Genomic DNA, 143264 nt, shown 5'->3' with positions numbered 1-143264 from the left:
TGCGGCCGCTCCGCTGGCCGTGCCGGGGGGTGTCTGTCTGTCCTGCCGTGTGCACTGTGGTTACCGCGCTGACCGCACCGAGGGGGGGGTCCCATCTGTCCCATCCCCGGCTGCCCTGACTCTGGTCGGCTCCCGCCGCTGCAGCCTGGGTCAGTCGCCTGCTTTGTCTCTGCCGGATCAGCCATGTGGGGGCGATCCACACTCCAGCTCGGTCTGCACCGAAACAGCCCCTCAGGCGATCCCGGCTGCAGACCCCGCCTTTGGAGCACCCAGACCCTGAACTGTGCCGAGCCCCTCAGGCGATCCCGGCTGCAGACCCCGCCTTTGGAGCACCCAGACCCTGAGCTGTGCCGAGCCCCTCGGGCGATCCCGGCTGCAGACCCCGCCTTTGGAGCACCCAGACCCTGAGCTGTGCCAAGTCCCCCGTCCTGCCCTGAGCTCCGTTCCCTTGGTAACCACAGCTCCGGCTGCTCAGGGGAACTCTCTAAAGGAATCACCTTATCGAAACACTAAAAGTTAAGTTAAAAGAAAGCCCTCTCCTTATTCTTCCAAAAAAATACGGGAGAAAGGCTATAGAAGATAAAAATCCAAAAAGAATGAGATAAAGAGATTGGTCTATTTCCATTAAGAGAGGTTCTCATAGGAGGGGACGGACCAGTGTTTGTAAATGCTCCCTTGACTTTGTCTGAGGTCTGATGTGGAGAGCTTTTTGGATAATTGGCTAGCTGAGAAAGGCCACTTCGATGTGATACCGTTGGATAAGGATAGGGGAAACAAGCTGGGGATTATGAAACCAGTGTCCAATCACTGACAAAGGTCATGGTGACCTTCTCTGAAACGGGAAGACGGGGGAGAAAATCGCTTGCCAGAAAATGTAGATATCCTAGGTAGAGAAGCTAGAAGAATGCAAACACAGAAACAAAATAATCATTCGAGCATAGAAGTAGGTGTGGTTGATCTAAGTGTGCTTTAACCAATAATGAGCTCAGCTTTTGCAATATGTATAAGCTTCATTAACACCAATATAAATATGTGTGAGCTTTCAATAAACTTTGGGATTTGCCATTCATGCATATTGTGTGAAGCATTTCTTCCGCCGTTCACGACAGTCTGAAATTTTAAGAAATAAATAAAAGGGATATTTGGAGGATTCCATAGGCATAGCTGAACAACTAGACCAATTTTTAGGTCCAAACATTTATACTTGAGAAGAGATGCAGTCTGTAATGAAAATAATATTTTTCTCAGGAAGAAAGGTAATTAATCAGAGCAACTGAAATAAAAGCTTAGGAAAAAGATAATCCATGGGGACTCCCAGAGAAGACAAAATGCCAGCTGTCCCTCCTGAGTGGGGTTAAAATAATGAGGAAAAGAGTAAACACATGAATAATTCTCGTAATTACATAACCAAGGGAATTAATGAGACAGCATATCAAAGGCAAAATGCAAAAACAAAAGGTTTTTGAGGGACAGCTTTTAAAGGAGAAAGAAGAAACTCCAACTAAATATATAAACAAACTTAAGAGAAATAGGAAAACAGTCCTAAGTAAGCGAAGATCTGAAAATCTTTAAAGAGATGGGTCTGGGGCTGCAGGTTCGTGCAGCCCCACATTTAGCACCAATATATAGAATATTAATCCCGATGTTTCCGGGTGTGTCGTGCCTGGCTTCGTCTGGCCCTTGCTGCTGGACCAAAGGCTGCAGCTGTGCTGTTTCACCTCAGAGATACCTTTGGCTGGCTGGATGCTGCAGCTAGGCGCTCGGAACAAATCCAGGCAAAGTAGGAACTCAGTTTACCTCTGGTGGAAAAGGTTCAGGTGACAGTGAAGAGAAAGGAGTGGATTCTATAGTGGAGTCCTAATCCAGAGTTTTATTTCAGGATGGTAGACCTCTGAAACAGCTCCCATTAGAACCCCGGCCGCATGGTTTTGTCTCCTTTTAAGCCCTGGGGACAGGGGGAGGGGAAGGGACAGGTGAGGACCAACCAGGTGTGAGGAGGGGAAGGCTCAAGGGGTATAGACACTTGGACAGGCCAATGAGCCCGGACCTGAGGGGCATCTTTTGAACTTCTGCCAACCACACGACGCCCTTGCTGGAATGTTAAGATTGATGGACAGCTCTTAGCAGGAGGGCAAAGGGGGAGGGGAAAGGTTGGCACACCTGGGGTGGTTGGGAAAGGTGAAACAGGAAATGCCTTCACACTACAACAGATGGTCACATAGGAGGAATAGGGAGGTCATAAGCTCTAATTTTTTGGGGAGGACAAATACCATCTGGAGCCTGTGATAACTTTAAAAGTGGGTCCCCAAGAAGAATTAGAATTTGTAATAGACATCAGGGCAGAGATAACCTGCCTGTTATATGTTCCAAAACGTTATAGTGTGAGCAAACATATAGTAAAAGTAACAGAGGCAAAAAGAGAAAGTTTTACATTTCTGGTCATTAAAGATGTGGTAATTGAGAGAAGAAACTAGAATTTGGATGGGAGATGTCTTATTGGTCCCAGGGGCAGGTAGCAATTTATTGGGAAGAGTCCTACAAGTGCAATTAAGAATAGGAGTTATATCAGAAAATGGGAAAATGACAGCTAGAGTTTTGAAATTAGGTCAAGAAGATGAAGGAAAAAAAAATCAACAAAGAAGTTTGGGCTGGAGAAGGAAATAGGGAAGGATTAAATATCAACCCCATAAGGGTTACAATTGAGAGAGAAGATTGTCCCATACGTGTATGTCAGTATCCTGTATCTTCAGAAGGACAGGAAGGTTTGAAGCCAGTAATAGAAAGACTAATAAGGATGGGGCATTAGAACCTTGTATGTCTCCTCATAATATCCCTATTCCCCCAGTAAAGTCTGATGGGAGTTATAGACTAGTACAGGATTTAAGGGAGGTTAATAAAAGAACTCAGACTCACTACCCAGTGGTAAAATATCTTAGACACTTAATAAATAAAAGTAGCTGGAAACCCAACCATGAGAAAATTGCAAGAATTTTATTCCTTCTCCCTCCCTCTTCAAAGAGGGAGATCAGGAAATTACCTAGATTATTGAAATATTATAGATTATAGATTGAGGGGTACACACAGGTAGCAAAATTTGTGTATGAAAAAAAAATTGACAGAAGGAGATGATATAAAACAACCAAGGAAGATATTGTTAAATTAAAAAAGTTAAGTTAAAACTAGCCTAAGTACCAGCTTTAAGCTTACCCTTGTTTGGAAAATCCTTTATCATTTATACATAAATACAGAAAATGAAGTAGCTCATAAAATTTTGATTCAGGAGTGAGGAAGAGTAAAAAAATATCTAGTAGCTTATATATCAAAGATGTTAGACCCAGTAAGCCACAGTTAGCCAGTACATATTTAAGTTATAACACCTACTGCAATCCTAGTAAAAGAAAGTTCTAAGCTTACTTTTGGAAGTAAATTAGTTAGGTTCGCCTTGTACCGTCTGAGGTGTATTGAATCAAAAAAAAAAAAAAAAAATAAACAGGTAAGAAGAAAAGAAAGAGAGAAGTTGAAGTAGGGGGTGGTTAGCACACTCTGAGATGTTAGAATGTGGAGTGATGACATCTTGGTGCTAGAAGAGCGCAGAAGTGTGAATGCAGGTTTTTTGCATGAAAGGCAGGGAAGTGTCTTAACACATGGTTGATAGGAGGTTATTCAATGCCGAACTGGGCTCCAGAAAGGGTTTAGCAGAACGGACCCTCCTTGAAGAGAAAAGAGGTTAAGTTGACTAGAGAAAGAAAAAGAATGTCAGGAGCACCTGGGGACGCCAAGTTTGGGGTTGTCAAGGTTGGGAGGTGTCTGACCGCCCCCTACGAGCGGCGGGGTCTCGGGGGCTGCGGCAGTCACCGATCCATGGAGGTGACCCGGCGGCGGTGCTGGCAGCAGAGGACACACGGGTTTGCTGGCCAGGAGCGGGCTGGCTCCGTGGCGGAACTGCCGGGGGGGGCTCCCAGACTGTCGGGAGTCCAGGATGGCATTGGCCCTGGTAAGTGGGCCGAGAGAGAGAGAGAAGGAAAGAGAGAGAGAGAGAAGAAGAGAGAGAGGGGGCAAAAGAGACCCAAGGCTGCCCCACAATTAAGAAGCCCAACAGAAACTATTTTTTTTTTGAGAAACTGAAGTTAAAGTTAGAGAAGCTACTATATAACTTTTGAATTTTCTGGAGGAAAAAAGGATTAAGGGTATCAAAAGGGAAACTGCAATTTGTAGAATCAGAGGTAAAATATCTTAGACACTTAATAAATAAAGGTAGCTGGTGTTATGAGTGAAAAAAAGGTTACCCATTTTTTTTGTGAAAAGGTTGCAAAGTGAACAGGTTAAACCAGTTGCTGCCAAGTGCCATGGGAAGGAACCCTGCCAAACTTATCAAAAGACCCCAAAAACAACAAGCCAACACAGAATTAAGAGATCAAAGTGATGTCTGGATGTGAGGAACAAAGTACTGAGCTGCAGAGATGCTGAGAACCTTTGTTGCCCCTCGCCCTGAGCAAAGACCTCAGCTGGAGCCAAGACCCTGAGATGGCAAACCCAAAAAGTAATGCAGGGTATATCCTTACTGTTCTCATGAGGATGGGACCCCCCCAGCTCTGCCCCTAGGGAGCAAAGCTGCACATTCCTCCTCCTCCTCCTCGTCACCCTGGGAGCAGCAACAGAGAGACCGGGGACCTGTCGAGCCTCCCAACCTTGAGCTGATCACTTTTAATAAGGGCATTAAAAAGGAGAAAAAGTCTTCTTACATTGTTTGTTTCAGCTGGAAACTCAACCACGAGAGATTTGCAGGAATTTTATCTCTTCTCCCTCCTTCTTCAAAGAGGGAAATCAGAATACTATTCAGATTATTGGATTATTGCAGATTATGGATTGATGGTTACGCACAAACAATAAAATTTTTATATAGAAAATTAACAAAGGAAAATTATGTTAAATTAAAAGTTAAGTTAAAATTAGCCTAAGTACCAGCTTGAAGCTTACCCTTGTTAGAAAAACCCTTTTCATTTTTACATAAATATAGAAAATGGAGTAGCTAATAAAATTTTAATTCAGGAATGGGGATGAGTAAAGAGACTAGTAGCTTATTTATCAAAGATGTTAGGCCCAGTAAACCACAGCTGGCCAGTATGTATTCAAGCTATAACAGCTACTGCAATCCTAGTAAAAGAAAGTTGTAAGCTACTTTTGGAAGTAAACTAGTTGTGTGTACACCTTGTACAGTCCAAGGTATGTTGAATCAAAGAAAAGAGAAAAAGATAGAGAAAAGAAAAGAAAGTAAGAAAAGAAGAAAGAGAGAAGTTGAAGAAGGGGGATGGGTGATTAGCAGACTCTGAGATGTTGGAATGTAGAGTGATGATGTCTTGGTGCTGGAGGAGAACATGAGTGTGAATGCAGTTTCTGCATGAAGAGCAGAGAAGTGTCTTAACACATGGGTGTTAAGAGGTTATTCAATGAGAACTGGGGCCCAGAAAAGGTTTAGCAAAACAGGCCCTCCTTGAAGGGAAAAGAGGATACGTTGACTAAGGGAAAAAAATGTCAGGAGCACCTGGCTACGCCAAGTTTGGGGTTGTCAAGGTTGGGAGATCTTTGACCACTCCTGTACGAGCAGCGGGGTCCTGAGTCCAGGATGGCAGCATCGGCCTCAGCAAGTGGGTTGAGGGAAATAGAGAGAGAGAAAGAGAGAGAAAAAGAGGGGGAGGGTGGGGGCAAAAAGGACCCAAGGCATGCCCCCAGGGTCCCCATGCCTGTGGCTGTCTATAAGTTCTCCCCGCTCCTGCTAGTGCAGGAGCTGGCTGGGGCCCTGTGTTAAAGTGGCAGCAGTGGGGGAAGGGTGAGGAACAGCATTGAAAGAAATATGGTGGAAAAAAAAAAAAAAAAAAGAAGGAGGAGGCTTTTGTTCTGAGGAAGGGATCTGTAAAGCTAAAACAGTTAAACATTGACCAAAAAGTAAAAAGCAATAGATGTGATTCATCTCGGGTTAAAATCAGCCTGGCCTTTCTTGTTTAACTAATTATAGCTCACAGAAAGAAGAATTTGCCTCTGCAGCTATTAGCACAGCTGGATACAAGAAGAAGAGGCTGCGGTGGAGAAAGCTTTTGGCTAAACCTGGAAAGTTTTGAAGAAAGCTAATAGTGAAAGTTAATTCAGTATTGTATTTCTTTTATCACTGTGCTATTAAGAAGTCCTTTCCAGCTACTATTGAAACAGCATTCCAAACCATGGAAAGAAGGTAAATTCATGCCAGCAAAATCAAAGGACTTCTGAAGGAATCTTAGGAATGGACTATCACATCTAAACCGGGTTATACCAAATTCCTTTCAAATGGGGACTGGGTGGTAATGGTTTGGGAAAACCCAAATGATCCAAGAAATGTACAAAGAATAAGACTGAATTAAGAAATAAGGCAAAGTTTACATCACTGGTTTCAAGCACTGCCTGAATAAAACATCTCCTTGGGGAAGAATACTTCAGACAGAAGGATCAGGACTGTTTTGGTCAAAGAGTTCTTATATTCTGACCTTAGCCTGTGAATTGTACAGGGAAGAAGGGGAATTACCATTTCCATCAGTACCATACTGTAAACTTTATTTGGTTCATTCCAATACTGGACATGCTAGCTGGGTTATAAGTAAATGCTTGAATTGTGAGAATAATTAGTATTGTAGTTCATGAAATTAATGCTCTTGTTGCAAGAAGTGTTAAAGTAATACATTTGTTTTGTGGATGGGAATTATTAGTGCCTGTTGAATGAGAGATACCTGAGGAATGGTGGGAAACCACAGTTAAGGGGTGTCAAAAACAATTTGCCTGGAAATTAGTTAAGAGAAAGTGACAAGGAAATAGAGGGCAAGACCAGATTAGCCTCTGTATTTTGCCACCAAGAAGATCAAATACACCTGCTGTGGGTTGCAACCTCACAGGCCTGGGAGGTGGGAGTATAAGGCATACTGGACCTCTGTTATTCCTGTTTCTGGCACTCATTTGTTTGTCTTTTCCCTTTTGGGATACTGGCAAGGTCGTGTCACAAATGCTACAGAAAGCATTATATGGAAAGAAACCAAAGTTCCTCTTTTATTACACACACCTGTGTCAACAGCCACTGTTATAACCCATCCAAATTAAGAACCTGTAGGCAAAACGGAGTAAATTATTGGATTACAAGAAACTTAAGAAAAAGTGATACTAGACAGGGTATTGAATGTCCAAAAAGAGAGAGATGGATTTGTTTTACATTTAATCTTAAAGATACAGTTCAGGATTTGGTACAAAAACAACTAGTAAACAAAAAGGTAAAACCAGCACAGCAATCTAACTCTGTACTGACCCCAAATTATATGTTAAATTGTATTACAAGACTCCAAGAAGTTATAGAAATGATAACAAATAAAGCTGCTCAGCACTGGAATTAATATTGATTCAGCAAAGCCAAACAAAAACTGTAGTGTATCAGAGTAAGTGAGCTTTAGACTATTTATTGGCTAAAGAAGGGGGTCTTTGTGGAAAGTTTAATATATCATATTGCTGAAAATTGATGAAAAGTCATTCTAGAAAAAGCAGAAGATATCAGAGGAAAAAAAAACTCAGGTACCAGTCTAAAAATTGGAAAACAATGTTAAAACCTAGCTGGTGGGGTAATGTATTAGAGATAAGATGATAAAAGAAATTAAGATTTTTCCTTTTATATGTTAAAACTGTTTTGATATTTCTTCCTTGTGTAATCCCCTGTTTTCTTTTGCCAGCATAGTCCAGAAGATGCAAGTAGACAAGAAATATTGCTCAAGCCCAATGATTAACAAAGAATAAGAGTGGGGACTGTGAAGAATGCATGTATTTTATGATTGGCTTTTCGCAAATATTAAAATGAATATTATATGTCTTGTGTTAGCAAGTAATGCTGTATTAATTCTCTTAAGTACTGTGTTAAATATAGTTTTAGGTTATAATATAATGTTAAAATAGAAACTATGTATGTGGGATATTTTTTTAAAGGAAAGAATAGTTTCTCGCACCAGATAGCACCCACAAGACACCTAAATCTTACAGAGAAAAAGAATTTATTGCTCCATTATCAGAAGAAACAAACTTCTTCCTGGCTTGCTCAGCCCTGAAAACACCGTCAAGATGAAGAGGAAGAAGTTGACACTGACCAGACAGAATCCTTTGTTTAAATGGAATTTATGCATCATGTATGAGGTATATGAATATGCAATGGGCTATTGTTTTTAGGGTTAATCCTCTGTTAATGTGTGTCCTTTTTCAAGCTTATTTTCCTGAGAAAGAGGTACCCAGACTGTCCATAACTCTTTGTTTTTATTGTCTCATATTGTCCTAAATCCTAATTGTCCAATTTTTCATTACTCTAATTATAGTACTATTTTTATAACCATTTTATTACTATTGAACTTCTAAAATTTTAAAAATAAGTGATTGGCATTTTTCTCAACATCTTCAGTGAAAAGTTAAACTGGACCTCTCTATCAAGGATTATTGGTTCAAATTTCCTTGTCCTTGAAGAAAATTCAAAAGTCTTTATAGATATATTACTGCTTATGTAAATACAAACACCTTCATCTTAACATCTAGAGATATATTCTGATTATCATTATTGACAGACCAATGGAAGAGAAAAAATAATCAGATTTTATAGGTTGACTTCTTCCCTCTAATACCTGGCCTTTCTGGCTGAGATGCCAGACTCATGATCACACTGCTTAATTCTTTTTCAGTTAAAGATAATGCAGAGTTGGGAGAAAAGCTGTGCCTCCAATGAGGCCTGGCCTTGTACACATCTAGTAAAATTGGTATTTCTGAGTTTGAAGTTTCTCAAAAGGCAGATCTTTGCCTTGGAAATGCAACTCTCAGTCAGTGACTTTGTTGGCAGAAGGTGAAATAAAATGCAGCTTGTGACTTTTCTGTGTTTATCTTCTGTGTGCAGGTTTTAGAGTTTGTTTTGTGTTGCTGCTTTTCCCCTGCTCTTTTCCCTGTGAGTGTTTTGGGAGAACAAAGGTGCAATGGCATTGGGAGGGCTGTGGCGGCTGAGCCTGGCGAGCCCACGGCAGGCTGGATTCACAGCCACAGGGCCCTGCTGAGATCCATGGATAATGAGATAATTGGCTCTTGCAATTAAGGGATGAATATTGTGTGAATATTAAGAGAAGCTTTATTGATGTACAGTTATGTTATTGTAGTTTAGATGTCCTCTGTTCTCCCCATAGTTCCCTTTTCCCCCCTCTCTGTATTGTTGCCATCAGACAGCCTGGGTTGTCTAGGACAGGTAGAAAGAAGGCATGCCCATGTGTCCCTTGAAGGGGCAGCTGGGAATGGAAGAACTTGTTACTGGGCCTCGGCATGACAACACCTGACCTCCAATCAAGTTACAAGAAAACAGTCTCCACCTAAATGGCAGGGAAGAGCTGACTGACAGACTTTGGGAGGGGCCAGGGTTGGCCCCTAAAAGGCGAAGCATCCATCTTGAAGATGAACTGGCCGCGTGGTATCCGCGAGGGCAGTTCCCAGCACTGTTAATTTTTCCTTTGTAGTCCTTTGTAGCAGGACCCCTTTTTGTCAAGGTTTAATAAACCTTTTAATTTTCAAAGTGAGCAGTTGTCTCTAACATTTAGAAGAGGTAAACAAATGAACATCTGTGAGTCTTTAAAACAGAAACTTTTGTCAGTGTTAATATTTCGGCCAAGGGTACAACTTTAGACACTGTTACATGAATACAGCAAAGATAATAGTTCAGTGAACTGGTTGCGCTATAACAGTTTAAGGACTGAATGCATCAACAATACTAATGACCATTTCTGATCCGAGATCCCACAGTCCATTCCTGAGGGAAGACAATTTTACTGGATATTTACTTATATCAAGAGCATTGGACTATCAATATCAGGATTGTGTAAACAGAAGGAAGACACTCCAGAACATTCCCACTGGCACTCTCCAGTGGCCAAACTCTGTGGAAAACTGACTGAAAACATCCAGGCAGATTTCACTGGGAACAATTCAGAGCTAATAATAAACAACAGTAACACATGAGCAGACCTCAGAATGCTTTACAAGGCAGGCATGCAGTGAGAGACACAGAGACAGACACTACAATATATTAGAAATATATTCCAAATAATATGCTCTAGTGATTGAATTATAACAAAAACATGCAAAAAGGAACTGGAGAAAATAATTCTAATTTCTTAGCTTGGTACATTGTCTTGGAGTGCTTCCCTCCACATGCAGTCAAATAACCTGCATATTTAACTAAACCACAACCAGAGCAATGATTTGGAAACTGCTGGCATCAGTGATTTTAGATTATGAGGCCCAGCCCATGGCTTTTTTCCTTTAAACAATCTTGTTCAATAGAATGAAATTACAAACAAATGGACACAGAAGTTTCCTTCCTCCTTGTTTTCTAGTAGAAAACAGGCAGGTTAATAGAGAAAATATCAATACTACATTATCTGCTTGACAAGAACACCAGGAAGAACAGATGTGGTGCCACCTCTGAAAATGCCTTGACTTGCAGAACATGAGCTTCATTCCCTTTTGGACTGATTGTCCATCCATGTCCTGTTATTCTACTGCTGATGACTTTCTGTGGAAGTAATTTGAATATGTACAACACCGTGGAGCTGAATGACTAGGTCTGGCTGGGGTTGCTGCACTACCCAGCAGCACTTGCACAGCCCGAGGGCTTGCTTTTGTCCTTTCTCTTCCTCAACGAGTAGGCTGGAGGTGGGCAAGAATTTGAGTGGGGACACAACCTGGACAGCCATCCCAAACTGAGCAAAGGAGTACTCATGTTGTACAGCATCATGATCAGCAATAAAGGGATTTTTGAGAAAGCAGACATTGCTCAGAGGCTGGCAAGACCTATTAGTCTGCTTTTGGGAAGTGGTTAGTGATGGCCTTCTCATCATTATCTTGGGAGGTTTTTTGCCCCTCTTTGTTTATTAAACTGAAATTCTCAACAGAAGTTTTGTCACTGTGTGGGGAAATGTGGTGTTTAGCGGCTGGCTGGGGTAAACCCATCACACTGAGATTAAAAAAAAATACAAAATACAAATCTATGAAGTGGCAGCTTCCACACTGTATAATATTCTTGCAGCTACAGGAGAGCAGGACCCCTTTCAGACAGTGCTAAAGATCTCCTTTCCTTCTTTAAGCAGTCTGGAATAGTGAGACACTACAAGGCTGAGAATATGTGGGTCTCAGAGTCATTACAAATGACATTGCCTTAGGTAGGATTGCAAAATGCACCGAACTCCAAATTCACTTGAAGGTTTTTACAGATATTTAAATAGAGATTTTAAATCATGGGCAAGTGAATTGGTAGTAAAAATGAGATTGTTTTGAATGACAGATATAAATTGATCACAGTGCCATTCATTGCTCCTTCTCCAGTGGAAATACAGTATGTTAATGAGAGATTCATTGGAGGGCAGCAGATGGTTTACTGGAAAAAGAACAAGACACAGTTTGCAGGTGTGCCCTTGATTTTCATTCCTCATATGACCACTCTGCTCACTGGAACTGGTCATGCAGAACTTTCAGGAAGATGTCCTAGATGTGCTAAGAAGCAGCACAATTTTCAGTTTATCTCTTTTCAGAATGTCTGTAATTTTCAAAGGTGTTAGTCCAAGGCTTTGTCTTTCCACTAAGAAAACGGTACCATTTTACTATGTAGATGTTAGTAGCTCAAACTAAACATATTGCTTCATTTGCTGAACATAGAAACAATTTCAAAACTAGCTTGTCCATGTTTTTAAATGCCCAGAAGAATTTCACTATGTAGCCTGTCATTTGGATATAGAGACTTCTGGCTGTAAAGGCAGTGAGACAAACCCACCTGTGGTGGTTGTTTACAGGGGTCCCAGGATGAGGGAAGAGATGAGAATCTTGACTCCATATTTCAGAAAGCTGATTTATTATTTTATGACATATATTTTATATTAAAACTATTCTAAAAAATAAAAGAAAGGATTTCATCAGAAGGCTAGCAAAGAATAGAAAAGAAATGATAATAAAATCTTGTGACTGACCAGACAGTCTGAGACAGCTGGACTGTGATTGGCCATTAATTAGAAACAACCACATGAGAACAATCAAAGATGCACCTGTTGCATTCCACAGCAGCAGATAATTATTGTTTACATTTTGTTCCTGAGGCCTCTCAGCTTCTCAAGAGAAAAATCCTAGCAAAGGGATTTTTCATAAAATATCATAGCTACACCCACCTTCAGTGGAACCCACAGAAATCATGAGGCCTCAGAGCTGGTGAGCAAACTAATTAAAATGCTGCTGTTGTTCACCACCAGATAAGGCACTGCTCAAATTTTTAGAAGAGAAGATTTTTTACAGATGTTTAAAATCAATTACTCATTTATTAAAATGCAACCCCCAGGAGTATAAAAGGCAAATTGCACTATGTTGCAAATGTTCATTATGTCTGTACAAACTCTAAGGAAACAGCTATTTATTAGCACAGGATCTTGTAACCTGCAATTCAGTTCTTTTGCCATTGCAATTCCTTGAAATGTTTGCAAATATTTGTGATTGAGTGTTGGTATTTTATTTTTTGATTGTCAAAAAAGCCCTGAATATTTTTTAGCATTCACATGTGAGCTTATAATTAAATGTGGAGCAATAAATGAGAAGTTTAAATATAGGTCATTGGAAATATTGCTATTCCTATTGCATTGGCAACAAGTTCAAGATAATGTGCCCACATATTTAAGATGCTTTTCAATCAGACAGCATATTTTGCAATAGGAGAGAGTGTACTGTGCAACACAGAAAGTACCTAGGGAGGTTGATGGTGAGCCTGAGAAAAAGGAATCATAGTTAATCACACAGTTAGCTTGGTTAATCAAATTAAAATTTTTGTTCCATGTAGCCTTTAGTTTAGTTCAGTTCAGTGTGTTTATTGACAGCGCTGGCACATGGAGAGTCACTTCCCAAAGACGTGCAAAAAATCACAGGCTCCAACTCTCTATTTATCTAAGAAAGTCTTACATATTCATATAATTTCCCAAAATGCCTAATACATATTCATTACCTTACCCGGCCATGATTTACATCTTAGCCTTAACTAATAATTAACTATTCCTCATTACTTCCACTCTCCTTGCTATCTTCTTCCTCCTAACTAAATCTAGCTAAAATCTTAACTCAGTTTCTTTAAAGTCTTGATTAATTTCCCTCCTTTTTCTATAGAGTTAGTAAATTCTTTTACTAGTACACATATTCTTTCTCATCTAAACAAGTCATACCGTAAGTATCTTTCCAGGCTATATCATATGCTCTTAACAATGAAGTCAAAACTGCTACTTGTCATAGCATATTCCAAATACGTATTGCAATGGACAAAATTAAGCTTATGCCAACTAAAATAAGCAAAAAAATAATCGGATGGATTAGGATATTAAGTATACCAGTTGCCTCCAGTGACCATCCAAAAAGTACATCCCACCAATGATGACTTACTTCTCGCTTTATTCTTTGCAGAACCCTACTAATTTCTTTTGCATAATGATGAACAGTTATTAAAACTTTCTCTCCATTCTCTTTAATTTCTTTCAAGATCTCACTCAGATCTTGATGTTTTATTACCTGCTTTACCAAGGAAAGGTTCATGCCAATGGGTGCAGGTAATAAATTGTGATACAGATACATTGTGTAGTTGGCCTTTATCAATTGGTGGGAGACAACTGGTACTGAATATGTGAAATCACATCCTACAATGTTAACAAAATTACAAATTAAAAAGTTGGAGTGATTTCTAACAGACAAATACCTGTTTCCATTGTCTATCTTTACTGAGGCATAGGCAGTTCTCAGGCATACAGCCCTGACCAGTGTGTATAAGCACAGTTTTCTGAATAGCGTCTGGATGGATCTCAAGGTGGCATACACCCTGTTCAGTATTTAAACATATGTCTTAGGCATCAGTGGTATTATTTTCACCGATGAATCCCTGCTGTTCTCAAGTAACACAGGATTCTACATTTACAATTTGCCATTTCTTCCCTGCCATCCTGGCCCATGCCCGATGTTCAAAGGGGTAAGGTACTGCCTTCTCACTATTTAATCCTAATGCCACAATAGGGTGGCATTATAGGTGGAATAACAGATTGGCTCTATGTATACTTAGTACAAAGGCAGTGGCTACCCTAGTAATGGGGTCATAAGTAAAATTTACTATGATCCACCAAGACTGCAGCTTTCTTTCTAAACCCGTAGCATTATCCCACACAACTTTTTGGATTTAAAATGGGAAAATGCCTTCACTTCCTTCTCTTAAAACTAAAGTGATTGTTGACTGCATCCACAGCTGTGCTTGTATACAACTAAAAGCTAAAGACACATTATATTGAGCCATATTAAGTGCCTTTGTGGTCATGGACTTCAGCTTCCTTTAAATTTGATAGGACTTTTGAAACTTGCCACTGGTCAGCCCCTAATGCCAATAAAGATGACTGCAAAGGCTCCCTTATTTTTGCCAAACCATTAGTTGCAGTGGCCAGTTAATGAATATTAATTTCAATTTCTGAATATTTCTGAATATTCATTTCAATTTCATTCAAAACCCCTAGTCCTGTACCTATTATTCCAGTCAGATCTCTTTGTATCCTGCCTTTAAAATGAGCTTGCTTCTGCAACCATGTTGTATAGCCTTCAAAGGTTCTTTTTAAAAAAGGAGAACAAGCTTGTTGAATCTTTGAAATGTTGATCTGCATCAACAGTTAACATGCTTGAGGGACCATTCTGAGTTAAAGAGCAGTTGTTGCTCTCCCACATTTCTTATTACATATGGTATGATTTCACAGACTTTGGGTTTAGGTAGCATGGTTGAGGCTCGGGTGCTTGTGGCCAGTTTGGTGGTTGTTGTGGTTTTGGTAGATATGGCATCTATTGTAAATTTGAATGAGAGCCCCATAGTACTCTGGCCCCAAATGCACAGCTTGTGTTAGTATAAAATTATGCCAGCACTCCAATTTGTTGGGATAATTATTACATACTCCGCCTGCCGGAGCAGATGAAGCATAAATTTCTCTTCTTTTCTCATGGATAGTTGTGGACGTGACAGCCTGGTCAGAGTGAGAAAGCTAGATAAGTTTTCCCAGAATTGGCCTGGGAGAATTTAGGGAGCTGGAGATAAACAATGATAGCTTATTATTAAAACCAACCTTCAGGTGTTGTTTTCCTAATATCTGTTTTCTTGTTATTCTCATAAGATTGTTTATAAATGAGCATCTTGTTAATTAGCCAAACAGGTGAAATGTATTGATTAAATGACCAATCAGGCCTACCTATATTGGAACAGTGTATAAAAGGAGCAGTCTGAAGTAAAGATGCGTGCTTATGCCACTCAGCCTTCTGACTGTCTTTTTGTCATTTCTTACTAAACAGTGACAGGTAGTCCCATTGATCATTTGGCACTCCGTTCTTTGATGACCTCTCCTATAACTCCTCAAAGTGTCCAACCTACCTGCCATCTTGACCTTTCATACTGGCACTCAAGCTTTTCATACACCCAGTCCCCATGCATGACTACAGTTGATAGGTTCAGATTTTGATAACAGAATAGTCTCCCATATAAGCAGTAACCCGATTAAAAGCTTTGGACCAAGGCCATTCAGCATTGTTCTTAGCAGAGGTACTTTCCTGAATTATTGCTACGGCTGTAAACAAAACTATTGTTCCTGACTGCAATGTACTCATTTTGCCTGAGTAAGTTTTAGTTTCAGTTCATTATCACCTGGTGTCACTTTCTAAGGTTCTTCAGGAGCCTTTTTCACTTAGGTATGGTGAATCCAGATGTTTTGTTCTTTGATTTTGAGTGCACTAAAGGTGGTAAGGAGCACCTGGAATAGTCCTTCCAACTGTGGCTCCAAAGTTTTTCTACAAAAGACTGCAGCTTAATCTCCAGGTTTTATGTCATGTACTGGCTCATCTAATTCTCTGCTTTGAGCCCCAGCCACATTTTTCGATTTATCTGAGCTGTTTGTTTAGGGCCACCATGTATCTGTGTAGGGTTTCTTCCCTTACTTGGGTCAGTGTTCCCTCTCCACCCCATATGGCCTTCCATACAGCATTTCAAAAGGACTTAATTTCTCTGTTGTCCTAGGATTAGTCCAAATTTGCAGTAATGCTAATGGAAGAGCCTGAGGCCAGGGTAATTTTGCTTCTTGCCACTTGACTAAGGGTGATATGGAGTGTGAAGTTCCCAGTCTATGCCTAAGTAGCGGCTAATTTGCTGCACAATTTTTGAAATAAAATGTGGCAGGGGGAACTCCAAAGCATGGTATTATTTTTTGTAACAATTCTTTGGTTATTCGCACTTTGGCAGTTCTGGTGGGGAAGGCTTCTGGCCACCCTGAAAAGGTATCTGTTAATACCAATAAATAAATATCAGTATTCCCCCTTCCTGGGAAGTTCTGAAAAATCCATTTGCCACTGTTGATCTGGCCTTTTCCAATTTGTCCAAGGTTTGGTTTGGGGATATTTTTGGGATTAGTTTGGAGGCAAAGACTACATTGTCAGGTCACTTGAATAACCGTACTTTGTAAATTTCTGGCCAGAATACTGTCTGTTAAATAGTTACATAAAGCATCAACTCCCTACTGTGTTTTCTGATGTTCCTCTTTAACTAATGACCATAATAAATAGGAGGGAATAACAAGCTTTCCTTTTCCTTCCTCTGTAACAGCCCACTCTTCCTGGTTATAATTTCCTTTCTCATTTTTAATAAGCCTCTTGTCTTTCTTATTATAGTTTGGCTTACCTTCTAAGGAAATTAGTCCATCTGGGATTAAGCCTGCCTCAATGGGTATCTGTGAGAGACAGTCTGGAGTTCCCCTCATTTGCCTCACAGCCATTGCAAGGACAGAGACTGGGACCCTGAGGACCCTGATCAGAATTCTGGCCTGCCTGAGGTGGATTCACACCAAAATCCTGAGGCCCCTGAGCAGAGTTCTGGCCTGCCAAGTGATTGTTTGCAGATGTATTTGCTGCTATGGTACCTTGCTTCTGGCAGGGCCTGCCAAGGGGCCACGTGCTCTATATGCTTGCACCTGCTTCGTGACAATAGCCCAGCAATCTTCCCACCTTTTGGCCAGATGAACTTGCTGGGGCAACTTTGGTGGTCCCCCCGCCATGGAAAGTCCTTCATCTGCTTCACCACCACTATGACAAACAGAGACTGAAGCCCCCTCCCAAGGACTGAGACTGAGACCCTGTAATTCTGATACAGGGGGTGCTGGCCTGACTGGAGTGAGCCAAGTATTGCCTGCAGGTGTGTTCGCTGGACCAAGAAAAGCAATGGGTCCCGCTCACTGCTGAGAACATGGACTATCTGTACCTGTTCCCCCCTTGATGGCTTCAATACCCTTATTCTTCATTGTATCTGTTCCCCCTCAGCAATTTCAACAGACTTATTCTTTGTTATCTGCTCCCCCCTTATGCAAAGGGCTATAATAGGCCTCTTAGTTAACCAGGACTTTTGAGATCTCCCTGTCGTGACTAGGCGAACTCCATCTACTGGATCATGAGGACTTCGTCTCTACGTTTGGTACCTATACCCATTCTCTCTCTCTTTCTCTATTCTTTTCCTTTTTCCTAATTCCTTTAATGCATTTGCTGTGGTCATTCAAAAATAGGTGCATTTGTTTGATTGATACTGCAATCCCCTTCTGTGTTGCTTTTGCACTCTGAGATCAGCTAAAGAACTATCACAACCTCCATCTGTATGAGTGGATCGTGACAGTATCTCACCTTTAGCTGCTTCTTTCAACTCTCTTTCCACCAGCTCATTCCCTTCTTCCAATTCAGAGCTCACTTTCTAGTGGGCCTTGATATGCATGATGGCTGCCTTCTCAGGCAGCTGAACTGCTTCCAACAGTTTTATTATCTCTTGTGCATGTTTAATACTTTCCCCTTGTGAATTCAACAGTCCTCTTTCTTTCCAAATCACTCAGTGGGCATGCACAACCCCAAATGCATACCTTAAGTCTGTATAAATATTGATTTATCTTCCTCTTGCCAGTTCTAAAGCACAGGTTAAAACAATTATTTCAGCCTTTTGTGCAGAGGTGTGTGTTGATAGTGGTCCAGACTCTATTACCTCTCTGCAAGTGGTGACAGCATGCCAAGCATGTCTTTTTCCACTGATGACATTAACTGCTCCCATCAGTGAGCCAGGTCTCGGCGTTATTGAGGGGGTGTCCTTCAAATCCAACGGCTGGAGTAGGTGGCCTCAATAGTTTCCAGGCAATCATGGATCTCTGGATCTCTTGTGCTGGACAATGCTCTTTTCCTGACCAGAGATGGGGCAACTGAGAAGCATTTTAAAAACTTTTATTCCATTTTCAGTCTCATAAGAAGGCTAAGAGAATACAGATGTTATAATTCACGCCATCACAAACAGAAGCCAACTATTTCCTAATTACAATACACTTTAGGCATCTCTTGGCCCATCAGCTTTTTGCCACGCCATGCTGTAGATGCCTTACAGCCACTCATCTGAAACTACCCTCGTGGGTCCCACTACACTGCATCTTTCATAGTTCTATTTCTCCAAAGTATCTAGTCTTATTTGCAAGGCCATCTTTTAAAACTTTTATCCATTTCTCTCTCAACAATATCTGTCCTATTCCATGGCATTTCTAAGTCAGCATTTCTTGTCTCAAAGTTTGCACATGGATGCATACAGTGTCGGCCTTCTGTCAGGCCTTGAGAACTCTCTACAAATCCATTGCCCACACATGGTCAGAGAGAAATCTGGGGAGAAATCCTGGAATTTTGGGAAAAATCTTGAAATTCTGGGAAAAAACCCCAAAATCTGGGATCATACTGGGAGTGACTGGGGCTGTACTGGGTTTGTAGTGACATCATAGTGGGATCATACTGCCATGCCATGGCAAACTGTAATCACATTGATGGAGACTGGGATCATACTGGGAGTGAGTAGGAGCCTACGGGAGGCACTTGAGACAATTTCAGGAGCAAATGGGATGTACTGGGAGTGACTGGGATTATGCTGAGGGTGACTGGGAGCAGCTGTGAGAAAGTGGGATCATGCTAGGAGCAACTCGGAGGGACTGGCTACATGCTGGGGGTGATTGAAAACATCTGGGCTTATAGAGGGATTGACTAGGATCATGCTGGAAGTGACAGGGATCATATTGGCAGTGAGTGCCACTACACTGAGCCTGACTAGGAGTGGTTGGGAGCAAATGGGATCATACTGGAAGGAACTGGGAGGGACTGGGAACATGTTAGAGGGAACTGGGGTACACTGGGAGATACTGGGAGTGACTGGAACAAAAGTGAGGATAAAAGAGAGCAACTGGAACCATGTGGAGCACAGTCAGTTCGTATTGGAAGTGATTGGGAGGACATGGCGGCCATATTTGGATCATACTGGAAATTACTGGGCTCCCACGGGAAGCAACTGAGATTCTGCAGGGAGTGAGAAGAAGTGATGAGGATCATACTGGGAATGCCAGGGAAACTGGAAGCACATGGAGGAACCAACTGGGCTCACACTGGAGCAGCCACTGCCAGCCCTGGGACCCCCAAAAACACCTCCTAGGGACCCCTGATGTCCCTCAAGGGCCATCTGCGGCTCGGCTTTGGAGCCCTGCCAGCTGCAAACATCCCCCCAAAAAACCCCAAACCCAGGCACCCCCTGGGATTTTGGGCCGAGCTCCCCCTGCCCGGGCACCTGCAAAATGGGGGGCGATGGTCCCGGGGCTGCGGCGACTCCAGGGAGCACCAGGGCCACGCGATTCCTTCTCTCCCCTTTGGCTGCTGCTTCCTGCTGTCACACTGCCTCTTCCTCCCTCCCTCCTCCTCCTCCCCACCCCGTTCCCGAAGGCTGAACCCTGAGGGGAAATGGGGCAAGGAAAGGGCGGGAACTCTGAGGGGACACTCTGGGAGGCGGTGCTCTGCAAACAGAACTGACTGAAAATGAACAGGAAAGAAATCACTAACTCTGAAAGTTTTGTTTGCTATCAAATACATCCCACCTACCCAGCCCCACACAATTCCTATCCCACCACTTCAAATCAGGATCCCACTTCTCCCAATCTCCTCCCAACTCGGTCTCACCCTGGAGGCTGTGGAAACAAATGAGTTTGAAGTGGGATTGAATTTTTTTTGAGGTGGGAACAAGCAATTTGAGGTGGGACTGAGCCATTATGGGTAAAAATTCAGTTGTTTTCAGTGGGATTTGAGTGGTTATGAGGTGACAGATCAATCCCTCTTGGCTTTTGGACTGCAGAGAGATGGAAAAGAGAAAAAAAATAAGGCCAAACCAAAAGAATAAGAAGCCAGGTGTGTTCCCAACATGGATCACAGGGAATGTGGCTCACCAGGGCTCTGCCAAACGTGGGTCCTCCATTGGGGGATGGAGCTGGAGCAGCGCACGAAGCTCTTCCCGCACTCGGGGCACTCGCAGGGCTTCCCTTACCAGTGGTTCTGTTGGTGTCTGGTCAAGTGAGAGCTGCAGGAGAAGCTCTTCCCACACTGGGGACACTCATAGGGCCTCTCCCCAGTGTGGATGCGCTGGTGCCTGATTAGGTTGAAGTTGTTCTTGAATCCCTTCCTGCAGTTGGGACAGCGGAAGGGCCTCTCCCCTGTGTGAATCTGATAGTGCCGGAGGAGATGGGAGCTGGTCTTAAACCCCTTCCCACACTCAGAACACTCATAGGGCCTCTCCCCGGTGTGGTTCTTTTGGTGGACAATCAGGCTGGAATTCTGCCTGAAGCTCATCCCACATTCCCCACACTCGTAGGGTCTCCCCCCAGTGTGGATCACCTGGTGGTAGATCAGCCTGGAGCGCTGGCTGAAGCTTTTCCCACACTCCCCACACTCGTAGGGCCGTTCCCCACTGTGGGTCCTCTGGTGCTGGATCAGGCTGGAGCGCTGGCTGAACCTCATCCCACATTGCCCACACTCATGGGGCCGTTCCCCGGTGTGGATCCTCTGGTGGCAGATCAGGTTGGCTTTCTGACTGAAGCTCTTCCCACACTCCCCACACTCATAGGGTCTCTCCCCAGTGTGGGTCCTCTGGTGTCTGATCAGGCTGGAGCTCCACCTGAAGCTCTTCCCACACTCCTTGCACGTGTGGGGCTTCTCCCCATCATGGAGCTGCTCATGGAGCACCAGCTCCGAGCTCTGGCTCCATCTCCAGCCGCCTTCCTGGCCCAGGCTGGCTCTTTCCCCCTCACATCCCCGCCATCTGCGTTTGCAGCCCCTCCTCGTGCTGCATCTCCAGGGCTTTTCCGCCCCGATGGGTTCCTGCGCTGTGGAGCCGCTCAAAACGGCCTCTTCCACCAGGTTCTCCTGCAGGGATTTGTCCTCCCTGCTCTCCGTCCTCCACTCCTGCTCTGGGGGAGGAAGGACAAGGACAGGATGGGATTTGCCTCTGTGCCACAGGCAAGGGCAAGGAGATCCCCCCAGGGCTGTGCTGCAGCCAGGGGCTGTGCTGGGCTGGGAGATGGAAGAGCACAGAGGGGGAAAGGGGCACTGACTTCATCCTCACCTGCCTGGGTGTCCAGGGGCATTTTCCTCTCCCTCACAGCCTCCCAAGGGCTGGAAATGGGAAATCCTGGTTTGGAGATAACAAGGGATGAGCACGTTGAGTTTGAAGGTCCCTCTGCCCAAGTCCATCTCTACAAGTCACCGGCCATCTGGGCTCCAGAAAAACCTCCCAAACACCAAGATTCAGCCCTGAAAAAGACTCCCAGGAGTTCCCCGTCCCTGGTCCCTCCCCTGTGGTGTTCGGGGGTTCCACCCTGTCCCAGCTGCTGGGGTCACGCTTGCATTGGGGGTCCCCCTTCTCCTGGGTGCCCGCCCTGCCCAGGTTGGTGGCAGTCCCAGCAATCCCAAAAGCTCCCCCCTCTTCGCTCTCCCCATTTCGGGATGCTGGGGCTTTTTGGGCTCCCGGGCTCCCTTCTCCCCTCATTCTCTGCTCTGGGCTGCAGCAGCTCCAAGGAGTCCCCCCTGCCCCTCTCCAGGCTCTTGAGGCTCCCGCCAGTGGTGGCGCTCCCCCTCTCTGGGCTCCCCAATTTGGGCTCCCGGGCTCCCTTCTCCCCTCATTCTCTGCTCTGGGCTGCAGCGGCTCCAAGGAGTCCCCCCTGCCCCTCTCCAGGCTCTTGAGGCTCCCGCCAATGGTGGCGCTCCCCCTCTCTGGGCTCCCCACTTTGGGCTCCTGGGGGACACAGGGCTCTGCTCCTCCAGGCTGCCTCTGCCGGCAGCCGCCACCGCCACCCCCCGATGTCCCCCCGAGGGGCCTTTTCTGCTCAGCCTTGGACTTCTTCATTCTTCAAACATCCCCCCAAAAAAACCAACTGGGAGCAACTGGGAGTGACTGGCTGCATGCTGAGAGTGATTGGAAATATCTGGGCTTATACTGGGATCAACTGGGATCATACTGGCAGAGAGTGCCACTACACTGATGCTGACCGGGAGCAAATGGGATCATATTGGAAGGAACAGGGAGTGACTGGGAACATGCTGGAGGGAACCGGGGTACACTGGGACATACTGGGAGTGACTGGAACAAAAGTGAATATGAAAGAGAGCAACTGGAACCATGTGGAGCACAACTGGTTCATACCGGCAGGGACTGGGAGCACACTGGCCTCATCTTTGGATCATACTGGGAGGGACTGGACTAACACTGGGAGTGTCTGAGAGCGACTGGGAACATACCCTGCACATCATCCCCCATACTGGGCCTGATGGGAGCACACTGGGAGCACACTGGGAGCAAATGGCATCATACTGGGACTGACTGGGTTGATCTAGGAAGCAACTGGAACCATGCTGGAGGGAGCTGGGACCATACTGGGAGAGACTGGAAGAAACTGGGATTACACTGGGACCACACTGGGAGGGCTGGCATGTGACTGAGATCAAACTGGAGCTTACTGGGATCATATTGGGGTTGAAAGGGAGTGACTGGGATCACACTTTGGGCTACTGGGAGCAGCTGAGAGAAACTGGGATGATGCTGCAAGCAAACTGGAGGAACTGGGAAGGACTGGATGCATGCTGGAGGCAACTGGGATATACTGGGCATGACTGGGGGATCATACTGGGATAACTGACACCTTACTGGGGCCACTGGCAGTGCCTGGAAATGACTACAGACATGCTGGGGGCAACTGGGATATACTGGGAGTGTCTGTAACCATACTGGGGTGACTGGAACCACACTGGGAACAACTGGCACCATTGTGGGCGGGACTGGGACTATAGCAGGTGCAACTGGGTTCAAATGGGAGTGTCTGTAACTACAGTGGAGTGATGGAACCACACTGGGAACAGCTGGGCCCATGCTGGGGTAGACTGGGGTCACAATGAGGGTTACTGGAATCATACTGGGATTGACTGGGAGTGTACGAGCAACTGGGATTAGACTGCAAGTGACTACAATCACACTGGCATTATAGTGGGTGTGAATGGAACCTGACTGGGGGTTCCTGGGAGCTACAGGACCCATGGTGGGAGGAAAATGTGGACTGGGCTGTATACTGCGAGTGTCTGGAACCATACTGGGGGGACTGGAACCACACTGGGAACAGCTGGGATTATGCTGGGGACAACTGGGACCATGCTTGGGGCAACTGAATCTGTGCTGGTGGCAGCTGGACATGACTGGGACCCTGCTGGGAGGGACTGGGACTATTCTTGGGGAAACCGGGATCATAATGGGAGACATTGGGAAAAACTTGAACTATGCTGGAGGCAACTGGCCTCACACTTGAATCACAGTGGAAGCAGCTGTGTCCATGCTGGGTTAGACTGGAATCACACAGAAGGTGACTGGAATCATTGGGATTGACTGGGAGTGACTGTGAGCAACTGGAATTGTGCTGAAATCAACTGGGAGGAAGTGGGAGTGACTGGGAGCAGGCTGGTGGTTACTGGGATATACTGGGAGAGACAGTGAGTCATTGGGATCACTCTGGAAGCTACTGGGGTCATGCTGGCATTGACAGGGAGCAACTGGAATCACAGTGGGGGCACTGGAATCAGACTGCGAGTGACCAGGATCATACTGGGAATGGCTACAATCATACTGGGATTAGAGTGGGTGTGACAGAGGGTTACTGGGAGCTACCAGGCCCATGCTGGGAGCATACTGGGGACATAATTAGAGGAACTGGGAGCAACTGGGATAAAACTGGGGGCAAGTGACCAACACGGGGCAAGTGACCAACATGGAGGCAACCGGGAGTGCCTGGCAATGACTGCGAGAATATTCAGGGCAACTGGGATATACTGGGAGTGTCTGATACCATACGGGTGGTGACTGGGACCAAACTGGAGTGACAGGGAATGTGCTGGGGGAACTGGGAACACACTGAGGGCAAGAGGGAGTGACTGGGGCCCCGCTGGGAGAGACTGGGATCATACTGGGAGTGCCTAGGACTATGCTAGGGGCAACTGGGAGAACTGGGAACACATTGGATCAAAGTGGGAGGAACTGGGAGCAACTGAGACCATGCTGGGAGCAAATTGCATCATCACACGGAATGATAGAAGGGACTAGGCTCATACTGGGAGTGCCAAGGAAACTGGAAGCACACGGGAGGACCAACTGGGCTCATACAGGGAGCAGCCACTGCCCCCAGAAACACCTCCCTGGGACCCCTCGATGTCCCTCAAGGGCCATCTGCGGCTCAGCTTTGGAGCCCTGCCAGCTCCAAACATCCCCCCCAAAAAACCCCAAACCCAGGCACCCCCTGGCAGATTTGGGCCGAGCTCCCCCTGCCCGAGCACCTGAGGGATGGGGGGGCAATGCTCCCGGGGCTGCGGCGACTCCAGAGTTCCCTCTCCCCTTCTCCAGCTGCTTCTGCTGCCGCTCAGCCTCCTCCTCCCTCCCTCCTCCTCCCCCGTTCCCGAAGCCCAAACCGTGAGGGGAAGGGGGGTGAGGAAAGGGCGGGAACTGTGAGGGGAAGGGGGCGGGGCCAAGGGGACGCATGGTACTAAAATGCAGCCGAAATCTACCAGCTCTGGCCTAAAATGAGCAAAAGGAGCCCTAAAGTGCACCCTAAATCCACATGGTTTGGCCTAAAATCAGCCAAAGTGCATTAAAAATATCCAAATGGGTCTAAAATCCAATCAAAAGGGCCTAAAATTGCCCCAAATGTTTTAAAACCCAAACAAAATGGCATAAAACCACCCTTTAATCTTTCAAATGCACCTAAAATCCACCCTGAAAGAACCTGGTTTTTCCTGAAATCACCCAAATGGGCCTAAAATCCAGCTGGTTTTGCCTAAAGTCACCCAAACTTGCCTGAAACCAAGACAAGGGGACCGAAAATCACCCTAAAAAGTCTTGGTTTGACCTAAAGACACAAAAATGCACCAAAATATGCCGAAAATCACAAAAAAGGGACCTAAAATAACCCACCCAGGATTAAGATTCACCCATATGGACCTAAAATCAGCCAAAGTGATCTAAAATCCATAAGAAAATAGCCCAGTTTATCGTAAATCACCCAAATAGACTCAAACCCCACCCACATGGGCCTAAAATCATCCAAAGGGATCTAAATTTCCCCCTCAAACCCACCAGATTCAGCCTCAAATCAGCCAAAGGGGCCTAAAATCCACCCGGCAAGGCTGGGAATCCCCGCAAGGGATCTGAGCCCACCCTAACCCTGCCCAGGTTGGCCCAAAATGCCCCCGAGGGGCCGAGCCTGAGGCCGAGCCCGGGATGGGCTCCGGGCTCGCTCCGGGGAGTTTTGGCTGCGGCCCCGGCCGGGCCTGGGCAGGACTGGGAGGGACCAGGGAGGGCCGGGCAGGGCTGGGGCATTTGGGGCTTTCTTGGGCTGCGGGAGTTTGTGGGGAGCTCAGGGGCGATTATTGGGGTTTTCCGAGAGAAGGATTGGGTTTGGGGGGAGTTGGGGAATTTTGGGGGATTTTGGGGGGTTAGGATTTTGGTAGGTTTTACTGAGGAGGTGTTTTTTTTATGATGTTTGGGAGTTTATTAAAATTTTTGAGGGTTTGTTTTATAATTTTGGGGGGATTACTAGGATTTTTTGGGATTCTCTGGATTTTTTGGGGATTTTATTGGAATTTCTGGGAAATTTTGGTTTCTTTATTGGAATTGTGGAGGCATTTAGTGAGATTCTTTGAAGGTCTGGGTTTTTTAAGGAACTTTTTGGGGTTTTGGGGGGATTTTTGTTGGGATTTGGGGGGGGTTGTGGGGTTTTTTGGGTGTTGCCAGGATTTCTTTCAGTCTTGGGGAGGATTTTGTAGGGCTTCTTGTGGTTTTGGGGACATTTTTTGGGAATTTTTGGGGTTTAATCAGGATTTTGGGGGGGTTGTTGGGATTTCAAGAAATTTTGTGGGGTTTTATTGGGATTCTAGGGTGCTCCAATGGGATTTTGTGATATTTAATTGCGATTTAGTGGGTTTCATTGGGACTTTTGGGCGTTTTAGGGAGATTTTGGCACCTCTCAGCCCTTCTCCATGCACAGGGACAACCTTAAAGCTTCTCAGACCACCCAAGGCCCCCCAAAATTCCACCAACCCCCCCCCAAATCCCCTAAAAATTACAATAAGATTCTCCAAAACCCCAGAGAATCCCACAAAATCCCAGTGAAACTCACCAAAATTAAAAAATATTCCAAACATTTTCAATAAATTCCCCCCAAAAAATCAACCCCCCGCAGAACCCCAATAAACTCCCTCAAAATCCAAAACCCTTGAAATCCACTCCCCCCCAAACACAACAATTCTCCCCAAAAACTTAATAACTCCCCCCTAAACAACAAAATCCCCCAAAGCCCAAAAAAGCCACCCCCAAAATCCCCCCCCAAAATCTCCCCCAAAACCCCCCAGACTCACTAGGACCATCCTGGATCAGGGGGCACCGGCCGGTGGAACAGGAGCCACTTCAGGGGACCCTCAGAGCTTTTTGGGGAGGGGGCACCATGGGAGACCCCCCAAAAACGGGGGAGGGGGGAACCCTTGTTGTGCCCCCTCCCCCCAAAACCCCCAGACCCCAGTTCAGGGTGGGCCTGGGACCCTTGGGATCCCCAAATCACCCTCAAGACGCCCCTGAGAGCCCCCAGACCCTTCCCAAGACCCCACCCTGGACCCTTCCAGGACCCTCCAGACCCCTCCCCAAACCCAACTCAGGCTCCCACCCCCCCCCCAGATCCCCCAGTACCTCTCCCCAGACCCCCCCAAACCCCCGGACCCCTCCCCAAAGCCCCCCCGGACCTACCCGGACCCTCCCTCGCCCCCCCGATTCCCTCTCAGGCCCCTCCCGCTCCTGTCCCGATCCCGGAGGGTCCCGGCCACGGTGGGGAAGTGGGCTCTCCTCTGAATAGCCGGAGCTGCGCGAGGGAGGCGGGCGTTGCTGAGAGGAGCCGCACCGTGATTCGTTGGCTCGGGTACGTGAAGCGTGGTGATTGGTTGGTTTGGGGCGGGGTGCGCCGCTATTGACAGGGGGAGCCCGCGCATGCAGCGCAGGTAGGAGATTGTGAGGGGGAAGCTGAAGGAAACTGGGGCGGGGGGGGGGGTTTGAGGAGGGTGTGAAGTGGGTCTGAGGAGAAACTGGGGATTTTTAGGGGCATTGACGGGAAATACAGGGGTGTGCGGTGGGTTTTGGGGGAATGAGGGGGTCTGAGGGGGCTTTGGTGGGTCTGACGGGGCTTTAGGGAGCTTTGGGGGAAGCTTGAGAGGGTCTGGAGCTTTCTCAGGTGGGTTTAGAGGGATCTGAGGGGAATTGGGAGGGTCTGAGGGGATTTTGGGGGATTGCAAGAGAAACTGGGGGGTTCTGAGGGAATCGGGGGGATTCTGAGGGGAGTCTGGAAATTTGTTGGAGTCTGAGGGGCTTTCATAGGGTTTGGGGGGGATTGAGGGGTCTGAGGGGGATTTGGGGCAGTCTGATGGATTTGGGGGGGGTCTCAGGTGGGGCTGGGGTGAATTTTGGGGAAAACTGGGGGGGTTGAGGGTCCTGGGGAGGTTTTGGGGGTCTTCGGGAGGGTTTGGGGGTCAGAGTGCTCCTGGGCCAACACTGGGGGGCTCTGGGGGTCCTGGGGGAGATTTGGGGGTCCCGAGGGTCCCAGGCCCACCCTGAACCAGGGTCTGGGGGTTTCGTGGGAAGGAGGCACAACAGGGGTTCCCCCCCCCCCCCCCCCCCCCGTTTTTGGGGTGTCTCCCATGGTGCCCCCTCCCCAAAAAGCTCTGAGGGCCCCCTGAAGTGGCTCCTGTTCCACCGGCCGGTGCCCCCTGATCCAGGAAGGCCCCAGCGAGTCTGGGGTGGGGCAGTGGTTTGGGGGCTTTTTTGAGGATTTGGGGCATTTTTGGGTGGATTTTGGGGGTGGCTTTTTTGGGCTTTAGGGGTTTTTGTTCAGAGTTTAGGTGGAATTATTGGGATTTTTGGGGAGAATTATTGGGTTTTGGGGGGTACAGGATTTTGGGGGATTTTATTTGGGTTGTTGGGACTTTTTGGGGGGGGGGATTTATTGAAAGTTTTGGGAGGTTTTTTAAATTTTGTTGGGTTGCACTGGGATTTTGTGGGATTCTCTGGGGTTTTGGAGGATCTTTTTGTAATTTTTAGGGGATTTGGGGGGGGTTTAGTAGAATTTTGGGGGGCTTTGGGGCAGTCCCTGGGTGTGGGGAAGGGCTGAGAGGCATGATAATCTCCTTAAAACCCCCAAAAGTCCCAATAAAACCCCTAAAGTCCCATCTAAACCTCACAAAAACCTATTAGAACACCCTAGAATCCCAATAAAAGCCCACAAAGTGTTTTGAAATCCCAACAACCCCCCCCAAAATCCTGATTAAACCCCAGAAATCCCCCAAAAGATGTCCCCAAAACCGTAAAAAGTCACACAGAATGCCCCCCAGACTGAAATAAGTCCTGGCAACACCCAAAAAACCCAGCAAAATCTCCCCAACTCCCAACAAAAATCCCAAAAAATTCCCAGAAACACCCAAACCCCCAAAGAATCCCACTAAATACCCCCACAATTCCAGTAAAATTGGACCATGCATACAAAATCCTCTAAAAACCAACCAAAACAAGCCCCATAATTCCAAAGAATCCCAAAAAATCCCAGTAATCCCCCCCAAAAAAACAATAAACCCCCAAACACCCCCAGAAACCCCCCCCCCCCAAAGTGCCAATAAAACCTACCAAAATCCACAAAACCCCTCAAAATTCCCCAACTCCCGCCAAACCCAATCCTTCTCTCGGAAAACCCCAATAATCGCCCCTGAACTCCCCACAAACTCCCGCAGCCCAAGAAAGCCCCAAATGCCCCAGCCCTGCCCGGCCCTCCCTGGTCCCTCCCAGTCCTGCCCAGGCCCATCCGGGGCCACGGCCAAAACTCCCCAGAGCGAGCGCGGAGGGCCCGGAGCGAGCCTGGAGCCCATCCCGGGCTCGGCCTCAGGCTCGGCCCCTCGGGGGCATTTTGGGCCAACCTGGGCAGGGTTAGGGTGGGCTCGGATCCCTTGCGGGGATTCCCAGCCTTGCCAGGTGGATTTTAGGCCCCTTTGGCTGATTTGAGGCTGAATCTGGTGGGTTTGAGGGGGAAATTTAGATCCCTTTGGATGATTTTAGACCCATGTGGATGAATTTAATTTTGTGTGAGTGATTTTAGATCCATTTTTCTGGTGATTTTGGGCTCATTTGAGTAGGTCTTCTGCTTCATTGTGTAATTTTAGGTCAAACCAAGTCATTTAGGATGATTTGAGGTCCTCTTCTGTTGGTTTCAGGCACATTTGGGTGATTTTAGGTCAATTTAGGTGATTTTTGGCAAAACTGGGTGGATTTTAGGCTCCTTTGGGAGTTTTTAGGTCAAAGCAGGTATTTTCAGGGAAGATTTGAAACCCATTTTGGAGATTTAAGGATAATTTTAAGCCGTTTAAGGGAGGTGTAAACCAGTTTGAACAATTTTTGGCTCCTTTGGTTGGATTTTACACCTCTTTGGATAATTTTAATTCTCTTTGGCTCATTTTAGGCCAAACCTGGCTAATTTCAGCTGCATTTGAGGCCCTTTTGGGTGATTTTAAACTAAACTGGGCCCTTTTAGCACCACGCGTCCCTTTGGCCCGGCCCTTTCCCCTCAGGGTTCCCGCCCTTTCCCTGCCCCCTTCCCCTCACGGTTTGGGCTTCGGGAATGGGGAGGAGGAGGAGGGAAGGAGGAAGAGGCCGAGCAGCCGCAGGAAGCAGCTGGAGGAGGGGAGAGGGAACCCTGGAGTCGTCACAGCCCCGGGAGTGTTGCCTCCCATCGTGCAGATGCCCGGGGAGGGGGAGCTCGGGGGGTGCCTGGGTTTGGGGTTTTTTGGGGGGGATGTTTGGAGCTGGCAGGGCTCCAAAGCCCAGCTGCAGATGGCCCTCGGGGGGACATTGGGGGGTCCCTGGGAGGTGCTTTTGGGGGCAGTGGCTGCTCCCAGTATGAGCCCAGTTGGTCCCCCTGTGTGCTTCCAGTCTCCTCAGCACTCCTAGTATGAGCTCAGTCATTCCAGGTATGAGCCATGTTGATCCCAGCAGGAGCCTCGTCACTTCCCCTCATTCCCTGTTGCTTGCAGTAGGAGCCCAGTCACTCCCAGTCCTTCCCTATGCTGATGCAATTTGCTCCCAGCACGGTCCTGGTGTGCTCCCAGTTTCTGCCACTTTCATCCAGTGTTCCCAGTTCTCCCACTTCTCCCCTAGCATAGTCCAAGGCACTCCCAGTATGATCCCAGTCTCTCCCAACAGGGTCCCAGTCACTCCCTCTTGCCCTCAGTGTGTTCCCAGTTCCCCCAGCACATTCCCTGTCACTCCAGTTTGATCCCAGTCACCACCCGTATGGTATCAGACACTCCCAGTATATCCCAGTTGCTCTGAACATTTTCGCAGTCATTGCCAGGCACTCCCAGGTACCTCAGCATGGTTCACTTGCCCCCAGTTTTATCCCAGTTGCTCCCAGTTCCTCTAATTATGTCCGCAGTATGCTCCCAGCATGGGCCTGGTAGCTCCCAGTAACCCCCTGTCACACCCACTCTAATCCCAGTATGATTGTAGCCACTCCCAGTATGATCCCAGTCACTGGCAGCCTAATCCCAGTTGCTCCCAGTCACTCCCAGTCTGAAGCCAGTACCCCCAGTTGCTCCCGCATGGGCCCAACTGTTCCCAGTGTGGTTCCATCACTCCACTAGGATTACAGACTCTCCCAGTATGATCCCAGTTGAACCCAGTTGCCCCTGCTATAGTCCCAGTCACTCCCCATATGATCCCAGTCCCTCCCACAATGGTCCCAGTCGCCCCCAGCATGGTCCCAGTTGTTCCCAGTGTGGTTCCAGACACTCCCAGTATATCCCAGTTGCCCCAGCATATCTGTAGTCATTTCCAGGCACTGCCAGTGGCCCCAGTAAGGTGTCAGTTATCCCAGTATGATCCCCCAGTCATGCCCAGAATATCCCAGTTGCCTCCAGCATGCATCCAGTCCTTCCCAGTTCCTCCAGTTTGCTTGCAGCATCATCCCAGTTTCTCTCAGCTGCTCCCAGTAGCCCAAAGTGTGATCCCAGTCACTCCCTTTCAACCCCAATATGATCCCAGTAAGCTCCAGTTTGATCCCAGTCACATGCCAGCCCTCCCAGTGTGGTCCCAGTGTAATCCCAGTTTCTTCCAGTCTCTCCCAGTATGGTCCCAGCTCCCTCCAGCGTGGTTCCAGTTGCTTCCTAGATCAACCCAGTCAGTCCCAGTATGATGCCATTTGCTGCCAGCGTGCTCCCAGTTAGGCCCAGTATGGGGGATGATGTGCAGGGTGTGCTCCCAGTCCCTCTCAGATCCTCCCAGTGTTAGTCCAGTCCCTCCCAGTATGATCCAAAGATGAGGCCAGTGTGCTCCCAGTCCCTGCCGGTATGAACCAGTTGTGCTCCACATGGTTCCAGTTGCTCTCTTTCATATTCACTTTTGTTCCAGTCACTCCCAGTATGTCCCAGTGTAGCCCAGTTCCCACCAGCATGTTCCCAGTCACTCCCAGTTGGGTTTTTGGGGGATGTTTGGAGAATGAAGAAGTCCAAGGCTGAGCAGAAAAGGCCCCTCGGGGGGACATCAGGGGGTGGCGGTGGCGGCTGCCGGCAGAGGCAGCCTGGAGGAGCAGAGCCCTGTGTCCCCCAGGAGCCCAAAGTGGGGAGCCCAGAGAGGGGGAGCGCCACCATTGGCGGGAGCCTCAAGAGCCTGGAGAGGGGCAGGGGGGACTCCTTGGAGCCGCTGCAGCCCAGAGCAGAGAATGAGGGGAGAAGGGAGCCCAGGAGCCCAAAAGGCCCCGGCATCCCGAAATGGGGAGAGCGAAGAGGGGGGAGCTTTTGGGATTGCTGGGACTGCCACCAGCCTGGGCAGGGCGGGCACTGAGGAGAAGGGGGACCCCCAATCCAAGTGTGACCCCAGCAGCTGGGACAGGGTGGAACCCTGGACACCAAAGGGGAGAGACCAGAGACGGGCAGCTCCTGGGAGGCTTTTTCAGGGCTGAATCTTGGTGTTTGGGAGGTTTTTCTGGATGGCTGGTGACTTGTAGAGGTGGACTTGGGCAGAGGGACTTTCAAACTCAACGTGCTCATCCCTTGTTATCTCCAAACCAGGATTTCCCATTTCCAGCCCTTGGGAGGCTGTGAGGGAGAGGAAAATGCCCCTGGACACCCAGGCAGGTGAGGATGAAGTCAGTGCCCCTTTCCCCCTCTGTGCTCTTCCATCTCCCAGCCCAGCACAGCCCCTGGCTGCAGCACAGCCCTGGGGGGATCTCCTTGCCCTTGCCTGTGGCACAGAGGCAAATCCCATCCTGTCCTTGTCCTTCCTCCCCCAGAGCAGGAGTGGAGGACGGAGAGCAGGGAGGACAAATCCCTGCAGGAGAACCTGGTGGAAGAGGCCGTTTTGAGCGGCTCCACGGCGCAGGAACCCATCGGGGCGGAAAAGCCCTGGAGATGCAGCACGAGGAGGGGCTGCAAACGCAGATGGCGGGGATGTGAGGGGGAAAGAGCCAGCCTGGGCCAGGAAGGCGGCTGGAGATGGAGCCAGAGCTCAGAGCTGGTGCTCCATGAGCAGCTCCATGATGGGGAGAGGCCCCACACATGCTTGGAGTGTGGGAAGAGCGTCAGCCGGAGCCCCAGCCTGGTCAGGCACCAGGTGATCCATGCTGGGGAGGAAGCCCTATGAGTGTGGGGAGTGTGGGAAGAGCTTCAGCCAGAGCTCCGCCCTGAACAGTCACCAGAGGACCCACAGTGGGGAGAGGCCCTATGCATGTGCGGAATGTGGGAAGAGCTTCAGGTGGAGTTCCAACCTGATCAAGCACCAGAGGATCCATGATGGGGAATGGCCCTATGAGTGTGATCAGTGCAGGAAGAGGTTTCAGACCAGCTCCCATCTCCTCCAGCACACGTACACAGAGGAGAGGCCCTTCCGCTGCCCAAACTGCGGGCAGGGCTTCAGGCAGAACTCCCATCTTGTCATGCACCGACAAATCCACAATGGGGAGAGGCCCCATGAGTGTGAGGAGTGTGGGAAGAGCTTCAGCCGGAGCTCCACCCTGATCCGCCTCCAGAGGACGCACACTGGGGAGAGGCCCTATGAGTGCGGTGAGTGTGGGAAGAGCTTCAGACAGACTGCCAATCTGATCCAGCGCCGGCGCATCCACACTGGGAAACAGCCACACAAGTATGGGAAATGTGGAAAGAGCTTCAGCCAGCATTCCTACCTGATCCGCCACCAAAAGATCCACACTGGGGAGAGGCCCTACGAGTGTGATAAATGCAGGAAGAGGTTTAAAACCTGCTCCTGTCTCCTCAAGCACTATCAGATTCACAGAGAGGAGAGGCCCTTCTGCTGCCCTGACTGTGGGAAGGGATTCAAACAAAACTGCATCCTCATCACCCACCAGCGCATCCACACCAGGGAGAGGCCCTACGAGTGTGAGGAGTATGGGAAGAGCTTCTCACAGCACTCTCACTTGTACAAACACCAACGGAGCCACTACTAAGGGAAGCCCTGCGAGTACCCTGAGTGCAGGAAGAGCTTCATGTGCTGCTCCAGCTCCATCCCCCACTTGAGGAGCCACGTTGGTCAGAGGCCTGATGACCCACATTCCCTGTGATCCAGGTTGGGAACACACCTGGCTGCTTCTCCTTTTGGTTTGGCCTTAATTTTCTTCTGATTCATCTTCATCCCTTAAAAACTGCCAAAACAGGGTTAAATGAATGAAAGTGATCAATGATGTCTAAAGTCCCACCATTTCAGAGGTGTTTGAGGGGGAATTTAGGATTTGGGGACACATTCTGTGTGGAGTGCCCTTGTTGCTAAGAGGCAGGAATTTGATCTCACCCTTCTTGTGTTGCTAAGATCTCTTCCCTTGACCCAAACCCGAACTCCAGCCCTGGGAAACCCTATAAAAACCCCACAGCCCTGCCTTTGCCCTGTCTTTCGGGGTAAGAAATGGATTCTGGAGCTTTCTGAAACCCAGACCTATCTCGTTTGTTCCCGGCACCAGCAGCTGCAGCCTCCCTGGACACCATGAACTCTGGAGAATGGGGGCAGCCAGTGAGGACAGGTCCTGGACTGCAAGATAAGTGTGTGTTCTGTTTGCCATCTGTCAGTGGTGGGGCAGTTATCTTCTGTTCATTGGGCAGTTTCTCTCTTCCACAACCAATCCTCCTTACAGGATATATCTTCTGATAATGGGCCATTAATTATTAATCATCTGCTGTTAATGGGCCATTGAGTGTCACTGCATGGCTGATAAAATGACGTCCTGCCATTGGGAGATGCTCGGCCCAGCAGGAGGAGCTAAGCATTCCTACCTGGATAGAATCTCAGGTTTGGAACACCACAGCAACCTTTTCCTACTGGATTTTCAGAGGAACAACCTTTTCCCACTGGATTCCCAGAGGAGCAGCTGTCTTCTCCACTGGATTCCCAGAAGATTCCCAGGTCCATCTACAGCACCCCTGGACCTTCAGAGGAAAACTCCACCCTTCTCCAGGATCCCTGCTCCAACAGAACCACACCTGGCACTCAGGAGGGCTGCAGCCACCACTGAATGGGACTGCGGCCAACAACCTGACCCACAGGGTGTCAGGTCCTGTTCTGACTCTGTCTGTGGTTTTTTTTTGTTTGTACTGCTGCATTTGTATTTTTAATTTTTCTTAAAAAAAGAACTGTTATTCCTATTCCCATATCTTTGCCTGAAAGCCCCTTAATTTCTAAATTATAACAATTCAGAGGGAGGGTGTTTGCATTTTCCATTCCAGGGGAGGCTCCTTCCTTCCCTTGCAGACACCTGGCTTTTCAAACCAAGACAATAACAAAGTTACTTTAACACCACAGACATAAAATCCATTTTAATATCTGTGAAAAGCCAATATTATAATTTGTATCTATAAAAACAGTGACCTTAAAAACAGAGGGGTAAAAAGCTTACAGGGAGGGGAATTCCCAGTAAGGGGAGCAGAATTCCCAGTACTGGGACTGGGCCATGGGACTGACATCTACCATCACTCAGCAAGAGGTTTGTTGTTTTGTGTGGAAGGGGCTAACAGCAGGCCTGTTAGCTAAAGGAGTGAGAAGAAGCTGAGAAGCAAGAAGAAGCTGATAAGGAGCTCTCTCCAAGGCTGTAACAGAGGAGACCAAGAGAAGTGAGGAATTGAAGGAAGAACTTTGAAGCTGGATGAAGTATTTTTAGAAGGTTAGTTAAGTCACTACCTTTTCACCAATAGTGGTATGTTGATTTATTGTAGCCAATAGGGTAGAAGAAGCATAAACAATTGGAAAGTGTATAAAAGGTCAGCCATGTTCAATAACAAAGAGTTGCTATCTGAGACCGCTTGAGGTCTCTGCTTTGTGTCGTGACCGTCTCAACACTGACAGTTATGGATACATATTATAATATTGGCTTTTCATAGATATTAAAATGGATTTTATATGTGTGGTGTTAAAATAACTTTGTTCTAAAGATACAGTTTTTATTTCTGTTGATAATTAAGTTTAGTGAAATAGCTGCTTGTGTTAAACTGCCTGCTTGGATGGGATAACATCCAATGCATCCAGGATGAGGACACCTGTACAGATCTGCCAACTATCAGCACTCCCCGTCTGAAGGCAGAGTGCACCAAGGCCCAAAAACTGGAGGTGATAAAGAGAAGGAGCCAAAACCACAGCCAAGAAACACACATGCTCTGAAAAGGCAGACCCAAGGAGGGGCCATGTAAAATCATTCCTGGAATATGTAAAGTAGTTTATGGATATGCATGAGGGTGTATGAATATGCAACAGGCTGATGTAAGGGGAAAGGTATTTCAGGGGGATCCCCGAAGGTAACAGGGGGCTCCTGGCTGAGTGCCAAGATGCACCCGGTCGTAATAACCTTTGCTCCACAGTCCTGGTCTCCCATTGTCCCTTATTAAACTTTGTACATTTTCACAGCAGGGTGAACGTGTCAGTTGTTAAGCCAAGGCTCTGCTTTGACCAAGAGGGGCCTCATGGGACATAGGTGCCACTGGGATATTGCCAGGCCTGGTAGGAACAAGGCTCCATTATTGCACAGTGTTACAGATGAGTAATGTCATAGTTGGGTCTCACAGTGAGGAGATAGATCCTATGTGTGTGTTAAGATGTGTAGTGATGTTATTGTCATCTGTCCCCCATAGTCCTCTTCCCCTCCCCTTGTAATGGCCTTGGTGGTTGGGGCATTTGGGGAGGGCAGGTTTGTCACTGGAAGGCAGGCATGGCAACACCTGCTCTCCAGTCAGGTTGCAAGAAAGCATTCTCCACCAATGGACGGCCACAAAGAGTTACCTGACAGACTTTGGGTGGGGCTAGGATTACCTGATGCAATACCAAAAGTCTAAAAGGAGGAGCAGCCAATTTGTGAAGGAGCCATGTGGCTGATAGCCACAGGGTGGGGAAGGGCTCCCTGTGCTGTGATTTCTCCTGTTTCAGTCCTTTGTTGTCATTTTTTTCAAGGCTGAATCAACCTTAAAATTTTAAAAGTAACGGTCATTTCTCACACACAGCAAGGCCTCAGGGCGCCCAGGAGAGCGGCGTGACAATGACATCTTGGGGAGCCAAGTGTCACCTGCAAACACAACGGGGCCTCATGGAAGCCAGGGGCCACTTGGATATTGCCAGGGCAGGTGGAACTCAGTGTCCATTGTGACACAGCACAGCCTCGTGGAACTCAGCAGAGCATTGGGACAGCCTGGAATCTCATGGAGCCAAGGCTCTGCTTTGGCAAAGTGGGGCCCACAGGACACAGGTGCCACTGGGACATTGCCAGCTCTTGTGGAACCCAGTGTCCACTGTGACACAGCAGAACCTCATGGAAACATGGGGGCCACTGTGATGCAATGGAATCTCATGGAAGCAAGTGTCAGTTGTGAACGCAGCAGGGCCTCACAGAACCCAGGGGCAACGGGGACTGTGCTGTGGCTCGTGGGAGCAAGGGGCCATTGTGACCCAGCGGGGCCTCCTGGAACCCAGGAGAACATTGTGGGCCCATGGATCCTCATAGAAGCACGGCCCCATTTTGACAAAGTGCAGCATCTCAATGCTGAGTGGTGAGTCCATGAGTCCTCGCTGTGTTTAGAATTGACACTTGGTTCCCCAAGATTCCATGGCTCCATCCCTCTGCTCTCCTGTGATTTGAGGCTGTGCTGTGTCACAATGGACACTTGCTTCCTCCAAGGCTGGAGATGTCCCAGTGACACTGGGCTTCCATGAGGCCGCGCTTTGTCACAATGGGGCCTTGGTTCCATGAGATTCCATTGTCCCACAATGGTCTCCTGGGTGCCACAAGGCCTGCCTTTGTCACAGTGGAACCTTGCTTGCACCAGCCTTGGCAATGTCCCAGTGGCACAGGGGTTCCATGAGACCCTGCCGTGTCACAATGGGCCCTTGGTTCCATCAGGTTCCATTGTGTCACAGGGCTCTCCTAGGTCCCATGAGGCCTTGGTCTGCCACAGTGGTGTCCTGTTCCTACTAGGCCTGACAATGTCCCAGTGACACCTGTGTCCCATGAGGCCCCACTTGATCAAAGCAGAGCCTTGCTCCCATGAGATTCCCCTGTGTCACAATGTTCTGCTTGGTTTCATGAGAACCTGATGTGTTGACAATTGATCCTTGGATCCTAGAGATTCCATTGCATCACAGCTGTGTCCTTGGTTCCATGAGGCCCAGCTTTGTCACAACTGGTGCTTGGTTCCATGAGATTCCATTGTATCACAGCAGTGTCCTTGAGGCCGTAGTGGGTCACAGTGGAGCCTTTGTGCCATTCGTTTCCATGGTGCCACAATGGTCTCCAGCATTCCATGAGGCCACGCAGCAAAAGAGTGGACCCTTGAATCCATGAGTTTCCATTCCATCCCAATGGTCTCTTGGATTCCATGAGGCCACACTGTAAAACAGTGGACCCTTGGTTCCATGAGTTTCCATTCCATCAGTATGATCTCTTGCATTCCATGAGGCCCTGCTGTGTCACTAAGGAGCCTTTGTTCCATGTATTCCCATTGGGACACCATGGTCTCCAGCACTCCACGAGGCTGAGCCATGAAACTCTGGGCACTTGGTTCCATGAGATTCCACCACGGTGTCACCATGGTCTCCTGGGTCCTGTAACAATTCACACTTGGTTCCATGAGATTCCACAGTGTCACCATGGTCTCCTGGGTCCCATGAGGCCCCTCTCTGTGTCACAGTGTTTGCCTTGGTTTCCTGAGAGGCTGATGTGTTGACAGTTGACCCTTGGTTCCTTGAGATTCCATTGCATCCCAGTGGTGTCCTTGGTTTCATAAAGCCCAGGTTTGTCACATGGGAGCCATGGTTTCAGGATATTCCATGGTGACACAATGGTCTCACCACTCTCTGAGGCTGCACAGTGAAACAGTGGACACCTGATTCCATGAGATTCCATGGGGTAACAGTCAGTTCTTTTGCTTCTTTTCTGCCAAGGTCGGGATGAAATCCCAAGACAGCATTTCTTGTTTGGACTCAGGTGTTCATTAGCTCTTGTCTCTAGAACAGTCTCACAAGCTGTGAGCTCTGCAGCACTTCACCAACAAGGTAAAAATGGAGCCCCATCTCTCTACAACGTCTTTTGAGGATAAACTATCCAATTAAGAAATGACACCTAAATTATTTTTACTTTTAACCCAATAACAAGCACCTGTGCCCAACAAGGCAGACTTTTATCCAATTACACAGTACCACCCAAACCCGAGGAGGAGGAGGAGGAGAAGGAGAAAAAGACAGTGAAGAAGAAGAAGGAGAAGGAAAAGAAGAAGTTGAGGAAGAAGAAGAAGGTGAAGAAGAAGGCAAAGAAAAAGGAGAAGCCTCCACCCTAAAACCTCCATCTTGCTTCATATATATTACTATATTCTACAACCTTAAACTTCAAGTTGTCCACCATGTGATATTACACCCTTCTATTCAAACTCCACACCCATAATCCCAGTTCTATCATTCCATTTTGGGAGCCTTCTCCACAGCCTCAGGCCAAATGCAGTGTTCTCTTGGGGGTCAGTGTCTGTCAGCTCAGAAAGTCTGAAATTCTCAGCAGCCCGGGTCCCAACAGGTAACAATGTTCTCCTGTGTTCCAGTAGGTTCCATTAGGCCCAGCTCTGTCACCATGGACACCTGGTTCCATGGATTCCATTGGGTGACAATGTTCTCTAGTGTCACCATGGACACCTGGTTCCATGAGATTCCATTGGGTAACAATGTTCTCCAGTGTCACCATGGACACCTGGTTCCATGGGATTCCTTTGGGTGACAATGTTCTCCAGTGTTCCATCAGGCCCAGCTCTGTCACCACGGACACTCAGTTCCATGGGCAGTGGCCGTGTCCCAGTGGCAGCTGTGTTCCATGGCATCCCACTGTCTGACAAGGGACAGCTTGTTCCAGGACATTCCATGGGGCTGGGAATGGGGAGGGGTCTGGGATTGTGGGGATGCATCCATTCCGGAACTGGGACAGGGTCTCTCCCTGGCACTGGGGTCCAGGATTGGGTCAGGGACCCTCCCCGTTCCTGTTCTGGTTCCCGATCCCGATGCCGTTCCCAATCCCAATCCCGATCCTAATCCCAATCCTATTCCTGATCCCCCTCCTATTCCTGTTCACAGTCCCGTTCCCGATCCCATTCCCGTTTGCGTTCCTGTTCCCAATCCTGATCCCGCCGCTGTTCCAAGGGAATGGCTCCAATCTCAACCCCGACCCCAAACCCGGGGGGGGGGGGGGGGGGGCAAACACTGGGGTCAAACACTCCAAATCCTGGGGTCAACACCCCCAACCCCAAATCCTGGGGGTTCAAACACTGGGGGGGGGTCAAACACCCCCAAACCCAAACTGTGGGATCTCAACCTGCCCCCCAGCTCAAACCCCAAATTTTACCCCAAATTTTACCTAAATCCCAGATCCTGGGGTGTCAAACACTCCCCAGTTCCCAAACATTGGGGTGAAATCCCCCCCGACCCCAAAGCCTGGGGTTTGACATATTTGGGATGTCCAACACCCCTCCGTTCCCAAAGTCTGGGGTCAAACACCCCCTAAATCCCAAATCCTTAGGTGTCAAACATCCCCAAACCCCAAAGTTTGGGGTCAAACCCCCCAATACCCAAACTTTGGGGTCAAAGGCCCCCCGAACCCAAACTCTGGGGTGTCAAACCCCCCTGATCCCCCAACTTTGGGGTTAAATCCCCCCCAAATCCTGGGGTCAATTCCCTAAATTCTCAAACTTTGGGGTCAAACCCCCCAGATCCTCAAATCTTGGTGTTTGAAATATCTGGGGTGTCCAACTGCCCTGATCCCAAATTTTGGGGGTCAAACCTGATCCAACTGCCTTGATCCCTAAATCGTGGGGACAAAAATTCCCAAACCCCAAAGTCTGGGAACAAAAACCCCCAAATCACATAACCTGGGGTTTCAAACATCCCCAACTCCAAAAGTTTGGGGTCAAAAACCCCCAAAACCCGAGGTGTCCAACCCCCCAGACCCCAAATTTTAAGATCAAACCCCCCCAATCCCCAAAGTTTGGGGTCAAGACTCCCCCAATCCCCAACCCCCCCTCCCCCAAACCCACTTCAGCCCGGGGGCACAATGGGGTTTATTTGGGGTTATTTGGAATTGTTTGGGGTTTGTTTGGGGTTATTTGGGGTTTATTTGGGGCAGCTCCAGGTGCAATGTCTGCAGAGAGACCCTGGGTACAATGCTGGGACAAAAAAGGGGGATTGGGGTGGAAATTGGGGGATTCAGGATGGGGAAAGATTCTGGGTGGGAAGAGGGGATTTAAGGTGAACAGGGAAGGATTTGGGGTGGAAAAAGGAGATTTGGGGTGGTAAAAGGCAATTGGGATGGAAAAGGGAGATATTGGGATGGGAAAAGGGATTTGGTACACACAAAGGATTTGGGGTGGAAAAAGGAGAATTTGTGGCGGGAAAAGGATGATTTGGGGTAGGAAAAGGAATTTTGGGGTGCACAAAGAAGGATTTGGGGTAAAAAAAAGGAGATTTGGGATGAAGAGAGATTTTGGGGTTGAAAAAAGGAGGATTTGGGGGTAAAATGAGGATTTGGGATTAAAAAAAAAAAAGGATTTGTGATAAAAAAGGAGGATTTGCGCAGAGCTGATCTTACCTGGGGGAGTGGGGGCACGTGGGGAGTTTGGGGTAGGGTCAGCACTGTTTTTTGGGCAGTTTTCTGGGATTTTGGGGTGTTTCTATGGGATTTGGGGTGGTCTGGAGGGAGTTTAGGGTGTTTCTATGGTATTTTGGGGTGCTTCCATGAGATTTTGGGGTGGTTTGGAGGGATTTGGGGTGTTTTGGGGCAGATTTTTGGTATTTAGGGTTTGAGGCAGTTTTTTGGGATTTTGGGGTATTTCAGGCCCATTGTTTTGGGTTCGAGGGTGTTTTGGTGGGGTTTGGGGTGTTGTGGGTCACTTTTTGGCACAGGAGATCTTCCTGGCACTGCTCTGGGTGATGCTGAAGCCCTGCAGGGCCTCGCAGGCGGCGCCCGCCTGCACCTCGGGCTCCAACTGCACCCAGGCGATGTCGCGGGGCCCGGGCACCAGGGCAGCTCCTGAACCCCGGGAACCTGGGCTGGGAACGGGGCCAGGAGAGCCCCAGACACCCGGGAGTGTTCCCCAGACACCCGGGAATGTTCCCCAGACACCCGGGAGTGTTCCCCAGAAACCTGGGAGTGTTCCCCAGAAACGCAGGAGTGTTCCCCAGAAACCTGGGAATATTCCTCCAGAAACCTGGGAGTGTTCTCCAAAAAACCCAGGAATGTTCCCCCAAAAACCCAGGAATGTTCTCCCCAAAATTCAGATATGTTCCCCAAAAAAATCCAGGAATGTTTCCTCAAAAATCCTGGAACATTCCCAAAAAATGAGGAATTTTCCCCAGAAAATCCAGAAACACTCCCCCCCCAAAAATCCAAAACCAACCCAGTTCTCCATGCAGAAACATTCCCAAAAATCCAGAAATCCCTCCCCGAAAAATCCAGAAGACCTCCCCAAAAAATTCAGAAATTGTCTCCTAAAAAATCCAGAAAATTCCACTAAAATTCAAGAAATTTCCTCCCTAAAATATCCAGAATTTCCTCCCCCCAAATTCTGTTCTTTCCCAAAAATCCAGACATTCCCCCCAAAATCCTGATACTTTCCCAAAACAATCCAGCCCCAAGCCCCCCTCACCCCTCTCGCCCCCCAAGCCCCAGAATCCCCCAATGCCCAAAGGGCCCGGAATGCCCGGGATGCCCGGGATGCCGGGATTGCCCCAGATCTCCCTGGGTGCAGAGCATGGGGAGCAGCAGCTCCTTGGGCTCCTCAGGGAGCGGGGCAGGAACAGGATGTGCTTCGGGGCTCTGCCCACAACTGGGGAAACGGGAGAAAAACCCCAACATCAGCAACAAATCTGCCCCAAACCTGCCCCAAGCAGGCCCCAAATCTGCCCAAAGTCACTCTGGATACACACCAAACCATCTGCCCAAAATCCCACCAAAATCCTCCATGGTTTGACCCAGGGCTGTCTCATCATTTTTAAGCATTTTTCAGAGTTCCAAGAAATGATATCTCAGCTTGGTGGGAAGCCTCCTCTAAACTGATGGCATTGTGACATCTATTCTCAGTAATCAGATGCAGCCCCAATTATTACAGAACCACTCCAACAGTTTGCTGGGTTTAAAGCATCTCTGTGCTGAGGGAATTTTGGAGGAGACAGCTCTTGCATGGTTCATTAGTCTGTCACTCCCAGACCTTTACTCCTCAGCGCTGTTCTCAAGAGCCTTGTTTTAAATGATGTTCAGGGAATTCTCTCCCACTTAGAGCTTGGGTGGTGGCCAGGCCTTGGCTCTGCCTGGACGGGAATTTGCCAACAGACCCAGATGTTTTCTGCATCAAAACTGAATTTGAGTTGCTTTGACTTGGCAATTTGACCCTCTAGACATGACAGTTGGACTACTTTTAAAGGGAACTTGGGAATTATTATCTGGAAATAATGATCCAAGTCCCCCCTGAATCGAGGTTTGTCAGCTGTTTGCAGACTCTGGGATGATAGTACATTATTGCAGAGATTGCTATTTACCTAATTCCACCTATGTTGTTAGCTTTGTCTGCTATTTTAAATGTTCCTGATTGTTGTATCCAAATTATTCCTAATTGCTGTTGTTTCTTGTCCACTGCATTATTTTACTGTGATGTTGCTTCATACTCATAACAAAAGACATGCATCTCATTCTTAAAAAACATAAAAGAAGAGGAATGAACGCCTTAAGAACGTTCAAATAATGCATTATGTACATGAGACATTTGGACAAGGAATCATTTTGAATAATGCAATATTTACATTAGGATTTGGAAAAAATATCATCACATCTAAATCCCAATTGAGTGTACCACAGTGCAGCCTGATTGATTCATTCCCTTCAGGAGAAGATGTGCCTGTGTTTTATCATCAGCAGCTCAAAGCAGTCACCTGTTCATTCCATCAGATACTGATCAGCTCTGAAAAAATGAGGCCCAGTGCAGAGAGAAATAACCTCATCACCTTGCAGCCTTTGTGGCCAGAGCAGGAGCAGGAGGAGGCCTGGCCAGACACGGCTGTGTCTGGGCACTGACAGAGGCAATTTGCCAGCAAAAGCCTCCTGGCATCCTCATGGTACAGAGCTCCTACGAACCTTCTCCAGTTATTCCCTGTTCCAGCAGCCAGGAGGACATTCAGTGGTGTCAAAGATCAACATTTCCAGCTCAAAGATCTCATACTTCTGAACTGATTGGAAACAATGGTCATTTCTTTCCATTTCCCTAAGAGACATTGGACATTATTCTTTTGTCTTCTCATGCTGCAAAACCCTGTGTTAATGACTTGATGGAATTTGGTAAGTTTTGTTGATTGTAAGTGGTCTTTTATCTCTCTTATCCCATATCTAACAGATAACCAGTGATAACCTTGATGAGATAATGCCCTGACAAGAGTGAGCTGTTTCAACATCAGAACATAGGAGCCTTTTTTAAATATAACGAGAAGGGGGAGATGTCACGGCAGGTAGGATAATGATAAAAGAAAGGCCTTATGAAATCAGGCCTTATTCTGCCATACTAATAGCTGGCCTGTCATCTCTTCTGAGTGCAGCTAAGCAGTTACAAGTTCCCATGGGAAGCTATTGTGAGAATGAGACTTTGTGAACAATTTGTTCTGTGGTTGAAAAACAAATGCACCTGCAACAACAAGGGATTTGTCCATGAGCATCAGTGAAGAGAACAGGTAAACAATACAACGGAGAGATTTGATGATCTATTTTATTAATCAATAATAGAATAACTGCTAAGAAATCTATTAACTAACTAAAGGGGAGAGGCCCAGTGCGGAAAGGACGTGGTGAGACATTGGCACATCGAGTGAGTTGCACTCCCATAACCTCTAGGCTACCAGGTCATGGTCTCACATAGTCCTATGGTTTTTTAAAATTTTATTTATTTTTTAAATTTTTTTAAATCATCAAAATAAAATATAATATACACAATTAAAAAGATGTCATAAAAATTTAATTATATAATCAAAACACATTTATTCAAAACTATCAGAACATATATACATCTCTAACTATGAAACCTGAAACATAAATCCTGTTCTTCAAACACTCTTTGGACAGTCGTCAGTTTCTTCCTGAACTTGAAGGACAGACAGCTCTTCTGGACTGGAGGCAATGACTTTGTGGGTAAGGGAACATCAGAAGCGTCCAGAGAAAACTTCTTGGTACGCCTGCAGCCAGTCAGATCTGTGAAGTGGAGACAAAAAGTTTAACAGAGACCGAAAAGCACACCTAAAGCATCTGAAGCTCTGTATTTATGGGACAGACATCCTGGAAGCTTCTAAACAGCTGCACAGGGAAACATGCTCCTGCTGGCAGCAACTTGAGGCAGGCCGGGGGAAAACCCTGAGCCACTTCCCCAGAGCTATCACAGAACAGTCTGGCCTCTGGGCTGCCCTGGGACAGCAGGGAACACAGAGCCCTGTGCTCTCTAGGAATGGCTCAGCTGCACATGCACCCTCCTGCTCCTCTCCCTGCCCCACAGCTCAGCAGCCCTACAGCTCCAGGGGCACTGGCAGCAGTACAGCTCATTGCAGGGGGCACATGCAGCACACAGCTGTTCCCTGGCAATGTGCACAGCCTCTCTGAGCTGCCACAAGACCCTTCCTCCCAACAGAGAGTGGCCCAGCTCCCACCTTACCTTTTTCTGAGGCTGATCTATGTTCCTGGCTGCATTTAAGCTGTGGTTCTCTGGGCTAATATAAATCCAGGTCCGGCTTGCTCAGGATTAAAGCCTACACGGAATTGCATAGACGGAAGATAAAAGACGAGAAGCGCTCTTTGCCACATGGAGACAAGTATCCAGTTTATTAGCTTGAGACGGGACACTTCTGGTGGCAGCGACCACCCAGGTAGCAAAGAGGCAGAACCACACCTGCCATAGGGTTGTATGCCCCAGGTGATGGGGGCGGGGAAAGAGGACTGTGGCCAATGAGACAACATTGGGGAGGGGTGAGGGGAGGGACCACGTGTGGGACAGATCACTAAGGGGGGGGGGTATGGGGACAAACCATGTGATGAGAAAGGGGGAATAAACGGTCTACGTGACCTGACATACCCAGTAAAATTTTCCCATCACCAGGGTAAAAACACCAACTAAATGAGCTATTAAGTGCACTACAACACCTCCACCTTTTCTGTTAACTAAAAGTAAAAGGAAATGTGTCGGACTATTTCTGCTGCTGCTGCTGAATTTGTCCACCACTCATGGTTTGCAGGCCTGTCAATTTGCTTTAGTTCCACAAACTCTGAGCGGTTGACTTCTGCGGTACTGGAGACCAAAGGTTGATAGCCTTTAAAAGTATGCGATGTAGAATCCCCAATGCTAACATGACTAGGAAAAGAACAACAAAAACCAACAAAATTGTCCTAACTGTAGAGGTCCACCACCCCGAGAGTCCCCAGTCCTTGAACAATCCACTGAATCGGTCCTCAGATTCCTGCTTGACTCATCCGATCAGGCTTTTCATTTCTCGGAGAGTTGTGTGGACGTTGGGTGCTTTTGATGTTAGGTTCATGCAGCACAGTCCTTCAAATTCCTGGCACTCGTGTCCATGCAGCAGCAGGAGGAAATCTAGACATTGGGTCTTTCGCTGCTGCTGTGGACAGACATATATTTTCCTGTTGGAGCATCTGTGCCAGGCTCACCCAGATGTTTTGGCGTGGCTGAGGAACGATCCACGCAGCTGTGAGACTGCTCAGCGTGAACAGGATGACAACTCGGACAAGGCTCATTGTGAGGTTAGGTGGGAGGTAGATTTTCTGTTCTACAAAGGAAAAAAAACATTTTTGTAAAAAACACATACAAGTTCACGGGTCTGCCGGAATGCAGCTAACTGTCTTAGGGAGATTCTTCCTTCTTTTTCCAGCGCCGTCTTTTCTTGGAAGCGACAGCTGCTGGCTTCTTATTCCCGTCTGCTGGAGCTGGATTTTTGGGGACAAAAGGTTTTACCCACTTTTGGGGCATCCATCGAGGGCCTGAGGGGGTGGATACACATGCATAACCACGCCCACAGGTGACGAGCTCATAAGGACGCTTGGTCTCCCAGGTTTCTGGGTCCTTAATGAGAACTGGTGGATGCTGTGACAACTTAAACTGATTGTTATTATTGAAATGACATATTACCAGAGGGTTCATGTTTTCAAATGAACAATTCAGAAAATTGATGGTAAACAAGGCTTTGCAGAGCTTTTGTTGTGGAGTCATCCACGCTGCAGAATTGCCCTGCCTAGCCAGGACCTCTTTGAGCGTGTGGTAGGCATGCTCAATCACAGCTTGACCTGTGGGGGAGTGGGGAATGCCTGTCTTATGCTCCACTCCCCACTGCTGGACAAACTCTAGGAACTCCTTGGAGGCGTACACTGGGCCATTGTCAGTTTTAATTTCCCTAGGGACCCCCAATACTGAAAAGGCTTGCAGCAAGTGGTGTTTGGCATGCGCAGCCCTTTCCCCTGCGTGGGCAGAGGCATAAACCGCACCTGAGTATGTGTCTATGCTGACATGTATGTATTTCATGCGACCAAAACTGGGAATGTGTGTGATGTCTGTCTGCCACACTTCGCAGCTCCCAAGGCCTCGGGGGTTAACCCCAACACCCAGGGATGGCACTGCCTGAAGCTGGCAACTGGGACAGGTGGCCACAATGGCTCGAGCCTGACTGCGTGTTAACTGGAACTGACGGATTAGACCTGGAACATTTTGATGGTATTGCTGGTGACTTAGCTTTGCCTGTTGAAAGACGTCTGGAAGGCGTGCCATTTCTGCTGGGGTGGCAAGGGAATCTGCTTTGCGAAACCTTCTGCGACCTCACCTGGCAAATCAGTGTTTGACCTCACATGCATCACACAGAAAGGGTGCTCCCGCTGTGAAACCAAATGAATTAGTTTTGAGAGTAACCTGTGGAGATGGCCATCCTCAATCTCTTTGAGAACTGCCTGCTCTGCCCTGGACACTACTCCCGCCACATAGGCTGAATCAGTAACCAAATTAATTGGCTCCGAAAACTTCTCAAAGGCTCTCACAACTGCGGCCAGTTCAGCGATCTGGGGTGACCCCTCCACAAACTCAACATCAGCTCCCCAGTGCTGGGTCTGGGGATTTCTCCAAGTCATCACCGACTTGTGGGATGCTCCGGACACATCAGTGAACACTGTAAGTGCCTTGAGTGGCCTACAACTCCTTTTCTCAGGAGCAATGAGGTGGAATTCCTCATTGAACAGCTTGTGTGACAGGGCCTGGACTGATGTAGCTGTCCAGGGATAGCTGGAGACTGGCATTGCTCTGGAGCAGGTCGTTGAACCTCTTTTTGGTCAACCTCTTGGGAGAGCTCTTTCCCTCCTTAGCAAGGTGGACTGGAAGGTGAATACACTGAAAGTCACAACCAACCAGCTCACACAATCTGAACCTGGCCTTCCAGATCAGCTGAGCTGTTAGCTCCTGTGGCTGTGTGATGGTTTTGGATCGCTGATGGGAGAGGAAAACCCACTCTATGATTAGAAGTGGATCTCTTTGTACTTCAAACCACTGGAATATCAACCCGTGTATGTGTGGTAACTTCCCTAAAACAACGAATTCAAAAGGCAGCTTGGGCTTGTAACAATGAGCCTGCCTCTCGGCCAAAGCCTTCTGCACTTTTTGGAGGGTGGTTTTTGCCTCTGGGGTCAGTTCCCTGGGAGAGGCTAGTTCTCTCTCTCCCTTCAGTAAATTGAGAAGGGGAGCTAGATCCCGGTTGGTGAGACCCAGCCAAGGCCTGACCCAGTTCAAAGACCCACACAAGGAATGGAGATCTGCTAGGGTTTTGGGATCAGTCTTAATTTCCAATTTCTGTGGAACAATGGTCCACGCAGTGATTTGCAAGCCCAACTAATTACAAGGTGGCATCCTCTGAACCTTGTCTTCCTGCAGTTGGAATCCAGCAGAGGTTAAAACTTTAACCAATAGGTCAAGTGTGTCTTGGAGTATTATGTTATCAGGGGCACACACAAGCACATCATCCATGTAGTGTAGGATGATTGCCTCTTTTTTCTGGGTGCGCACTGGGGACAGCAATGAAGCCATGTACCCCTGGCAGATGGATGGACTGCATTTCATCCCCTGAGGCAATACTTTCCAGTGGTAGCGTTTCACTGGGGCTTTTCGGTTGGTGGTGGGAACCGAGAAGGCAAACTGTGGTGCATCCTCTGGGTATAGGGGAATATGGAAGAAACAGTCCTTGATGTCTAGGACAGCCAAGTGCCAATTTTGGGGGAGCATTGTTGGGGAGGGCATCCCTGGTTGGAGAAACCCCATGTCCGTAATTCTTTTGTTTATTTCTCTTAAATCATGGAGGAGCCGCCACTTATCCTTCCCTGGCTTTTTTATTACAATGACTGGGGAATTCCAGCAGCTAGATGTCTCTTCAATGTGTCCTTTAGCCAATTGTTTTGCTACAAGCTCCTCGACCGCCTCTATATTTTCATTACTGAGTGGCCACTGTTTTACCAAGACTGGGTCATTTTTCAGCCATGTTAATTTGTGGGCGAGGCGCTCGACAGTGGCCACTTCTAAAAATTCCGCAGTGTCTTAGGGATGACCAATTTGACCCCCCACTGGAACACGGTGTCTCTACCCCACGAGGGAGCTTTGTAATTAGTAACAAATGGACAGACACTGGCCAATTTTCCATCTGGTCCCTCAATTTGCACAATGCTCTTTGATATCTTTGCCAATGTGAATCCTCCTACACCTTGGATTTGACCAGCCACGGGCTGCAAATCCCAATGTGACAGCCACAAACTTTCAGGTATGATTGTCACATCTGCCCCTGTGTCAAGCAACCCTTCCACGTGAAGATGTTCTGTTCCACGCATTAGGTTGCATCCCATAACGGGTTTGTCCTTGCCAACCACTTCTACCCAGTATATACCTGGTGCCTTGTCATCTACTGAAATTTCTGCTGGAACAGGAATGGCCTGGGCGATGATTTGCCCCTTGGCCAAAAAGAAGGGTGGCTGTGGACAGCACACCAGGAGAAGGAGGTTAGGTATGTCCCCTTTGATGGTCATGGGAGCCACCTCAATCTCCATGGGTGTGTGTGCAGTGTCCCCAATAACAAAGTACTCACTGTCCAATCTTGTGCGATCTTTTGTCAAGCTCTGCAAGTCCTCTGGCAGGTCCACTCCAATGGTTGTCCACTGGGTAGACCTGAAAGCAAACGCTTTGGTGGTCACAAGCTTGAAACGCTTGTGAGACCACCAGATTTTATCCTGTAAATGGTTATTTTGTTTTCCCACACCCTGCTTCCCTTCCTCCCCCTGTTCTGTTTTGAGGGAGGTTTCCCCTTCCTCGCTGCATTTATGTTGTGGCGCCAGGCGGGTGGGCGCTGGCATCAGGGTTTTTTGGTGTGAAGGGTGTCTTTTGTTGCTGGCTTTGGGGGCAGTCCTGGGCAAAGTGTCCTGGTTTTTTGCATATAAAGCAAATGACATGTTGAAATTGTTCTGGTGACATCTGTTGCCTCCTCACTCCTGGAGATACAGCTGCCACTGTCTCTGGGTTTGTTTGCCTTGACCACACCTCCCGTGCAGCGAACAGTTCTGCCTTCTTAGCACACGCTTCGATCATCTCTGCCAGTGTAGGTGGGGGGTTGAGAGGCAGTCCTAGGAGCACCCTGCTGCAGACTTCATTGGCATTCCTCTGTGCCATCTCTTTCACTATCTCCATTGGTGTCTTGTGGTCCCGTACTTGTCTCTCAACCTGTGCACGGAGCCGGTCGACAAACTGCAAGAAACTTTCTGAAGGAGACTGTTTAATGTCAAGGGAAATTACCACTAGCTTCAGCAGTTGGTAGCTGGTTAAAAGCCTTATCTGCAGCATATGAAATCTTATCTAGAATGAATTTTGACAACACCCGAGCTTGGTACTCAGGCTTAGCCCACTCTCCCCCGCCGCACAGATGTTCATAAGTAATGTTATTATTCTCTAAATCTTTGGCACCCTGAGGGGTTTGCTTAAGTTCTTCTACAATATCTCTGAGAGATCTCTTCCAGGAGCTCTCCCATAGATCGAACTCTGACTGGGTAAGCAGGCACGGGAAAAGATCTACAATGTCAGCAGGAACAAATTCAAGGGATGTTAATGTAGCTTTCATCATGCTTCTAAAAATTTCACTATTTCTCCCAAATTCCAATTGACTTTTACATAACTCACGCTTTGAGTGATGTGAGAAGGGCTGGTAAGTTCTAGGACCGGTCCTACCACCCGTGTATTGAACAGGGGCTACCAAGGGGATGACTTCTTCCTCTCTGTTTTGGACCCTAGGATTTCTCCCTTCAGCCCCACCCCCATGGGACCCGGCGGGAGGACCACCCCCTCCCCCAGCCCCACTGCCTTGGGAACTGGGAAGGGGACCACCCCCTCCCCCAGCTCCACTGCCTTGGGCACTGGGAAGGGGAAGCACCCTTCACCCCACCCCCATGGAGAGTGGGAGGGGGTACACCCCTTGCCTCTGCCCCCCCCAGTCCGGCACCTTGGTAAATGGGAGGGGGGACATCCCCCTCCTCCTGCCCCAGCCCCATGGGAACCAGGCAAGGGCCCACCCCCCCAGCCCTCGGCCCCACCCCCCCAGCCCTCGGCCCCACCCCCCCAGCCCTCGGCCCCACCCCCCAGCCCTTGGCCCCACCCCCTGGGAGGGGGAGGGTGTGCTCTCGGCCCCACCCTCTTGGGACTCGGGCAAGGGGGCGTGGGGAACAGGCAGGGGGGCGGGACAACTGTGGAAACCAGGGGCGGGGTTACAGGATGACATTATAGGGGGTGGGGACTCGAAAAGAGGGGGAGGAGCGTCCAATGGAAGGAAGGGGTTGTGGGACCGGAAGGGGTTGGGGAAGGGGACAGGTGGGCGAAAAGGATTGTGGGGAGAAGAAGGGTAGGGGGAGGGCTGAAACACGTGGATGCTGCCATTTTGGGCTCCGGCCATGCGGTCAGCAGTATTGTGAATGCCAACCATGTGGTCGCAGCCATTTTGGGAAAGGGGGGGGGGGGGGGGTTAGAACACTGAAACGGGGTAACAGGGATTAGGTTAGAGGAGTGCAGGGAAGATGGTCTGTCAGCCTGCGCACAACTGCCAGGGCCAGGGCACTGGGAGAGAGGCGGCGGGCCAGGGGAGCATTGGCAGTGCCAGGTACCCTGAAATTTCTGGGGTGCCTCGCTCCTCTCTCTCAATTCAGGGGCAGAGGGTTTGGGGGGAGGGGTAGGGGAAGCTGCAGGAGGGGAGATTTGCTCTGGCTGTCCTTTCAAATTCCTCTTCAGGACTTCTTTCCGAATTACCAGGAACACAGGGAAAAATTGAGACACTGTTCCATCTCCCTGTTCTGCCTTTGCTGTTAACAAGGCTCCAATTTTATCCCAGGCAGAGACAGAATTAACATTTTGCTGGGTAAACTGAGGGAAATGAAAATATATCCAGCGAACAAACCACTTCAAAACTGCTTTGGAGATCATAATGTTTCCACTACTTAGGGTTTCTAAAATTAGGGTATACATGCTTCTCTATGCCACAGAAAACTTAGCACCCATATCTGCTTTCTGTAACACGTAAATCTACCTTCTTTACAATGAGCACAAACAACACTGAAAGCATTGAGTCCACAGCCAATCCGGAAAATAAAAACCGGGCAGCCTCCCTCCCCCCTCCTCTCCGGGGAAGACGAAGCTGCTTGCATATAAGACTGCATGGCATTTAAAAAGGCAAACAGCAGCTGCTGGCAACCCCCCGCACCATGTGGCCGCCGTGTGGCTGCCTGGAGCCGGGTCCCGCTGCACGCTGGGGCAAGTGGGAGTGACTGGGGCCCTGCTGGGAGAGACTGGGATCATACTGGGAGTGCCTTGGACTATGCTAGGGGAGAAGTGGGAGAACTGGGAACACACTGGATGAAAGTGGCAGGAACTGGGAGCAACTGGGACTGTGCTGGGAACAATTTGCATCATCATAGGGAAGGACTGGGAGGGACTGGGCTCATACTGGGAGGAACTGGAATCATGCAGGGAGTGATGGGAAGTGGCCAGGATTATACTGGGAGTGCATAGGCCCATACTGGGCATGACTGGGGTCATACTGGGAGCGGCTGGGCTCATACTGGGAGTGCTGAGGAAACTGGAAGCACACGGGGGGACCAACTGGGCTCATACTGGGAGCAGCCACTCCTGGCCCCAGGACCCCCAAAAACACCTCCCAGGTGTCCCCCTGATGTCCCCCCGAGGGCCATCTGCGGCTCAGCTTTGGAGCCCTGCCAGCTCCAAACATCCCCCCCAAAAAACCCCAAACCCAGGCAACCCCTGGGATATTTGGGCCCAGCTCCCCCTGCCCGGGCACCTGTGGGATGGGGGGCGATGCTCCCAGGGCTGCGGCGACTCCAGGGAGAGCCCGGGCCACGAGATTCTTCCTCTCCTCTTGTGCTGCGGCTGCTCGGCCTCTTCCTCCCTCCCTCCTTCTCCTCCATTCCCCAAGGCCGAACCCTGAGGGGAAAGGGGGCGACAAAAGGGTGGGAATCATGAGGGGAAAGGGGCGGGCTCAGGCCAAGGGCGGCAACTGTGATGGGACACTCTGGGAGGCGGCACTCTGCAAACAGAACTGCAACAGGCTGGAAATGAACGGGAAAGAAATCGGTAAGTCTGAGAATTTTATTTGCTGTCAAATACATCCTGCACAGCCAGCTTCACACAAGCCCCTCCGTGAGCTGGAGCAGCGCACAAAGCTGCTCCTGCACTTGGGGCACTCACAGGGCTTCCCTTACCGGTGCCTCTGTTGGTGTTTTGGCAAGTTAGAGCTGCTGGAGCTCTTCCCACACTGGGGACACTCATAGGGCCTCTCCCCAGTGTGGATGCACCGGTGGGTGACAAGGGACAAGTTGTACTTGAATCCCTTCCCGCAGCTGGGACAGCGGAAGGGCCTCTCCTCTGTGTGAATCTGATAGTGCAGGAGGAGATTGGAGCTGGTCAGAAACCTCTTCCTTCATTTATCACACTCGTAGGGCCTCTCCCCAGTGTGGGTGCGCTGGTGGGTGATGAGGTGGGAGTTGTGCTGGAATCCCTTCCGGCAGCTGGGGCACTGGAAGGGCCTCTCCTCTGTGTGACTCTGAGAGTGCTGGAGGAGAATGGAGCTGGTCTGAAACCTCTTCCCACACTCGGAACAGCCAGGGCCATGCTGGACTGGGAGGTGGAGCAGCACAAAGGGGAAAGGGGCACTGACTTCCTCCTCACCTGCCTCAGTGTCCCGGAGCATCTTCCTCTTCCTCACAGCCTCCCAGGGGTTGGTGATGGGAAAACCTGGTTTGGGGAAAACAAGGGATGAGCACGTTTGTAGGAGCGTCGGGTGTAGGACGGTCGGGATGGATGGAGACAAGAGATCTCCGAAGCCAGGTCGTGGAACTTGCGGTTTATTGCAAAGGGCCTGGGTGCAGGGCCCTGCTTAGAGCTGCCAGCTACAGCTTGGAGCAGGCCCGAGAGAAGAGAGGGGTAGAGAGGATGAAAGGGTAAGACCGTAAGAGGATAAGAGTGGAAGAGAGTAAGGTTCCCGTTATAATACAATAAATCTTCTGTGCTGAGTATTCTATTTCTCACTAACCAATATAGTACAAGATACAAATCCTATAGCATTTACATACAGCCTGTAAGAATCATTACATCACCATACTGTGTTACATTTTAAACCCTAAAAGTTCCTCTTTGGACCCCTTCTGCTGAGCTAGTAGGGTCTGCTCTGACCCTTGGACCTGTCTGCAAGCAGAGGGAATTGTTTAATCAGAAGGGGATTACCTTCAGTTGGGCCACACCATTGCTTTCCAGTTGTTCAGTAACTAAGGTATCTCAAAGCTTCCTTTCATTTCAGACTTGCTTATAGTTTCTATATTCTCAAAATCTTTTGCCAGACAATCATATTTATCATATTTATGAAACAAGAAAGCCTGTTTCATCATCCCCAACACACATTGAGTTTGAAGGTCCCTCCACCCAAGTCCATCTCTACAAGTCACCAGCCATCTGGGCTCCAGAAAAACCTCCCAAACACCAAGATTCAGCACTGAAAAAGCCTCCCAGGAGTTCCTTGTCCCTGGTCCCTCCCCTGTGGTGTTCGGGGGTTCCCCCCTGTCCCAGCTGCTGGGGTCACGCTTGGATTGGGGGTCCCCCTTCTCCTCAGTGCCCGCCCTGCCCAGGCTGCTGGCAGTGCCAGCAATGCCAAAAGCTCCCCCCTCTTCCCTCTCCCCATTTCGGGACGCCGGGGCCTTTTGGGCTCCCGGGCTCCCTTCTCCCCTCATTCTCTGCTCTGGGCTGCAGCGGCTCCAATGAGTCCCCCCTGCCCCTCTCCAGGCTCTTGAGGCTCCCTCCAATGGCAGCGCTCCCCCCTCTCTGGCCTCCCCACTTTGGGCTCCTGGGGGACACAGAGCTCTGCTCCTCCAGGCTGCCTCTGCCGGCAGCCGCCACCGCCACCGCCCGATGTCCCCCCGAGGGGCCTTTTCCTCTCAGCCTTGGACTTCTTCATTCTCCAAACATCCTCCCAAACACCCAACTGGGAGTGACTTGGAACATGCTGGTGGGCTACACTGGGAGATACTGGGAGGGACTGGAACAAAAGTGAAAGAGAGCAACTGGAACCATGTGGAGCACAACTGGTTCATACTGGCAGGGACTGGGAGCACACTGGGCTCCATTTTTGGATCATACTGGGAGGGACTGGACTAATACTGGGAGTATCTGAGAGCAACTGGGAACACACCCTGCACATCATCCCCCAGACTGGGCCTGACTGGGAGCAACTGGGAGCACGCTGGCAGCAAATGGCATCATACTGGGACTGACTGGGCTGATCTAGGAAGCAACTGGAACCACGCTTGAGGTAGATGGGACCATACTGGGAGAGACTGGAAGAAACTGGATTATACTGGGACCAAACTGGGAGGCCTGGCATGTGACTGGGATCAAACTGGAGCTTACTGGGATCATAGTGGGGTTGAAAGGGAGCGACTGGGATCACACTTTGGGCTACTGGGAGCATCTGAAGAAAACTGGGATCATGCTGCAAGCAAACTGGAGGAACTGGGAAGGGCTGGATGCATGCTGGGGGCAACTGGGATATTCTGGGCATGACTGGGGGATCATACTGGGATAACTGACACCTTACTGGGGCCACTGGCAGTGCCTGGAAATGACTACAGACATGCTGGGGCAACTGGGATATACTGGGAGTGTCTGTAACCATACTGGGGTGACTGGAACCACAGTGGAAACAACTGGGAGCATGCTGGGGAGAACTGGGACCACACTGGGGGCAACTGGGAGGGAGTGGGACCATGCTGGGAGGGACTGGGATCATATGGGGAGTGACTGGGACTAGAGCATGGGCAACTGGGTTCAACTGGGACCATACTGGGAGTGTCTGTAACCATTGGGGTGTGATGGAAGCCCACTGGGAACAGCTGGGCCCATGCTGGGAGCAACTGGGATCACACTGGGGGCACTGGCATCAGACTGGGAGTGACTGGGAGCAACTGGGATTAGACTGCAAGGGACTGGGATCATACTGGGAGTGGCTACACTCATAGTGGCATTATACTGGGATTATACTGGGTGTGAATGGAACCTGACTGGGGCTTACTGGGAGCTACTGGGCCTATGTTGGGAGGAAAATGTGACACACTGGGAGCAACTAGGATTGGCTGGAAGGTACTGGAACCATGCTGAGAGGACTGAGACTACAACTAGGGCAACTGGGATCATACTGGGAGCAACTGGGGCCACCCTTTGAGCAACAGATAGAAACTGGGATGATGCTAGAGGAAACTGGGAGGAACTGGGAAAGACTGGGATCATTCTGAGGTAACTCAAACATACTGGGAGTGTCTGTAACCATACTGGGGGCACTGGAACCACACTGGGAACAGCTGGGATCATGCTGGGAGCAACTGGGATGATGCTGGGGGAAACTGAATCTACCCTGGAGGCAACTGGGCACGACTGGGACCCTGCTGGGAGGGACTGGGACTATTCTTGGGGCAACTGGGATCATCATGGGAGGAACTGGGAACATCTGGAATTATGCTGGGAGCAACTGGGATCACACTGGGATCATAGTGAGAGCAGCTGAGTCCATACTGGGTTACACTGGGATCTCATTGAGAGCGACTGGAATCACACTGGGATTCACTGGGAGTGGCTGGTTTGCGGATTTCGGAGGGTTTGGATTTTGGGGGATTTTATTGGCATTTTGAGGTGCAGTTTTTCTGGGGGTGTTTGGGAGTTTATTGAAATTTTTTGTGGCTCTTTTTGGAATTTTGGGTTTTTTACTGGGATTTTGTTGTGATTTTTTGGGATTCTCAGAAATTCCTGGGGTTTTATTGGGATTTTTAGGAGATTTTGGGGCATTTTATTGGAATTGTGGTGGCATTTAGTGGGATTCATTGGAGATTAGAGGTTTTTGGGATTTTTGGTGGTATTTGGGGGATTTTGTGGGGTTTTTTGGGTGTTGCCAGGATTTCTTTAGATCTTGGGGGTGATTTTGTGGGACTTTTTATGGTTTTGGGGACATTTTGGGGGGATTTGCGGAGCTTAATCAGGATTTTTGGGGTTATTGAGATTTCAAAGGATTTTGTGGTCTTTTATTGGGATTCTAGGGTGTTCTAATGGGATTTTGAGAGATTTAATTGGGATTTAGTGCGTGTTATTGGGACTTTCAGGGCTTTTAAGGAGATTTTGGTGCCTCTCAGCCCTTCCCCACACTCAGGGACTGCCCCAAAGCCCCCCTAAAATTCCACAAAAACCCCACAAAATCCCCAAAAATTACAAGAAAACCCTTGAAAACCCCAGAGAATCCCACAATATCCCCGTGGAACTTACCAAAATTTAAAAAATTAAAAAAACCTCACAAAAATGTCAATAAATCCTCCCCCAAGAAAGCCCCCACAACTGCAACAAAACACCCAAAATCCAAAACCCCCAAATCACCAAAAAACCATAAAATCATAAACATCCCTAAACCAAATGGTTTTCCTCAAAGACCCCAATAATTTGCCCCAAAGCTCCCCCAAAATTCCCCAAAACCCTCTCAAACCCTCACTGGGGCCATCCTGGATCAGGGGTCACCGGCCGGTGGAACAGGAGCCACTTCAGGCAGCCCTCGGAGGTTTTTGGGGAGGGGGCACCATGGGAGACTCCCCAAAAACCACGGGGGGGGAACCCCTGCTGTGCCCCCTCCCCTGAAATCCCCAGATCCCAGTTCAGGGTGGGCCTGGGACCCCCCGGGACCCCCAAATCTCCCCCAGGACCCCTCCAGGAACCCCAAACCCCCCAGAGCCCCCCAGGGTTGGCCCAGGACCACTCTGGACCCCCAAACCCTTACCAGGACCCCCAAAACCTCCCCAGGACCCTCAGACCCCCCAGTTCTCCCCAAAGTTCACCCCAGACCCACCTGAGCCACCCCCAAATCCATCAGACTCCCCCAAATTTCTCAAGACCCACCTCAAAACACCCCAGATCGACTCACAATCCCCCAGTTCCTCTCAAAATCCCCTCAGACCCTCCCAATTTCCCTCAGATCCCCCTAAACCCACCTGAGAATGCTCCACACCCTCTCAAGCTTCCCCCTCAGACCCACCAAAACCCCCTTAGACTCCCTGATTCCCCCCAAATCCACCACACACCCACGTGTTTCCCGTCAATGCCCCAAAAAATCCCCAATTTCCCCTAAGACCCGCCCCAAACCCCCCCAGTTTCCCCTAGGGCCCCACCTCAGCTCCACCTCAGCCGCTCTCCCCTCACAATTCCCTGCCTCCGCCCTGTGTGCGGGAGCTCCCAGCCAATAGCGACGCACCCCGCCTCGATTTAACCAATCACGAGCTGCCTGGACCCAAGTCAACCAATCACGGCGCAGCTCCACTCAACAACACCCGCCTTTCCTGCGCCGCCCCAGCCAATCAGAGGCGAGCCAGAAGCGGCACCCCATTCCCCGCCGCCCCCAGGACCCGCGGGCCTCGGGACAGGAGGGGGAGGGGCCTGAGAGGGGATCGGGAGGGTGGGGGAGGGTCCGGGGGGGTCTGGGGGGGGCTTTGGGGAGGGGCCCGGGGGTTTGGGGGGATCTGGGGATGGGTCCTGGGGCATTGTGGGGGGACCTGGGGGGTGCGGATGGGTCCTAGGAGGGGTCTCGAGGAGGGGTCGTGAGACATGAGACACTCATGCCACAGTGTAAGCTGTAAGCTTCCTTAGCCAATCGTGTTATGACACAGAAACCTACAGGCACTGCATCCTAAACTTCTTGTTTACCATTGGAACTACTTTGATTTTTTCTAGATCTTGAACTCTAAAACACTAAACTTTCCTCCACTTAAACTTTCCTCCCCGTGTCTCTGCTATGAACTAGAAATCTGCATTCTTGTTTCTAGCACCTAAGTTTGGAAGCCCTTTCCAAGGTGTCCGATCAAATCCTGTCTTTAATTCTAAGCTTTGCTGACAAGACCAAAGGTCTGCGATTTCCCTGCATTTGGCTTTCCAACAACACTGATGCTGTTAGTTCCAGAGTGCCCAGGATCCGTCTGGCAAGTCAGCTCTGGCAGGAAGAAGGCGGCTGCCAGGGGGCTGCTTGTGGCCTCTGACAGCCCCATTGCTCAGGGCTTGCCAGCGCCCCAGCCCCTCAGGCCCTGCCCCAGCCTGGCCAAGCTGCCCGGCAGCAGCGCCGCAGCCCCACAGCAGCTCCAGAGCAGCCCCAGGCAGAGGCACCTGGGAGCCCTCAGCAAGGCAGCCAGCAGCAGACGGGCAGGAGGGCACGGATGGCGCTTCCTGCCTGGCACAGGGCTTGTGGCCATCTCCAGGCAGCACTCTGGCAGGGATCCCCGCAGCTCCGGCCCCTGCCCAGCCGCTCTGTGGGCAGCACAAAGGCTTCAGCAGAACCACCAGAGGCCAAGGGCCTTCTGGCCATTTCCCCTTGCCCACTGCACGCCTGGGCAGCTGGCTGAGCACAAGCACCCTTTATCCCCTCTTCCCCTAGGCCCTGCGGACCCTGGGCAGCAAAAGAAAGATCCTGGCAGTCTGTGTATTAGAACACAGTCTATATTTACACGGTAAAGGAAAAAAAAAAAAGAAAAGAACATTCTAGAAGTAAAAGAAAATTCCTCCTGACTCAGGTGGCCCCAGCAAAAAGAGCTTCTGGGATCAGCTCTCCACAGAGCTCCGTCAGGGCAGGCAGCCGAGCCACGACACACGAGGCCGTGCCTTCCATGCCCTGCGCAGGTGATTTCGGAGCCACTGGAAGCTGGAGATGGGAGCCCGCTCTCCTGACTTGAGGATGCACAGTGTTTGAATAGCCAAGCTTCCAACGGCGAGGCTGATGTCATTTGTTTTGTCTTCAAGGGCTGCAAGAGAGAGCAACAGAGCCACGGTCAGAGCCGGATGTGCGGGGAGCCGAGGAGAGCCCCCTGCAAGGGCCATGCCAGCCGGCTCTTGCCATGGCCAGGAGGGAGCAGGGAGCAAGGCGATCAGGCTAAAGCTGCGGGCCACCAATGGCCCCCGTGGCCCTGAAAGCTCAGTGTGCTCTGGCCACGGGAGCAGAGCCCTCCGCAGCCGGGGCAGGGCTTGCAGCTCCCCCCGGCAGCCCCCGCTGCCAGCCCGCTGCCCTCACTCACCAGCGCAGATCAGCTGCAGCTCTCGCTGCTGCCCCCTCAGGCGCCGCCCGGCCATGCCTGTGAACACAGAGCCTGTCACGGCGGCAGCGGCACAGCTCCCTGCCAGCGGCGCTGCCGGCGCTGTGGCCACACGGGCTGCTGGCCCGGCAGGGCTCAGCCCGGCCCTTGGCGCACGCTGCTGCCCCAGGGCACGGCTGCCAGGGGGCGGCAGCAGCACCCAGGCCAGGCGGGGCTCCACGGCGCCGGGCCCTGCTGGCGCTGCCGGGGCAGCAGGCGGGGCCGGGGCCGAGCTGCGGCGGGCCGGGCCGGGGAGGGAGCGCGGGCTCGTGGCTCACCCATGAAGCTGATGGCCGCCTCTCGCAGGGGCTCCTGCGGGCTCTGCAGGTAGCGCAGGGCCCGGCGCAGGTGCTCGGCCGCTCGGCTCCTGTCCTCTGCCAGCTGCAGAGAGCGGCAGGAGGGAAGGCTTGGCGCGGGCTCAGCCCCTGGGCCGGGCGCTGCCTGCGCCCAGCCCCGGCCTCCCCTGCCCGCACAGCCCTGAGGTGCGGCCAGCAGCCGCCGGCCAAGGGCTCCCGAGGGGAGGGGGCAGCGGGCCGGCTGCTGCCCGGGGAGCCGCGGTGCCGCCCCGCAGCCCCTCCGGGCCGGGGCTCCACGGGCACCCGGCTCGGGCCCACGGGAGCCTGGAGAGGAGCCCGCGCGGCCTCTGGCTGCCGCAGCGGGCAGGGGCACAGCTGCCCGGCCCGCACACTGAGCACCGCCCTCAGGGGCCTGCTCCAGCCTGAGGCTGGGCCTTGCAGGCCCTCCTTACCAGGCACTCGCTGAATTTCCACAGTTTCTGCTCCTTCACCAGCTTCTTGAGATCATCAACTTGACCGCACAAAGCAGCGTTTCCCGAGAAGCCTGGGGAGCAGCAGGGAGGCGGAGATGGCCCCACAGCCCAGGGCACAGAAGCCACGTCCCCATGCCATGGCCTGGAGGAGGCTGCGATCCAGCAGGCGCAGGGCAGGAGGCAGCTGAGCCCCCTGCCAGGGAAACAGCAGCAGCCCAGGAGTCCTCACCTCTACCACACGCTGATTCTCATCATGGCAGTGGAAGCAGAGTGCAAGCAGGCTCTGTTGCACAGGGCTTTCCAAAGGGTTTTCTCTCTCTTCCAAATACTCCTGAAGAGTTTTAGGGACAGCAGCTGTACCTGGTTATTATTCTGTAGGAAAAAAAAGGAAAAAATACCTCAGCATTGGCTCCTGCAGGCCCTCCTGGGCACAGGGCTGGAAATGCACAGGGCACACAGTTTCCAGGCAGCAGCCAGTGGCTGTGGCTGGGGGCACAGAGCCTTACGTGGTCAAAGAGTGGAAGGAGCGCCTCAGCCAGCTGCAGGGCAGTGGGCGTTGACATCAGAATGTGTGATTTGTGCAGGAATAGAAAGCTGAGTGTGATGAGGGTCATGCCAGCTATCTCTGCATCACTGTCGCACAGTAGGTCCATGAGGCTTTGGGTCAGGCTCCACATTCTTTCGGCCTGTGCGGAACACAAGTCTGTGAAAGGCCATCCTGCTGCCGCAGGGCCCAGAGGCCAAAGGCCTGTCCCGAAGCACACGGGCAGCTGAAGCGGGAGGCAGGAGAGCTGGGAGCAGCTGCCCCAGCGCCCCAAGCCCAGGCCAGGCCAAGTGACTGCGTTCCCAGCGCAGCTTCAGCCACCGCCCCCTTCTCACCATTGAGGGATCATCAATGAGCTCCAGCAGGGCCCTGAGCGCCAGGCGACGCCTCTCCCTGCACTCGCTCTGCAGGTGCCTTGAAGAGACCTTCACAACACTGTCACCACATTCACTGGCATCCAGGCACTCGAGGAGCTGAAAGGCACAGGCCAGTGATGGGGGAGCCGGCCGGCAGGAGCCCGGAGTCGCACAGGGCTGGGCCCAGGCAGCAGCAGCAGCAGAGGCAGCACAGGGCGCGGGCAGCGTCCCAGGTGGCTGCGGCTCCCAGAGGGCAGAGAGCTGGGAGGCAGCTCAGCCAGGCAGCGCTGGACACCCGGCTCACCTCCACAAGGAACACCAGGGCGGACAGATCCCAGTGTGGCTCCTGTGTGCTGAGCAGCCAGAGGAGGTGGAGTGCAATACTGGAACCCAACCCAAGACAAGCATGGCGCATCTCCCTAGGAGGGCGAAAAAGGGACCAGGAACCTGAGGAAATCTCTCCAAGGACAGGCTTGCAGAGCCTGCTGGTCTTTCACCACCATCCTGCAAGTGGACCTGGGCCCTTTAGGAGGTGTCTCCTCCTGTGCTCTCTCCCCTCCCAGCCTTTTCCAGTCTGCTTGGCCGTCCCTTGGTGACAAGGCCCTGTGACCCAGGGCCATGGGGACTGTGTGGGACAGCCTGGACACAGGGCACAAATGCCGGGAGCAATGGGGAGAAGGGGAGTCTCACCTGGCCAGCAGACCCATGGCATAGTGGCGGATGTCAGCACAGAGCAGCATGTCCCAGCCACACTTGTGTTCCACTGACACCACCACCTCCTTGTACTGCTTTCAGCAGAGCAGGGACTTCAGGGTCTGCACTGCAAACCTGTGTGCACAACAAAGGCCAGGTCATCCTGGCAGCACTGGCTCCTTGGCAGGCCACGTGGCAGGGACAGGAGGACTGGCATGGAGCACCTGTTGGGGCTGGTGGCAAGGCTGTGCTCTTGCAGGCATTCCTTCCAGAAGGCATCGACCTCCTCTGGCATCTCTTCTGTGCTGAAGTACACTTGGAAGAGCAGATGCACAAATAGCTGGGGGAAATACGACGTCACTACACGTGGCACATGGGGCTCCTGGAGCATCTTCCACATCACCACGGTTGCCTGCAAGGGACAAAGCCCCCTGAGACAGCACTCAGTGCCCAGGTGTCCCTGGGGCAGGGCCCGAGCAGGGCAGGGAGAGGCCCGCAGAGACCTTGGCAGGGGGAGCACGGGGCCTGGTGGGCCTGAAGCTGCCCCTGGGCCAGGTTTCAGGCCAGCGCCTGCTGGAGAGGCAGCCTTGTGGCCAGCAAAGGCCACTTGCCAAAACTCACAGCCAGGCCAAAGACACCCGTTTTGTCCCCATCGGAGGTGCATGTGCTGCGCTCTGGCCAGCTCCCCAGCACATCCAGGAGGATCAGCAGCACTGGCTCCGCAGTCCTGGACGAGCACATGATGGTCTTGCACATGGAGATGGCAGCTCTGCGGGGTTAGAGCTCTGTCTCAGGGGGGTCTCAGACACAGCTCCGTGGCCTGGGCATCCCCAGCGGCCCAGGCTGACCACCGGCTCTGCCTCTGCCTGTCGGATCAGCGGAAGAAATGTGGCACACAATATGCGTGATCAGCAAATCTCAAAGTTTATTGATAGTTCACACATATTTATATTGGTGTTAATGAAGCTTATACGTATTGCAAAGCTGAGCTCATTATTGCTTAATTACTCATCGGGCAACCACGCCTACTTCTATTTTCTTATAGTTATTTTGTTATTACTTCTACATTCTTGTGGTTTTTCTGCTAAAACTATCTCCATATTTCTGGCAAAAGATCCTCTTCCCCATCCTAATGTTGCAGCAAGGTCGCATCAGTGATTGGACACTGAGTGCTGACTCCTAGACTTGCTTTCTTCTATCTTAATCAGCGGTACCATGTCTACGTGATGTCTACGTCTGACCTCTCTCAGCTAGCCAACTGTCCACAAAGCTCTCCACATCTGCCCACTGGGCCTGGCCAGCAGCAGCCAGGCAGCCCAGCCCTGTGGGGACAGGCCCCTGAGGGGCGGCAAGGGAACATGGCAGTAGGCTCGGGGGCTGACATGCCAGGGCTGGGAAAGTCAGCAGCCAGACGGCCCTGGAACTCTCTGTTGCTCAGACACCTGGGCCAGGCGGTACAGGGTGATGGGCTGGGGAGGCCTGAGCCCTCTGGGCAGGTGGGCCCCATACCTGTCACAGGACGGGGCCGCACGCAGGAGCGTCACTACTGCGTCACCCGGGTGTGCTCTGGTGTGATTCAGCAGGGCCTTGTCCAGCCTGTGCTGGGCAGAATCATTGGCCAGGAGCCATCGGTGAATGGACCTCACTATGGCGGGCACCTGGAGAAGGCACGGGGAGACTTGGAAAGCTGCCAGAGGGAGCAATGTCCCCAGGGTCCCCAGAGAAGTGCTTCCCTTGCCAGCGCACTGCCATGGCCTCAAAGGCTCCCAGGGACCAGCAGGCGTGGCTGGGGAAGCCACAGGACTCATGGGGGAATTGAAGCCTGGCCCCAGGCTGCTCACTTGTTCTGGCCTGGCAACACCCTTCTCCAGGAGCAAATGCAGCAGGGCGGCACTGGTCTCATGACTGAGGAGCTCTGAGTGAGCTCTGAGCCCAGTGCTCATGGTGCTGGTCTCTTCCTGCCCAATGCTCCGGATAAAGTCACAGACGAGCTGTAGGAGAAGGGCAAGAGGCCGGGGATGTTGCATGGAGTGCTGCACACACGGTGCTGGGCTGAGCAGGGAAAGCAGGCCCAGCCCAGGTGGGGGTGGCTGCAGGTACCTGCGCTGTTCTGCGGAAGCGGCCACGGCTGGATTCCTGCTCTTGTGTGCGCTCCAGGGCTGCATCTGGCAGAGACCGAGCGCAGCCAGAGCTGAGGGGCTGTGGGAAAGGCCGGAGAACAGATCCCAGCCCTGCGCTGCCCAGGCAGGGAGAGCTCCGGGATGCCCCAGGGGATGGAGCACGGCCACTGCGGGGTGTCTGCCCGGCCCCTCTTCCATCCTGTCCATGGGCATTTCCCCAGGGGATGGCATGGCATGGTATGGCATGGCATGGCATGGCATGGCATGGCATGGCATGGCATGGCATGGCATGGCGCCAATTGGCACAGGCTCCAGCCCTGCAGCCCAGCTCTGCCACTCACCCTCCTGCGGTGGATGGAACGGCACCACCTCTTCTGTCTCCTGTGCTGGGGCCGCTCCAGGGCCTTCTTCCTCCTCCTCTACCCAGGCCAGCTTGGGCACTCTCAGGGCTCTCTGCTCCATGGCTGTGCCTGGAGCTACTTGCAGGAGAGACGCCTTGGGAAATCTCCAGGGCACCAAGTCCCACGCTCTGTCCTTGAGGGCAGCTGCAGAATAGAAGCCTCAGGAAGGCCACGGGTCAGCGAGTCCTGTGCTCTGGCCTCGAGCTCAGCTGCAGGAACAGCGCCGCGGAGAAGCTCTGGGTCAGACGGGAGCGAGTGCGCTGTGCGGGGGCTCCTCACGGCACTGCTCTGTCCCGTTGTGCCCCGTTGCGTGTTGCCAGCAGCCGGGCAAGCTTCTATTTCCCACATGTCACAAAGGGGCCTTGGACACCGGCTTCCGTTCCATGGCACGGTGACCGTGCTGCAGCGTGCCACCCAGGGCCCTTGCACACACTGCCTTCTCCCCCGGGGCCGCCCCCGGCCCAGCCAAAGTGGCCCAGCTTGGAAGGAATCCCTGGCCCCAGGTGTCTAAGATAGCCTGCACAGGATCTTTAGGAAGGGCTCAGAGCATCAGCAAACACTGCCCAGCTCTGCGGGCTCAGTCCTATCCCCATGAATTTCTAAATGAGAATCATTTGAAGGGAGGGGATTGACATTTTCCATTTCACAGAAGGCTTCTGCCTTCCTTAGCAGACACCTCTCTTTTCAAACCAAGACAATTGTTTATCATCTTGCAGATCCGCACTTGCTGGGCAGCCCCGTTTTACACCAAGGGCCTGGAGAACCATTCCCAGCAACTGGGAAAATCCTAGCTGCTCCATCTACCCAGAGATGAGGTCTCCGAACTTGCCCTGGAAGTGGGTCCAGCTTTTCGAGGCCAAAAAGAGCAAGTCCCAGTGACTTGATGATAGTTTTAGCCCAGAAAGCCCTGCAGCTGATGGCACACTTGACAATCAGCAGGGGACACAGCTAGGCCAAAGCCCAGAGCTCTGCCGGGAGCCTTTCTCCTCAAATACCCTTCAAACAAACCTCCATGCAAGTCAGTTGGGAAAGTTTCTTCAAATGATCCATTTCTGGCACCACAGAACTACACAGGGTTTTGTGAAAGATTCTAAAGCAGCTGCTCTGGAGTCCAAGAGCCAGCACTAAGAGTCCTTGTCATCTATTTGTAGCTAAATTGCACTTTGGGCGATTTGAAGGAGTTTGGAAGGAGCTAGAGAGCAGACCTCTGAGATTTTTAGATGATGCCATTGCTTTTTCTTCTCTTCTCCATAGACAGGAAGGGTGAGTTTGGCTCACATCTCCACTGCATGGCTCACCGGGCCGCAAGACTTGTAGTTACAAGAGCTTTGAAGGATTTCTTGGTCAAGAAGACACAGCCAACAAGGATATTTATGTTTTGGAGCCAATCCTTCAGTATTTCGTCATACGGACTCATGCTCTTGGGGTCTCTCGCTGGTCAGAGTGAGCCCGAGATAAGTTCGAAAGCCTCTTTTCCCAGCCCGGCACTCGAAGGAGTCAGAGCTCTTCATTTCTGCCTCTCAAGGTTGTTTATTGTATCTTACCTAAAAAATTCTTTCTCCTGCCCCAGGACGGTGTTATCTTTTAATCCTAAAAACTACCTGTACAATATTTACAATGACTTTCCAATACCTATCACCTAGACAGTGAGCTTCTACTCTAAACCAATCTAAAAGTGCCACCATCATAGCAGAAGATGGAGGCCAAGTAGAAGCAGAAAGGCTGGACAAGCCCAGATTCCTCCATCTTGCCCCCTGAAGCCCCATTCTAGAAACCCCGACAATCTATTTTTCACCCCGTGATAAATTCACTATCATTCCACTTAAACTGTCATGGCTCACAATTCTTCATATAAGCTTGTTTTTTCCAAGGGCTAAATCAAAGGCACAGGGGTCTTGGGCCCTGTGCCAGGGTCTCTGAGCGCCCTGGGCAGGAGCTCCAGTCCTCCAGGGCAGCCAGAGGAATTTCCTGGGTTCTTACAAGTAGCCCTGTTGTAGTCCCTGCGTACAAGAGTTTACTTGATCCCTTTGATGCCAGAGAGCACCAAGAACTTGAACCTTGCTGGAGTCCAGCCCTGCCTGCCTATCACGGAGAAGAGGGAAAAGATGAAAAACCTGGGCAGTGGTTGAGCCAAATTGGCATTTTTCCATTTCTGATTTCCTCACAGCTTTTGCAGCAGGGCAACAACCCCATCACTGCAAACCACTCCCTTTTGCAAGGCACACACTGACCTTGGTGGAAGCTCAGGGCTCTTGAAGGGGCTGCTGCAGTTGGCAACAGGAGCTGTTGATGAATTTTTCACGTTGCTTAACCCCCCCTGCCAAATGCCATCAAGCGGTTGAGGAAGGACAAAAAAGATTACCCTGGAGGAAGGGAGGCCAAGAGCTTGGAAAAGGAGGAAAGAAACGCTCCGATGATGACAATGACAAAAAAACCCGATTTATTTTTGACAGCAAATGAACACACACCACCCTTCAGCCCTCCCAGCCTGGCAGGCCGAGCGGTGCCGTTCCCATGGCATGAGGTGCTGGCAGCCTGCAGAGAGAAACCAGAGAGCCACGGTCAGTGGCAGCTGGCTCCTGTCCCCCTGTCCCGCCAGGGCCTGTGCCCGGGCCAGGCTGCTGGCTGTGCTCAGAGCCCAAACCTCCCGACCCATTCTCTGTTTTAGAGAAGGGCAGTGGGGCAGGCCACGTTCCACCTCCTCTGCTTAATCCCGGCACAGCAACCTCCTCAGCAGCTGCAAGAGCAGGATGCCCGTGTGCCCGCTGCCGCCTGCCCGGAGCCCTTCTGCCAGCCGAGCTGTGGAGCCGGGTGCCCACCTCTGCAGAGCTGCTGCCAGGAGAGGAGCCGATCCCAAACCAGGTCCTCGTCCTTCTGGAAGGGGCTGTCCCTGCAGACCGTGGCCCCTGGGGCAGCGCTGGCACTGGACGTGCTCCACGGACGCTGCAGGCGCTTCCCCGTCCGGTCCGGGTACCAGGTGTAATCCTCCTGGGAAAAACAAAGAACAATTGCATGAAAGTCAATTCAAAACAAGACCTGGAAACAAGAAAAAGCACAAAGCCTGTCACCATTTCCCGGGCCTGAGGAGGGTCTGACCACTCCATGTGAGAATTAAACCTGTCCATGGGTGGGGAAAATTCCCACCTTTCCCGCCCATAAACGCACCCCTTCCTCAAGGGCCTGCAGAGCAGACCAGCTGGGGCACGGCTTCGGAACCCATCCCCTTCGGCTGCCCCCATCCACATGGATGGATGCTTTTGTCAGGCTGGCTGCCCCCGCCTCAGCCCATGCCAGGCTGGCTGGCAGAAGCTGTCAGCAAGGCCAGGAGCCAGCTCCCCTTCCCCAACATCCGTCCCCTGTCCCGCCAAAAAGCAGCTCAGCGGCCGGTGGAAAAATCAATATTCCCCAGCGCTGCCGAGCGGGGAACCTCCGGCGCGTGGCCAGGCCGAGCCCTGCCGTGCCTGGGAGCACCAGCATCCCCCCGCCCCTGCACCGGCTGGGGACTCATCTTGATTCTATCGGGGCACAGAGCGTGTCCTCCAGGCAGGGGCCGCAGCCAAAGCCAATCGGCTCTGCCCCGCCAGCAGCCAGCTCCAGGATGGTGTTCCCAGCTCCACGTCGTGCTCCAGAAGAACGCGCCAGCTGTGCCCCGGCTTGCGGGGACATCACGATGCCATTGAGCTGCAGGGGGATGTTTCCCCTGTCCCAGTCCGTGGCACCTTCACCGCACTGCCACCACTTCTCCAATGGGACGGGCAGCACGGAGCCGCTCCCTCCACAGCTCGCGGGGACCAGCGGAAGTAGCATCTCCTCGGCTGCGCTCTCTCCTCCGCGCCATGGCCGCAGGGAAACGCTCCAGGGTTTTCTTCCAGCGCCACGAGACGGGTGCCGCTGCTGCGGGCTGGGCTCCTGGATCCTACTGTGCACAGGGAGGCATCTCTGCTGTCTCCTGGGCCAGGCAGGGCTCCTGCAGCCAAGAATGCTCAAAGAGGTCCTCCAGTGCTGGCCTGTCTGTGGGCTCCATGCATAAACACCACCTGATGAGGTGCTGGCACCCTGCAGAGAGAAACCAGAAACCGCCGCTCAGCGGGACAAGACTCCTGTCCATGCTCTCCCACATTCCACAGTGCCCAGGCCACACCAGGAGTGCTCAGAGCTGCAGCCAAATGTTTCCTATCGATCCTCTCTTGCAGAGGACACCAGCATAGAGGCACAGGTGCCACCTCCTCCAGCTAAGCCCAGGAGATCCACCTCCTCACCAGCTGCAAGAGCAGGACGCTTATGTGCCAGCTGCCCCTCCCAATCCCGTTCTTCCCTTCGTGCCTCAAAGGCACATCCCCACCTTGAGACACCCGGGGTGGGAAGAAGACCTGGCCCCAGACGATGCCCTTGTTGGTGTGGAAAGGAAGGTGCCCTCAGAGCAGCTCATAGAGCAGGATGCCCAGGGACCAGATGGTGGCTGGCTGGCCGGCCATGGTAGCAGCCAAAGAGGATCCACTCCGGTGGGCTGTACTCCGGCGTTCCTTTGAGACACGGGTGCAGCTCATCAGGCCCATGCTGCTCCCTCCCTCCCAGCCAGCTCCCGTTCCACAACAGCCAGCCCCTGCCCTGCCAAAAAGCAACTTGGCTGCAGCTGGCTGAAGGTGGATTCCCCCTCCTTCCTTCCCTCCTTCCTTCCCTCCCTCTTCCCCCTCTGCCAGCCAAGGGGGCAACTCCACTGCGAAGCTGGGCCCCGGCATTGGGCTCACCTGACATCCGGGTGTAGAACGTGTCCTGGAGGATCGTGCCGCAGCCGAAGTCGATGAGCTTCGCCTCGCCTGTGGCCAGGTCGACGAGGACGTTCTCGGCCTTGATGTGGCGGTGCAGGACGCCGCGGCTGCTGCAGTGCCCCATGGCCTCCAGCACCTGGTGGAACAGCCCCCACGCCACGGGCTCCGTCAGGAACCGCCGCTCGTGCAGGAAGTACCAGAGGTGCTGACAGCGCTGCGGACGCTCCACAAGCAGCGCAAAGCCCTCGGGCACATCGAACCAGTCCAGGAGCCTCACGGCGCTGTGGAAGCCAGGCCGCAACACCTTCCACAGCAGCACCAGCTCCAGGGGCACAAGGGCGCCCTTGCGCTGCAGGGGGACCGCGATGCTGTCAGCAGGGCCGATGCTGTGCCTTGCCTCGGGCAGCCCCTGCCCGGCCCCGCCACGGCTCGCCATGGCCCGGCCTGCGTGGCCCCCGCTTACTCCACACTCGCTTCCCTAGCAGCGTTCCGGCTGCCTCCCTGCCGGGCCTTGCCTCAGCCCTGCCTGGCATGCCCCGCCAGCTCCTCCTGCTGGCCCCTCTCACTCACCAGCTGCGCCCCCTCCGAGATGCGCTCCCGGGACACTCGCTTGATGGCCACCTGCAAGCCAAGGCCAGCAGCGGGCTGAGCTCATCGCCCGCCGCCCACCGCCGCCCTCTGAGCCGGCCCCGTCTCTTCCCGGGGCGCCGTCGGCAAGCTGGGTCCCGGAGTAAACGCTGCTGCAGCCACCGCTGCCCAGCAGCGGGCACTCCCGCTAGAGCTGCTCTAGGGGAGGCGTCTCCGCCTGTGCGGGCGGCACCGCGCTCCCGCTCTTCTGCCCAGGGCACCCGCCCGCCCGGCGCGCTGCTGCTTGCCGAGCCGCCCCGGGCTGCGGCGGCTCGGGGCCGGCAGCCGAGCTGGCGAGCGGTGGAGCTCGGAGCGGGGCAGCTGCCGGCCACGCTGTCAGCCACGGGGCGGGAGCCGTGCGGCAGCGGGGCGGCTGCGGGCGGAACTACGGCAGGGGCTTCGTTCGGGGCCGGGACCTCGGCTGGGGCTGGGCCAGGCGCAGCCAAAAGACCGCGCTGCTCCGCCAGCACCAGAGCGAGCGGCTCTTCCAGCGGCGCCGCAGCCAAGACGGAGAGAGCCCGGCCGAGGCGGAACCACGGCGGGCCGGGCAGGGGCGGGCACGGGGCGGCCCCGCCGAGGGGCGCCTTGCAGGACGCGGCATCAGCCGGGCTGGGAGAGGCGGAACACGGACGGAACGGGACGGAACGGGATGGGACGGGAGTAGAGTGAGTGTGAAAACGAGAAGGGGATGCAGAGCGAGTGAAAAGTCGAGCAGAAAACCGATCGAGAGAAGCGCTGCTGCAGAGCCGCCGGAGCTTGCGGCGGTTCCTCCGTTGCCCCCACAAACCCAACGGAAGAGAGAAACAAACAAATCACACCCCAAAGTCATTCCTATAAGAGAAGTAACCAAAGAAAACAATGTAGCAATAAAGAAGAGGCTTCTGGCTTCTTTCTTCTTTGCATGAGACGAAGCATTTCATGGGGAACAATTGCCTCTTCTGACAATTTTCCCAGAATGGACAGGAGCAGAGCACTTAATTTTCTAGTAGAAATGAGAAATCGTGTCAGTAATGTCATCTCTTTTCATCCTCTGTTGACACAGTTGCAGGCTGCCAAAAGACATGGTCTGCAGTGTGGAACTTGGGGCCAAGTTTCTTTTTCTGCCAGAGGATGAGGAGGGGAAGTATCCCAGAATCATGGAGTTGTGGCATGGTTTGGCTTGGAAGGGATCTGGAAAATCCCATGGCTCCAATCCTGGGGACCCCTTGCACCAGACTGGCTTGTCTAGAGCTCCATGCAGCCTGGCCTTGAACACTGTCAGGGACAGGACATGCCCACCTTCTCTGGGCAACCTGTTCCAGGAGAGCCTTTTTTCTGAATCCCTTACCTAAACCTAATCTCTCTCCATTTGGATCCATTCTCCCTTGTCCTGTCCCTGCCTGCCCTCGTACAAAGTCCCTGTCCAGCTTTCTTGTGTGTTGCCCTCAGGTACTGGAAGGCCACAGCTGGATCAAGGCTGGGTCTCTTTCCCAGGCTGAAGAAGCCAAGCTGTGTCAGCCTTTCCTTGCAGGAGAGGAGCTGCAGCCCTGGCACCATCTGGGTGTCCCTGCTGGGCCCCTGCTGCAGCGTGTCCACGTCCTTGCCGTCCGTGCCGGGGAGCCCGGCAGAGCCGGAGGCAGCGCTGCAGGTGCAGGGTCTGCGGCAGGGAGGAGACCCGGCCCTGGCAGTGGCTCCGGGAGCAGCGATTGGCGCTGGGCCGCCCGCACTGCAGAGAGCCGGGGCCCTTGTGCCTGCCCTTGTGCCCAGGGCGCCTTTCCCCGCCGCCCGCCCGCCCACCCGCCCGCTCGGGGGAAATGCCCCCTGTGCCGCCCCTCAGGGCCGCCCCTCGCCGCTGCTCCGGGGGCTCCCCAGCGCTGGCTGGAGGGGCCCAGGCCTCGGCCTCACCCTGCTCAGCCCAAGGCCTGGAAAAGCAGATTCAAACACCCACCCAGAAAGTGCCCCAGGATGCCAAGGTCAATCTTTTGTTACCAGCACGGCTTTGCTATCAGAGTCTGGGCGGGATTAGAAAATCACCAGGAGAAAAGAGGATGAACAAGATCTGCCTTGGCACTACCTCAAGCTGTGGGGTACCCGTTGTCGTTTTCGCTGGCTCTGGATTGAAGTCACTTGAGACAGTAATTCATGTTCAGACTCAAGTGTTTATTATTTCTTATCAGTAAACCAGCCTTATTACTGGGAGTTCAGCAGCTTTTCATTAGAAGGCACAAAATGGCCAACAATCTCTTGTTCCAAGGTCTTTTAAGACTAAACTATCCAATTAGGAACTGACACCTAGATTATTTTCCCTGCCTGCAATGCAGAATTTCTGCCCAATTACAAAAAGCCACCCAAACCCATGAAGAAGAAGGAAGAAGAAGCATGAAGAAGAAACCCAGGACGAAACACTGTGCCCTCCATTTTGCTTCCATCCATAACATACTAAAAATCCCAAAACCTCAATTTCTCAGAGTCAGAGTGGACCAAAGCCCAAAACCTGGAGATGATAAGATGTGGGAAGATATCGCGATGTTACGCTCAAGATATCGCGATGTTACACTCAGGCGGAACCCCTCCCCTTTTACCGTTACTGTACCATTAACCACTCCTATAAATGACCTGGTTCAACCATTAATAAACGCCATTTCACTGTCCACCACATTGGTGTGTGCATGTGCTTGGTCTGTGTGGCAAAGGAGCTGCCACTGAGCCGTTCTTGACCCAGGAAGCCACGCCCCAAGCGGCAGCAACAAGTGGTGCTGAAAACCCGGGAACAATCCAGGAAGTGGGAATCGCCTTGGCAAGTGAACAGCAGCTGGAGCAGCAGAACTGTCTCCGGCGGGGAGGATGCTCCCAGAGGACCAACGAAAGGGGAAAAATCTCACACTGAGAACTGGCGAAGGAGGAAGGCTCGCACCAGGAGCTGGCGAAGAAGGAAGGCTCGCGCCAGAGGCTGGCGAAGGAGGAGGTCTCGCGTCAAAAACCTGCAAAGGAGAGGATGGAGTCCCTTGACAAGGTCATTTTTAAAATTCATAGACAGTGGGGCATAGATTGCGAGCCGGGAGACTTTATCCTCGTGGTGTCAAGGCTCCTGCGCATTGGGTAATCAGGCAGCCGGAGGATATTTTCCACCCGGAAGTGTGGGATGATTGTACTGGGGCCCTAGCGGAGGAGGCTATGTCCTCAGGCTCGCAGCGAAATCTAAAATTATGGGGCAGGGTCATGCAGGCTCTGAAAAAGGTTCAGCAAGTTCAGCAGGAGTGGGGAAAGTGGAAAGCCACACAGGACTGTGTGCAGGCAGGGCCCGGCAGGGTGCGGACAATCGTTGGTCCACTGAGTGTGGGGATTCACAGCCACGGGAGCGCTCTTCACGGCTCCCGAGCCCAGGCACGCAGACTACAGGGAAAAAGTGGCCATTTTGGGACGGGCTGCTAGAGGAGGCGCGGAGTGCAGCCATTAGTTCGGAGGCGCGGAGCACGGCCGTTAGTTCAGAGGTGCGGAACCCCGCCGTTGACTCGGAGGTGCGGGGCCTCGCCTTTAGCTTGGAGGCAGGGGGCGCTGCCATTGATTCGGTCTCTGAGGGAGTTTGGGCGGGGCCTCCGCCTTACACACCGTGTGGTGGTGCGCCCCTGCAGCGGGGGGGATGCAGACACGAGCGTGATCGGCAGAGACGGAGAAGGGCTGCAAGTCAGCGCAGACACGCGCAGGCATAACGGAAGGAAAGGACACGGAGGGGGAGCTGACGCTGCTTGGAATACGTGTTGGAAATCTCATCACAGGGCACTGGCCCCCCCTAGCAGGAGGCAGGCCGAGCCTAGAGGGAGGGAGCGGCCCAGGGCTAAGACAAAGGGGCAGGGTCGGAGCCTGACAAAAAGGTCCTGGAGCCCGGAAGTCTCCAGCCAGTTGAGTTCCGGGACCAAGTTGGACTTGAGCTGGGATGAGTGGTTCCACAAGTGGTCCATTGCTGACCCTGACTCTTATTCTGATGATTCTGATTCAGACAAAGAGGGAGTGGGAGCACGTAAGGGTAGCCATCGCAATCCTCCTGCTTGGGTCAAGGGAAAACTAGGAAAAGAGCAAGCTCCTCTTACGGACTGGAGGAGAATAAAAATAGTGTGTGCCGAGTGGGCCCCTTCAGCCAAGTTAGTGTTTCCCGTCCGGGTGGGGGGGCCAGGAAGAAATCAAAGAACCTATATGCCTGTGAACCCCAAGGACATACAGGCAATTGTCAAAGCGATTGCAGACAGGGGGATTAATTCGGCCATGGTCTCTATCTCATCGACAGTGTTTTTGGAGGGGATGACATGCTCCCATTTGATATCAAGCAGACATGCAGATTAATTTTTGATGGGGTGGGAATGATTGTATTCAAACAAGTGTGCGAGGACAACTGTGCAAGGAAGCTGGCCTTGGTGACTGGGGCAGACCATCCAACTACATGGTTCCAGCTTGCAACGCTTAATGGGCACAGACCCAACTATGATCACCCCCCAGGCGCAGGCTGAGGGCCTTTGAGCCCACGAAGTAGTGACAACAACCCGTGCTGCCAGAGAGGCTATTCGCTCTGCATCTAAGGTTATCGCCAGACCATCGCCATGGTCTACCATAAAGCAGAGTGAGAGCGAAGGTTTCATGCAGTTTGTGGACTGCCTCCAGGCAGCAATTGATTCCTCCGCTCTGCCATCAGAAACAAAGGGCCCTGTGTTAGTGGAGTGCCTGCACCAGCAGTGTAGTACTGCCACAAAGGACATCTTGCGGTCGCTACCACCCGGGCTACGATAGCAGACATGATTAGGCATGTTGTTAAAGAGGAGCATCTAGCCCCAATTCAGGCAGCTGTCCACACTGCTATAACTAATGTAATGGCATGCTTTAAGTGTGGCCAGGCAGGGCATATCGCAGTAAACTGCCCTCGGTCAGGATACCCACCAACAGCCATTCCCTCATGCCAGATGGGGCTTAGGGGGCCATGCTGGATATGTGGAAGGAGGGCGCACTTCACTAGGGAGTGCAAACCCAAGGATCAGGGAAACGGGAGGGGGAGGGGGCTCCCGGACCGCACACAGCCCCCTCCCACCCGGAACATGAAGTGGCCCAGTTGTGCCAATTGTCAATGGGGCACGGAACTCCTGCACCCACTGCCCCCTCCCACTGTCAACTTCACAGCCCAGCCAACGGCCCAGACAAGTCCATCCACGGCCCAGAAATACCAAGAACAGCTCCTTGGGGACGAGGCCCCTAGGTGGCCCTGGCCATGAAGGCGTGGGAGCGAGACCCGTGGGTGGCCTTCGCTGTGAAGGTGGGCAGACACCCACTGATGGTGTGGGCTGTCTGCCGTCTCTATAACAACCCTGATGGCCCTGCTATCTGTATCCCTTTTTGGGTTGATACAGGATCGGATGTCTCCGTCATTCCAGACATACACTGACTGGCCTTCACAGTGGAAGTTGGAAGAAGCCCCCATGGTAGGCGGGGTTGGAGGACTGTCTCGCGCCCGAAAAAGCAACCAGCTTATTACGCTAACGCTTTGCACGGAGAGGGGACTGGGGAGAACCATCACCCTCTCCCCATATGTGACGTCCGAATGTCCACCCTTGTTAGGGAGGGATGCCCTGAACTTGTTGGAGGTTAGAATGACAAATTTATTCTAAAGGCCACTGCTACACACCCACAACTGCCCATCAAATTGAGATGGAAATCACTAGACCAGTGTGGGTCAAGCAGTGGCCCTTGTCTAAGCCTCAAATGACTGCCCTTCTTGAATTAATTACCTGGGAGCTACAGCAAAACCACACTGAGCCCTCCATAAGCCCGTGGAACACTCCCATCTTTGTCATACCCAAACGATCTGGTGAAGGCTTCCGTCTCCTACATGATCTATGGGAGGTGAACAAAAAAATCCAGCCAATGGGCCCTGTGCAAATTTCGTTGCCAATGAATTCTATGGTGCCAAGAGGACAACCCTGTGCAGTGCTTGACATCAAAGACTGCTTCTTTTCCATCCCCCTGCATGATGAGGACAAAGAGCGGTTTGCCTTTTCAGTCACCTTCCTGAACAGCCAGTGGCCCAACCTGCGCTTCCAATGGCGAGTATTGCCTCAGGGAATGGTCAACTCCCCTGCCATTTGCCAAATCACGGTGGACTGAGCACTAGCGCCAGTCTGGCAGAACGATCCCACGGCGACATTATCCAATACACGGATGACATCCTGATTGCCACACCATCAACGAGCCAGGTAGACCAGCTAGTGTCTGCGATCTCAGGGACCTTAAAAGCAAATGGGTTTGAAATTGCCAGTGCAAAGATAAAAAGGGGACCATGCGTGACCTTTTTAGGGGTGGGAATCTCCTATATAACCCCTCCCCAATTAAAAATCGGCCGAAACATCAGGACACTCCACAACATGCAGCAGCTGGTGGGATTCCTACAATGGCTCCATAACATCATCCTGATCCCTCCCGAGGTCATGTATCCCCTAAACGACCTCCTAAAAGGCAAGAATCCATGGGAGCAAAAGGTACTGACACCAGAGGCAGTGAGCTCGCTTTACTTTATCAAACATCAGATGTCAATGAGCACGCTCTCCAGATGGGACTCGAACACACCAGTTGATTTGTATGTCCACCTTACGAAGAAAGGGGGAGTAGGAGCGCTGGCCCAAGGACCCCCTGATAAAACCCAACCAATACAATGGTGGTCTTGGGAAAACCATCGCGCGCCTTTTCCCCAGGAGTTGAGTGCCTTGGTAGCCTCATTATGAAAGGCAGAAAACTTGCCCTGAGACATCTGAGCACTGAACCCACCAGAATGTGTCTGCCCTTCTGCAAACAGCTTTCCACACAGTCATCAATAACGTCAGAGTATCTGGCCATAGCCCTCGCTGTGTCGGGGGAGAAATTCGTTACACAGCGAAACCCCCTTGGACGCAGTTGCTTGCAGTCGTCGACATCGACCTACCACCTAAGGTAACTGACCGGCCACGAGAAGAACCCACAGTCTTCACCGACGAGTCTTCATTAACCTCCACTGCAGTGGTAGTATGGCAGTCAGGAGAGCGGTGGCGTTGTATTAAAACAACAGATCCTGCGCTTTTGGTCCAGCAACTCGAAGCAGCCGCCGTGGCACTAGCATGTGGACTGTTCCCTTAACATCGTGACAGACTCTATATTCGTGGCCAGGCTCTGTCTAGCCATGGCTGGACCCGGGGTGGCAGTGCCCGCAGTGGTGACGATGTTAGAAGAAGCACTCAGTTCACAAAAGGGCACCGTGTCTATCACCCATATCAATAGCCACAGTCCAGTTAAGGGGTTCTTTCAGGGCAACAACAAGGCAGACACCACCGCAAAAGGGCTGTGGACCCTAAGAGAAGCCCGTCAACTACATGAATCCCTACATATTAGGGCCAAAGCACTCGCAAAGAAACGCAGGATCTCAGCCGCAGATGTGAAGCACGTCGTCGCCTCATGCCCCTACTGCCAAAAATCACCACTGTGGTCCAGTAGCATCAACCCCAGGGGCCTCAAGGCTGCCAAAATACAGCAAACAGATTTTACATTATGCCAGCTGCTGAAACCCCGAGCATGGCTTGCGGTAACAGTGGACACCTACAGTGGAGTAATCGTGGCCATGCAACACCAAAGGACTGACTCCAAAGCAACTATCCAGCATTGGTTAACGGCCATGGCATGGCTTGGTATCTCAAGGCAAATCAAGACAGATAATGGTCCAAGTTTCATTTCAAAATCAGTCCAAGCGTTTGCATCAAGATGGGGTATAACTTTAGTCCACGGCATCCATATAATAGCACCGGACAGGCTATTGTTTAACGGGCTAACCAAACCCTAAAAACTAAACTGGAGGTGCTAGCGAAAACAGAAGGTTTTACCAATTCCATCCCGCCAAAAGACCGAGAGCGCATCCTAGCACCTGCCCTGCTGGGTTTAAATCAGTTCCCCAGGGGAGATGAAACAAAAAGTCCTGCCCGGAGGCACTGGGCACCCAGACACTAGAGGAAGGCCCACAAGTCATGATTAAAAATGAATTAGGAGAATGGGAAATGGGTTGGAAGCTGGTACTCACAGGGCGAGGGTACGCAGCCGTTAAGAAAAATAGTAAAATTAAATGGTGCCTGCTTAAGTCGATAAAACCAGACCTTCAGGGCAAAAACTAATGATATTTGTAAAGCTTGTTTTGCAGGACTGAATCCTCAGACGCCCGCGCGGCCCGTATACCCTGCTTCCTAAAGGGTGTGACAAATCATCAAGCAGCCCAATGGCAGACCATACCGGGGTCGTGAAAAACTCAGTGACCGAACTAAAGGAGAGGCTGGCACAGAGAAGGACTGGGGGAAAAAAGCTCAACAAAAATGTTATCAGTCACGGTTCACATAAATGTTGTTTTTGAAAGTCTTGTTTTAAGTGGTGTCCATTAAGTAGAGTTCGAACTCTAGCCAGGTTCTGGCTCTACTTGAATGGAATGCCAATCAACCCGGAGTTTTTCCTGTGTCAAAGGTTCAAAGGGTGTTTTGGAGAGAACATGAGTCCGGGCATGAGCTCTACAAATCTCTCTAGTTTTAAGGTCAAACAGGTCGCAGACTCTGGGATATTCATAGAGCCTCATGCATAGCAAACTTCCCCAAAACTAGATTACATGTTCCAAGAACTGTTTAGCATGGCTCTTCCTTGGATCTGCCTTTTTAGAGCATGCAGATTCCTTGGTTGTGGTTTTAGTCTATCCTTATCACCTCCAGTTTTTGGGCCTTGGTCCACCCTGCCTTCAGATAGGGAGTGCTGATAGTTGGCAGATCTGTACAGGTGTCCTCATCCTGTGTGCATTGGGTGTTACCCCATCCAAGCAGGCATTATTTCACTGAGCTTAACAACAGAAATAAGAACTATATCTTTACAACAAAGTTACTTTAACACCACACATATAAAATCCATTTTATTATCTGTGAAAATCCAATATTATAATATGTATCCATAGCAATACACCTCTTGCTGAGTGATGGTAGATGTCAGTCCCATGGCCCAGTCCCAGTACTGGGAATTTTGCTCCCCTTACTGGGAATTCCCCTCCCTGTAAGCTTTTTACCCCTCTGTTTTTAAGGTCACTGTTTTTATAGATACAAATTATAATATTGGCTTTTCACAGATATTAAAATGGATTTTATATCTGTGGTGTTAAAATAACTTTGTTATTGTCTTGGTTTGAAAAGCCTGCTGTCTGCAAAGGAAGGCAGGAGCCTCCCCTGGAATGGAAAATGCAAACACCCTCCCTCTGAATTGTTATAATTTTGAAATTAATGAGCTCTCAGGCAAAGACATGGGAGCAGGAATAACAGTTCTTTATTAGAAAAAATTAAAAATACAAATGCAGTAGTACAAAGTAAAAAAAACAAAACATTGACAGAGTCAGAATAGGACCTGACACCCTGTGGGTCCGGATGTTGGCAGCAGTCCCATTCAGTGGTGGCTGCAGCCCTCCTGCAGTGCCAGGTGTGGTTCTGTTGGAGCAGGGATCCTGGAGAAGGGTGGAGTTTTCCTCTGAAGGTCCAGGGGTGCTGTAGATGGACCTGGGAATCTTCCTCCCTTTGGGAATCCAGTGGAGAAGACAGCCGCTCCTCTGGAAATCCAGTGGAAAAACGCTGATCCTCTGGGAATCCAGTAGGAAAAGGCTGCATGCTTGTACTGTTCCAAACCTGAGATTCTATCCAGGTAGGAATGCTTGGCTCCTCCTGCTGGGCCGAGCATCTCCCAATGGCAGGATGTCATTTTATCAGCCAAGCAGTGACATTCAATGGCCCATTAACAGCAGATAATTAATAATTAATGGCCCATCCACTATCAGAAGATATATCCTGGAGGGAGGATTGGTTGTGGAAGAGAGAAACTGCCCAATGAACAGAAGATAACTGCCCCACCACTGACAGATGGCAAACAGAACACACACTTATCTTGCAGTCCAGGACCTGTCCTCACTGGCTGCCCCCATTCTCCAGAGTTCATGGTGTCCAGGGAGGCTGCAGCTGCCGGTGCTGGGAACAAACGAGACGGGTCTGGATTTCAGAAAGCTCCAGAATCCATTTCTGACCCCCAAAAGACAGGGCAAAGGCAGGGCCGTGGGGTTTTTATAGGGTATGCCAGGGCTAGAGTTTGAGTTTGGTTCAGGGGAGGAGTTCTTAGCAACACAAGAAGGGTGAGATCAAATTCCTGCCACTTAGAAACAGGGGCACTCCACACAGATGTGTCCCCAAATCCTAAATTCCCCCTCAAACACCTCTGAAATGGTGGGACTTTAGACATCTTTGATCACTTTCATTCATTTAACCCTGTTTTGTTTTTAAGGGATGAAGATGAATCAGAAGAAAATTAAGGCCAAACCAAAAGGAAAAGCAGCCAGGTGTGTTCCCAGCATGGATCACATGGAATGTGAGTGACCAGGGCTGTGCCCAAAGTGCCTCCTCCAGTGGGGGATGGAGCTGGAGCAGCACACGAAGCTCTTCCCGTGCTCAGGGCACTCGCAGGGCTTCCCTTACCGGTGCCTCCATTGGTGTTTGGCCAAGTGAGAGCAGCTGGAGAAGCTCTTCCCACACTGGGGACATTTGTAGGGCCTCTCCACAGTGTGGATGTGCTGGTGGGTGATGAGGGTGCAGTTCTTCTTGAATCCCTTCCTGCAGTCAGGGCAGCGGAAGGACCTCTTCTCTGTGTGAATCTGATTGTGCTTGAGGAGATGGGACCTGGTTTTAAACATCTTCCTGCATTTATCACACTCGTAGGGCCTCTCCTCAGTGGGCATATTTTGGTGGACGATCAGGTAGGAATGCTGGCTGAAGCTCTTCCCAAATTCCCCACAGTTGTAGGGCCATTCCCCCATGTGGGTCCTCTGGTGGCTGATCAGGCTGGACCTTTCTCTGAAGCCTTCCCACACTCCCCACACTCGCGAGGCCTCTCCCCTGTGCAGATGTGTCGGTGCATGACAAGGTGGGAGTTCTGCCTGAAGCCCTGCCCGCAGTCGGAGAAGCGGAAGGGCCTCTCCTCTGTGTGCGTGCACTCATGCACGAGGAGACCAGAGCTGGTCTGAAACCTCTTCCTGCATTGATCACACTCGTAGGGCCGTTCCCCAGTGTGGGTCCTCTCATGCTAGATCTGGTTGGAGCTCTGGCTGAAGCTCTTCCCACATTCCTCACACTCATAGGGCTTCTCCCCAGTGTGGTTCCTCTGGTGCTTGATCAGGTCACAGCTCCTCCTGAAGCTCTTACGACACTCCACGCACGTGTAAGGTTTCTCCCCATCATGGAGCTGCTCATGGAGCACCAGTTCCGTGCTCTGGCTCCACCTCTGACCGCCTTCATGGCCCAGGCTGGCTCTTTCCCCCTCACATCCCCACCATCTGCGTTTGCAGCACCTCCTCGCGCGGCATATCCGTGGCTTTTCCTCCCCGTTGGCTTCCTGCGCTGTGGAGCCGCTCAAAACGGCCTCTGCCACCAGGTTCTGCCGCGGGCATTTGTCCTCCCTGCTCTCCATGCTCAGCTCCTGCTCTGGGGGAGGAAGGACAAGGACAGGATGGGATTTGCCTCCGTGCCACAGGCAAGGGCAAGGAGATCCCCCCAGGGCTGTGCTGCAGCCGGGGGCTGTGCTGGGCTGGGAGATGGAGCAGCACAGAGGGAAAAGGGGCACTGACTTCCTCCTCACCTGCCTGGGTGTCCCGGGGCATCTTCCTCTTCTCGCAGCCTCCCAGGGTTTAGCAATGGGAAATCCTGGTTTGGGAAAAACAATGGATGAGCACACTGAGTTTGAAGGTCCCTCTGCCCAAGTACATCTCTACAAGTCACCGGCCATCTGGGCTCCAGAAAACCTCCCAAACACCAAGACTCAGCCCTGAAAAAGCCTCCCAGGAGTTCCCTGTCCCTGGTCCCTCCCCTGTGGTGTTCGGGTGTTCCCCCCTGTCCCAGCTGCTGGGGTCAGGCTTGGATTGGGGGTTCCCCCTTGTCCTCAGTGCCCGCCCTGCCCAGGCTGCTGGCAGTCCCAGCAATGCCAAAAGCTCCCCCCTCTTGGCCCTCCCCATTTTGGGATGCTGGGGCTTTTTGGGCTCCCGGGCTCCATTCTCCCCTCATTCTCTGCTCTGGGCTGCAGTGGCTCCAAGGAGTCCCCAAGGAGTCCCCCCTGCCCCTCTTCCGAGGCTCTTGAGGCTCCCACCAATGGCGGCACTCCCCCCTCTCTGGCCTCCCCACTTTGGCCTCCTGGGGGACACAGGGCTCTGCTCCTCCAGGCTGCCTCTGCCGGCAGCCGCCACCGCCACCCCACGATGTCCCCCCGAGGGGCCTTTTCTGCTCAGCCTTGGACTTCATTCTCCAAACATCCCCCCAAAAACCCAACCCAGGGACCCCCGGGACATCCGGGCCGGGCTCCCCCTCCCCGCTCATCTGCACGATGGGGGAGGCAATGATCCCACAAGTGGGGGCTGCGAATTCAGGTGGGGCTCGACCGCATGGTTCCCTCTGCTCAGCCTTGATCTGCATTTCTTCTTCCTCTTCCTCTTCCTCCCACTCCTCCTCTGTCTTGTCTCCACCTCCCTTGCCTCCTCCCCCCTAACCCCCCTCCTTCACTGCTCTTTCTCCTCCCGCTCCTCCTCTTCCATCCCCCCTCCTCCTCCTCCTCTGTCTTATCCCCACCTCCTTCTTCTCTTCCATCCTGCCCCTTCCATTCCTCCCCCTGCTCCTCCCCTCTAACCCCACCTCCTCCTCCCACTCCATCCCTGCCCTTCCCTCCCTCCTCCTCCCCCAGCAGCAGCCACACCCTCGGTGCCCCGTTCCCGCAGCCCTCGCAGCCCGCGGCAGGAGCGGGGATGGAGCCGGGACAGGTCGGCATGGGCAGCGCGGGGCTCTCGGCTGCTCCCAGCCGCTGCGGGCGGGGGGAACCCGGCCCGGGCCAAAGGAGAGGCAAACTGGGCAAACTGGGGGCTGCACATCCAAACTGGGCCTTGCTGGGGACCCTGACTGGCCACTGCCAGCCCTTGGGGCTCCTCTCGGCACATCCGCCAGGGAGGAACGCACACAGGCCTGGGGGATCCCAGCAGTGGCAGCACTGCCAGGGACTGGGCTGCACTGGGATCATACTGGGAGAGACTGGCACTGTACTGGCTTTAAACTGACATCATACTGGGATCATACTGGGAGAGACTGGCACTGTACTGGCTTTAAACTGACATCATACTGGGATCGTACTGAGATCATACTGGGAGTGAGCAGGTGTTGCGGTTCATGTTTGGTTTCATCCGTTCTCCCCTCCTCAGTTGGATAAGTTGGTCTGGCTCGACCACCAGTTTATGTCAATCACTGTTTTCCCCTCCTTGTTATCCCATATTTGTCTCTGTATCCCCTCCCCAAGTCTTATGTCAATCACCGGCACCCCGCCTCCAGTTCTAGAACTTTCCAGATTGGGTGTCGAGTGATTGGCTGAAAGGCTTGAGCCCCTCCCCTTAGCCTGCCTCTATTGGTCCGCACCACCCATCAGTTTTACTGTATCAATTTCTTCGTTTTGTGATTGGTTGTTTCTTGTACCCACCCCCTCCCTTTAAAACCCGATCCCCAAAGGGGTTCGGGGCTCTCTCCTCCTGCTCTCTTCCTCCCCAGCAGAGCTGCGGCTCCGCTCCCCTCTTTCCTTGTTACCCACCCTTCTTCTCCGACCCTGGAATAAACCAAGTTCACCCCACCTAAGCAGAGTGGAGAGTCGTCTCTTCCTTCAACCCTGCGGTGCGGCTGCATTTATATCTTGGCTTCTCCACCCGACCCACGGTAGGCACCTGCCTCCGGCTTAGTGCTGGAGGAGTGCCTGGACGACTGAGGCTGTGGCTGGACTTGCTTACCCTCAGCCGGGCTCCTCTCAAAGACAGCCACAGCGGCATTTGCTGGCGCCCAACGTGGGGCCCCTCTGCAATTTTCGCTTGCTCCTGGTGGGATTCCTAACCAGTAGAGCCGGAATTTACCATCTCTGCACGGACCCCGCGGATTTTGGACTTAGTCCTTTGGACGCAGCAGCACCCCGAGGTGAGCAGGCCCTCTGAGGCAGCGCTCCCCGGGGACCAGACGAGAACTCGAGCACCCGGAGTCGTCTGACCGCAGGACCCACTCCGCCGCAACTTCTTTTGACCGTCCACCGGACACGTGAGTGTTTCGCCACTCTCCCAGTCGCCCTCCCCAGTCCCCAGGGTGTTTTGTCGCCCTCCCTCGGTTATCAAGACAGGGGCCGGTGGAAAGTCACCTTTTGAGTTTTCGTTTGCCTTTTGCGCGGCGGTTTGGGCTTGAAGTTTGTGGCAGTGGGCATTTGACTTTGTCGGAAGTCCCTAGTGATGGGTGCTAAGCTGTCCACTGCCCAGAAGAGATTTAAAATCCAAGTTGAGGGAATCCTTGTTGGGGGGGGAGTTGTTTATGAGAAAGCTGTTGTTAAGAAATTGATAAAATGGGTCACTTCTGAGTTCCCAGAAGTTTCGCCTGACATGATCAAAGATCCCGCCTTTTGGCGGAGAGTCAAAACTCGACTTTCGGAGTTGATCAGGCCAGGCGACGCTTCACTTACACAATTGGCCAGGCTTGTTGCCCAAATTAGGAAAATATTGAAAGATGGAGGGAGCTCAGAACAGGCCCCAGGCAAGGTTAAGCGTTGCCCCAGTTCTGTTTCGCGCCCCAGTTCATTTTCCGTACCCTCCGCCCCGAATACCCCCTCTCGCACGCCAAAATTAAAAACTGGGATTCTGAAGGGAGCATCCCGTCAATCCAGCCAGGCGCAGGGAGTTCCATCTTCCCCTGGCCCCCTCCAGAATTCCCAGTCCCCCCGCCCCGACAGTTCTGGCCAAACTGTTGGGGGCTCCTTGTCTTCTCCTGCCTCCCTGAGTCCCGTCCCCAAATCCCCGGTTTTAGAACCCCCAGTTTCGAAAACCCCAGTTCCAAAGCCCCCTATTCACCCCCGGTCGTCTCCTGCTCTCCAAGATGGCTCCTATGGAGCCCAAGATGGAGGCGACCACATGGCCGAAGTGGCGGGAAAACCCTCTTCTCCTTCCCAGAACCCCTTTCTTCCAAGTTCCAACCCCTTCCTGCCACTCGGCCACCCCCTAAGTCTCACCCCCATGTCCATGTTCCCTTTCAGTTCCTCCCCTTTTCCCGACTCCTCCCACTTGTCGGTCCCTCCTACTTCTCCGCCCGCTTTCCCACCCACTTTTCCTCCCACTTTTCCCACGATAGCTCCTCCTTCAGCTCCGCCCATGTCATCACCCGTGTCTCCTCCTCCCGCCTTCAGTCCTGTCCCACCCACTGACTCCGCCTCCTGGGGGGGTCCTAAAACAACAGACCACCCCGCCCCAGTTCCCAGCCACGCCTCTGCCGTCCCTCCTTCCGGTTCCCACGCCTCCTCTTCCGGTTCCCACGCTTCAGAGTCCGGGGGGGGGGGGGGGGCTGAGTGCCGGAGACCGGAGTTAGCTGCACTGCCATCAGCAGCCCCGGTCGTTTACCATCCCGACGGGGACGGTGGAGTGCGTAGGCAATGGGTCCCGCTCAATCACACCCAAATCAAAGAGCTGGTCAAGGCCCAAAAAGAATTCGGCCGAGACAACGAATATTTTCAGGGCATGTTGCAAGCGACCCTCACGGAAACCGATGTCACCCCCTACGACGTTCGGCGCCTCTTCAGATGCCTGCTCAATCCCTCCGAGTGGGCACTGTGGGAGGCGTCTTGGAAGAGGGGAGTGACGGAGGCGCTCCCAGGCCTGTGGGGTCAGCCCCATACCGGGGTAGATCTCACAGGCAATGTCCTAGCTATTGACCAGCTCTTGGGGACCGGGAACTGGGCAGACGGGAATTTACAAGCGAGTACCATACCCCAGGAGGCACTCCGAGAGTCAGCCCAGGCCGCAGAAAAAGCGTTCCTGGCACTGCCGAAGGCAGCCCCTCCCCTCCCCTTTTCGAAGATTTTCCAGGGCACAGAGGAGCCTTTCCTCGACTTCACAGAGAGGCTGAGGAAAGCCGTCGAGAGGCAGGTAGCAGACGAAGCTGCGCGAGAACTTATTATCAAAGAAGTGGCATCCTCCAATGCGAACGCTGCGTGTAGAGATGCCATCCTCAGCCTCCCGCTGCACCCACCTCCAGAATTCCACGACCTAATCGAAGTCTGCGCCCGGAAAGTTCACCTTGTTCCATCTAGAGAGGGTGAAAAGAAGAAGCCACCGCTACCCCGAGCCAGCGTAGCAGAAGAAACAACCGAGAACGCTTTCGTTGGAACCATCAACCGCTCGCAGACCCCCGGAGCGTCCGCCGCGAACTCGCCATGCCACCTGTGCGGAAAAGTTGGGCACTGGATGCCTGACTGCCCGCTGCGGCAGGAATTTTATCGGTTCAAAAGGGAGCAGGGACAGCTGAGGGTCGACCCTTCAAAAAACTGAGATCAAAGCGCAGTGCCCCCCTGCGCGCTGACAAAAATCAGGCGGGCCACGTAACACCAATATGCGGGGGGGAGAGAGGCCAGGGACCGCCGCCAACCAGACTTGACTCGTCTTTATCGGACTTACCTTCTGCATTGCCTATCCAACCCAGACCTGTGCTAACGACCTCTTCTACTTTTGAACCCTACAGGTTGCGGCTGTCGGAGGCTCTCCATCTGAAAACCTCCGACTTTCAACTCGTGACAGTCGACCCAGAGTGTCCAGGTAACTGGAGACGGATCCGTTGCAAGTATGTCGTCGTCGGTGACACTAAATACACACCACCGACGGTAAACATTATCCCGGGTCTCTTACCATCGGACCCGGGGGTGTTCGCCGTCGGCCTGCACTGTGTCCAGCCCCCCGTCTTTCTGCCTAAGGACCAAATTATCGCTCAAGCGATTCCGGTGCCAGAAATCACATGGGATTTGCATTACTCATCCGAGAGCACTGTTCCAACTCTCGCCTGGGCCCAAGTCCTAGGGCGTGAGAGACCACATCTCCATTGCTATATTACAAAAGGGGGAGAAGGCAAACAGCTAAAAGGCCTGCTGGACACTGGGGCAGATGTCACGGTTATTCCTTCCAAGGAGTGGCCGTCGCATTGGGAGTTGCAAACCGCGCCTGGTCACGTCCGTGGTGTTGGGGGTTTACAATTGGCGAGACAGTCTAAAGGCATCGTACAAATTACGGGGCCGGATGGGCAATTGGCTTCTATACGCCCATTCGTTTTAGACTATACAGAGCCCCTGTGGGGGAGAGACCTCCTAGCCCAGTGGGGAGCCCGAATTGACCTCCCAGTGGCTCCCCAGGTTTTTTGGGCGGCGGCCACTGATGAGCGCCCTACCTGGAAGCTCAATTGGAAATCCGACAAGCCAGTTCAGGTAGTACAGTGGCCGCTCAACAAACAGAAATTGGCGGCGCTCAGGGAGCTCGTTGAGGAGCAGCTCCTTAAGGGCAACATTGTAGAGACCACGTCACCGTGGAATTCTCCCATTTTTGTCATCAAGAAGCCCAATAAAGATAGGTGGCGGCTCCTCCACGACCTCCGTCAAATTAATAACATCATTGAAGACATGGGGCCTCTCCAACCAGGGATGCCGTCCCCAACGATGCTTCCGCAAAATTGGGAATTGGCTGTAATAGATATAAAGGATTGCTTTTTTCAAATTCCCCTTCACCCGGACGATGCCCCGCGTTTTGCGTTCACGGTTCCCTCCATCAACCGTGAGTCCCCAAGCAAGCGCTACCATTGGCGGGTCCTTCCGCAAGGCATGAAGAACAGCCCGGTGATCTGCCAATGGTATGTCGCCTCCTTGCTGTCCCCAATCCGTGCAGTGATAAACGATGCCATCATTTATCATTACATGGATGACATCTTGGTGTGTGCCCCGACCGCCGACATGCTTGGCCACGCCCTTGACCTGACAGTCAATGCGCTGGTTGCTGCAGGGTTTGAGCTCCAGCAGGAAAAAATTCAGAGGGTGCCGCCTTGGAAGTATCTGGGCTTGGAAATAACTAAGAGGACCATTGTTCCTCAAAAATTGGCGATTGTACCAACTATCAAAACCTTGGGAGATGTTCACCAACTGTGTGGATCCTTAAATTGGGTAAGACCTTGGCTGGGCATACCAACAGAAGACCTGGCCCCCCTTTTCAATTTATTGAAAGGGGGAGAAGAGCTAAGTTCTCCTAGGACCCTTACCCCAGAGGCGAAAACCGCGCTCGAAAAAATCCAGAAGTTAATCTCGGCCAGGCAGGCCCATCGCTGTCATCCGGGCCTGCCATTTAAATTTATTATTTGTGGAAAACTGCCACACCTCCACGGGGTGATCTTTCAGTGGGATGATACCATCAGAGGCAGGGACCAAGGCTTGAGAGACCCCCTCTTGATTATAGAGTGGGTGTTCCTCAGTCACCACCGGTCCAAGAGAATGACACAGCCCACTGAACTGGTGGCAGAGCTGATTCGTAAAGCTAGGCTGAGAATCAGAGAGCTGGCAGGTGTTGACCTAGCGTGCATACATATCCCTCTCAGATTAGATTCGGGCCACCTAAAACAAAAAATGATTGACCACCTCCTACAGACGAATACAGCTTTGCAGTTTGCTCTAGACAGCTACCCCGGCCAAATTAGTGTTGATCGGCCGGCCCATAAATTATTTAACCAAGAATTCGTATTGTCTGCAAAATCAATCCAGAGTAGAACTCCTCTAAGGGCGATGACCATTTTTACAGATGCGTCCGGGAGATCCCACAAGTCAGTTATGACTTGGAGGAACCCCCAAACTTGGGAGTGGGAGTCCGATGTCACCGAAGTTGAAGGATCACCTCAAATCGCCGAGTTGGACGCAGTGGTCAGAGCTTTTGAGAAGTTCCCTGGGCCTTTCAATTTAGTTACAGATTCGGCCTATGTAGCGGGGATAGTATCTAGAGCTGAAAATGCTGTGCTGCAGGAGGTGTCAAACCCAACCCTATATAACTTGCTCTCCAAATTGGTTCAGTTGGTCTCCCACCGGGAGCAACCCTTTTATGTTATGCACGTAAGATCACACACCGATTTGCCGGGGTTCATCGCCGAGGGCAACCAGCGTGCCGACGCCCTCGCCACCCCTGTTCAAGCGGCCCCGCTCCCTGATCTCTTCGGCCAAGCCAAGATCAGCCACCAGTTGTTCCACCAAAATGCGCCTGGCCTGGTTCAACAATTTCGTCTCACGCGCGAACAGGCCAAGGCCATCGTGGCTACATGTCCTCACTGCCAATCCCACCAGCTCCCTGCCATCTCTCTCGGAGCTAACCCCCGTGGTCTGTCCAGCTGTGAAGTGTGGCAGATGGACGTGACGCATTGTCCATCGTTTGGCCGCTTCAAGTTTGTACACGTCTCTGTAGATACTTTCTCGGGCGCTGTCTTTGCTTCTGCCCACACAGGTGAGAAGGCTGCGGATTGCAAGAAGCATATGCTTCAAGCATTCGCAGTCTTGGGCATCCCCAAGGTAATCAAAACCGATAATGGCCCAGCATATAAGTCCAAGGAACTGCGGAGTTTCCTGCAGCAATGGGGAATAGAACACAAAACCGGCATCCCCTATTCCCCGACAGGCCAAGCCGTGGTGGAGAGGACCCACCAGAGCCTTAAAAAAGTTTTGGAGCAACAACGATCGGCAGTGAAGGTGGAGTCCCCCCACATCCATCTCGCACGGGCGTTGTATACCATCAATTTTTTAAATTGCTCCTTTGAAAATCTGAATCCGCCCATTGTGCGACACTTCGGGAAGCACGAGAAGCTGCAGCCTAGGGCCAGGCCTCCGGTCCTCATTAAAGATCCGGAGACCTGGAAAACAGAAGGGCCATTTGATCTTGTGACCTGGGGTAGGGGATACGCTTGCGTGTCCACTCCCTCAGGTCCGAGATGGATTCCATCAAAGTGGGTCAGACCCTTCCGCCCTAAAGGGGGCTCAAAACCAGAACAGGTCCCTCAAGTAGCAGAAGCGTGTTGGCGGCGGAAACGGAAGAGCTGGTGGGCAAATCACCATTAGTCAAGGTCCTGACCCTCCTCCTTTACGAGCCAGACCTTTTGATTTATGTCTCTGTTTCTTTTCAGTTAGATCTCCCACCTGCATGGACCCGCTGGCTATCACCACCCTCCTGATAGTCCTCCTTGTCGGGACTCCACCACCATCAGCGAGTCCCTGGATAGTTCCCCAGCCGAAAGCTAACGTGTGGAAGACGCTCGCCCAAGCCATGGGCCAGGAACATATCTGCCTGGACCTTGGTTCTGCGGAAGACCCGATGTCGTCTTGCCTAGTGGGGATCCCACTTCCCATTTTTGAATTTCCCCACCCCTTTAATGTTACTTTAGGTTCGTTGCTTCATCGCAATCCCCCATTAATGGTAGACGCCCAAAACGCATGGAGAGACGGGCTCAGGAAGTTGACCCCCCTGCAGTCCGACCCTCCAGAGCTCCACCTGATCGGCTCCGCAAGGTCCTCTGCTTGTGTTTGGTTCCAATACATCCCCATTTCCGGTTCCTCTAAGTACTCAAACATAAAGCCATCCAGTCTTGAGTACCAAGCAACGCGATGGTGCAATTTTACCATCCGGTTGCCTTTCGCCTCTACACTAGGCACTAAACCATTAGCGTTGCCCAGAGGGACATTTTTTATATGCGGAGACCGAGCGTGGGCTGGCATCCCCCCTCGTCTTGCCGGAGGCGTCTGTACATTTGGCAAGCTGACGCTGCTTACCCCCAATGTTACGCAAATTAAAGATTGGAAGCGTAAGAGATCGCAGTCTGAATCGGCTATTTCCAAAAGAGATCTTAGAGATTTCGACCCAGACTGCGACTCCAAAATCAAACATTGGGCCAGACCAAAGTCAGTCGCGCTCACCATTTTTTTACCGTGGGTATCGATTGCAAAGTCTCTAGGAGAATTGGGCCGCCTAGAGTGTTGGGTGGCTAAGCAAGCAAATTTCACCTCAGCTGCCTTGACTGACCTCCTCACGGACGAGGAGATAACTAGGAAGGCGACCTTACAAAATCGGGCGGCCATCGATTTCCTCCTGCTTTTACACCACCATAGCTGTGAGGAATTCGAGGGCCTGTGTTGTCTAAATTTGTCATCGAAAGCAGAAGACGTGAGAGTCTCCATACGAAAGATGAAAGAACTCATCCATGATATTAAAAATGAAACATCAGACTGGCTGGGGAACCTGTTTAAAGGCTGGGGATTGTCAGGATGGGCCGGATCCATAATCCGCTCTGTTTTATATTTAGTTTTAGTTGTTGTTTTAGTAATTATCTCTTGCTCCCTGATGTGAGGACTCCTTAAAAGATTCGTGCTGAGCGCTTCCGTCGCCAGCGTGAACCGTCTGGAGCTCCCTGATGTCGAAGGAAGGCCCACCTCCAACTCAAGCTCCAGGAGCGCCAGCGAAGAGAGCATTGACTCAGAGGCCGCTCGACAGATGACAGTCGTCTGACGTTTAGAGATTCGTCCAGTCCCTCACCCTTTCCTTTCCTTTTCTTTTAATACAAAAAAGGGGGAGATGTTGCGGTTCGTGTTTGGTTTCATCCGTTCTCCCTTCCTCAGTTGGATAAGTTGGTCTGGCTCGACCACCAGTTTATGTCAATCACTGTTTTCCCCTCCTTGTTATCCCATATTTGTCTCTGTATCCCCTCCCCAAGTCTTATGTCAATCACCGGCACCCCGCCTCCAGTTCTAGAACTTTCCAGATTGGGTGTCGAGTGATTGGCTGAAAGGCTTGAGCCCCTCCCCTTAGCCTGCCTCTATTGGTCCGCACCACCCATCAGTTTTACTGTATCAATTTCTTCGTTTTGTGATTGGTTGTTTCTTGTACCCACCCCCCTCCCTTTAAAACCCGATCCCCAAAGGGGTTCGGGGCTCTCTCCTCCTGCTCTCCTCCTCCCCAGCAGAGCTGCGGCTCCGCTCCCCTCTTTCCTTGTTACCCACCCTTCTTCTCCGACCCTGGAATAAACCAAGTTCACCCCACCTAAGCAGAGTGGAGAGTCGTCTCTTCCTTCAACCCTGCGGTGCGGCTGCATTTATATCTTGGCTTCTCCACCCGACCCACGGTAGGCACCTGCCTCCGGCTTAGTGCTGGAGGAGTGCCTGGACGACTGAGGCTGTGGCTGGACTTGCTTACCCTCAGCCGGGCTCCTCTCAAAGACAGCCACAGCGGCAAGCAGGAGCCTGAGGGGGGCAACTGACACCATGTTAGGGGCAAATGGGATATACTGGCAGTGACTGATCGTGCTGAGTGTGACCGGGAGTAGCTGTGAGCAACTGGGATCATGCTAGGAGCAACTGGGAGGAACTGGGTGCACACTGGGGGTGGTTGGAAACTGCTGGACTTATCCTGGGATAAACTGGGATCATGTTGGAGGTCACCGGAATCATACTGGCAGTGAGTGCCATGACACTGAGGCTGACTGGGAGTGGCTGGGAGGAAATGGGATCATACTGGAGAATACTGGGAGTGCCTGGCAACATGCTGAAGGGAACTGGGCTACACTGGGAGATACTGGGAGTGACAGGACCAAAAGTGAGGGTGAAAGAGAGTGACTGGAACCATGTGGAGCACAACTGGTTCACACTGGCAGGGACTGGGAGCACACTAGGCTCATCTCTGGATCATACTGGGAGGGACTGGACTAATAGTGAGAGTATCTGAGGAACACACCCTGCACATCATCCCCCATACTGGGCCTAACTGGGAGCACGCTGGCAGCAAATGGCATCATACTGGGACTGACTGGGCTGATCTAGGAAGCAACTGGAACCATGCTGGAGGTAGATGGGACCATACTGGGAGAGACTGGAAGAAACTGGGATTATACTGGGACCACACTGGGAGGGCTGGCATGTGACTGGGATCAAACTGGAGCTTACTGGGATCATAGTGGGGTTGAAAGGGAGCAACTGGGATCACACTTTGGGCTACTGGGAGCAGCTGAAGAAAACTGGGATCATGCTGCAAGCAAACTGGAGGAACTGGGAAGGACTGGATGCATGCTGGGGGCAACTGGGATATACTGGGCATGACTGGAGGATCATACTGGGATATGACACCTTACCGGGGCCACTGGAAAACGTGGGCACCCTGTTACCTTTTGGGATCCCCCTGAAATACCTTTCCCCTTACATCAGCCTGTTGCATATTCATAGAGCCTCATGCATATCCTAAACTACTTTATACATATCATAAACTACTTTACATATTCCAGAAACGATTTTACATGGCCTCTCCTTGGGTCTGCCTTTTCAGAGCATGTGTGTTTCTTGGCTGTGGTTTTGGCTCCTTCTCTTTATCACCTCCAGTTTTTGGGCCTTGGTGCACTCTGCCTTCAGACGGGGAGTGCTGATAGTTGGCAGATCTGTACAGGTGTCCTCATCCCGTGTGCATTGGATGTTATTCCACCCAAGCAGACATTTTACACACGCAGCTATTTCGCCAAGCTTAATTATCAACAGAAATAAAAACTATATCTTTAGAACAAGGTTATTTTAACACCACACATATAAAATCCATTTTAATATTTGCAAAAAGCCAATATTATGATATTTATCTTTAACAGGGTGAAGGAGCCCTGGCCCAGGCTCTGGCCCTGGGGGACACGGGGACGCTGCCGGGGGGTCCCTGTCCCCCTGTGCCACCCCCAGGGCCCCGGCCCCCCGTCCCCGTGTCAGGCTCTGGGGTCGATCTCGTGGAACATCCTCTGGGGGAGGCTGTGGGGCCGGGGCCGGGGGGACCCGGGGGGACAGGGGACCCTGCTGTGCACGAGCAGGGTTGGACTGCCCTGGGGGGAGCTGTGAGGGGGCCGGGGCAGAGTGACCTCCCCAGGGACCTCACACAGCCCCCGTGATGTCACCCAGCTCCTCTGATGTCACACAGCCCCTGTAATGTCACATGGCCCCTGTGATGTCACACAGCCCCCCCCCGTGATGTCACACAGCCCCTGCAATGTCACACAGCCCCTGTGATGTCACACTGCCCCTGTGATATCACACAGCCCCTGTGATGTCACACAGTGTAGTAAACCCCATGGACTAACTTGCACTGCTTGATAATAAGGCCAGATAAGAGGCTTTATAAACACAGCCCCTGTGATGTCACACAGCCCCTGTGATGTCACACAACCTCCATATGATGTCATTCAGCTGCTATGTGATGTCACAGAGCAGCTTTGTGATGTCACAGTCACCCTGTGATGTCACAGCCTTCTCTGTTCACATCACACAGATGCTCTGTGATATCATACTCTGTCACAACCCACACTGTGATGTCCCAGAGCCGCCTTCTGTGATGTCACAGCTAGCTCTGTGATGTCACAACCCCCTCAGTGCTGTCACACAGCCCACTCTGTGCTGTCACACAGCCCCTTGCTGCCATCCCAGCTGCTCTGTGGCTCTGGGACACAGCCCCAGAGGTGCTGCTGTGACACAGCCCCCGCGGGGACATCCCACAGCCCCGGCCAGTGCTGAGCCCCTGGGAGCTCTGTCTGTGCCCTGCTCGTGTCCCTGAGGGGCCCTGGCAGTGCCCCAGCCCTGCTGGGCAGTGCTCAGGAGCTGCTCCTGGCCAGAGCTGTCTCTCTGCAGCTCTGCTGCCCTTGCCAGGAGCTGCCTCTGGGCCAGGAGCCCGGCCCAGCTCAGCAGCACAGACACAGCACAAGGACTTTAATCACCCTCTGAGCCTTTGCTGCTCTTTGCATCACACCCAGTCCCTCAGAGTGGGCTCAAAGACTTCTCAAGAGCTCACAGTGAGATTGAAATACTGAAGTTTCTTGTACTTTAAGGAAATCCCTGTGAGGGACAGGACTGAGAAAGTGTCCCTGGGTTCCAGGGAGAGCAGAACACTGGAGGCACTGATGGCAGCTGGGGACAAACAAGGCAAAGGTGTCTCTGGTGCTGAGCAAACCTGGATTTGTTCCAGGAATGCAAAGGGCCAAGGCCTGAGCCCCAGGGCCTGGCCAGGCAGATCCTGTCCCTCCCTCCTTGCTCAGGGCTCTTCCCGGGATGGGCACTGGCATGTGGGGATGGGCAATGCCAAGGGCAGGAGCGTGGGCCGGCCCCTGCCAGGCCGCTGAGCAGGGACAAGGAGGCAATGAGGCCCCAGGCCTGCAAGGGTCACTTGTCCCCTCCTGGCTCAGGCCCAGGCCCAGCAGCCATGGCCAAAGCGCTGCCCAGGTTGGCTCTGTCAGGGCTGTCTTGCAGCTGCTGCCCATCCCTGTGCCCTGTGCAGCCCAGGCTGTCCCACGGTGTCCCTGCCCTGGCCTCTGTCCCTGCAGGCTCTCGGCATCCCCTGGCTGCCCCACCTGGCTGGGCCCTTCCTTTGCTGACAGCTCTGCCTCCTGCCTGCCCCTGCCCGCCCACACAAAGCCTGGGGCTGCTCCAGGCTCCTGCTGGGGACGTGCTGCACCACAGCCCTGCCCTGACAGGGAAATTCCTTTCTCCTGCAGCCACTCTGGGCCTCCCCAGCTGCCCTTGGCGTTAATTCTTTCTCTCTCTGGCTGTTTTCCACTATGTCAAAAGGATCCACCATCCCTGAAATCGCTCTTTAAACACTCTCATGGCTCTGCTCCACTGTCCTCAGGCTCCACCCCACCGAGCACAGAGCTCCTTTGTCCCTATACAGTGCTCATGGGCCCAAGGCCTCCAAACCCCTCCTTGGGACATATCTGGGCCCTCTCCAAGGTGTTTCCAAATGAAAACATTCAGCTCAGAGTCTACGAAAATCATCAGAGGACAGGGCCAGCCTGACCTGTCTGTCCTGGCTACTTTTGACTGGGAGCAATCCTTGGATATAAAGAATTTGGTAGGCCAAATTCTAATTTTGGCCTTGGTCCCTGGACAAGAAGGCTGGTTCTTTTCCATAGGAATGAAGGAACAGAGCCCTTCTGTTTCAGGGGCAGATGGGAGGTGACCACCAGAGGCCAAGGCCAGCCAGAGCTAGCAGGTTTTGTTTTGCAAGATGCCCTTGCATAGAGGAAATTATTTTAGGGAGAGTACCCGTTTTGGCAATGGGCATCTGAAAAGTCAGACAGCTCTTTTCCATAGGAAGGAAAGCACAGAGCCCCAGTGCTCCAGGAGCTGATGAGAGGCAGCCCTTGACATCCCAAGATCAGCCAGAGCTGTCAGGTGGCCCCTGGGAGGCCAAGCCAGCCACACCTGCTCCCTGTGCCCTTGGTTCCATGGGGCCCCACAGTGTCCCAATGGTCTCCTTGATTCCAGGAGTCCCTGCAGTGTCACAGTGTTCTCCTTTCTTCTGCAGTGTCACAACGGCCCCTTGGTTCCATGAGTTTCTGGACTGTCAGCAATGGTTTCTTTGCTCCAGAGGGGCCTTGATGTGTCACAAGGGCTCCATGGCTGGGGTTTGTGTCTCACCCACGCTGGAACCCCAGCAGTTGGTAGCCATGTGCGTTTCTTTCTATAGAGCTTCTGTCTTCCTGTCTCTCTGTCTTCTCCTTCCAATGCTCTTGATATGGAACATTTTTTGATACCTCAACAACTGAAGTGATTAAACATTTCCAGGTACACCGGGCTGAGTTAATGAAGTCACTGCTATGGTGTTTTATGTTGAATTGGATGTTTTATTAAATCTTTTTCCAAAGTTTCTTGATTTTCTGTACTTTGCCAGTAAAATTTTGTGTCATTTTGACCTCTTGAGAATATATGGTTGGTGTTTCTCCTGTGCACCAAACTCCAGGAAAGGAACCCATGGTTACTGTGAGAAACGACTGCTGACTTTCAAAATTTTAAAAGGTTTATTCAACCTTAACAAAAATTACAAGCGAAGGACAAAATAAGGAAGAACAGGCCTGGGAGCTCCCCTCATGGCTGCCTACCATGTGCCTGACTCGTCCTCAAGATGGACACTTCGCCTTTGATACCCCGGGATTGCATCAGCCAACCCTGGCCCCTCCCACAGTCTGTCAGTCAACTCTTCTTTGCTGTTTATTGGTGGAGTCTGCTTTCCTGCAGCTTGATTGGAGGGTCAGGTGCTGTCATGCCATGCCCCCTCCCCAAGGAGCAAGTTTTTGTTCTCGCCTTCTTTCCACCTGTCCTGGATGGCTCAGGCTGTCTTATGGTAACAATAGGGAGGAAAGGGACTGTGGGGAGAACAGGGGACATCTAAACAACAGACTGCAATAACATAATCACACATCAATAAAGCTTCTCTTAATATTCATACAGTATCCATCCCTTAATTGTGAGAGCAAATCATCTCATTAGCCATCTATAACATAAAGGGACGTAAAACCACCGTTAAAAGGCTTGGTTCAACCTAAAATTACCCAAAGAGGCCTAAAATCCACCCATATGAGCCTAAAATCAGCCAAAGGCACCTAAAATCCAGTTTATCCTAGAATCACCCAAACAGGCCCAAACCCCACCCAAAGGGGCATATAACATCAAAAGGGATCTAAAATCCACCCTCAAACCCACCACATTTGGCCTAAAATCAGCACACAGGCCTAAGATCCACCCTAAAAGGCTTGAAATCACTGCAAGGGAGCTGAAATCCACCCTAAACCTGCCCAGTTTGGCCTAAAATCACCCAAATGGGACCTAAATTCTCCGGGACCAAGACCAAACCCAGCAGCAGAACCAGCACTAGCAGCAAGACTGAGACCGACACTGGAACTGAGATTGGCAGCACTACAGGACCGGCACCAGGACTAGGACCGAGACCCAGACCAGAACCTGCACCAGAACTGGCACTGGGACCAAGACTGGGACCAAGCCTGACACTGGGACCAGCACCAGGAGCGCTTTGGAACTGGGACTGGCACCGGCAGCGCTCCAGGACTGGGATCAGGACCGAGACTGGAACCCAGCACCTGCACCGGGACTGCTCTGGGACCGGGACCAGGACCGAGACTGGGAGCCCTCCAGGACTGAGACTGAGACCGTCACCGGAACCAGCACCGAGAGTGGCAGCGCTCTGGGACTGGGACTGAGACTGAGATTGGCACTGGGAGGACCAAGACCAGCACCAGTAGCAGCACTGGGTCCAGAACCGCTCTGGGACCAAGACTGAGACCAGCACTGAAACCAGCACCAGCAACTGGCGCCAAGAATGGCACTGCTCTGGGACTGAGACAGGGACTGAGAACAGGACCGGCACCGCTCTGCGATTGAGATTGACATGAGAACCAGAATCAGCGCCAGGAGTGCTCCAGGACTGAGATGGAAACTGAGGCGGGCACCAGGACCAGGATCAGTGACAGGATCACTCTGAGACTGGCACCAGGATCGGAAATGGGATTGGAAATGGGATTGGAAATGGGATCCCTCCTGGACCTCTGCGTTCATTCCGGGGAGTTTTGGCTGCGTGGGATCCCCTTGGTTCACATTGATCTGGTGCAGCCATCCTGGTCCATATGGTCCAGTTTGTGTGATCTCAGTCTCTGCTCCTAATCCCTATGGTCCCAGCCTGTGAAATCCTGGTCCACATGATTCCAGTCTGTACAATCCCAACCCATACAATCCCAGTCTACAAAATGCCAGTCCACATGGTCCCAATCTGTGCAGTCCCAGTCTGCAGGATCCCAGTCCACATGATCCCAGTCTGTATGGTCCTGATCCATATGGTCCCAGTAGGTGCAGTCCCAGTCTGTGGGATCCCAGTCCATATGATCCCAGTCTGTATGGTCCTGCATGGCACACACTCCCAGGGTCTGGAATTCCAGTTCCCAGCCAGGAAAAGATGTTCCTGCCCTTGAAGGCAAAGCTCTTAAGAAGGGGCCGAAAGCCAAGTGGAGCAAGATCCTACAGTGACATTTCACTGCCAGCCTTCAGAACTTCACCCGTGGCTGTTGTAGCTCCTGCACTGGGAATTAAATCAGGGCAGGGTCTTTGGTGGCAGCTGCCCTGGCTCAAGGGAGACACTGAGAGAGAAACAGAAAGGCAAAGAGAGGCAGGAGAGAAAGGAGGACACAAACACAATCAGCTGAGAAGGTGGCACTCTGCAAACGGAACTGCAATGGACTGAAAATGAATGGGACAGAAATCACTAACTCTGAAAGTTTTATTTGATATCAAATACATCCCACCCACCCAGCCTCACACAATCCCCACGCCACCGTACCAAATTTGGATCCCAATTCTCCCAGTCTCCTTCCAACCCCATCTCACCATGGCGGCTGTGGAATCAAGTGAGTCTGGCATGGGACTGAGTTTTTTTGAGGTGGCAACAAGCCATTATGAAGTGGGATTGAGCCCGTATGAATTAAAATTCAGTTGTTTTAAGTGGGATTCAGTTGTTTTGAGGTGACCTTCTTGGCTTTTGGAGTGCACAGAGATGAAGAACACTGCGCAAAATCCCCCCTGCCCAGAACCCACAAGTCCTCCAGAATATTTCCCCAAACCATCAATTCCCCCTTAAAAACCTCTGAAATTGTGGAACTTTAGACATCTTTGATCAATTTATTTCATTTAACCCTGTTTTGACTGTTTTTAAGGGATGAACATGGATCATAAGGAATATGGGCCACCAGGGCTGTGCCCAAAGTGCCTTCTCCAGTGGAGGATGGAGCTGGAGCAGCACACGAAGCTCTTCCCGCACTCAGGGCACTCGCAGGGCTTCCCTTACTGGTGCCTCCGTTGGTGTCGGGTCAAATGAGAACTCTGTGAGAAGCTCTTCCCACAGTGGGCACACTCGTAGGGCCTCTCCCCAGTGTGGATGCGCCGGTGTCTGATGAGGTGGGAGTTGCGCTGGAATCCCTTCCCGCAGTCAGGGCATTGGAAGGGCCTCTCCTCTGTGTGAATCCGATAGTGCCGGAGGAGACTGGAGCTGCTCTGAAACCCCTTCTTGCATTTATCACACTCATAGGGCCTCTCCCCTGTGTGGATCTTTTGGTGGCAGAGCAGGTAGGAATGCTGGCTGAAGCTCTTCCCACATTCCCCACACTTGTAGGGCCGTTCCCCAGTGTGGATGTTCCGGTGCTGGATCAGGTTAGAGCTCTGTCTGAAGCTCTTCCCACACTCCCCACACTCATAGGGCCGTTCCCCAGTGTGGGTCCTTTGGTGGCGGATCAGGCTGGAGCACCGGCTGAAGCTCTTCCCACATTCCTCACACTCGTGGGGCCTCTCCCCAGTGTGGATGCGCTGGTGCCTGACAAGATGTGTGTTTCGCCTGAAGCCCTGCCCGCAGTCAGGGCAGCGGAAGGGCCTCTCCTCTGTGTGTGTGTGCTGGTGCAGGAGGAGATTGGAGCTGGTCTGAAACCTCTTCCTGCATTGATCACACTCATAGGGCCGTTCCCCAGTGTGGGTCCTTTGGTGCTTGATCAGGTCAGAGCTCCACTTGAAGCTCTTCCCACACTCCATGCATGTGTGGGGCTTCACCCCATCATGGAGCTGCTCATGGAGCACCAGCTCCGAGCTCTGGCTCCATCTCCGGCCGCCTTCCCGGCCCAGGCTGGCTCTTTCCCCCTCACATCCCCGCCATCTGCGTTTGCAGCCCCTCCTCGTGCGGCATCTCCAGGGCTTTTCCTCCGCGTTGGCTTCCTGCGCCGTGGAGCCACTCAAAACGGCCTCTGCCACCAGGTTCTGCCGCGGGCATTTGTCCTCCCTGCTCTCCATGCTCAGCTCCTGCTCTGGGGGAGGAAGGACAAGGACAGGATGGGATTTGCCTCCATGCCACAGGCAAGGGCAACGAGATCCCCCCAGGGCTGTGCTGCAGCCGAGGGCCGTGCTGGGCTGGGAGATGCAGCAGCACAGAGGAGAAAGGGACACTCATCGCCAGCTAGGGGCTGTGCACAAATCACAAACAGGATGGGACTGCTAGGAACGCGTCTTGAGCTGTTTTATTTTCCAGCATCAGTCTCATTACTTGGTTATGACAGTGGGAACATGCCAGCAGCTCACATCCCAGGTGGGAGACAAAGAACTTAATGTTAAAACTTACGTTAAAAGGGTTTTGACCAATCACACAAAGCAAAAGCATATTGACCATAGTTCTATCCGGTTAAAAAAATGCTTGCTTATTTCAAATACCTGCTTGTAAGCCTTAAAACACGATGCACAGAGCTCCATTATTAAGCTTGGAAATTCCTAATATCTTGCTAGATATACTTTTCTGCAGGTTAGGGAGTTAGTCTAGATAAGCATTAAGGCACAGACCATTGTTCTATTTCTCCTTACTTTCTCCTTCTTATATAATTTTTCTGCAGACCAATCTTACAGCTGCTGCAAACTCTAATCACAGTTCTACTGTCTCTGAGGCTTGTCTTTTGCAGCTTTACCCAAAATCCTCTGATTTTAAGGATTCCAGAGACACTGACTTCCTGCTCACCTGCCTCAGTGTCCCGGGGCATCTTCCTCTTCCTCGCAGCCTCCCAGGGTTTAGCAATGGGAAATCCTGGTTTGGGGAAAACAAGGGATCAGCACGTTGATTCTGAAGGTCCCTCTGCCCAAGTCCATCTCTACAAGTCACCGGCCATCTGGGCTCCAGAAAAACCTCCCAAACACCAAGATTCAGCCCTGAAAAACCCTCCTAGGAGTTCCCCATCCCTGGTCCCTCCCCTTTGGTGTTTGGGGGTTCCCCCCTGTCCCAGCTGCTGGGGTCATGCTTGGATTGGGTGCCTGCCCTGCCCAGGCTGCTGGCAGTCCCAGCAATGCCAAAAGCTCCCCCCTCTTAGCTCTCCCCATTTCGGGATGCTGGGGCCTTTTAGGCTCCTGGGCTCCCCTCATTCTCTGCTCTGGGCTGCAGCGGCTCCAAGGAGTCCCCCCTGCCCCTCTCCAGGCTCTTGAGGCTCCCGCCAATGGTGGCGCTCCCCCCTCTCTGGCCTCCCCACTTTGGCCTCCTGGGGGACACAGGGCTCTGCTCCTCCAGGCTGCCTCTGCCGGCAGCCGCCACCGCCACCCCCCGATGTCCCCCCGAGGGGCCTTTTCCGCTCAGCCTTGGACTTCTTCATTCTCCAAACATCCCCCCAAAAAAACCAACTGGGAGCAACTGGGAGTGACTGGGAACATGCTGGAGAGAACTGGGCTACACTGGGACATACTGGGAGTGACTGGAACAAAAGTAAGGGTGAAAGAGAGCAACTGGAACCATGTGGAGCACAACTGGTTTATTCTGGCAGGGACTGGGAGCACACTGGGGCCATATTTTAATCATACTGGGAGGGACTGGACTAATACTGGGAGTATTTAAGAGCGACTGGGAACACACCCTGCACATACTGGGCCTAACTGGGAGCACGCTGGCAGCAAATGGCATCATACTGGGACTGACTGGGCTGATCTAGGAAGCAACTGGAGCCATGCTGGAGGCATGGGGGTCCCAGGCCCACCCTGAACCGGGGTCTGGGTGTTTCGGGGGGAGGGGGCACAGCAGGGGTTCCCCCTCCCCCCGTTTTTGGGGGGTCTCCCATGGTGCCCCCTCCCCAAAAAGCTCCAGGGGCCCCCTGAAGTGGCTCCTGTTCCACCGGCTGGTGCCCACTGTCATGGTTTGACACTGGCACAATGCTAGTACCCCCCATGAGAATACCCTCTCCCTGGTTTCTGCTGTGAGATGGGACCAGGAATAAGCAAAGCAGGCTCCCACTTAGGAAAAAAAAAATTATTAACTAAACTACAAGGGAAAGGAAAAAAAGAAAAAAGAAAAAAAGAAACACACAAGGAAAATGAAAACTTCACAAATACATCTCCTCCTCCTCCCCACCAAATTCCCAATACAATACATCCCCCAAATCATCGACTCTCAGTCCGGCACCACCCTTCAGAATACTCCATCCTCAGTTCATCAAGAGGAGAAGGAGTCCTTCTTGTGCCAATGGGGACCTCTTCCTTTCATGTCCAGCACTCTCACCACTGAACACGGACCAGAGCTGCTTCTAGGGTCGACTTTTAAGGATGCTTCGTCCCACTGCAAAAAGGCACAGTCTCAACTTTGGGACATCAGTCCCCCCATATTTCACCCCCTGGGGCCGAGGGGTACCAACACCGAACCCTCTTGGTTCTGAGGCATTGCCTCCCCCTAGAATGCAGTCTCTGTATCACAAGGAAACATGGCTCTGTCCATGGCTACACAAAGAGTCCAGCATAAGCTACTCCATCATCTCTTCCACCTGAATTCTTCTCTATTCTTTTCAGATCTCTCCCTTGCTCAGACCTCCAACTCTTACTCAGTTCCCTCTTCATCTTCTGCTCCATCCCCCTCCAGGAGAGGTCAATGCTCTGAAGAGTTTTCATTGTCCACAAAAGGGTTAAAAGCTCTTACAAGTGGCCGGACACATCAATTTCAAGATAACAGTCCTCGGCACCGGCACTCTCTCTCTCTCTGAGCGGGGGGCTGCCTGGTACCTGGCTAAACAAACTCCTGGTGCTTCTCTCTCTCCTCCACCCTTGGGCCAGGCCTACCTCATGGCCATGTGGCTTCCCCGCCCCCCGCCCAGCCGGGAACTGGGGGGAGGGGGGGGGGGGGGGGGGCAAGACCCGAACTCTTTCCCACCGGAAATCCAAAATAGCCTCCTAGGGGAGAGCCCTGCTTTTAACCCTGTGTTCTCAGAGGCGGATCCAATGTCCCAATGGCCACACTAGGTGCCAATATTAAAATCTGAGACCCATTGGCCTGACCACAGCATCCCAGAAAACATATTTCCTGTCAAACCACCACACCCCCTGATCCAGGATGGCCCCTGGTGAGTCTGGGGGTTCTGGGGGGATTTTGGGGGGCTTTTTTTGAGATTTAGGGATTTTTGGGACATTTGGGGATCTTTGGAAGGGCTTGGGGGGGTTTGGGGGTGTTCTGGGGACTTTTTGGAATTTTGGGGCATTTTTGAGGCAATTTTTGGGAGGGTTTTGGGGGATTTGGGTGAGGCTTTTTTGAGTTTTGGGGGATTTTATTGGGAGTTTAGGAGGAATTATGGGGTTTTTGGAGATAATTATTTGGTTTTGGGGGATTACAGGATTTTGGGGCATTTATGGATTTGGGGAATTTGGATTTTGGGAGATTTTATTGGGGTTTAGGTGGGGTTTTGTTTTTTGGGGGGGGTTTATTGAAATTTTTGGGAGATTTTTTTTAACTTTGGTGAGTTCCACTGAGATTTTGTAGGATTCTGTGGTATTTTGGAGCATTTTATTCTGATTTTTAGGGGCTTTAGGGTACATTTTGTGGAATTTTGGGGGTCCTTGTGTGGTCTGGGAGGGCTCTGGGGTTGTCCCCAGGTGTGGGGAAGGGCTGAGAGGCACCAAAATCTCCTTAAAACCCCCGAGAGTCCCAATAAAACCTACGAAATCCCAACTAAAGATCACAAAATCCCATTAGAACACTCTAAAATCCCATTAAAAGTCCACAAAATGTCTTGAAATCCCAACAAATCCCCAAAATCCTAATTAAGCCCCACAAATCCCCCAAAAATGTCCCCAAAACCACATGAAACCCCATAAAATCCCACAGAAGACCAAAAGAAATCCTGGCAACACCCAAAGAAGACCACAAAACCCCTGCAAAACTCCACAAAAATCCCCAAAAACCCCCCAAAATTTTCGTTAAAAAACCCTGACCTCCAAAGAATCCCACTAAATGCCTCCAGAATTCCAAGAAAACCACCCCAAATCCCACAGAAATTCCAAAAAAATCCCCAAAAATTTAAGAGAATCCCAAAAAATCCTCACAAAATCCCAGTAATCCCACCAAAATTATAAAAAAACCCAAACCAAAACAAAAAAAGATTCAATGAACCCCCAAAAACCTCGAGAAACACACCCCCCCCAAATGCCAATAAACCCCCCCAACGTGTCAATAAAACCCCCCAAAATCCCTGAAAATTCTGCACCTCCCCAAAACCCAATCCTTCTCTCGGAAAACCCCAATAATCGCCCCTGAGCTCCCCACAAACTCCCGCAGCCCAAGAAAGCCCCAAATGCCCTAGCCCTGCCCGGCCCTCCCTGGTCCCTCCCAGTCCCGCCCAGGCCCGTCCGGGGCCGCGGCCAAAACTCCCCGGAGCGAGCACGGAGGGCCTGGAGCGAGCCCGGAGCCCATCCTGGGCTCGGCCTCAGGCTCGGCCCCTCGGGGGCATTTTGGGCCGGCCTGGGCAGGGTTAGGGTGGGCTCGGATCCCTTGCGGGCATTCCCAGCCTCGCCGGGGGGATTTTAGGCCCCTTTGGCTGATTTGAGGCCGAATCTGGTGGGTTTGAGGGGAAGATTTTGGATCCCTTTGGACGATTTGAGGCCCACATGGGTGAATTTAATCCTGTGTGAGTGATTTTGAGTCCCTTTATTTGGTAATTTTGGGTTCATTTGAGTAGGTCTTCTGCTTCATTGTGTAATTTTAGGTCAAACCAAGTCATTTAGGATGATTTGAGGTCCTCTTCTGTTGGTTTCAGGCTGGTTTCGGTGATTTTATGTCAATTTAGGTGATTTTTGTTAAATCTGGATGGATTTTAGGCGCCTTCGGGAGATTTTAGGCCAAAGCAGGTACTTTCAGGGTGGATTTGAAACCCATTTTGGAGATTTAAGGGTGATTTTAGGCCATTTGAGGGAGGTGTCAACCAGTTTGGGCAATTTTAGTCCCCTTTGGTTGGATTTTAGACCCATTTGGATAATTTTAATCCTCTTTGACTGATTATAGGCCAAACTTGGTTGATGTAGGCTGAATTTGAGGCCCTTTTGGGTGACTTTAAACCAAACCAGGCCCTTTCAGGATCGCGCGTCCCCTTGGCCCCACCCCTTTCCCCTCACAGTTCCCTGCCCTTTCCCTGCCCCCTTTCCCCTCAAGGTTCAGCCTTCGGGAACAGGGGAGGAGGAGGAGGGAGGAAGGAAGAGGCCAAGCGGCCGCAACACAAGAGGAGAGGGAGAATCTCGTGGCCCGGGCACTCCCTGGAGTCGCCACAGCCCCGGGAGCATCGCCCCCCATCTCGTAAGTGCCTGGGCAGGGGGAGCTCGGCCCAAATATCCTGGGGGGTGCCTGGGTTTGGTTTTTTTTTGGGGGGATGTTTGCAGCTGGCAGGGCTCCAAAGCCGAGCCGCAGATGGCCCTCGGGGGGACATCAGGGGTCCCCGGGAGGTGTTTTTGGGGGTCCCGGTGTGGGTGGCGGCAGAGCCCCAGCGGGGGGCGGGGGGATGCGGGTCCCCCCGCAGTGGGGGTTGGGCTTCCCAGCCGGGCCCTCCGAGCTCTGCCGGGGCCATGTGGGGACCGCTTGGGAGAGGCGGCCCCGGCGGGGGGACACCGGTTCTGGGGAGCCCCAGGAGTAGCTGCGGCTTCACCGAGCGGGAGCCCAGAGAGAGGAGAGCCCCAGAAGGGCAAAGCGGGGACCCCGAGAGGGGGGGACCCCTGGGATTGCCGGGACCCCGGCAATGGGGGGTGCTGGGGCTGGAGAGGCGGGATGGCCGGGAAAGGGGTTCAGGGGTGCCGGTGCCGGCAGTGGCTGCTCCCGGTATGAGCCCAGTCACTCCCAGTCATTCTCTATGATGATGCAATTTGCTCCCAGCACAGTCCCAGTTGCTTCCAGTTCCTCCCACTTGCATCCAGGGTGTTCCCAGTTCTCTCAGTTGCCCCTAGCACAGTCCTAGTCACTCCCAGTATGATCCCAGTCTCTCCCAGTATGAGCCTGGTCACTTCCCCTCACTCCCTGAAGGAACCCTGTTGCTCCCAGTATGATCCCAGACTCTCCCACTTGCCGCCAGCATGTTCCCAGTTCCCCCAGCACATTCCCAGTTGCTCCCAGTCTGGTCCCAGTCACCACATCTATGGTCTCAAGACACTCCCAGTACATCTCAGCTGCCCTGAACATTCTGGCAGTCATTGCCAGGCACTCCCAGTTCCCTCAGGGTGGTTCACTTGCCCCCAGTTGTCTCCCAGTTCCTCTAATTATGTCCCCAGTTGGCTCCCAGCATGGGCCCTGTAGATCCCAGTAACCCCCAGTCAGGGTCCAATCACACCCACTCTAATCCCAGTATGATTGTAGCCACTCCCAGTATGATCCCAGTCACTCCCAGTCTGATGCCAGTGCCACCAGTGTGATTCCAGTTGCTCCCTGTCAATGCCAACATGACCCCAGTAGCCTCTGGTGTGATCCCAGTGACTCCCTGTGTCTCCCAATATATCCCAGTCACCCCCAGCATGCTCCCCGTCACTCCCACTTTCTCCCAGTTGGGTTCAGCACAATTCCAGTTGCTCACAGCCACTCCCAGTCAATCCCAGCATGATTCCAGTCACTGTCAGTGTGATCCCAGTCTAACCCAGCATGGACCCAGCTGCTCTCACTGTGATTCAAGTTTGATTCCATTTGCCCCCAACAGAGTTCCAGTTGTTCCCAGTTCCTCCCATTATGATCCCAGTTAACCTGAGATTAGTCCCAGTCCCTCCCAGCAGGGTCCCAGTCATGCCCAGTTGCCCCAAGCATGGTCTGAGTTGTCCCCAGCAAGATCCCTGCTGTTCCCAGTGTGATTCCAGTCCCCCCAGTAAGGTTACAGACATTCCCAGTATATCCCAGTTGCCCCAGTAAGGTTCTAGTTACCTCAGAAGGATCCCAGTCTTTCCGAGTAACTCCCAGTTGCCCCAGTTATAGTCTCAGTCCCCTCAGCATGGTTCCAGTACCTTCCAGCCAATCCCAGTTGCTCCCAATATATCCCCATTTTCCTCCCAACATGGGCCCAGTAGCTCCCAGTAAGCCCCAGTCGGGTTCCATTCACATCCAGTATAATCCCAGTATGAGTGTAGCCACTCCCAGTATGATCCCAGTCACTTGCAGTCTAATTCCAGTTGTTCCCAGGCACTCCCAGTCTGATGCCAGTGCCCCCAGTGTGATCCCAGTTGCCCCCAGCATGGGCCCAGCTGTTCCCAGTGTGCTTCCATTACTCCCCAATGGTTACAGACACTCCCAGTATGGTCCCAGTTGAACACAGTTGTCCCTGCTCTCGTCCCAGTCACTCCCCATATGATCCCAGTTCCTCCCAGCATGGTCCCACTCACTCCCAGTTGCCCCCAGTGTGGTCCCAGTTCTCCCCAGCATGGTCCCAGTTGTTCCCAGAGTGGTTCCAGTCCCCCCAGCATGGTTCCAGACACTCCCAGTATATCCCAGTTGCCCCCAGCATGTCTGTAGTCATTTCCAGGCACTGCTAGTGGCCCCAGTAAGGTGTCAGTTATCCCAGTATGATCCCCCAGTCATGCCCAGAATATCCCAGTTGCCCCCAGCATGCATCCAGTCCTTCCCAGTTCCTCCAGTTTGCTTGCAGCATGATCCCAGTTTTCTTCAGCTGCTCCCAGTAGCCCAAAGTGTGATCCCAGTTGCTCCCTTTCAACCCCAATATGATCCCAGTAAGCTCCAGTTTGATCCCAGTCACATGCCAGCCCTCCCAGTGTGGTCCCAGTTGCATCCAGTCTCTCTCAGTATGGTCCCATCTACCTCCAGCATGGTTCCAGTTGCTTCCTAGATCAGCCCAGTCAGTCCCAGTATGATGCCATTTGCTGCCAGCGTGCTCCCAGTTGCTCCCAGTCAGGCCCAGTATGGGGGATGATGTGCAGGGTGTGCTCCCAGTTGCTCTCAAATACTCCCAGTATTAGTCCAGTCCCTCCCAGTATGATCCAAAGATGAGCCCAGTGTGCTCCCAGTCCCTGCCAGTGTGAACCAGTTGTGCTCCACATGATTCCAGTTGTTCCTTTCACCCTTACTTTTGTTCCAGTCACTCCCAGCATCTCCCAGTGTAGCCCAGTTCTCTCCAGCATGTTCCCAGTCACTCCCAGTTGCTCCCAGTTGGGTTTTTGGGGGGATGTTTGGAGAATGAAGAAGTCCAAAGCTGAGCGGAAAAGGCCCCTCGGGGGGACATCGGGGGGTGGCGGTGGCGGCTGCCGGCAGAGGCAGCCTGGAGGAGCAGAGCTCTGTGTCCCCGAGGAGGCCAAAGTGGGGAGGCCAGAGAGGGGGGAGCGCCGCCATTGGCGGGAGCCTCAAGAGCCTGGAGAGGGGCAGGGGGGACTCCTTGGAGCCGCTGCAGCGCAGAGCAGAGAATGAGGGGAGAAGGGAGCCCGGGAGCCCAAAAGGCCCCGGCATCCCGAAATGGGGAGAGGGAAGAGGGGGGAGCTTTTGGCATTGCTGGGACTCCCAGCAGATGGGGGAGGGCTGGGGCCGAGTAGACGGGGGATCCCCAGTCCAAGCGTGACCCCCAGCAGCTGGGACAGGGGGGAACCTCCCCGGGCACCTGCGGGATGGGGGGCGATGCTCCCGCGGTGCGGCGAGTTCAGGCAGCGCCGGAGCCGCGCGATTCCGGCCGTCCTCTGCTCCCATCGCTTCCTGCTGCCGCTCCGCCTCTTCCTCCCTCCCTCCCTCCCTCCTCCTCCCCCCCCGGTCCCGGAGCCCTCACAGCCCGCGGGAGGAGCAGGGGTGGCGCCGGGACGGGTCGGAACGGAGCGAGGTGGGGGGGGGGGGGGGGGGGGGGGGGCTGGCAGGAGTGGGGTGACTGGGCTGTACTGGGATCATCTTGGGAGCAGCTTCTGGTTGACTGAGTTCTACTGGGACCATACTGGGATCATACTGGGAGTGAGGAGGAGCAGCACGATGGCTCCAGCGCTGGGGCTGGGGGCTCTCCTGGGGCCCGGGGTGGCAGCGAGAGCTGAGGGGGACTTCCGGCACCGGGACTCTCTGATCGCCCATCCCGGTGCACCGAACGGCCCCTGAAACCCCATTCCTGGGCGCTGGGATCCCCCCGCACCCCCATTCCTAGGCATGGGATCCACCCTGCAACCCCTTATCCGGCACCAACAACCCCCACACCCCCTTCCCGGCCATCCCGCCTCTCCCAGCCCCCAGAGCCCCCTTTTCCCTTACCCAGAGACCCCCTGGACCCCTATTCCTGCCTTTCCCAGCCCCCAGCCCCTCCTCTCCTCAACGCCGAGGACACCCGGGACCCCTATTCCCAGCCATCCCGGGTTTTCTACCTTTTGCTGGGAATGGGAAACACTGGGGACCCTTGGAGCTCCCTTTCCTGGATGCAGGAACCCCCTTAACCCAGCCCGTCCCACCTCTACCCACCGCAGCCTCCCCTTTTCTCACTCCTGGAACCCACAAACCCCGTTCCCTGCTCTCCCAGCTCTCCCGTTCCCTCTTTGGTTCCCCTATGCCCCCCAGCCCCGTCGGTGTCCCCCCAGTTCTCCCGTCCCTGAGTTCCCTGCCCTTGGCGCTGTCGGAGCCCGGCCCGGGGTTCCCCCAGTTGGTGTCCATGGGGTCCCTGGCTGGGATTCCCTTCCAGCGGGATCTCGGCACAGCCAGGGCTGGCACCACGAGCAGCACTGGCACGGGGCCACCGGGGAGCTGCCACTGCTGCAGCTGCATCCTGCCATTCCCAGTTGCTCCCAGTTCCTCCCAGTGGCTGCGCAGTCGGCTCCCAGCATGCGCCTGGTAGCTCCCAGCACCCCCCAGACAGGGACCAATCACACCCCCTACAATCCCAGTCCAATTGTAGTTACTCCCAGTATGATCCCAGTCACTCCCAGTATGATCCCAGTCACTCGTGGTCTAACTCCAGTCACTTCCAGTCACTCCCAGTATGATGCCAGTGCTCCCAGTGTGATCCCAGTTGCTCCCTGTCAATGCCAGCATGACCCCAGGAGCCTCCAGTATGTTCCCAGTCACTCCCTGTCTCCCCCAGTATATCCCAGTCCCCCCCAGCATGCTCCCAGTCACTCCCACTTCCCCCCAGTTACTTTCAGCATGATTCCAGTTGCTGACAGCTGCTCCCAGTCAATCCCAGTATGATTCCAGTCACCCTCAGTGCGATCCCAGTCTCACCCAGCATGCTGGGTGAGATCCAGCTGCTGGATCCCAGCTGCTCCCACTGTGATCCCAGTATGATCCCCGTTGCCTCCAGTGTAGTTCCAGTTGTTCCCTGTTCCTCCCAGCATGATCCCAGTTGTCCCTAGAATAGTCCCAGTTCCTCTCAGCAAGGTCCCACTCACTCCCAGTTGCCCCCAGCATGGTCCCAGCTGTTCCCTGTGTACTTCCAGTCCCCCCAGTATGGTCACAGACATTCCCAGCATGTCCCAGTGTGCCTAGTACAGTTCTAGTTAGCTCAGAATGATCCCAGTCTTTCCCAGTTCCTCCCAGTTGCCTCCAGCATGATCCCAGTTTCTGGCAGTTGCCCAAAATATGATCCCAGTGGCTCCCAGGATGACACCAGCAGTACCAGTAGTCACTCCCAGCATGTTCCAGTCACCCCCAGTATGACCCCAGTTAGTCCCAGATACTCCCAGTGTTATTGCAGTCATGCTCAGAGTGACTCCCTGTTACTCCCAGTGTGGGCCCTGTTGCTCCCAGTCGCTTCCAGTATGGTTCCAGTCAGGGCCAGCACCTTCCCAGTCACTCCCAGTATGACCCAGCATGGGCACAGCTGCTCCCATGATCATCCTGTGTGGTTCCAGTTGCTCCCATTTACCCCTAGTGTGGTTTCAGTCTCTCCCAGTATATACCAGTTACTCCCAGCATGTTCACAGTCACTCCCAGTTGCCCTGAGTTGCTTCCAGCCTGATGCCAGTTGCTCACAGCCACTCCCAGTCACCCTCAGTGCAGTCCCAGTTGCTGCCATTATGACTCAGTATGATGCCAGTCACTCCCAGCATTGGCCAGCTCCTCCTACTGTGGTCCCAGTAGGATCCCAGTAGCCCCCAGCAAGGTTCCAGTCACTCTCTGTTCCTCCCAGTGTGATCCCAGTTGCCCCAGTATAGTCCCAGGTACTCCATAGATGATCCCAGTCCCTGCCAGCATGGTCCCAGTCATGCCCAGTTGTTCGCAGTGTACACCCAGTCATTCCCACTTGCTCCCAGCATGGGGTCCCAGTTCTCTCCAGCATGGTCCCACCTGTTCCCAGTGTGGTTCTAGTCACCCGAGTATGGTTAACAGACACTACTGGTATATCCCAGTGTCCCTCAGCATGCTCACAGGCATTCCCAGTCACTCCCGTATGATCCCAGTGCAGCCCAGTCTCTGGCAGTGCTGCCACTGCTGGGATCCCCCAGCCCTGTGTGCGTGTTCCCCTGGCGCATATGCCAAGAGGAGCCCCAAGGGCTGGCATTGGCCAGGCAGGGTCCCCAGCAAGGCCCAGTTTGGATGTGCAGCCCCCAGTTTGCCCAGTTTGCCTCTCCTTTGGCCCGGGCCAGGTTCCCCCTGCCTGCAGCGGCTGGGAGCAGCCGAGAGCCCCGCACTGCCCATGCCGACCTGGCCCGGCTCCATCGCCGCTGCTGCCGCGGGCTGCGAGGGCTGCGGGAACGGGGCACCGAGGGTGTGGCTGCTGCTGGGGGAGGAGGAGGGAGGGAAGGGCAGGGATGAAGGAGGAGAAAGAGGTGGTGTTAGGGAGGAGGAGGGATGGAAGAGGAGGGGGAGGGAGAGGAGGGACAAAGGAGCATCAAGGAAAGGAGAAGGAAGCACGCAGACCTCAAAACTTCAAGCATCCCAGCTGCTGGGGAGATGGAAAAGGGAGGAATTTTTTTTTTTTTTTTTTTTTTTTTTTTTTTTTTTTTTTTTTTTTTTTTTTTGATTTCTGGGACTCCCAACAGATTGGGGTGGGTGGGGACTGAGTAGACAGGGGATCCCCAATCCAAGTGTGCAAGTGTGACCCCCAGCAGCTGGGACAGGGGGAACGCCCAAACACCAAAGGGGAGAGACCAGGGACACAGAACACCTGGGAGTCATTTTCAGTGGTAAATCTTGGTGTTTGGGATGTTTTTATGCCTGGTGACTTCTAGAGATGTACTTAGGCAGAAGGACCTTCGAACTCTGTGTGCTCATCCCTTGTTTTTCCCCAAAGCAGGGTTTTCCATTCCCAAACCCTTGGCTGGATGGAGAAGGAGGCTGCAAGAAAGAGGAAGATGTCCCGGGACACTGAGGCAGGTGAGGAGGAAGTCAGTGCCCCTTTCCCCTCTGTGCTGCTCCATCTCCCAGCTCAGCACAGCACCCAGCTGCAGCACAGCCCTGAGGGGATCTCGTTGCCCTTGCCTGTGGCACGGAGGCAAATCCCATGCTGTCCTTGTCCTTCCTCCCCCAGAGCAGGAGCTGAGCATGGAGAGCAGGGAGGACAAATGCTCACGGCAGAACCTGGTGGAAGAGGCTGTTTTGAGCGGCTCCACGGCGCAGGAAGCCAATGGGGAGGAAAATCCCTGTAGATCCTGCAGGAGGAAGGGCTGCAAACCCAGCCCAGGGTGCTCTGAGGAGGAAAGAGCCACCCTGAGCCAGGAAGGTGGACAGAGCTTCAGCCAGAGCTCAAAGCTGGTGGTCCCTGGGCAGCTTCAAGATGGGGAGAAGCCCTACAAGTGCTTGGAGTGTGAGAAGAGCTTCAGGTGGAGGTCCCACCTGCTCTGCCACCAGATGATCCACACCGGGGAATGGCCCTATGAGTGTGGGGACTGTGGGAAGGGCTTTGGCTACAGCTCCAACCTCATCATCCACCAACACATCCACACTAGGGAATGGCCCTACGAATGTGAGGAGTGTGGGAAGAGGCTTCAGTCAGAGCTGCAGCCTAATCTGCCACCAGATCATCCACACTGGGGAGAGGCCCTACAAGTGTGGGGAGTGTGGGATGAGCTTTAGATGGTGCTGTGACCTGATCCCTCACCAGATGATCCACACTGGGCAGAGGCCCTATGAGTGTGGGGAGTGTGGGAAGAGCTTCAGCCAGAGGACCCAACTGATCAGCCACCAATGCATCCACACCAGGGAGAGGCCCTACGAATGTCCTGCGTGTCAGAAGAGGTTTCACACCAGCTCAGATCTCCTCAAGCACCAGCGGATTCACTCAGAGGAGAGGCCCTTCTGCTGCCCCAACTGCAGTAAGGCCTTCAAGCACAACCCCCACCTTGTCAGGCACCAGCTCATCCATACCGGGGAGAGGCCCTACAAGTGTCCCCAGCTTCTCCAGGAGCTCTCACTTGACCAGACACCAACGGAGGCACCGCTAAGGGAGCCCTGCGAGTGCCCTGACTGTGAGAAGAGCTTCATGCACTGCTCCAACTTTATCCCCCATTGGAGGACTCATATTGTGCAGAACCCTGGTGACCCACATTCCCTGTGATCCGTGTACAGAAGTGTCTTAGGTTGGAAATAGGGGTATTCTATTCCTATCTGCTGGAGGTGGAACAGTTAGCTTCTGTTATTTGGGCAGTTTTCTTTATCTCTTCCACAACCAATCCTCCTGCTAGGGAGATATCTTCTGTTAATGGGCCATTGAGTCTCACTGCATGACTGAAAAAATGTACATCATCCCATTGTGAGACGCTCCACAGTGCCAGACTAGAGTCAAGCTCAACAGAGTCTTCTTTCCCCGCTGATTCTGCCTAGCCTGTTCCCTTGGCTGTGGTTTCACTGGATAGGTAGGAACATTGGGAATCTCGTTCATCCATTCAAGCACGTCACTAATTAGGTGACTGATTCCACTGTCCAGCTAAACCAGCAGAGGGAAGGGGCCAAGTTTATTATTAATACTAAACAGGTACAATCAATCAAGTTCTGCTCGTAAATATAAGTACTATATCTACTGAGGCAACAAGCGCTTTGGATGCCAGGGCCCGGGCGATCTTCTCCAGCCTTGTTTTAGAGAAACTGAGGGCTGAAAGCAGCTCCGAGTTCTTGCGATACCACTTTCCTTGAGTCCCCATGGGAAAGCCTACATATTCAATATCTACCCCGTTAGTCAGTTGCTGTATTTGTAAATGAAGGTGTTGATATTTCTTGGCCTTCTCAGCAGCAGCCTCCCTCACTGAGGAACTGCTGTGCTCATATCTCACTGTGACGTCTACCACTAACGCCTTAGAGCCTTTCACAAGGATTAGGTCCGATTTAAACAACTCATTAACATCATCTCTCAGGTGTGGCTCCTGAAAAACCGTCCAGTCCTCCTTCTTAGCTTCACAGCTAAGGGTTTCACAGATGGCATTATGTCATTTGATCCTGGCATCTTGAGTGATTGGACAGTTCCTGACAATGTGGGCTACAGTTTCATATCCAGCACCACAATGTCAGCATGATCGAACAAAGTCCTCATGCCTACCCCTAGCCAGGAATTCTCTTGTTGGGTAGACATTGGCTTTCAGTTGTAGGGCCGTTATAAGTTTTCAGTGAGGTATGCCCTTTTACTGCCTTATCCAGGCATTACTGATGTAATCATTCTCGAAATTTTCAACACCATGGTCCTGGGCTACCAGATGCATCCATCTCTGAAACTCAATTTTCCGCTAATTACAGGGTCTTGGATAGCAGACTTTAGGAGTGGGTGCCTCCCCTTCCGACAGGCTTCATCACCACCACCACCTTTGATCGTTGGTATAGGCTCCCAAATTGGTAGGATGGACTCTTTTTTTCCACCTGCTCTCAACCATAACTTTTCAAATAATAATTCCAGCTGTTCCCCTCTTAGAAAACCCCCCAGAGCCTCATCCAAAGACTGTGCCAATCTATGAAGTCTTCGCGCTTGAATACTTGGAATGCACCAACTTAATGATGCCTAAACCACTGTCTTTAAAACTCAAATACAAGATGGCATCACATGTACTTGGTATAAGTTCTGAGTATATTGACCTGAAGAGGTTTGAGGGGTCAACTCCCAATCCGATGGAGCGAGTCCACAAGTTTCTCTGATAAACCCAAGTCTGCAAAGCCAGTCCAGGGGTCAATCCATGTGCCAAGATATTTTTCTGAGCTCCCTGGGTCAGTCATATTAAGGGCGGGAACCATTTATCTTCAATGGGGGACAATCATTGATAGTATATGAGTCCATTGTTGGCCTGATGAAAAAGCTATGACATTTTTCCCGCTGAATCCGGAGACCAGTAAGTTCACAGAAGGCATGCAACAAGGTATTGCAACACATGCCATCCCAGGAATCACTCAGCAGCACTAAATCATCTGCAAACGCCATGGCCGTTATTCTCAGGCTACCATGCTGGAACCCCTGACCCTCACTTTCAAGCTTGCATAGAAGGGGGTCCATTGCCAGCTTGAAAAGCAAAGGTGACATAGGGTTGCCTTGTTTGACACCAGCGTGAATTTAAATGGGATCGGTCCTCTCCTTTTCAATGGAAATGTACACTTTGATTTTTCAATACATTTCCCTAACCAGCTGAACCACATGGGGATCAACCCTTCTCTGGATCAGACCCTCAAGTACATGCTGATGACCAGCGGTGTCAAAGGCTTTGGTGATGTCCATGAACACGACCCCCAGATGTCAATGCTCCTGCTTAGCGTTCTTAACCACAAGCTGTAACAACTTGAGGTTCTCGGCACAACCTGATGCGCAAATAAAGCCCCATTGCCAGGGCTTAATGGGACATGCCCTGGTCAGCCTCACCGTAGCAATCCTGGAGAACAGCCTAATCACGATATAACCAGTAGTGATAGGCCTCCAGTTATTGGTATCACCAAGTCTATCCAAGTCGGAAGACTTGGGTATCAAGACTGTCCGGCAGTCCCGCAATGCGTCTGGGATAGTACTGGTAACAAGCCAGAGATTGAAGATCTCAGTCAACAGGGAAAACTTAGGGTCTTTTTAATAAGATGACCCAAAGTAGTCCCATCTGGCCCAGGAGTGGAGGTTTTACACATCTTGCTCATGTTTTTCTCAATCTCTTTTTTAGTAATCAGGGCCTCAGATACAGTGTTATCCGCCTCCGCATGCGGAGGAAAATTCACCAGGCCACCAAACTCAACAGCTGTATCCCATCTCAACTTAAAGCATGCATGGACAACACCAGATGATATTTGGCATTGCAAGGCTTTTGTGCTGTCCAGAATAATACACATGAGATGCCTCCTATGCAACTTGTACAATATCTGAAATTGAAGAAATTTCCCTCTCTTAATCTCTCTCTTTTGCATCCAATTCGTTGTTGCTTTGCATGCACCCTGACCACGGGATGTCTGCATTTTCTGACCCCTGGCTGTTTTCATATTCTGGCCAGGCCCACCCAGGATACCACGACAGTCTTCGAAAACATCGTTCACCATCCCTTGCAGATCTTGCCCATCCAAAACTTTCATGAAGGCCTCCCGATACCTGGTGAATCTGCCAGCCAATAATCCCGTTTGGATGGCTTCACAGTATTGGAGCTTCAATTGTCTATCCTTTGGTGATTTAGTGGACCTGGGACGATGTTCAATCACCATACCGCCTTCTGGCCCAGCCTCACCTTTCACGGAGGGACCTCTCCCCAGAAGGCGCCTTTTATCACTGATCTGCTTTGCCGTTTTAGATGGAATATGCTCCACAATAAGTTGGTTAATATTCTGACTACTGGCAAACTTCTCCACCAGTTGTACCAGGAGAGCCTCCTCCTCATCAGTCCATACCCTTTTATGGGCCCCTCTAGCTGATGACTCTTTGGGATGGGCGGCAACAATCTGTTCCAAATTCCTCACAAGGGGATGCATTATCTTCTTGTGCTGGCCCAGGCCAATCTTGGTGGCAAAACCATGTTGGCATACCTCACAGACCCATTTGCCAGTTGGAGCCACACACACCATCCCTTTACAACGTGGGGCATGACAGGCAATACTGTGGTAGTTAAGATTTTGTTTACCACATTTAGAGAACCTAAAGATGACCTTCTTTTGCCCCTGGGCCCTCTTTAGATTGTCAATCAGCCCCAACATCCTAGTAAACCAGGTCACACAACAAGGACAGGATGGCTTTCTCTCAGGGATGGACACGACAGGAGTTCTTATCGCTGCTCCATCACCACTGGACCTGGGAAGAGCCTCAGGTGTTCTTGGCTCTTCTGTGCCTCCGACTGAACACTCAAAATCCTCTTGAGCCAACCCTGATGGGGAGATCTCATAAGGCTCACAGAATTTTGCCAAGCCCTCCCATGCAACTCCCAGATGTATTCCACAACCCCTTATAATTGTGGAGTAACAAACTCCAAACATACCAGATTAAATCCCTCTTCCCTGGGCACAGAGGGTATAGATGGAACCTTGGCATCTCTGACCCTTAGATCTAGTGGGTCAGTCTGAGTGGCAGTCAATATATATCACAAAGCCAATGATTGTACCATCACATCAATCAGTAAGACAACAAAAAGACATGTCCAAGTGAGGATAGAAGTAGTTAGCAGCTGGCCCTCTCCCAGACTGCCACTAGCCTGTGGACAAGGCTTTAGGCAGCTGTGAAAAGACTGTGCCAACTTTTTGTTTCAGAAGCTCGTGAAACTATTGTTGGGTGGTGAGTCCAACGACAGGGAGGGCAGATTTTCACCCTCTCTCAACACCAGGACAGAATGTGACTCTGTTACCACGAGGGTATCCGGCGGGGCCACGAGGAGGCGCAACCACCGCAGCTACGCCCAGTTAGTAACTATGCCAAAGTTACTCCCACCTTTTACCCGTGCTTCATTGTATTTCTTCACTTTGACATTCGTAGCACTGGGCAGAAATCACATTGTGTCAACACCTGCCTTGGGCCTTTGTGATGCTTTGTTTCAATTAAACAGTCAGATTCCCCTGGTCTGCACCAGTTCAAAGCTGGCTGTTAGGCGCTGGCCAAGGTGGGGTGCCAACCCAGAGACACCCCCCGCCCCGGGGATCCCCCCTGGGGACCCTCCCCAGCATGAACTGCTCATCTGGCACCAGCTGTGGCCACGCACGCGCTGGTCACCCACCGCATACATCCAACTGCCAGCAGAGGAAACGCACTACGCTCTTTTCACTCACGGTTCCTGTTGCATCGTAGGGATGAACCAGAAGTGGAAAGCTTCCAGCCGTATGGAGCCCCACACAACAGGCTGCAGAGGCCACTGAAGGAGAAGGTGGATCAAGTCAACTTGCTGAACTCAAAGCGGTTCAGCTGGCCCTGGACATTGCTGAAAGAGAGAAGGGGCCAAAGCTCTACCTCTACACTGATTCATGGATGGCTGCCAATGCACTGTGGGGCTGTTTGGAAAGGTGAAGAAAGGCCAACTGGTAGTGTAGGGGAAAACCAATCTGGGCTGCTGATGAGTGGGAAGACTGCCTCTTGGGTAGAAAATCTGTCAGTGAAAATCCATCATGTAGATGCCCATGTCCCCAAGAGTCGGGCTAATGAGGAACACCAAAACAACGAGCAGGTAGATCAGGCAGCAAAAATAGAGATGTTGAAGATAGACTTAGATTGGCAACATAAGGGGGAGTTGTTCCTAGCTTGATGGCCCATGATGCCTCAGGCCATCAGGGCAGAGATGCCACCTATAAGTGGGCAAGAGACCGAGGGGTGGATCTAACCATGGACAGTATTTCTCAGGTTATCCATGACTGTGAGACGTGTGCTGCCATCAAGCAGGCCAAGCGAGTGATACAGTGGGTGGTACAGTGGGTGGTGGTCCAGGTACCAGTATGGGGAGGCCTGGCAGATAGACTCCATCACACTGCCCCAGACATGCCAGGGTAAGCGCTACGTGCTGACCATGGTGGAAGCCACCACTGGATGGTTGGAAACCTACCCTGTGTCTCATGCTACTGCCCGGAACACCATCCTGGGCCTTGAAAAGCAAATCCTGTGGAGGCATGGTACCCCTGAGAGGATTGAGTCAGACAACAGGACTCATTTCAAGAACAGCCTTATCAACACCTGGGCTAGGGAACATGGCACTGAGTGGGTGTACCGTATCCCCTACCATGCACCAGCTGCAGGCAAAGTGGAGAGGTACAACGGACTGTTAAAAACCCAGCTGAAAGCTTTGGGTGGGGGATCTTTCAAAAACTGGGAGCAGCATCTGGCAAAAGCCACCTGGTTAGCTAACACCCAAGGCTCTACTGACCAAGTGGGCCCTGCCCAATCTGAGCCTTTGCATAGAGTAGATGGAGACAAAGTCCCAGTGGTGCATGTCAGAGGTTTGTCTTAGGGAAGGCAGTTTGGATTAATTCTGCCTCGAATACAGAAACAAACCCATTCATGGGGTTGTTTTTGATCAGGGACAAGGTTGCACATGGTGGATAATGCAAAAAGATGGAAGAACATGATGTGTACCTCAGGGAGATCTGATTGCTGGGTGAGACCTATGTGTAAATATCACTGTTTGCTGAATGCTATTACCATTGTCTGTGTATAGCTGTATAATGGATGTATAATGTATGTGTTTGTAGAGTTAGAATTTATATTGGTTTTAGTAGTAAGCAGATGATACAGGGATAAGGGATGGAATGTCCTGGGTTTGTAGAGAGCTTTTTGGATAATTGGTTAGCTGAGAAAGGACATTTCGATGTGATACCGATGGATAAGGATAGGGGAAACAAGCTGGAAACTAAGCAACCAGTGTCCAATCACTGACAAAGGTCACAGTGACCTTCTCTGAAACGGGAAGATGGGGGAGAAAATCGCTTGCCAGAAAATGTAGATATCTTAGGTAGAGAAGCTAGAAGAATGCAAACATAGAAGCAAAACAATTACTAGAAGATAGAAGTAGGTGTGGTTGATCTAAGTGTGCTTTAACCAATAATGAGCTCAGCTTTTGCAATATGTATAAGCTTCATTAACACCAATATAAATATGTGTGAGTTTTCAATAAACTTCGGGATTTGCTATTCACGCATATGGTGTGTCGCATTTCTCCCGCTGTTCACGACATGGGTTGACTATATGATGCCTTTATCCCCAATCGTCTCGTTCTGTTTATGCTGAATAATAAGTTTTGCACCTTTAAGACTTGTTGCAGAGAGTGAAGGGGGGAGAGAAGGAGCACACAGTTTTTTTCAGACACTGCTCTCACTCCTCCACATTCCTGCTCCTGGACTGTGTTGTCTGCGGATGGACAGACAGCGGGACAGAGCTCTTTTGTGTTTTTAGTTAGTTTAGCTAGCTGAGGCAAAGAAGTTCCCTGGTCTGTGGCTTTTTCCCTTTCTTTGGACCTCTTGAGACCTGCTCTGGACTGAACACCCAGGGGAGCACCAGCAGCTGCACCTGTGGCTCACCGGGCCAGGCCTGGCCTGCGACATTTCCAGCACCGGAGGGACTGATAAGAGACTGAGTGAGCTGAGCTGCAACTCGGGGACGGGGTTTTCTCAGTTTGTCATCTCTTTTGGAGTGGCAAGGGGTTTTTTGATTAATATTGTTCACATTTTATTGTTTAATAAACAGGTTTTTTCCACTTATGTCCAAGGAGGTATTTTCTCCTGGACCGGTTGGGAGGAGGGGCTGATTGAATTTGCTTTCCTACTGGAGCCCCTTTGGGGATTCTCTCTCAAATTTGCTCTAAACCAGGACAACCTGAATACCGTCTGGCAATTCCTCACCTGGATTACGTGTGAGGGCATGATGCACAAGAATAGGCAGATCTTCCCTATCTCCTGCTGTTCTAAGGTAATTGAATTCCCCAAAAATTACAGAAACGTTTGAATCTTAAGGAATAGTAAGCAGGACCATTGTCAGTCTTAATTGCTGAGGGGATACCTAATATGGCAAAGCAATTGTACAAATGTTTCTCAACATGACGTGCTGTCTCACTTGTTAAGGGAGTAGCCCATATAACACAAGAATAGGTATCAATGCAAACATGTACAAACTTTTTCTGACCAAATTCTGCTACATGAGTTACATCCACTTGCCATAATTGCAAGGGTTGAGTACCCCTATGTGGAAGAATAGTTAGAGGAAAAGGGCCATGGATCCGTGGAGATGTTGTACAAGCAAACCCCATGTTAACTTAGCATACATGTTGGCTTAGCATACATGTTGGCTTAGTTTAGCATAAGTGGGCCGCGTTTAGCATAACCAGGCCGCACACCATGATAAGAACATTGCAAAATATGCTGTATCCTGCCTGCTGATAAGGTCAAAAGGGCAAGGACAGCGACAAGAATAGAAACCACAATGTAGGAAACCACAAAGTAGGAGGAATATGTAAATGTAATCTCTTGCTTTAAACCAATGAACTCATTGTATGAGCAATTAAACCAATAAACTAGCGACAAGTATGCATAATTACTGGAAACAATATAAAAGTACCGGTGTCCTCAAACCAAAGCTTGCCTTACCAATCATATTGATTGATTATTTGTCTTCCCTCGCCACCCTCAATGGTGACCCCGGACGTGATCAATAACTGAAGGACCCTACCTTCTGATCCTGACTTCAATGGCGGCAAGGCATCGGAAAAGCACTGGTAAGCAGCAACCAGGGGGCAGAATATCAGCAAATGCTGGCATTAGATGCCCAATCCGTGCCTGGGCTGAAGGGATCAGGCATCTGACTGGGCTACCCAAGAGAAAAGGCTGCATTAACGATGTTGACAGGGACAGTCTCCGGCCGGCTAAAATGGAGAGTGAGGTAGCCCTTGATTTCTTTATGCACTTTTTAGAAAAGCGGGGAGTAAAGGATATTGATCTTAAAAAAGAATTAGCAGGGTTAATTGCTTTTGGGAAGGCGCGAGGTTGTTTTACCAACCCGGGGACGTTATTTGAGGTTAATCAGTGGCGGAAATATGGGGACATATTATGGGATATGGTTATAGATAAGTATAAAACTGCTAAGAAACTGATGAAGCCATGGCAGGTAGTAATTAACTGCTTACAAAAGTATCACACTGAGAAAAAGATAGCGGCTGTCGCGTCAGCTCATTTGGATGGCAAACCCGCAGAAGCAGGGAAGTTCCAGTTGGGAATCGATTATGTGTCTACACCTCCAATTGGGTGCTCGGTGCCAGTGAAAACCCAGCAGGAAATTGAGTCAGTGGAGCCAACCGCCCCACCGCTTCAGGAAGAAGTGGCTGAATTAAAGGTGGGGGTAGAGTCAGAGAAAGTTGCTGCATCGCTTAAGGAGGAACTTAAGGAGGAGAATGGGGGTAGCAAGTTATCGCAAAGTAAAGAAGAATTAGACAGAAAAGCCACAAGTTATCATGAATGGAATTCACAGGTCTCTTGTAAAAGAAGAGGAAGGAAAAAGGAAAGGATGCAGGATGTAGACAGAGGGTCTGAGAATAAGGTTTCGTGGGTAAATTGGCAAGCAATTTCGAGGGAGGCAATAGATCATCAGGATTATGACTTCCTGAATACTATGAGTGAGATACAAGCCTTCCCTGTGGTATATACAACTAATAACCAGGGAAATGTCGATGCTACATATGCTCCAGTTGATTGGAAATTGTTAACCCAACTGCAGAATACTGTCAATGAATCTGGCCTACATAGTGAACCAGCCAAAAAAATTACATTTGGGGAAGTGGAATCTTATGTCCCAAAGACATTAAAGCTATAATTAGAATGATTATGACACAATCACAGTTGATGTTGTGGTAGGCTTGCTGGAATAGATTATGTGATGCATCTGACATATCCAGCGAGATCAACATGATCCACTGTATGGCATTATAATAGAACAACTCATGGGGATAGGACAGTTCGCAACAGTTGAGAGGCAGGTGCAATTAGGACCACACCTATTGATGGACTCAATGAGATTGGCTCGACAAGCGATTGGCATGGTAAAAACTGCCCAGCCTACACCTTCATATATGTCCATAAAACAGGGAAGAGATGAGACTTTTGCAAGGTTTGTGGATAAGATAACAGACGCCATCAATCGATCAGATGTACAGGAGTGGATGAAAGGAGCCTTGCTAAGACAGTGTGTTATGGAAAACTGTAATGCTGCCACAAGGGCCATTATAGTTACATTGCCAGGGGATGCTACAGTGCAAGAAATGCTAGACAGGATGAGTCGGGTGCCAGTAGGCCCACAAGCTATATTAGTGGAGGCAGTAAAAGAGTTAGGGAAAGATTTGGTGCAAGCTCAACAGCAAGCCTTTGCCGCCCTTGCCCCACTGCGAGTGGAAGGACTTCAAAACAATACCACTACCTGCAAGGGACTCTTTACAGACACTGGAATTATCCGCAGTGGTTTGGGCCTTTAAGTAGTGGCCCCACAATAAGTTAAATATGGTAACAGATTCACTATATGTGGCTGGGATTGCTCAGAGAATTGAGGATGCTCGCATTAAAGAAATACAACATTTCCGGCTCTTTGAACTGCTATGCCAATTGCAAGCCACAATAGCCCAAAGAGTGGAAGCATATGCAGTATTGCACATCAGGAGCCACAAATGGACAGAGGGACTGGGCGAAGGCAACGCTCGTGCACATCACTTGGTCTTGTTGACAGTACCAATGAGTCAGTTTGCAAAGGCTTGAGAGGCCCATGCCACATTTCATCAGAATGCCCGAGGACTGCACAAACAGTTTAGCATCACCATGGAAGAAGCCAGAGGGATAATAAGAGCATATCCTACCTGCAGCCATCATGGACCAGGCCCCAGCATCAGGGTTAATCCTCGGGGTTTAGGCACGGATGAGATTTGGCAGATGGATGTCACACATGTCCCTGAGTTTGGGAGGCTAAAATATGTGCATGTCACAGTGGACACCTGCAGTCGGTTCATGTGGGCAACTGCCCAAGCAGGAGAGAAGGCCTCTCATGTAATCCGTCATTTGACCAGCTGTTTTGCTGTAATGGGCGTTCCCAAGCAGATAAAGACAGACAATGGCCCAGCCTACAGCAGTGAACGAATGAGAAAGTTTTGCCAGAAATGGGGAATCCAACACTCCACAGGAGTTCCCCACTCTCCCACAGGACAAGCTATAGTGGAAAGAACTAATAAGACTGAAATTATATCTTGAAAAATTTGAAGACATTAAGGATCTGCAAGAACGACTGTACAAGGCATTGTAGCAAAAATGCTACCTCCTGGGCTTTTCCTTATCTGCGGGGAGAGAGCCTAGCCTGCAGTGCCTCAGAAGGCTCTGAGAAAACCATACTGTTTCGGCAAACTAACATTATTTGCCCCTAGCATTCACCAGATGCTTAACATCAGTCACAAACCCCAATGTGCAAGACGCAGCGTACATCAGTTAGGCCCTGAATGTAGAGATGATGTACAATTATGGGAACCACCATCAATTATATTGGCATCACTTTTCGTGCCAGGAGTAGCCTCTGCATGGGCCCTCACACTATTGAGTTGCCTAGCGTGTTGGACAGGAAAACAAGTCAACATCACGTCCACAGTGTTAGATGAACTCACTACTGATGTTGATAGCATACGCCATGCAGTGTTACAAAATAGGGCTGCCATAGATTTTTTTATTGCTAGCGCAAGGACACGGTTGCAAAGACTTCAAAGGGATGTGTTGTTTCAATCTATCAGACCATAGCGTTTCAATCCATAAACAGCTCCAATGGCTAAAAGAGCATATGCAGAAGTTCATGGTAAATGATAATCCATTTGATAGTTGGCTGTCTTCTATTTTTGGGGGTTTATCTCCCTGGTTCATATCCCTTATAAAAGAAGGACTACGCTGGTTAGGAATAGTGCTTGCGATCATAATAGTTATTAGAATTGCCTATTCTTGTATTATGAAAAATGTAACGCAAGTAACCGATAGGGCTTTATTGTACAAAAAGAAAAAGGGGGAATTGGGGAAGAATGGCTGGAGGAAAAGGGCCATGGATCTGTAGAAATGTTGTACAAGCAAACCCCATATTAACTTAGCATACATGTTAACTTAGCAGCATAGCATAAGTGAGCTGTACTTAGCATAACCAAGCCACACACCATGATAGGAAGATGCTGTATCCTGCCTGCTGATAAGGTCAAAAGGGCAAGGACAGGGACGAGAATAGAAACCATAAATATGCATAACCACAAAGTAGGAGGAATATGTAAATGTAATCTCTTGTTTTAAACCAATAAACTCACGACAAGTATGAGCAATTAAACCAATAAACTAATGACAAGTATGCATAATTACTGGAAAACAATATAAAAGTACCAGTGTACTCAAAATAAACCACAGCTTGCTTTACCAATCATATTGATTGATCGCTTATCTTCCCTCGGCACCCTCACATTCCACAGGCTCGTGTCAACTTTCCCGACAGGTCTGCTGCAGCTCATGGAGGGTAAAGCCCTGGAGGCTCCTTATGGGCGGTTATGGACGATTGCAGGCAGCGCCTCCATGCCCTGGATCAGCGGTGCCCCCTCCTGGGAACCCCCACGTTTTCAGGTTTCTGTGAAGCTGCCTGTGAAAAACACGTTCACTCGCCTGTGAAAATGTAAACAGGTTAATAAAGGACAATGAGAGACCAGGACCATGGAGCAAAGGTTATTATGGCCGGGTGCATCTTGGCACTCAGCCAGGAGCACCCTGTTACCTTCAGGGATCCCCCTGAAATACCTTTCCCCTTACATCAGCCTGGTGCATATTCATACACCCTCATGCATATCCATAAACTACTTTACATATTCCAGGAATGATTTTACACGGCCCCTCCTTGGGTCTGCCTTTTCAGAGCATGTGTGTTTCTTGACTGTGGTTTTGGCTCCTTCTCTTTATCACCTCCAGTTTTTGGGCCTTGGTGCACTCTGCCTTCAGACGGGGAGTGCTGATAGTTGGCAGATCTGTACAGGTGTCCTCATCCTGGGTGCATTGGATGTTATCCCACCCAAGCAGGCAGTTTAACACAAGCAGCTATTTCACTGAGCTTAATTAACAACAGAAATAAGAACTATAGAACAAAGTTACTTTAACAAATGGTCCCAGCTCATATTTGATCCCAGTCCAGTTGATCCCAGTCTGTGTGGTCCTGATCCATATGGTCCCACTCCCTGGGATCCTAGTCCTTAGGATCCCAGTCCATATAATCTCAGTCCAGTTTATCCCAGTCTGTGTGGTCCCAGTTCATAGGATCACAGTCCATACAGTCCCAGTCCATATTTGATCCCACTCCAGGCTATCCCAGTCCAGAGGGTTCTGATCTACAGGATCCCCATCCATGTGATCCCCATCCAAGTGATCCCAGTCCATATTTGATCCCAGTCCCGTTGATCACAGTCCAGGTGATCCCAGCCCATATTTGAACCCAGTCCAGTTTATCCCGGTCTGTGTGGTCCTGATCCATATGGTCACACTCTGTGCAGTCCCAGTCCATGTGATCCCAGCCCATATTTGATCCCAGCCCATATTTGATCCCAGCCCATATTTGATCCCAGTCCGTGTGGTCCTGCACACACTCCCAGGGTCTGGAATTCCAGTTCCCAGCCAGGAAAAAATGTTCCTGTCCTTGAACTTCCTTCCTATCATCTTAAAAAATTAGTATGAAATTATAAATAGCTAAATAATAATTAAAATCAATAAATAGAATGAAAATGAAATATATTAATTTCAACTCTTACTTACAATACTCCAATAATGATTCAACCCAAAACAACAATATTACTATAATATTACCAATAAATAATCAAATTATCTACCAAGAAATACCTTTTGAAAGTTTTAACTCAATAACTAATATACTTTAGATAAAAAATATCTAAAAAAACTAACATGCAATCTAACACACCTTAGTAAAACAATTCATATTACAAATATACAAAACACAAAAGCAAACACCACTATAATTTCTCAGACATTTTAACCAAACAATTGAACTTTAAAAAATATCCTTAGGTACTCTAAAACAATGAAAATTATTTTTAAAAGATGTATTGGGGGTGCGTGGCTTTATCTGGATATTGGTTTTTGAATTGTTAGTGGCTAGATTAAAAAAAATGGGACTTTTATAGGAATTTAACCAGATGAGAAAGTGCCACTCTGCAAACAGAACTGACCAAAAATGAACGGGACAGAAATCAGTAACTCTGAAAGTTTTATTTGCTATCAAATATATCCTACCCAGACAGCCCCACACAATCCCCATCCCATTGCTCCAAATTGGGATCCCACTTCTACCAATCGCCTCCCAACCCCATCTCACCCTGGCAGCCATGGAATGGAGCGAGTTTGGCCTGGCACTGAATTTTTCTGAGGTAGGATTGAGCCCTTTTGGGGTAAGATTAAGCTGTGTTCAGTGGGATTTGAGGAGACAGATTGATTTCTCTTGGCTTTTGGAGTGCAAAAACATGGAGAAGAGAAAAAAATTAAGGCCAAACCAAAAGTAGAAGCTGCCAGGTGTGTTCCCAACATGGATCACAGGGAATGTGAGTGACCAGGGCTGTGCTTAAAGTGCCTCCTCCAGTGGGGGATGGAGCTGGAGCAGTGCACGAAGCTCTTCCCGCCCTCGGGGCACTTGCAGGGCTTCCCTTACCGGTGCCTCCCTTGGTGTTGGGTGAAGTGAGAGCAGCTGGAGAAGCTCTTCCCACACTGCCCAGACTCGTACGGCTTCTCCCCAGTGTTGGTCCTCTGGTGCTTGATCAGATCAGAGTTCCACCTGAAGCTCTTCCCACACTCCACGCACGTGTGGGGCTTCTCCCCATCATGAAGCTGCTCATGGAGCACCAGCTCCGAGCTCTGGCTCCATCTCCGGCTGCCTTCCCGGCCCTGGCTGGCTCTTTCCCCCTCACATCCCTGCCATCTGCGTTTGCAGCCCCTCCTCGTGCAGCATCTCCGGGGCTTTTCCTCCCCGTTGGCTTCCTGCGCCGTGGAGCCGCTCAAAACGGCCTCTGCCACCAGGTTCTGCCACGGGCATTTGTCCTCCCTGCTCTCCAAGCTCAGCTCCTGCTCTAGGCGAGGAAGGACAAGGACAGGATGGGATTTGCCTCCGTGCCACAGGCAAGGGCAACAAGATCCCCCCAGGGCTATGCTGCAGCCAGGGGCCGTGCTGGGCTGGGAGATGGAGCAGCACAGAGGGGAAAGGGGCACTGACTTCCTCCTCACCTGCCTCAGTGTCCCGGGGCACCTTACTCTTCCTTGCAGCCTCCCAAGGGTTGGGAATGGGAAATCCTGGTTTGGGGAAAACAAGGGGTGAGCACGTTTGTAGGAGTGCTGGGGGGTGGGATGGTTTGGACAGACAGAGACAAGAGATCTCTGCAGCCAGGTCATGGAACTTGTGGTTTATTGCAAAGGGCCTGGGTGTAGGGCCCTGCTTGGAGCTGCCAGGCACAGCTTGGAGCAGGCCCAAGAGAAGAGAGGGGGAGAGAGGATGAGAGGGTAAGAGCATAAGAGAGTAAGGTTCCCGTTACAATACAATAAATCTTCTGTGTTAAATATTCTATTTCTCACTAACCAGTCCAGTACAAGATACAAATCCTATAGCATTTACATACAGACTGTAAGAATCGTTACATCACCATACTGTGTTACATTTCAAACCCTAAAAACTCTAGTTTGGACCCCTTCTGCTGAGCTAGTAGGGTCTACTCTGACCCTTGGACCTGTCTGCAAGCAGAGGGAATTGTTTAATCAGAAGGGGATTACCTTCAGTTGGGCCACACCATTGCTTTCCAGTTGTTCAGTAACTAAGGTATCTCAAAGCTTCCTTTCATTTCAGTCTTGCTTATACCTTCTATAGTCCCAAAATCTTTTGCCAGACAATCATATTTATGAGGCTTTCCTGTTTCATCTTTCCTAACACACGCTGAGTTTGAAGTCCCTCTGCCCAAGTCCATCTCTACAAGTCACCGGCCATCTGGGCTCCAGAAAACCTCCCAAATACCAAGGTTCAGACCTGAAAAACCCTCCCAGGAGTTCCCCGTCCCTGGTCTCTCCCCTCCGGTGTTCTGGGGTTCCCCCCTGTCCAAACTGCAAGGGCCACACTTGGATTGGGGGTCCCCCTTCTCCTGGGTGCCTGCCCTGCCCAGGCTGCTGGCAGTGCCAGCAATGCCAAAAGCTCCCCCCTCTTCCCTCTCCCCATTTCGGGATGCCGGGGCCTTTTGGGCTCCCGGGCTCCCTTCTCCCCTCATTCTCTGCTCTGCGCTGCAGCGGCTCCAAGGAGTCCCCCCTGCCCCTCTCCAGGCTCTTGAGGCTCCCGCCAATGGCGGCGCTCCCCCCTCTCTGGCCTCCCCACTTTGGGCTCCTGGGGGACACAGGGCTCTGCTCCTCCAGGCTGCCTCTGCCGGCAGCCGCCACCGCCACCCCCCGATGTCCCCCCGAGGGGCCTTTTCCGCTCAGCCTTGGACTTCTTCATTCTCCAAACATCCCCCCAAAAACCCAACCCAGGGACCCCCCGGGATATCCGGGCCGGGCTCCCCCTCCCCGCTTGCCTGCACGATGGGGGGGGGGGGGGGGGGGGGGCGATGATTCCCACAGGTGGGGGCTGCGAATTACGGCAGGGCTCGACCGCATGGTTCCCTCAGCTCAGCCTTGATCCGCCTTTGTGCCTCCTCTTCCTCTTCCTCCCGCTCCTCCTCTTCCATCCCCCCTCCCCCTCCTCTGTGTTATCTCCACCTCCTTCTATTCCTCCATCCCTCCTCCCTCTCCTCCTCCCTCCTAACCCCGCCTTCTTCACTCCTCTTTCTCCTCCCTCTTCTTCTCTTCCATCCCCCCTCCTTCTCCTCCTGTCTTATCCTCACCTTCTTCTTCTCTTCCATCCCTTCCCTTCCATTCCTCCCCCTGCTCCTTCCCCCTTACCCCACCTCCTCCTCCCCCTTCATCCCTGCCCTTCCCTCCCTCCTCCTCCTCCCCCAGCAGCAGCCACACCCTCGGTGCCCCGTTCCCGCAGCCCTCGCAGCCCGCGGCAGGAGCGGCGATGGAGCCGGGACAGGTCGGCATGGGCAGCGCGGGGCTCTCGGCTGCTCCCAGCCGCTGCGGGCGGGGGGAACCCGGCCCGGGCCAAAGGAGAGGCAAACTGGGCAAACTGGGGGCTGCACATCCAAACTGGGCCTTGCTGGGGACCCTGCCTGGCCACTGCCAGTCCTTGGGGCTCCTCTTGGCACATCCGCCAGGGGGGAACGCACACAGGGCTGGGGGATCCCAGCAGTGGCAGCACTGCCAGGGACTGGGCTGCACTGGGATCGTACTGGGACTGACTGGGGCTGTACTGGCTTTGTACTGACATCATACTGGGATCATACTGGGAGTGACTGGGACCGTACTGGCTTTGTACTGACATCATACTGGGATCGTACTGGTATCATACTGGGACTGTACAGAGTTTATAATGATATCAGACTGGGATCATACTGGGATTGTACAGAGTTTGTACTGACGTCACGCTGGGATCATACTGGGAGTGACTGGGACAGTTCTAGGTTTCTATTGATATTATACTGGTATGATGCTGGGATGGTTTTGGGAAGGATGAAAGTTTGACAAGAAAGTCTCACAGATATGTATGCTTTGCAGAAAGATTTTTAAATGTAGAGTCTTCTGAAGGAATAGAGATGGAAGTAAGTTTTGATCTAGAAGAAAAGAATGGCTGAGCCAGTCTTACTGGCTAACCAGGGAGGCAAAGGGTATGTTAGTTAGAAGGGGTTTTTATGGCTTAGAGCAAAGGATAAACCCACCTCAAACAAGAAGATGGTTTTACCAAGCAGAAAGATTCCACAGGCAAACAAGTCAGCAAAGTTGCAAGTAGAAAAAAGATCTCAGTTTTCCACTGCAAGAAAACTGAAAAACAACTTCTCGCTTAAACTGTAATGTACTAACTTCTAGTGATTGGAGAATAGTAACATGAATATGGTAATTACAGGAGTTATGATAGGCTATAGGTAAAAGTAAAGGTATAGATTGGTTCTTCTATGTTGAGATGCTCAGCAAAGAAGAGTATATAATACTCTGAAGAGCACTGTAACCAAAGCTAAAGGGCCTCCAGGCTTGTCTGCAGCTGGAGCTGACAGCTGTAGGCACAGGCTCTGTCACCCATGACCCTGGGCTGCTGTAACATCTTGGATACAATAAACTGCATTTTGAAGAGCTGCCTGGAGTCCCCCATCTCTCATTTAGGCTCTTACAGTGGCACCCACGTTTTAGTTGGCAAACTCAGACTTATTGGCAGTAAGAGACCTCCCGGTGAACTCAGCAGGAAGCGGCCACAAGGATCGGGCACCTGGAATGAGGGTGACCGGGGCCCAGACAGGAGTTGCTGCTGGATAGTCCCTGGATCGGAGCCTCTATATACAGCACCTGCTGCATAGCTGGACAGCAAGTGAGCACCGGGAATAATGGGGCAGAATAAGTCTGTTCCATGGAGAGATGTGTATCAGCATTTAAAATCTTTAATGGCATCAAGTCCAAAAACCTTGCCGAAGCAAGAGCTCAAAAAGCTTTTAAAATGGACTATAACTCATATCCCAAATGCTGACTCTGAAGCCATCTATACCAGAGACCTTTGGGACTCTCTGGGGGTTAAATTGTATAATGCCATCTCTCGGCGTGACAAAACAGCAGCGGAATTTCTTCCCGCTTGCCAAGTCCTTGTGGAAATCTTTGTCGCGAATCCCCCGCACCCCTCGCCCGCTCCCATTGCACCTGAACCCGGCAGCCACAGCCTCAGCCTCTCCAGCCGCCAGAGAGGGGGGAAGAAGAAAGGGGGGGAAGAGAACAGAAACTGCTGCTGCTCCAGCCCAGAGCCGGATCCGGAATCCTGCATCCTGCTGCACTTGTACCTGCGCTGGGGACAGGCGCCGCCGTCCCAGCCTGCCCCGTGCCCGGCCCGCTGGCACCGCCGGCTCCCGCAGCCCCGGGCCCGGCCCTGGCTCCAGCCCCGCGCGGCTCCAACCTGCATGGCGGGGCCGGCGTGGGCTCCGTGGCCAAGGTGCACGGAAATCAGAAGTTGACTCCGTTAAACCAGCAGGACCTGCATCTCATTGCTGGGCAGGTCTCCAGCGGCAACAAAAAACACTGAAAGAGCCAAAAAATCATCCCCCAGATCTCCTACTCCTGAAGCTAGCAAGGCTTTGGAGAAAATTACTGATGCTCTGCAAAATAGACAAGCACATTGTTATGTTCCAGATAAACCTTTTTTCCTTGCAGTTCTAGGAGAAACGCTGAGACTGCATGGCCTCATCTTCCAGTGGGACTCCTCTCAAAATGATCCTTTGTTAATAATTGAATGGGTTTTTCTTTCTTACAGGGCACCAAAGACAATCTTCAGAGATGATTGAGATGATTTCTCAAATTGTCATTAAGGGCAGGGCAAGGCTTCTTGCCATAGCAGGTTGTGAATTCAAAATCATCTATTTACCTATGATTAAATCCTATTTTGACTGGGCCATGCAAAATTCAGAAGATTTACTGTATGCCTTGTTAGATTTTCCAGGTGTTTGCTCTCTTCATTATCCAGCACACAAACTGATCAAAGCTAAATTATGCTACAAAGAGAAACCCCTTATCAGTGAAGAACCTTTGGATGCGGTTACTCTCTTCACTGATGGGTCAGGACAAACACACAAGGCAGTAAGTTACCTGGCAAAATAAAAACACTAAATCCCGAGGACAAGACATTCAAAAGGTCAAAGGTTCTCCTCAGATTGTTGAATTGGCAGCAGTTGTAAGAGCATTTCAACTCTTCCCAGAACCTTTTAACTTAGTCACTGATTCTGCATATGCTGCTAACATTGTTAAGAGAATTGAAGGGTCTGTTTTAAAAGATGTTAACAATGACAACTTGTGTCTTTGGCTTACCTGTCTTTATCAAATTTTGTACACAGGACTAATCCTTACTTTGTTGCTCACATTAGAGCTCACTCTGGTCTCCCAGGATTTATGGCAGAAGGGAATGCACGAGCTGATGCACTGGCATCAGCAGCATGTGATGAAGGAGCTGCAGGAGACAGTAAAGATTGCACCTCTCTGCTTCCTGCAGCTACCCTGCCTAACATTGTTAAACAAGCTAAATTGAGTCATGCCTTTTTTCACCAAAATGCACAGGTGCTCAGACGAGATTTTCACATCTCCCTAGAGCAAGCACAAGCCATTGTACGGGCTTGCCCTGACTGCCAGCTAGTTCAACCTATCCCTTTTACAGGAGCAACCAGCCCAAGGGGGTTGGAAAGTTTGCAGAAGTGGCAAACAGATGTCACAAAGTACCCTTCTTTTGGGAAATTTAAAAATATCCATGTCTCTACTGATACATTTTCAAAAGCAGTTTTTGTGTCTGTACATACAGGAGAAACAGCTAAGCATGTTTGCCAGCATTTTTCACAAGCATTTTCCTCACTGGGTGTCCCTCAAGAAATTAAAACTGATAATAGTCCTTCATATGCTTCACAAGAATTGGCCACATTCTTAAATGAATGGGGTGTTCACCATACATTTGGTATTCCCTACTTTCCCACAGGTCAGGGAATGGTGGAAAGAACACATCAAACTCTATAACATATTTTAGATCAACAAAAAGGGGGGGAGCCCAGGATACACCTCAGAGGAGGTTGAATAAGGCTTTGTATGTTCATAACTTTTTGAATAGCTCTGCAGAAGCTAATTACAGACATTTCAAGAACAATAAAAAAGCAAAACTGAAGGAACACCCCCCAGTTTTAATTAAAAATCTAGAATCAGGAAAAATAGAGGGACCATTTGAGCTTATTACATGAGGCAAGGGTTTTGCGTGTATTTCTACAGATACAGGACTCAAGTGGATTCCAGCAAAAAACGTGAAACCATATGTCGTGGGTTGACTACATGATGCTTTTATCCCCAATCGTCTTGTTCTGTTTATGCTGAATAATAAGTTTTGCACCTTTAAGACTTGTTCCAGAGAGTGAAGGGGGGAGAGAAGAAGTGTGCAGTTTGTTCTTGCTTGCTCTGTGCACTTACAGCTGCTTCACGATCCCCGCTCACCACAACAGCCCATGAATTTCCCTCCTCTGGGCCAGATGCCACTGGCTTTAACTTTGGTGATCTCCATGGAAGATCCCTCATGTGCCTCACGACCGCCATCAAGGACAGAGATTGAAGCCCCCTCCCAAGGACTGAGACCCTTAAAATTCTCTCCCGGGGGCGCTGGGCTGACTGGAGCGGGATGTCTGCCGAGTGCTGCCTGCAGGTGTGTTCGATGGACCAAGACTGGTTTCCCATGGCAACCAGTCCTGAAACAATGGGCCCCGCTCACTGCTGGGACTGGTTTGTCCTGTTTGCAACTGGACTGTCTGGACTTGTTCCCAACTTATTCTCCACTGTCCTGTACCTGTTCCCTCAACTAAAAAAGACGCCTGAGTTAACCAAAGATTTTGAGATTCTCCCCAATGTGACCAGACAGATCTATTGGGTGCAAAAGGACGATTTCGTCTCTCCACTGGTAGTTATTCCCTCCCGCCCTTCTCTATCTCTCTCTCTCCTTTATCTCCTTTTTGAACCTTTTAATACATTTGCTGTGAGCACTCAATAAAAGGTGCATTTGTTTTGATTAATACTGAAAGTCCCCCTGCTGTGTGTCTTTTGCACTCCGAGATGGGTAAAAGGAACCATCACAACCCCCACTTGTACCAGTGGATCGTGACACCCCGACACCCCTAAATGGGGAGAGCGAAGAGGGGGGAGCTTTTGGCATTGCTGGGACTGCCAGCAGCCTGGGCAGGGCGGGCACTGAGGACAAGGGGGACCCCCAATGCAAGCGTGACCCGAGCAGCTGGGACAGGGGGGAACCCCTGAACACCAGAGGGGAGGGACCAGGGATGGGGAACTCCTGGGAGGGTTTTTCAGGGCTGAATCTTGGTGTTTGGGAGGTTTTCTGGAGCCCAGATGGCCGGTGACTTGTAGAGATGGACTTGGGCAGAGGGATGTTCAAACTCAACGTGCTCATCCCTTGTTTTCCCCAAACCACGATTTCCCATTCCCAACCCCTTCGAGGCTGTGAGGAAGAGGAAGATGCCCCAGGGACACTGAGGCAGGTGAGGAGGAAGTCAGTGCCCCTTTCCCCTCTGTGCTCTTCCATCTCCCAGCCCGGCATGGCCCTGGCTGCAGCACAGCCCTGGGGGGATCTCCTTGCCCTTGCCTGTGGCACGGAGGCAAATCCCATGCTGTCCTTGTCCTTCCTCGCCCAGAGCAGGAGCTGAGCATGGAGAGCAGGGAGGACAAATGCCCGTGGCAGAACGTGGTGGAAGAGGCTGTTTTGAGCGGCTCCACGGCGCAGGAAGCCAACGGGGAGGAAAAGCCCCGGATATGCCGCGCGAGGAGGGGCTGCAAACGCAGATGGCGGGGATGCGAGGGGGAAAGAGCCAGCCTGGGCCGGGAAGGTGGCCGGAGATGGAGCCAGAGCTCAGAGCTGGTGCTCCATGAGCAGCTCCATGATATGGAGAGGCCCCACACGTACTTGGAGTGTGGGAAGAGCTTCAGGTGGAGCTCCGACCTGATCAAGCACTAGAGGACCCACACTGGCAAGAAGCCCTACAAGTGTGGGGAGTGTGGGAAGAGCTTCAGCCGGAGCTCTGACCTGATCAGCCACCAGAGGATCTACACTGGAGAGAGACCCTATGAGTGTGGGGAGTGTGGAAAGAGCTTCAGCTGGAGCTCCAGCCTGATCTGCCACCAGAGGACCCACACTGGGGAGAGGCCCTACGAGTGTTCCAAGTGTGCGAAGAGGTTTCAGACTAGCTCCCATCTCCTCCAGGACTATCAGTTTCACACAGAGGAGAGGCCCTTCCAATGCCCTGACTGCGGGAAGAGATTCAGGAAGAACTCCCACCTCATCACCCACCAGCGCATCCACACTGGGGAGAGGCCCTACGAGTGTCCCCAGTGTGGGAAGAGCTTCTCCAGCTGCTCTCACTTCACCCAACACCAACGGAGGCACCGGTAAGGGAAGCCCTGCAAGTGCCCCGAGGGCGGGAAGAGCTTCGTGCACTGCTCCAGCTCCATCCCCCACTGGAGGAGGCACTTTAAGCACAGCCCTGGTCACTCACATTCCCTGTGATCCATGTTGGGAACACACCCGCTTCTTCTCCTCACGGTTTGGCGTCATTTTTTTTCTCTTCTCCATCTCTTTGCCCTCCAAAAGCCACGAGGGAATCAATCTGTCACCTCAAATCCCACTGAAAACAAATGAATTTTAACCCATAAGGCTCAAACACCTCTCAGATTGCTTGTTCCCTCCTCAAAAAACCTCAATCCCACACCAAACTCACTCAATTCCACAGCCAGCAGGGTGAGATGGGTTTGGGAGGCTATTGGTAGAAGTGGGATGCCAATTTGGAGCGGTGGGATGGGGATTGTGTGGGGCTGGCAGGATGGGATGTATTTGATAGCAAATGAAACATTCAGAGTTACTGATTTCTGTCCCATTCACTTTCAGTCAGTTCTGCTTGTGGATTTCCGCCTTCTCAGCTGATTAAATTCATATAAAAGTCCCATTTTTTAAATCATCTAGCCTCTAAAAATTCTAAAACCAATATCCAAATAAAACCACGCACCCCCAAACTTTTAAAAATAATTTTCATTGTTTTAGAGTACTTAAGGTTGGTATTAAAGTTTAATTGTTTGGTTAAAATGTCTGAGAAATTATAGTGGTGTTTGCTTTTGTGTTTTGTATATTTGTAATATGAATTGTTTTACTAAGGTGTGTTAGATTGCATGTTAGTTTTTTTAGATTTTCTTTATCTAAAGTATATTAGTTATTGAGTTAAAACTTTCAAAAGTTATTTCTTGATATATAATTTGATTATTTATATGCATTAGTAATATTATAGTAATAGTTGTTGTTTTGGGTTGAATCATTCTTGGAGTATTGCAAAGAAGAGTTGAGATTTTTATATTTCTTTTTTATTATAATTTATTTCATTTCAATTATTATTTCTTTGTTTATAATTTTGTTGCAATTTGTTGAGGGGATAGGAAGGAAGTTCAAGGGCAGGAACATTTTTTCCTGGCTGAGAACTGGAATTCCAGACCCTAGGAGTGTGTGCAGGACCCCACAGACTGGGATCAAATATGGGCTGGGATCAAATATGGGCTGGGATCAAAGATGGGCTGGGATCACCTGGACTGGGATCACTTGGATGGGGTTCACATGGATGGGGATGCTGTAGATCAGAATCCTCTGGACTGGATAGCCTGGAGTGGGATCAAATATGGACTGGGACTGTATGGACTGTGATCCTATGGACTGGGACCACATGGACTGGGATCAAATATGGGCTGGGACTGTTTCTGAAAGTAACTTTGTTATAAGTTTTTATTTCTGTTGTTAATTAAGCTCAGTGAAATAGCTGCTTGTGTTAAACTGCCTGCTTGGATGGGATAACATCCAATGCACCCAGGATGAGGACACCTGTACAGATCTGCCAACTATCAGCACTCCCCGTCTGAAGGCAGAGTGCACCAAGGCCCAAAAACTGGAGGTGATAAAGAGAAGGAGCCAAAACCACAGCCAAGAAACACACATGCTCTGAAAAGGCAGACCCAAGGAGGGGCCATGTAAAATCATTTCTGGAATATGTAAAGTAGTTTATGGATATGCATGAGGCTCTATGAATATGCACCAGGCTGATGTAAGGGGAAAGGTATTTCAGGGGGATCCCTGAAGGTAACAGGGTGCTCCTGGCTGAGTGCCAAGATGCACCCGGCCGTAATAACCTTTGCTCCATGGTCCTGCTCTCCCATTGTCCTTTATTAAACTTTGTACATTTTCACAGGAGAGTGAACATGTTTTCTACAAATGGAATCTCAAGGAAACAAGGGTCAGTTGTTAAGCCAAGGCTCTGTTTTGACCAAGTGGGGCCTCATGGGACACAGGTGCCACTGGGACATTGCCAGGTCTGCTAGGAACAAGGCTCCATTATTGCACAGTGTTACAGATGAGTAATGTCATAGTTGGGTCTCACAGTGAGGAGATAGATACTATGTGTGTGTTAAGATGTGTAGTGATGTTATTGTCATCTGTCCCCCATAGTCCTCTTCCCCTCCCCTTGTAATGGCCTTGGTGGTTGGGGCATTTGGGGAGGGCAGGTTTGTCACTGGAAGGCAGGCATGGCAACACCTGCTCTCCAGTCAGGTTGCAAGAAAGCATTCTCCACCAATGGACGGCCACAAAGAGTTACCTGACAGACTTTGGGTGGGGCTAGGATTACCTGATGCAACACCAAAAGTCTAAAAGGAGGAGCAGCCAATTTGTGAAGGAGCCATGTGGCTGATAGCCATGGGGTGGGGAAGGGCTCCCAGTGCTGTGATTTCTCCTGTTTCAGTCCTTTGTTGTCATTTTTTTCAAGGTTGAATCAAACTTAAAATTTTAAAAGTAACGGTCATTTCTCACACACAGCAAGGCCTCAGGGCGCCCAGGAGAGCGGCGTGACAATGACATCTTGGGGAACCAAGTGTCACCTGCAAACACAACGGGGCCTCATGGAAGCCAGGGGCCACTTGGATATTGCCAGGGCAGGTGGAACTCAGTGTCCATTGTGACACAGCACAGCCTCGTGGAACTCAGCAGAGCATTGGGACAGCCTGGAATCTCATGGAGCCAAGGCTCTGCCTTGGCAAAGTGGGGCCCACAGGACACAGGTGCCACTGGGACATTGCCAGCTCTTGTGGAACCCAGTGTCCACTGTGACACAGCAGAACCTCATGGAAACATGGGGGCCACTGTGACGCAATGGAATCTCATGGAAGCAAGTGTCAGTTGTGAACGCAGCATGTGGCTCGTGGGAGCAAGGGGTCATTGTGACACACAGGGGCCTCTTGGAACCTAGGAGAACATGGATTTTCATAGAAGCACGGCCCCATTGTGACAAAGTGCAGCATCACAATGGTCTCCTGGGTTCCATGAGTCCTCGCTGTGTTTAGAATTGACACTTGGTTCCCCAAGATTCCATGGCATCCCTCTGCTCTCCTGTGATTTGAGGCTGTGCTGTGTCACAATGGACACTTGCTTCCTCCAAGGCTGGAGATGTCCCAGTGGCACTGGGCTTCCATGAGGCCGCGCTTTGTCACAATGGGGCCTTGGTTCCATGAGATTCCATTGTCCCACAATGGTCTCCTGGGTGCCACAAGGCCTGCCTTTGTCACAGTGGAACCTTGCTTGCACCAGCCCTGGCAATGTCCCAGTGGCACAGGGGTTCCATGACACCCTGCCGTGTCACAATGGGCCCTTGGTTCATCAGGTTCCATTGTGTCACAGGGCTCTCCTAGGTCCCATGAGGCCTTGGTCTGCCACAGTGGTGTCTTGTTCCTACTAGGCCTGACAATGTCCCAGTGACACCTGTGTCCCATGAGGCCCCACTTGATCAAAGCAGAGCCTTGCTCCCATGAGATTCCACTGTGTCACAATGTTCTGCTTGGTTTCATGAGAACCTGATGTGTTGACAATTGATCCTTGGATCCTAGAGATTCCATTGCATCACGGCTGTGTCCTTGGTTCCATGAGGCCCAGCTTTGTCACAACTGGTCCTTGGTTCCATGAGATTCTATGGTGTCACCATGGTCTCCTGGGTGCTGTAACAATTCACACTTGGTTCCATGAGATCCCACCACGGTGTCACCATGGTCTCCTGGGTCCCATGAGGGCCCCTCTCTGTGTCACAGTGTTTGCCTTGGTTTCCTGAGAAGCCGATGTGTTGACAGTTGACCCTTGGTTCCTTGAGATTCCATTGCATCCCAGTGGTGTCCTTGGTTTCATAAAGCCCAGGTTTGTCACATGGGAGCCATGGTTTCAGGATATTCCATGGTGACACAATGGTCTCACCACTCTCTGAGGCTGCACCATCAAACAGTGGACACCTTGTTCCATGAGATTCCGTGGGGTAACAGTCAATTCTTTTGCTTCTTTTCTGCCAAGGTCGGGATGAAATCCCAAGACAGCATTTCTTGTTTGGACTCAGGTGTTCATTAGCTCTTGTCTCTAGAACAGTCTCACAAGCTGTGAGTTCTGCAGCACTTCGCTAACAAGGTAAAAATGGAGCCCCATCTCTCTCTCTGGTCTCTCTCTCAAGGTCTTTTGAGGATAAACTGTCCAATTAAGAAATGACACCTAAATTATTTTTACTTTTAACCCAATAACCAATCACCCGTGCCCAACATAAGGGACTTTTTTATCCAATTACACAATACCACCCAAACCCGAGAAGGAGGAGGAGGAGGACAAGGAGGAGGAGGAGGAGGAGGAGGACAAGGATGAGGACCAGGAGGAGGAGGAGGAGGACAAGGATGAGGACCAGGAGGAGGAGGAGGAGGAGGAGGAGGACAAGGAGGAGAAGGAGGAGGAGGACAAGGATGAGGACCAGGAGGAGGAGGAGGAGGAGGAGGACAAGGATGAGGACCAGGAGGAGGAGGAGGAGGAGGACAAGGATGAGGACCAGGAGGAGGAGGAGGAGAAGGAGAAGGAGAAGGAGAAGGAGAAGGAGAAGGAGAAGGAGAAGGAGAAGGAGAAGGAGAAGGAGAAGGAGGCAGCAAAGAAAAAGGATCAGCCTCCACCCTAAAACCTCCATCTTATTTTATCTATATTACTATATTCTAAAACCTTAAACTCCAAGTTGTCCACCATGTGATATTACACCCTTCTATTCAAACTCCACACCCATAATCCCAGTTCCATCATTCCATTTTGGAAGCCTTCTCCACAGCCTCAGGCCAAATGCAGTGTTCTCTTGGGGGTCAGTGTCTGTCAGCTCAGAAAGTCTGAAATTCTCAGCAGCTCAGGTTCCAACAGGTAACAATGTTCTCCTGTGTTCCAGTAGGTTCCATTGGGCCCGGCTCTGTCACCATGGACACCTGGTTCCATGGGATTCCATGGGGTGACAATGTTCTCCAGTGTCACCATGGACACCTGGTTCCATGAGATTCCATTGGGTAACAATGTTCTCCAGTGTCACTATGGACACCTGGTTCCATGGATTCCATTGGGTGACAATGTTCTCCAGTGTCACCATGGACACCTGGTTCCATGGATTCCATGGGGTGACAATGTTCTCCAGTGTCACCATGGACACCTGGTTCCATGGATTCCATTGGGTGACAATGTTCTCCTGTGTTCCATCAGGCCCGGCTCTGTCCCCATGGACACTCGGTTCCATGGGCAGTGTCCGTGTCCCAGTGGCACCTGTGTTCCATGGCACCCCTGTCTGACCAGGGACAGTTTGTTCCAGGACATTCCATGGAGTCCCAGCGGTCACTTGGGTTCCATGCAGGTGCCTGGGCAGCGGGAGCTCAGCCCAAATATCCTGGGGGTCCCTGGGCTGGTGTTTTTTGGGGGGAACCTTTGGATCTTGCAGGGCTCCAAAGCTGAGCCGCGGATGCCCCTTGGGACAGAGTGGAGCATCTTGGAAGCCAGGAGAGCCTCATGGAGCCAGGAGACCCTGATGGAAGCCAGGAGAGCCTGATGGAGCCAGGAGACCCTGATGGAGCCAGGAGACGCTGATGGAAACCAGGGGACCCTGATGGAGACCAGGAGACCCTGATGGAGCCAGGAGACCCTGATGGAAGCCAGGAGACCCTCATGGAAGCCAGGAGACCCTGATGGAGCCAAGGCTGCAGCGGGACCCAGAGGGACCTCATGGAAGCCAGGAGAGCTTGATGGAGCCAAGGCTGCAGCGGGACACAGAGGGACCTCACGGGAGCCAGGAGGGCGTTGTGAGGCTGTGGAACAATGTGGCACCGAGGTTTCACTGGGGCTTGGCAGAAGCTGGAGACAAGGAAGCGCTGGGAGCCTCCG

At 51.5% G+C, this 143264-nt stretch overlaps 1 protein-coding gene and 4 pseudogenes across 1 annotated transcript; 2 read left to right on the top strand and 3 right to left on the bottom strand.

The window, feature by feature from the left end:
- Positions 1 to 20151: 20151 nt before the first annotated feature.
- Positions 20152 to 22735, bottom strand: LOC139603951 (zinc finger protein 154-like). Its single transcript, XM_071454948.1, has 3 exons — positions 22717 to 22735; positions 21545 to 21610; positions 20152 to 21389 (listed from the first exon to the last, which is right to left on the bottom strand). Exons 1-3 carry the CDS (start codon positions 22733 to 22735, stop codon positions 20467 to 20469), a joined length of 1008 nt encoding a protein of 335 aa, XP_071311049.1. The 3' UTR covers positions 20152 to 20466.
- A 9910-nt stretch (positions 22736 to 32645) lies between these two features.
- Positions 32646 to 115200, top strand: LOC139603950 (zinc finger protein 271-like; annotated as a pseudogene).
- Positions 80366 to 110332, bottom strand: LOC139603889 (zinc finger protein 436-like; annotated as a pseudogene).
- On the bottom strand, positions 100038 to 130531 carry LOC139603885 (zinc finger protein 774-like; annotated as a pseudogene).
- A 5917-nt stretch (positions 130532 to 136448) lies between these two features.
- LOC139603945 (zinc finger protein 3-like) lies at positions 136449 to 137423 on the top strand (annotated as a pseudogene).
- The last annotated feature ends 5841 nt before the right edge of the window (positions 137424 to 143264 follow it).

This window comes from Agelaius tricolor, unplaced genomic scaffold (assembly GCF_023055355.1).
Source record: "Agelaius tricolor isolate 1412-34295 unplaced genomic scaffold, bAgeTri1.0.p SCAF_42, whole genome shotgun sequence".
Taxonomy (NCBI): domain Eukaryota; kingdom Metazoa; phylum Chordata; class Aves; order Passeriformes; family Icteridae; genus Agelaius; species Agelaius tricolor.
The sequence above is the reverse complement of the archived record's forward strand: the minus strand, read 5'-3'. Positions and strand labels throughout refer to the sequence as shown.

Coding starts and splice junctions, on each gene's coding strand:
- LOC139603951 (XM_071454948.1), bottom strand. Junction 21,390..21,544: donor GCCCCTGGACACCCAGGCAG/GTGAGGATGAAG, acceptor TTCCTCCCCCAG/AGCAGGAGTGGAGGACGGAG.